This window comes from Notolabrus celidotus, chromosome 9 (genome assembly GCF_009762535.1).
Source record: "Notolabrus celidotus isolate fNotCel1 chromosome 9, fNotCel1.pri, whole genome shotgun sequence".
NCBI lineage: Eukaryota > Metazoa > Chordata > Actinopteri > Labriformes > Labridae > Notolabrus > Notolabrus celidotus.
Genome location: NC_048280.1, coordinates 35,710,926 through 35,855,104, shown reverse-complemented (window position 1 = coordinate 35,855,104; position 144,179 = coordinate 35,710,926). Strand labels below are relative to the sequence as shown.

The 144,179-nt window shown below is 42.5% G+C and overlaps 4 protein-coding genes across 4 annotated transcripts in view; 1 reads left to right on the top strand and 3 right to left on the bottom strand.

Annotated features, from left to right (window-relative positions):
- The window catches only part of LOC117818789 (ubiquitin-conjugating enzyme E2 L3), a 12,666-nt gene extending 3,114 nt beyond the window's left edge, over positions 1 to 9,552 (bottom strand). Inside the window, exons 1-3 of the mRNA XM_034691858.1 lie at positions 9,428 to 9,552; positions 2,610 to 2,705; positions 2,287 to 2,473 (exon numbers count right to left, since the gene is read on the bottom strand). Of these exons, the coding sequence (XP_034547749.1) occupies positions 2,287 to 2,473; positions 2,610 to 2,705; positions 9,428 to 9,454 (310 nt within the window). The 5' untranslated portion in view covers positions 9,455 to 9,552. The remainder of the gene's footprint in view (positions 1 to 2,286; positions 2,474 to 2,609; positions 2,706 to 9,427) is intronic.
- Positions 9,553 to 22,790: 13,238 nt separating this feature from the next.
- Positions 22,791 to 39,766, top strand: pias2 (protein inhibitor of activated STAT, 2). Its single transcript, XM_034691833.1, is given in 15 exon segments — positions 22,791 to 22,846; positions 26,437 to 26,454; positions 26,456 to 26,619; positions 26,718 to 26,805; positions 26,959 to 27,009; positions 31,620 to 31,710; positions 31,783 to 31,917; positions 31,996 to 32,101; positions 33,754 to 33,827; positions 34,053 to 34,213; positions 34,370 to 34,503; positions 34,697 to 34,883; positions 34,997 to 35,133; positions 35,216 to 35,253; positions 36,773 to 39,766. Coding segments are annotated over 15 exon segments (1,641 nt in total). The 5' UTR covers positions 22,791 to 22,805; the 3' UTR covers positions 36,989 to 39,766.
- Positions 39,767 to 73,758: 33,992 nt separating this feature from the next.
- On the bottom strand, positions 73,759 to 132,505 carry arid3c (AT rich interactive domain 3C (BRIGHT-like)). Its single transcript, XM_034692579.1, has 9 exons — positions 132,467 to 132,505; positions 132,078 to 132,142; positions 131,480 to 132,005; positions 102,677 to 102,749; positions 88,537 to 88,720; positions 85,671 to 85,915; positions 81,350 to 81,616; positions 77,327 to 77,416; positions 73,759 to 73,992 (listed from the first exon to the last, which is right to left on the bottom strand). The coding sequence occupies exons 1-9, from the start codon at positions 132,503 to 132,505 to the stop codon at positions 73,829 to 73,831; spliced, it is 1,653 nt and encodes a 550-aa protein (XP_034548470.1). The 3' UTR covers positions 73,759 to 73,828.
- Positions 132,506 to 137,493: 4,988 nt separating this feature from the next.
- The window catches only part of unc5db (unc-5 netrin receptor Db), a 49,057-nt gene continuing 42,371 nt past the window's right edge, over positions 137,494 to 144,179 (bottom strand). Inside the window, exon 16 of the mRNA XM_034691591.1 lies at positions 137,494 to 138,784. Within this exon, the coding sequence (XP_034547482.1) occupies positions 138,556 to 138,784 (229 nt within the window). The 3' untranslated portion in view covers positions 137,494 to 138,555. The remainder of the gene's footprint in view (positions 138,785 to 144,179) is intronic.

Genomic DNA, 144,179 nt, shown 5'->3' with positions numbered 1-144,179 from the left:
TGTTAACATACAAACAGGAGACAGTGCTCAAAGCTCCTCCTGTGCTCCACACAGCCCCACCCTCACTCAGATGTGACAGACTGTGTGGAGCCGTGAGAGAGTCTGACACTGATCATGGCTGGCTGGGGAGTGGTGTGTTTGAACAGCATGTTCCTGAAAGTATCAGGTGCTAAATTGATGCAGGAAACTTCAGGAGCTGGTGTTGGACTGTTGACCACACTCCTACGCCAGTCCTCCATGCTGTTCATCCTCTAAAGCCCCGTTTCCACCAAGCAGTTCAGTTCGGACAGGTCCCCAAATTACCGAGCCGTACCGTCCCACTTTTTGGTACCCTTCTGTAGGGGTGCCAGACATACCGATCAGACCCCAGAAGGTGGAGCTAGAAACACTGCAGTCTGCTGATTGGTCAAAAGAAACGTCACTTCCCGTGCGACAGCAGGAGTAACGAACAACACATTACACGGTAAAATGCATCATTATTAAATGATTATTCACTTTCAGAGAGAATAAAAATCTCTTTTCAAACCCAGTGCTCATTACTGATCAGCCTCATGTGAGATACGTAAGTTACACAGTAATCCAAATGAAGACTCTGTGGAGGTCCGACCCCACAAGGACTGAAGGAAATGCACAGTCATGGTTCAGAACTGAGGAGATAAGGCATGCAGAGTCAGTGACATCTTCTGAACCTCTTCTTAAAACCCATTTTTACAGACTTGCTTTTATGTGACTTCATCCTTCTAACTGTTTTCACTTCTATTTTATTATTATTTTTAGTTTTTATTCAACTAATTAATTGTTTTAAATTGTATTTGATTATTTTATTTGATTATTTATTGTTTTATTTAATTAATTATTTTTTTCATTTATTATTTTAAAGTTCCTAATTTATCCTTTTCACTTTTTCTAATTTTCCCGATGGGATGTGGTCCTCATTTTGAAAACCTCGTTTTAATGCTTTTATTTACTTATCCATTTGTATTTATTTATTTATATTCATTTATTCATCTTTGAAAAACATTTTATTTGCTTATCCATTTTTATTTATTTATTAATTTATATTCATTTATTTTATTTGTTTATTTTTGATTTATTTACTTATCCATTTTTATTTATTTATATTTATTAATTTTATTTATTTATCTTTGAAAAACATATTTACTTATCCATTTTTATTTATGTATCCATTTTTATTTATTTATTTATATTCATTTATTTTATTTTTTTATTTTTGAAAAACCTTGTATTTACTTATCCATTTTTTATTTACTTATCCATTTTTATTTATTTATCCATTTTTATTTATTTATCCATTTTTATTTATTTATTTATATTCATTCATTTTACTATTTATCTTTGAAAAACTTTACTTATCCATTTTTATTTATTTATCCATTTTATTTATTTATTTATATTCATTCATATTCTCTTGTTTTCTCTTAATGCTTTTATTAACTGATCTATTTTATTTTATTTATTTTTATGTATTTATTTTATTTATTTATCTTTGAAAAACCTTTTATTTACTTATCCATTTTTATTTATTTATCCATTTTTATTCATTTATTTTAATGCATTTATTTTATTTATTTATCTTTGAAAAAATCTATTTTATTGTTTGTTTAATTCTTTCATTTACTTATCCATTTTGTAAATTTATTTTATGTATTTATCTTTGAAAACCCTCTTTTATTGTACTTTGAACACTTTTATTTACTTATCCATTTTTATTTTATTTATTTTTATTTATCTTTGAAAAACCTCTTTAATTGTCCTTTGAGGCTCTAATTTACTCATCCATTTTTATTTATTTATCTTTGAAAAACCTCTTAAACAATGATGTATTGGTCTACTGTCTCACCAATTCATTCTGTTTAATGTACTTGTATTCTTTTTAACCTCACATTGTATTCTGCTTTGCATTGTTAAAATTCCTCCTCCCTGCCCGTCAAAAGATTTACTTTGTTACTCGGACCATGCTTTGTTATATAAATCAAGTTATTATTACTTTTATCTGTGCTGCACAGCTGAGAGATAACTGGAACTCTCATGCCCAGAGATCCAGAGATCCAGAGATCCAGTATTAATGTAAAAGACCTTTAGTGCAAATATTGGGTATCAATTCAGCGTCATGTCCAACTGGGGCTCTACTGGGAAACAAGATAGATGGAGTGACCTCCGGAGAGTTTCCAACACTGGACTGGGTTAGCTTTTCTACGACAGCATGAGTGTGTGTTCAGATTATCTTCAGTGTATATGATTAAATGTCATGTAACACACACACACCTTGGTCAGTTTTGGTGGCAGGCTTCCAGTTCTCTGCGCTGATCACAGGCAGGCACACCTGGCCCTTCTCGTCGATGTTGGGGTGATAGATCTTTGTCTTGAATGTGATCTTGGGAGGCTTGAAGGGGTACTCAGTGGGGAAAATGATTTCGATCCTGAACGCACCTTTGTCATAGGGAGGGTTGTCCTGAAGGCGAAGACAGATGAGTGTTTAGTGTTCAGTGAAGGAGGCAGGGGGACGATAGACACCACACACACACACACACACACACACACACACACACACACACACACACACACACACACACACAGGGTATACTCACAGGAACAATGAGTCCTTGCCATGACAATAGGTTTGATTCCTCGACTTGAATGTTTCTGAAGTTTTTCATTCCAGACCTGCGAATCTCGTCAAGTTCCTGAGAAAGCAGAAGACAGAGGGTGTTAGAGGAAGAGGGACAGACACACACATCCAATCATCAGGAAGGAGCTATAGTCACTCCTCGACTAAGACACGACACACACTCTTCAATCAATGTTCAGAGTAAAGAACAACATGAACCGGTGTGTGTTACTACAGTTTCATCCTCCGTGTCTGCCTATCATGTGGTATCAGGTGACCGGTAGTACCCTGATCCAACACTTGTACAGCAGATGCACAGCAGAAGTCGTCTCTGTGCTCTTCCTTTACCCACATCCTGAAAGTAGATTTAATGAAGTGTATGAAGTGTATGAAGTATGACTCTAGTTAACACAGAGTCGACTCAGTGTCAGACTAACCACTCTGCTTTGAGCTGCTAGGTTTTCAGTTTTCTTCAGTGGCTGTCGCTTGTCTCAGCTGTGTTTACATTCAGCTCCTAACGTCTTTAAGCCCCGCCTACCTCTCACCCTGCAACATGATTGGCTGTTTAATGCTGTCTTCTTCTTCTGTCTAATGTTGGGTGGCAACTAGCGTTTAAGGCTCATTAGCGCCCCTCTTTCCAGTGGTGGGTTGGGAGGTGTAATTACAGGTTTAAATATACCACATTTTTAATCTGACATTTGTGATATTTATATTGAGAAAAATGATATCATGATAATTATAGTTATTGAACTATCTCCCAGCCCTATGTGTAGCATCAGTCAGAGCAGACACATTCAAATTGTTTGTCTTACTACAATACTACACATATTGTTTTAACAGCATCCTCTCTTATGTTTGTATCAACAAAAACCACAACAACAGAGAAGAGCTGGTGTCTTCATTAATACTGGATTAGATATCAAAGAGTGCATTCTTTTTATAAATGTACTTTTACAATTGATCAGTTTATCCCACATCCTGTATAAATAATGGACATAGTCTTCGTGATGTCACCCATCTGTTTCTGAAGCGTTGTTTTGAAGCCAATCGTTGGCGGCAGCCATATTGGAAATGCTGAACTCAACCTAACTTCTGTGGATCTAGTGTGAGGTAAAGAGGCGGGCTTTTAGTATCCTCGATGGGCAATGATTTTTGAAAATTCGAAGATTCGTTCACTTTGTGAAAATCAAAGAGTTACTCTGAATATTTTCTCATTTTAAAAGTAAAATTTTTCATCGTTTTTACCGGTGCCTTGTTGTAATACAGTGTTCCCGCCAGACGGTGGCTACAGAGCGTCTTAAAGCTGTTTGCTAACAACACTAAAGCTGCTGTTGGTAGGAATGGTGTAAAAAACGTTCATTTTTTCCTGCTGGGAAACGGTCATAATACCCATCGGTACTCATCGGTGAGTGAAGTAATTTGAGACTATTGCGAAATCTCTGCGTTTTCCAAGGCGGTGTTTCCCCTACCATTATACTGGCGGGGCGCCCCCCCAACAGCGGCACCCGCCCACCTTGGAAGTTCAGTACATTTTATTTTCTATAGAGCGCCAGATCACAGCAGAAGTAATTCAGGGTTACCTCTCTTATAGATCAGGTCTTAAACTTGTTCTTTTATTAAACAGACTAAATATTCTTATGTTATTATCTTATTTACATGACAGGATGTCATTATGCTCATCTGCTTTCTGTATCGCATGGCAGAGTTTCGCCCCGATGCACTCACAGAAACACAAACACGTGCGCTCACATACACACATCACAGCACAATGATACGATAAATGATCATCAACAACTCGGTTTTTCAAGACAAAACGAGACTATGACGAGCTGAAGTGCATCACTGATAATACAAACTCAGATGAAAACTTAAGAAGGACCGTCAGACATTAACAACTCATATCTTCCCCCGCAGTGCGTCTAATCTTTAAAGATGGCGTGATGACTTCCTGTGACAGGCTGAGTTATTATCTGAGGGGCTCAGTGTTAGCTTGGTCTCTACCTGCAGCAGGTGTGCTGTGTGAACCAGTCTCCTCTTCATTGAGGATTTTTACCCCCCGGTGGTCGTTGACAAAAACACAACCGAGGACGTTTGTTTAATATTTGCCGTTTGCTGTTTTAGTCGCTGTTACTGCGAAAAGCTCTGCGTCTAGAGCTTGATTTAATCCAGTTTGGTGAAACATCAGACACATTTAGTAAGTTTTGATCAACTCCTTTGCATTTCAGAGTGCCGTGAGCTGACTGTCAGAGCGCCTGTCACTGCAGGTGCATTCAGGGACTGTCGTAAAAGTGCAATGCAGACCTGTATTTTACGTTCATGGCATTTTTATTTGAATCAAGAGAATCAGATATAGTGGTCACATGAAGAATGCTTTCTTTTGACTTTTTTGCAGGCTAGATTATATAACTTAAGATATAACTAAAGCAAAAGTGTTGAAAGAGTGAAATGTTGACAATTTTAATACTTGGTAAAAACCCTGTTACCTATATCTGATCGACTATATGAATTATTTAAAGATAGACAGATAGACAGACAGACAGACAGACAGACAGATAGATAGATAGATAGATAGATAGATAGATAGATAGATAGATAGATAGATAGATAGATAGATAGATAGATAGATAGATAGATAGATAGATAGATAGATAGATAGATAGATAGATAGATAGATAGATAGATAGATGTTTGAACCAGGCTGTTAACATGTTTATTTCTGCTGTAAAGATCGTCTCTTTGATGGGGTGTGTATGTGGTTTCCAGCCTCTAGTGGACAGTGGTTCAGTCCGTAGAGACTCTGGTTCTGCGTGCTCAGGTCCACTCGGTCTGTGGCTCACTTCCTGGTTCTGTCTGCTTGCTCCTCACCCTACTGTATGTCTCATCAGGTCAGACCAGCTGCAGAGCAAAGTCTGGTTAACGCTGTCATCACAACAGCCATGTATAAAACTTTACAGGGCTCACCTGTGCTTCTTCGTCCTGTGATGTCACATGCTGATATGAAACCAGGAAGTCACTTTGTCTCAACAGAATAAAGCAGTAAACTATGAGCTGAATCAATGATCAGACGGTTAATCAATAACTAATATTGCCCTTTTAGTGGCTAACAGCAGGGATACCGCTCATGATTATTACTTTCACATTTCCTCCTCTGTGAAGGACAGGAGCTCCAAACATCCAACTAAAGGCCCAGACCTCTACAGAGACATGTTGCACAGTGTGTGTCTGCTCTGCCCTCTCACACCTGCAGCTCTCATACAGTGACGACAGTGCTTACATGTATCTTTAATTATCCACACCTCTAAGCCCTAACACATAGGGTGGATTCAGAGACCTGAAACAGGACTATGAGTGACGACTGAGGGAGAATAGGGCAGAAACCTCCAGTCTTAAAATATGGAGCCTATGTGAAAGTGTTAAAAACTGCAGTTCCTTTAGCGTCCACTAGAGGCTGTCTGCAGAAACACCAGAAACCACGTACACACCCATTCAAAGAAGACTATCTTTACAGCAGAAATAAACATGTTTACAGCCTGGTCCAAAAAATGGTTTAGGTCTGAAGAGCTCATTTCTCTATCAGCACACACTGTACGGGAGTGAATATTTTATAACTCGTTATTTTGAAGATATTAAACTTATAAATAAGGGCGTGGCTGACTTGATTGACAGGCCGGAACAATATAGCTGTTAGCGAGGAGGCTAAAGGCCTGCCTCTTTACCTCACACTAGATCCACAGAAGTTAGGTTGAGTTCAGCATTTCCAATATGGCACCCGCCGACGATCGGCTTCAAAACAGGGCTTTGGGAACAGATGGCTGACGTCACGGAGACTACCTTCCTGATCATTCCAGAGCTCGTTAACATCGCCGGCACACAAATACATCTTTTCGACCAACGTGAACCGGGTTGTATTTCCGGGCTGGTGCTCGCGCTGGTTTGAACTCTTGAACCAACACGACACCGTTTGTTTTTCCGCCCACTCGAGCTCGTGGAAGAGGCACGTCATGACGTAAGATTTATGTGACCGTTTTTTCCAGCAGAGCTAATGCGAACTTTCCGTCACAACAACAATGATGGCGGACAACGGCAGCTTGTCTCCTCGGCCAACCACTGCTCTGCCTTGGAATCCATTAGTCTTTTTTATTTGTTCGCTGCAAGATATGGTGGAAACACTTTTGGTTTGTGTTTTTGATCATGGCAACCCCGCCCCTGACGTAAGCGGTTTGTGGTTCTAGACCAGCAAAGAGTTGGAGCCGCTCTGGAACTGTTTTTTTTTTTTTACAGACTGGGAACCGGTTCATTCACGGTCGAACCACAAAAAAACGGTTTTCAATTGAGCGCCGGCTCCGAACCGGCCCTGAAACTGCCTCGTCGAAAAGGGGTAAGAGTGTTTACTGTAAGAGTTCACACCTTTACTTTGTAGTTTTGTGACTCTCAGAGGGGGATGGTGTGGCTTGGTGACGCAGATTAAACATAACTTTAAACATCAATGGAAGATATTGATGACGAGCAGCTACGACCTTTATCTGTAAGGTTAATTAAGTAACGTGTGGCTCCACCTGTACTCTCTACACCTCTCCACACAGGTGTCAGAGCTGCTGACTTGGACACAGTGTGGTATAAGTAGGAGGCAGAAAATAGACTCAAAGATGCAAATAATACTAAATATAATTGTGTTAGTGAAACACACTGCATTGGTTCTTATTATTATACATGTTTGGGGATAAGTTGCCCATCATAAATATTAATACTGGCATCATTTAAGTACCATAGTGTTGCTAATTACACTACTTTTGACAGCAAATAAGATGCATATGTGACCTGCACGAGTCAGGGACCTTGTACGACCACCCCAGTCCCAAAGCCGAGTCCCTGCTCTGTCTGTGCTGCACAACAGACACCACTCACAGAGATTATGATCTGCTCTTTAGCCATTTAAGGTTCATTAGTTCAGTTAAGTGATCAGGTGTAGCAGCAGCTCCTCTGTCTGACACCTGTATAACCCGTAACTAGTTAACTGTGGTGACTAATTAACCCTGTGGTGACTGGTTAGGATGGGTAAACAGGTGTATAAGCAGCTCCTCTGTCTGACACCTGTATAACCCATAACTAGTTAACTGTGACTAATTAACCCTGTGGTGACTGGTTAGGATGGGTGAACAGGTGTATCAGCAGCTCCTCTGTATACCCCATCACTAGTTACCTGTGCTGACTAATTAACCCTGTGGTGACTGGTTAGGATGGGTAAACAGGTGTATCAGCAGCTCCTCTGTCTGACACCTGTATAACCCATAACTAGTTAACTGTGGTGACGAATTAACCTTGTGGTGACTGGTTAGGATGGGTGAACAGGTGTATCAGCAGCTCCTCTGTATAACCCATAACTAGTTAACTGTGGTGACGAATTAACCCTGTGGTGACTGGTTAGGATGGGTAAACAGGTGTATCAGCAGCTCTTCTGTATAACCCATCACTAGTTAACTGTGGTGACTAAATAACCCTGTGGTGACTGGTTAGGATGGGTGAACAGGTGTATCAGCAGCTCCTCTGTATAACCCATAACTAGTTACCTGTGGTGACTAATTAACCCTGTGGTGACTGGTTAGGATGGGTGAACAGGTGTATCAGCAGCTCCTCTGTCTGACACCTGTATAACCCATAACTAGTTACCTGTGGTGACTAATTAACCCTGTGGTGACTGGTTAGGATGGGTGAACAGGTGTATCAGCAGCTCCTCTGTCTGACACCTGTATAACCCATAACTAGTTACCTGTGGTGACTAATTAACCCTGTGGTGACTGGTTAGGATGGGTGAACAGGTGTATCAGCAGCTCCTCTGTCTGACACCTGTATAACCCATAACTAGTTACCTGTGGTGACTAATTAACCCTGTGGTGACTGGTTAGGATGGGTGAACAGGTGTATCAGCAGCTCCTCTGTCTGACACCTGTATAACCCATAACTAGTTACCTGTGGTGACTAATTAACCCTGTGGTGACTGGTTAGGATGGGTGAACAGGTGTAACAGCAGCTCCTCAGTCTGACACCTGCTCTCAGCCTCTGTTTAACCCCTCACTAACACACTGGTTCCTGGTCACTGGTTAGAATGGGTGAACAGGGAGAGGCACAACCAAAGTTTTATCACATGCTAACTGATAACACGGCGCATGCGTATTGTGTCATCACCTCTTTACTAAGCGTCACTTAGCTGCTCACTAACTGTAAGTGTTGGACAGGTAGACAGGTCAAGTCTGGTGCTTTAAGTAGTGATAAATCATAAATACGCATTAATAAAACCCTCTTTTAAATTAAACATGTGAGCTCAGCTCACGCTCACAGCAGGTTAGCTGTTAGCATTAGCTCCAACGCAGCTAACGTCTGAGGCTAGCAGGTTAGCTGATGAGCTAACGCTGTTTAAAATGTGTAACACTCTGATGTAGTTCGGATATAAACTCCCTCTCTTATTAATACAGCACATTATATGATTACATTCAGAGTGAGAAACAAGGCAGATAGTGGCTCTGTGCCGTGTTCTGGAGGCTGAACCGGGTTGTCCGGCCTGTGGAGCCGGTGCTCTCCGGTTAACGGGAACACTCGGTGGGCTAACGGTAGGTGGACACGGCTGACCTCTCCTTTTTATTCACTTCACAGTTAAAAACAAGAATTAAATCACTCTATTCTCAACAACAGCAACTCATAAGAGCTAAGACTAAGGTCTGACAGCGTCCATCGGTCGCTAATGCTCCGTGCGGGCTCCACATAGAGCAGATAATAAGAAAATAACGGGATCGGGAGATTTACCTTGGCCAGCCTCCTGCTCGCCGCCATCTTGAAACTACTGTGTGTCCCAGCATGCACCGCGCTGCGAATATGGGTCTGCTGCTGCTGAGGATTAGCCTCCTGCTCCGTCACCACAACAGATAAATCAAATTACGTTCATCCTGTGTTTATGTACAGCACGGAGACAGAGGAACACTGTGAAAACACACATGAATACAGGGGAGAGTCCTCTGATAAAGGACAACATGGAGCTCAAACTCTGCTCCAGACTTTGTGCAAAATATATTTAAAACAGGAACAAAGAAGAGGAGAGAGGGAGGCAGCTGGTACACATTATTGTTGATATTGATTGTCCTTTGTTATGGATACTGAGTGGATACTTGTGTTGTAGTTATTGAGAAGTCCAGAAGGAGAAGGATAAAAGTACAAATGTGTTACTCTTCTCTTAAAAATTCTATCTGGCAAATTATCAAATTATGATGACCTCAGAGAAAGATTGTTTCAAGAAATTGCCTGCAAAAAACCTGAAATATTAGGGTGGACTGATGTACAAAAATGACATTGGTTGTTTAATTTTGACATGTTTAAATTAGCTAATTTTGTAACAAACGCCTGGACAAGAAGACAAGATAGTCTTTTTAAGGAGTGTGCTTTTTTATTTGTATTTTTTTGTTTTTTTTTCTGTTGTAATTTTCTCCCTCAGTTTCCTTACAAGGAATGATTGTGCTGTGCCCTCTGACCCTGGACTGCACTAATTTATGGTGTCTTGGAAGCCCATGTGGGCTGGGCATTGTATGCATGACACAATAATAAAATAAAAACTTCAATCACTTTTTTGATCATGCTGTATACACAACTGATATACATGCAATCATGCACAAATATGTTATGGACATGCACTTAAGAGTCGGGTTGCCAACTTTCTCACTACTAAATAAGGGACAGGTGCACGGTGCCATGGTGGTGTGAGCATGATGTGTGAATTCAGCGTATATTCTGATTCTGATTCAGCTGGAAATCCAGAAAGTGTGTGTATTCCCTTTAATCCTTACTGTATCATTATGTAACCTCATATAATAATAATAATAATAATAATAATAATAATAATAATAATAATAATAGTAATGCATTTTATTCATAGGCGCCTTTCTTGTCACTCAAGGTCACCTTACAACACTAAAACAAACAGAGTTTCAATAACAAACAGTAAATAAAACACAATTTAAAAAGTTTGAAGTGAATGGACAGAGGAGTTGCGGTCAGATGCAGTAAACCAGTCTAAACAGATCAGTTTTGAGTTTGGATTTAAAATGTGGGAGTGAGTCAGTGTTGTGGAGGTCAGGTGTTCCAGAGCTGGGGAGCAGAGCGGCTGAAGGCTCTGCTCCCCATGGTAACAAGGCGAGCAGGGGGGGACAGTGAGGTGGATGTTAGGAGGAGGATCTGAGGGTGCGGACGGGTGTGGCAGTATGGAGGAGGTCAGAGAGATATGGAGGGGCGAGGTTGTGTATGGATTTAAAGGTGAGGAGAAGTATTTTGTAGTTGATCCGGTCTGTGATGGGGAGCCAGTGGAGCTGTTGCAGGATGGGTGTGATGTGGTGGATGGAGGCGGTGCGTGTGATGATGCGGGTGCCTGAGTTTTGAACCAGTTCTAGTTTATGGAGGGTTTTGTGTGGGAGGCCAAACAGAAGGGAGTTGCAATAGTCCAAACGGGAGGTGACGAGGCTGTGAACAAGAATGGCAGTGGAGTGGAGAGTGAGTGAAGGACGGAGACGGTTGATATCGTGTAGGTGGATGTAGGTGGACCAAGTGACGTGGTTGATATGGGAGGTGAAGGAGAGGATGCTGTCGAGTACGAAACCCAGACTCTTAACCTGAGGGGAGGGGAAGAGGGGCGAGTTGTCGATGGGAGTATAGAAGTTATGTAGTTTGTTTAATGTAGATTTTGTGCCAATTAGAAGAAGTTCAGTTTTATTACTGTTTAATTTGAGGAAGTTTGAGGTGAACCAAGATTTTATTTCAAAGATGCAATTGGTTAGGGAAGAAGGTGGAAGTGAGGAGTCAGGTTTAGTGGAGAGGTAGAGCTGGGTGTCATCCGCGTAGCAGTGGAAGTGAATATGATGTTTATAGAAGATGTGACCAAGGGGGAGGAGGTAGATGATGAACAGCAGGGGCCCCAGGACAGAGCCCTGGGGCACACCTGTGGTGACGGGGACTGGATGGGAGGTGAATGATTTAAGTTGAATGAACTGAGTACGGCCTGAAAGGCATGAATGAAACCAGTTGAGGGGTGTATTAGTTATGCCTATGGAGGAGAGTCGGTTCAGCAGAATGGTGTGTGAAATAGTGTCAAAGACCGCACTCAGATCAAGCAGGAGGAGAATGGATAGTGAACCGGAGTCAGCAGCAAGGAGGAGGTCATTGGTGATTTTGATAAGTGCTGTTTCAGTGCTATGGAGGGGACGGGAACCAGACTGGAATTGTTCATGTAAATTATTGCAGAGTAGATGGGTATGGAGTTGAGTGGCAACTATTTTTTCAAGAATTTTGGAGATGAATGGAAGATTTGAAATGAGAAGGAAATATGAATAAACCTCAAAGAAAACACAGTTTGGCTCTTTACATAAAAAAACAGGCAAAAGATAATTAAATGCAAAAGTATGACTCACCAAATGTACTTTTCCCATGGATACTTTTTGCTGCTCTTGACTGACTCAAGCAGTCTTTTGTCCTTTTGCACAGCCAGAATATTTGCAGGACTGTATTCAACTGATGCGCGTGAGGGGGCCTGTGATTGGATGACAGGCGATGTGATTGGCATATGATCTGCCACTGCCGTATTATCTGATCTAGGATCTGTAGAGTGCAGTCTGCTGTATTTACAAGAGCTAATAGTAGATATACGGTACAATTGAGGTCCTGTGTGAAACAAACCAATTTATCCCAATATACGGGATGTCCCGGCTAATACCGGACCGTTGGCAACCCTACACATCATACATCTGATCATGTGCTGTTGGGGAAAAGTAGGGTTCCTTTGTCGGCCATATTTAGAGGAGCCTTTGAAATATGACAGCCGACACGCTACGGTGACGCAGTACACCCATGAAGGATACAGCCCATGAACTGAGCCACAGGATTTTTTAGAGTGACACCTGGGGTGGCCAATCAGATTCCAAGGTGGGCCTGTGCCCCCCAACCCTCCCTTAGGATAGGCCTGAGAGAGAGAGGACCTTAACGTGTACCTGTTTGATACCAGCACTGACCTTAGACCAGCTCTCAGGTTGCTTTGGTTTAGGTGTTTCATGACAGTTATTTTGACAATTTTATGTTAAACAGATTAGACCTGGAAAGCTAGACCTGCCTCAATCTGTGGTGCTAACCTTTCTAAATATACACAGTTTTTGCCAAAGAGATGATCAAGCAGCCCACCAAGACATAGATAATTGAATAAATTACAGTAATTATTACAATGATTTTTCATTTTCTAAATTCAGTATGTTGAGATATTTTACTTTGATACAGCAATAAAATGTGTTTAACCCTAGTTTTGCACGCTGTGGTGGAAAATTATTGAATAAACTGTTGTGCTTTGTGTTTCTCTGTGCTTCTGTAAGACTGATAGGAACTGTTTTCAAGGATTCAAGGTTTTTTATTGTCATACCAATACAAGCTGTCGCATGATATGAAACGAAATTTCGTTTCTCAGGTCCTGTATAAAGCCAAAAAAAGAACATACAATTAAGGGAAGACATTAGTAATACATTTACAAATATAAATATAAATATTGTGCATAGTGCAATTGAATGTGCAAATGTACAGTGTGCAAGTTTTGAGGTCGTCCGTTTTATTGTACTGTTCATGTCAGAGTCTGTATGGCTGGAAGCGGCTGAGGCTACAGAACACCACCAGAGTTCAGCAGTCTTACAGCCTCAGGAAAGAAGCTGTTCATCATTCTGGTGGTTCCGCTCTTGATGCTCCGCAGCCTCCTGCCTGAGGGGAGAGGAGCAAACAGTGTGTGTGCAGGGTGGAAGGTGTCCTTCATGATGCCAGAGGCCCTTTTTCTGCATCTGTTGGTGTAAATGTCAGTGGTTGGTGGTAAGCTGTTACCTACAATCCTCTGTGCGGCCTTCACCACCCTCTGCAGAGTCTTCTTCTCTGCAGCAGAGCAGCTGCCATGTCACACAGTGATGCAGGAGCACAGGATGCTCTCCACCACACATCTATAGAAGGAGTTTAGAGCTGAGCTCCCAAGTCCTGCGCGCCTCAGCTTCCTAAGAAAGTAGAGGTGCTGGTGGGCCTTCTTTACCAGACAGGAAGTGTTCATTCTCCAGGTGAGGTCCTCAGAAAGATGTATTCCCAGGTACCTGAAGCTGGGACCACACCTCCGATGTGCAGGGGAGGGGAGTTGGTGTCTGCCCTTCCTGAAGTCCACGATCATCTCCTTTGTCTTTTTGGAGTTGATGCAGAGGTTGTTCTCCCTGCACCAACCCTCCAGATGTTCCACCTCCTGTCTGTACTGGGACTCATCGTTGTTGGTGATGCGTCCCATCACAGCTGTGTCGTCCACAAACTTAACAATATGACAGCTCGGGTGTTTTGCTGAGCAGTCATATGTCAGTAGGGTGAACAGGAGGGGGCTCAGCATGCAGCCCTGGGGGGAGCCAGTGTTGAGGGGGACAGAGGACGAGGAGATGTAGTGGATTTTAACAGCCTGCTTCCTGTTCAAGAGAAAGTCCAGGACCCAGTTTCCAATGTGGGGGCTCAGTCCGAGAGTTGAGAGTTTTTGTACCAGAGTCTGTGGTATTATTGTGTTGAAGGCGGATGAGAAGTCCAGGAAAAGAAGTCGATCATAGGAGTCTTTGCTCTCCAGGTGGTTGAGGGCTGTGTGCACCACAGACGAGATGGCATCATCAGTGGAGCGATTTTTCCTGTATGCATACTGATGCGGGTCCACAGTGATGTTGCAGGTGCAGTTCTCCAAGGTCGTACACAGAAGGCTTTTGTTTGATAAGAAGTAAGGTTTCCTGTATTCCCATAACTCCTTCTTTTACAGATCATGTATTCTACCCATCAATGATCTTTGTTGGACCACAGGATATTACCTTTTTTGGAAGAAGCTTCCTGTCAATGGACCACACCTGTTTTCATTCTCTGATATACACTGTTTGAACTCACATTTCTGGGGGCAGAAGACATCTGACTTCCACTGAGAGATGACTTGTTTTCTCCTTCTTTGCAAAGAGTGCTGATAATAAAACTTGACAAAAGACAATCATTTGTCTCTCCATGAGTTTATTTCATCTATCACGCTGACATCATAGCCTGAACAAGAACTTGCCATTACAACGCCCCGGGTAAAATGAGCGGGAAAGATCAAAGTACGCACCAGGACAGTATGCTGTACGGTTTGGAGCTTTGTTACCACAGCTGACCGAGCTTCTCTTCTGCGCAGACTGTGGCAGCAAATTTCAAGATGGCGGAGGTTCAAATTGGGGGTATTATATCATCAAATTGGTACAATTTGTGTCCATTCTATATACAGTCTATGGTCAAGACGGGACCACAGAAGATAAGAACTACCACAGAGGAAGAACTGGGCGGGATGAAGAAGTCTCTTAATTTCATGTCAGAGGAGATTTCCAACACATCTAAACAGCAGAAGCTCATTATGAACCTCATGGATGAAATAAAGGAACTGAAAAAACAAAATGCTGAAATGGACAAAAAAAATCAATCAATCAATCTTTATTTATTCAGACCCCATATCCCATCAAATGTTCTCCTCAGACTCTTTCCAAACAGAGCAGGTCTCCACCACACATCTATAGAAGGAGTTTAGAGCTGAGCTCCCAAGTCCTGCGCGCCTCAGCTTCCTAAGAAAGTAGAGGTGCTGGTGGGCCTTCTTTACCAGACAGGAAGTGTTCATTCTCCAGGTGAGGTCCTCAGAAAGATGTATTCCCAGGTACCTGAAGCTGGGACCACACCTCCGATGTGCAGGGGAGGGGAGTTGGTGTCTGCCCTTCCTGAAGTCCACGATCATCTCCTTTGTCTTTTTGGAGTTGATGCAGAGGTTGTTCTCCCTGCACCAACCCTCCAGATGTTCCACCTCCTGTCTGTACTGGGACTCATCGTTGTTGGTGATGCGTCCCATCACAGCTGTGTCGTCCACAAACTTAACAATATGACAGCTCGGGTGTTTTGCTGAGCAGTCATATGTCAGTAGGGTGAACAGGAGGGGGCTCAGCATGCAGCCCTGGGGGGAGCCAGTGTTGAGGGGGACAGAGGACGAGGAGATGTAGTGGATTTTAACAGCCTGCTTCCTGTTCAAGAGAAAGTCCAGGACCCAGTTTCCAATGTGGGGGCTCAGTCCGAGAGTTGAGAGTTTTTGTACCAGAGTCTGTGGTATTATTGTGTTGAAGGCGGATGAGAAGTCCAGGAAAAGAAGTCGATCATAGGAGTCTTTGCTCTCCAGGTGGTTGAGGGCTGTGTGCACCACAGACGAGATGGCATCATCAGTGGAGCGATTTTTCCTGTATGCATACTGATGCGGGTCCACAGTGATGTTGCAGGTGCAGTTCTCCAAGGTCGTACACAGAAGGCTTTTGTTTGATAAGAAGTAAGGTTTCCTGTATTCCCATAACTCCTTCTTTTACAGATCATGTATTCTACCCATCAATGATCTTTGTTGGACCACAGGATATTACCTTTTTTGGAAGAAGCTTCCTGTCAATGGACCACACCTGTTTTCATTCTCTGATATACACTGTTTGAACTCACATTTCTGGGGGCAGAAGACATCTGACTTCCACTGAGAGATGACTTGTTTTCTCCTTCTTTGCAAAGAGTGCTGATAATAAAACTTGACAAAAGACAATCATTTGTCTCTCCATGAGTTTATTTCATCTATCACGCTGACATCATAGCCTGAACAAGAACTTGCCATTACAACGCCCCGGGTAAAATGAGCGGGAAAGATCAAAGTACGCACCAGGACAGTATGCTGTACGGTTTGGAGCTTTGTTACCACAGCTGACCGAGCTTCTCTTCTGCGCAGACTGTGGCAGCAAATTTCAAGATGGCGGAGGTTCAAATTGGGGGTATTATATCATCAAATTGGTACAATTTGTGTCCATTCTATATACAGTCTATGGTCAAGACGGGACCACAGAAGATAAGAACTACCACAGAGGAAGAACTGGGCGGGATGAAGAAGTCTCTTAATTTCATGTCAGAGGAGATTTCCAACACATCTAAACAGCAGAAGCTCATTATGAACCTCATGGATGAAATAAAGGAACTGAAAAAACAAAATGCTGAAATGGACAAAAAAAATCAATCAATCAATCTTTATTTATTCAGACCCCATATCCCATCAAATGTTCTCCTCAGACTCTTTCCAAACAGAGCAGGTCTAGACCGTACTCTATGTTCTATTATTAACAAAAACCCAACATCAAGACAGGATCAGATCCAGTCCCATTTTACAGACAGGACTCAGTCTGATCTCATCTTAATCCACCATGAGCAGAGCACTTTGCAGCATTTAGCAAGTTACAGTGGCAAGGACAAACTTCCTTTAACAGGCAGAAACCTCCAGCAGGACCAGACTCATGTTAGACACACATCTGCTGAGACCGTGTTGGAGAGAGGGATAGAGGGAGATGAAGAGAGAGAGAGATGATAGTGGTGAGACGGATAGTAGTAGTTGTAGCAGCTGGAGTCTGGCACGTTCACAGCAGCAGAGATCCAGAGGAAACTACTGTACAAGACAAGGGAGCTCAGGGACTCCAGAAAGGTCTATGGTTAGTAACTTTAATGGGACAGGAGGAGTTAAAGTAAGTGATAGAGGAGAGAGAGGGAAAGACAGGATCCCAGTGTGCCAGTCTAAGCCTATAGCAGCATAACAAAGAGCTGGTCCAAGCCTGATCCAGCTCTAACTATAAGCTTTATCAAAAAGGAAAGTTTAAAGCCTACTCTTAAAAGTAGAGAGGGTGTCTGCCTCCCGGACCCTGACAGTAGATGTAGGTTAGATGACTCTGAAATGGAGTTAAAAAACTAGAGAAAGTAGCAGTTAGTAAAGTTGTATCTAATACTTGAGCTGGATGAACTTTACAGGTCACGGTGCCAGAAGGAAGCAAAAAACATCCTCAGGGACCAAACACACCCAGGACATCTCCTGTTTGAACTGCTGCCCTCAAGCATAAGAGACAAGACAATGAAAACAAGGACAAACAGGCTAAAAAACAGCTTTTATCCAAAAGCAATAAGTGCACTAAATGTTAAATAATGCAATATAAAATAGGACTGTGCAATTTTTCTGATCACTTGAATGTCTGACCGTTGAGTACTGTGTGGCACCTTGTTTTTATTTATTATTATTTATGTTTGTCTGCTGTATTTTAGGATTTTTTATTTTTATTTTGTATTTTACTATTGTTCTTTTAATGCATCTTTTTGCACTGAAATGGGCTGCTCTTCAATTTTGTTGTACAATGTACAATGAAAATAAAGATACATTCTATTCTACTCTGATCAAAGTGCTGTACAGTCAGAGCAGGTTTCTCTTTGAACAGATGATGGTTTATGGGAGCATGCAGGGAAAACTCTTATGTTAGTTTCTTATAAAGAACAGTCAAATAAATGTGTATGACAAAATGTGTTTGATTTTGATTTCAACATTATCCTCCTTTAATGCTCAACTTATGTTAAGACAGAGAGAACAAGACCATGTGCAGTGTAGACCAGTGGTGGACAGTAACCGAGTAAATTTACTTGAGTACTGTACTTAAGTACATTTTGAGAGTATCTGTACTTTATTTGAGTATTATTTTTTGGGGATCTTATTACTTTTACTCCACTACATTTCCATCAGTGCTCTAGTTACTCTCTACTTTATCTTTGAAGTCAGCTCATGAGTTTCCTTCTCTTTTCTGAAATCTGATCCTGAGACAGTAAACTGTGTTTGTGTAGTTCTGTTTGTCTCAGTGGTTTAGTCGTACCTGTTTATCGTGCGTCTCCATGGTTGAACATGGATCAAACACAGAGCATCACTCAGATCAGACAGTTCATGTAGAGGTGGTAATGATGGCTATAATTCTCCACCTGATCACCCATGGTCATATCTTCAGCCCGTGTTAGAGGTTTTTGAAATGAAGAATGATACGTATGGTTTGAAATGTTCTCCCTGTTTCCCACTCTGCACAAACATACAAACATTCACTGTCCAACCTGAGAGAGCGTGTTGAGCTACGTAACGTTTGTTTAACTCCAGATGAACATTTCAAACTAAGCTGTCTGTGCTTGGAGTAACTTAGTGTCTGTTTTTATTCCATGGTAGAGTTTTTAGAGACTTCAAGTAATGGTTTCTAAATAAACATGATGTAACAGAATGTACTCTTGACTGCACTCATGCTTTGTGAAAATACAACATTTTGAGTTTTTTTTAAATAAAGTACTTTGAATACTTCAGTATTTTTAAAAGTAAGTATTTCAGTACTTAAACTCAAGTAAAAATTTAACAGAGCAACTTTCACTTGTATTGGAGTAATATTTGACCAGGAGGATCTATACTTTGACTTCAGTTATGAAGCTGTGTACTCTGTCCACCACTGGTGTAGACACAACCACAGAAGGTTAACACCTTATAACAACAGGCCTACAGGTGCAAACACAAACAGGTGAATGGATCCAAACCATAGACTGTATAAATAATGGACGTAGTATCCGTGACATCACCAATCTGTTCCTGAGAGCTGTTTTGAAGCCAATCGACGGCGGCAGCCATATTGGAAATGCTGAACCCAACCAGGCATAGTGTGACGTAACGAGGCGGGCTTTGAGCCTCCTCGCCAACAGCTGTTTTCCTGTGTGTCAAGTCAAGTCAGTCATGTCCTTATTTGGGCAAAAACTCATAATCTTAATATCTTAAAAATTGCAGAGTTAGAAAAAAAATTCACCCCCCGGAAGAGTGTGTGCAGATCGAGAAATGAGCTACCCAGACTACACTTGTCTTTTGAACCAGACTGTAAACATGTTTATTTCTGCTGTAAAGATCGGCTTTTTTGAATTGGTATGTATGTGGTTTCCGGTACTTCCGGAGCCAGCCTCAAGTGGATCTTCGATGAACTGCAGTTTTTGGCACTTCCACATTGGACTCATATTTTTAGTCTGGAGGTTGCCGCTTGGTTGGGATCCCCTGGGGGGTCGCGAGACACAAATGGAGGGGTTATGAGATGTCTTCCAGATTTTTATTTTTTTTTAATTAGCGAAAATTATTATATTTAACTATTATAGTAAATAGTAACGACAAAAATAGTAGCTAAACTTAAAATAAAACCTTGAAAATAGAAAATGTAATGAGTTTTATGCCTTTCTTTTTGCCAGGTGACTCCTAAGTTTAAAGTTAGTGAACAGTTAATTATCAACAGCATCAGTAGCAGTAGGTTAATTAATAGAAACACAGCCGCATGCTCATATAGGTAGGCTAATTTTCTGCAGACCAGCTAAATGAAAACACATTAAATCACTTTGAGCAACAGTGGGGGTCGCAAGTCTTTGGCACCTATATTTTGGGGGTTGCGGGCTGAAAAGTTTGGGAACCCCTGATATAAAGAACAGTAAAATAAATGTGTGTGGAACAAAATGTGTTTGATTTTGATTCAGCATTATCCTCCTTTAATGCTCAACTTATGTTCAGACAGAGAGAGTGAGACCATGTGCAGTGTACAGTCATGGCCAAAAGTTTTGAGAATGACACAACTATCAATTTTCACAAAGTCTGCTGCTTCAGTTTTTATAATGGCAATTTGCATATACTCCAGAATGTTATGAGGAGTGATCAGCTCAACTGCAATTAATGCAAAGTCCCTCTTTGCCTTGAAAATGAACTTTATCACCAAAAACACATTTCCACTGCATTTCAGCCCTGCCACAAAAGGACCAGCTAACATCATTTCAATGACACACAGGAGTCACACACATTAACACAGGTGTGGGTGTTGATGAGGACAAGGCTGGCCATCAATCTGTCATGATTGAGTGACTGGACACTTTAAAAGGAAGATGGTGCATGACACCATTGTTCCTCATCTGTTAGCCATGGTTACCTGCAAGGAAACACGTGCAGCCATCATTGCATTGCACAAAAAGGGCCTAACAGGGAAGTTTATAGCAGCGAGTAAGATTGCACCTCAGTCAACCGTCTATCCAATTATCAAGAACTTCAAGGAGAGAGGTTCAATTGTTGCCAAACAGGCTCCAGGGCGCCCAAGAAAGTCCAGCAAGCGCCAGGACCGTCTCCTGAAGGTGTTTCAGCTGCAGGATCGGGCCACCACCAGTGCAGAGCATGCTCAGGAATGGCAGCAGGCAGGTGTGAGTGCATCTGCACGCACAGTGAGGCGAAGACTTTTGGAGGAAGGCCTGGTGTCAAGGAGGGCAGCAAAGAAGCCACTTCTCTCCAGTAAAAACATCAGGGACAGACTGATATTCTGCAGAAGGTACAGGGACTGGACTGCTGAGGACTGGGGTAAAGTCATTTTCTCTGATGAATCCCCTTTCCCATTGTTTGGGGCATCTGGAGGAAGGCTTGTTCGGAGAAGACGAGGTGAGCGCTACCATCAGTCCTGTCTCTTGTCAACAGTGAAGCATCCTGAGACCATTCATGTGTGGGGTTGTTTTTCGGTCAAGGGAGTGGACTCTCACAATCTTGCCTAAAAACACAGCCATGAATAAAGAATGGTACCAGAACGTCCTCCCAGAGCAACTTCTCCCAACCATCCAAGGGCAGTTTGGTGATGAAGAATGCCTTTTCCAGCATGATGGAGCACCTTGCCATAAAGCAAAAGTCATAACAAAATGGCTCGGGGAACAAAGCATTAAGATTTTGGGCCCTTGGCCAGGAAACTCCCCAGATCTTAATCCCATTGAGAACTTGTGGTCAATCCTCAAGAGGCGGGTGGACAATCAAAAACCCACAAATTCTGACAAACTCCAAGCATTGATTATGCAAGAATGAACTGCCATCAGTCAGGATTTGGTCCAGAAGTTGATTGACAGCATGCCAGGGAGAATTGCAGAGGTCTTGAAAAAGAATGGTCAACACTGCAAATATTGAATTATTGCATGAATTCTGTGTAATTCTTAATAAAAGCTTTTGATACTTATGAAATGCTTCTAATTGTATTTCATTATACCATAGAAACATCTGACAAAAACACCTAAAAACCCTGAAGCAGCAGACTTTGTGGAAATGTAATATTTGTGTCATTCTCAAAACTTTTGGCCATGACTGTAGACACAATCACAGAAGGTTAACACCTTTTAACTACAGGCCTACAGGCGCAAACACAAACAGGTGAATGGGTCCAAACAGCATCAGGACATTTCAGTAGTGCCATGATTAAGAATAAAGAGGATGCTTAAAAAACATGTAAGTAATATATAAACTATGCTATTGATTCATTTAGGCAAGGCAAGGCAGCTTTATTTCTCTAGTGCATTTCATACATGAGGGCAACTCAATGTGCTCTACATTAAAACATTAAAAGCATGGGAGACATTCAGACAGGCATAAAAGAACATAATTAAAATGATAAATATAATAATACATAGAAAATAAAAGGAAAATCAGAATATATTAAAAATAAAAATAGCATTTAAAGTGAGTTAAAATAAGCTAAGATAGGAAGGCAGTGGGAATAAAAAGGTCTTAGTCTTTGATTTAAAAGAGGTGAGAGTTGGAGCAGACCTGCAGCTTTCAGGGAGTGTGTTCCAGATATGTGGTGCATAATGACTAAACGCTGCTTCACCATGTTTCCTTCTGACTCTAGGGACTGAAAGCAGACCAGTACCTGATGACCTCAGAGGTCCAGATGGTTCATACAGTAGCAGCAGATCAGCAATGTATTTTGGGCCTAAACCTTTCAGTGCTTTATAAACCATCAGCAGGATTTTAAAGTCTATTCTCTGACAGACAGGAAGCCAGTGTAGAGATCTAAGAACTGGAGTGATGTGGTCTACTTTGTTGGTCCTTGTTAGGACTCGACCAGCAGCATTCTGTATGAGCTGTAGCCGTCTGATGGACTCTTTAGGGAGTCCTGTAAAGACCCCGTTACAGTAGTCTAGTCTGCTAAAGATAAATGCATGAACCAGTTTTTCTGCATCCTGCTGAGACATGAGTCCTTTAATCCTTGATATATTCTTAAGGTGATTGCAGGCTGACTTTTTACATACTACCAGAGGTTTTATAGATGTAACAGCCACTTATATTAAGCGGCATTCACCCTCCAGGTAAACACCTGCACGTCCTGCTTCCTGCTCCTGGAGGCATGGCTGTCCCTCTGTGGCTGGGTCACGTGACCTGTGGCGGCGGAGTGACCCGGATGTAGTGTTTCTGGGCGGGATGACCGGAATAACAAGATGGCGGAGAAAGAGGAGTTTCAGGTAGGCGAAAAGAAAAACACGGAATTTGACTGACTTTTATCATCATGTTCGCACCACAAATACACGTTCTGATTAATATACCGTGTAATATATGCACGTTGCTAACGAAAGAGCGTTATAGGACATTTTTATGTTTGCTGGTTAGTGTTTTAGAGCGCTAGTTAGCTTTAGTGCTAACAGTGTATCCTCAGCTAACCGTTTACCAACAGGTCTGTGTTTACTGTCACTAACAAAAACCCAGACTAAACTCATTACCTGCTGTTACGTGTTATCTGTTAGTCACATAGAATCGATGGCAGGCAGCTAACTTTAACAGAAGTTACCGCTCAAATAACACTGAAATATCATCAGTATCTTAAAGGCTCTCAGGCCAGTCTAAAGATGTCCTAACAAAGCTGAGAGGGTGATCGATCAGACTGTTGATCAACGTTATCTATTATCGATCTGCAGCTGAAGGCTGTTCTCATAACCAGAGTGCTGTGTGTGGCAAGGCAACGGGCAGGTCTATTTGTACATGATGTGTGAACATCAGGGGTGAGACCAAGCCACAGTAAAGCAACACATCGATGTGTTATTACACGTTATATGATTATTATATGATGGATTTCTGCACCATATGTGAGAAAAGTTACAAACTGTGAGGAGTTATTACCAGATGAGACAACAGGCTGCTCAAAAAACTCACGAGATTTGTCCTGAATTACGTGCGTTTCGACCGGTGGACCCAGGGTCTAAATTTAGTGATTTACTACATTGACCAAAAAGCCCCTGCTAGGGGGGTAGTACTTTTCAAAGGTCCCGGGACTTTCGGGGGCAGGGCCTGCATTGCTGAATGTGTCTGATCGGTAGATTAACCTCAGTGTTTTTATTCCGCCCGCCATCCACAATAACATCACACACATCTGTGATTCACTTGATTTCTCTTTCTTTCATTAGTTTTTATTTGTTCTATCTTTTTTGTATGTGTGTGTACTTTTCAAAAGAAGAAGCTGTGATTCTCTTGATTTAGCAGCTTGTAACAGTAGTCTTCTCTCAGCCCACCGTGAATGCGTCTCTCCCATAGACTGTAAATAAAAATGGACAGCGTTGCTCCGCCTCTTCCCGTTGTACAGTTCTGAAGCCAAAAAATCCCTCTCCTGGGCACAGCCATTGTGCAGCCAGAGCCTGTGAAGCCTTTGTAATAAGCTCCCCCCTACAGCGTAACGTCACAAGACGCTGTGTGCCCTTTGAAGTTTCGTTCTACGGCGGCTGTGAATCAAAGGAAAGAGGAAGTAAAACCCCGTTTTTAAACTCTAATAACGAAAAATAAACTTTTCAGAAAAAAGAGGCCTTGGACACAAAACAGTCAAATACTAACTACATATCACCACAGCATACGGATGTGAGAAACATTCGTACGACGTGTATTTGTTTTTAAAAGTTTGGCGAATTTTTTGACCTATACTGCAGCCAGCCACCAGGGGGCAGTCACACTGCTGAAAGCCTCACCACCAGGGCCGTATCCGGCACGCTTGGTCTCTCCCAGTGTCCCAGCTGTTGAAACACAGAGGGAGTTCCTGGGAATGCAAACTAGTTTAGTTTTTATAAAGATTTCAAAATATCCTCATCAGATATTTAATGATGGTCTAAAGACGTTTATGAGGGATGCATCCGGCTGAAAGTCTCCAGTTAACAGGGTCGCTGTTTAAACCAAAACACCGGTCGATCTCTGCCACGGCTTTTTGAGTTCAAAAGGATTTTAAAGGCGTGTTGAAACGTCTTTGCTACTCGCGCTTATCTCCTCTCACGTGTTGATCCAGTGAATCCATCTGTGATGAAATATAGCACCATCTAAAACAGACCAGCTGAGTCTCTTCATGCTAACAGGCTAACTGTTGTGTTGCTCATAATGATACCTGCCTGTCCATCTGCTTCTATGGTGTCATCTGTGATGAATGGCATTCCTCTTTGTTTTACTGCCCTCTACTGGTCTGGTGGTGTAGTGCATTTACTTTTTTTTCCTCCATACGTCACTGGCCTGATTTGCACAATCTACCCGGGACTTCAGCCCTCGGTCGAAACTCAGACAACAATGGGGCACAGGAACCTTTTAGTTCTGGGGAAAGTAGTTCTTGGAGCTAAAAGACCCCGGAACTCTTGGTGCAAATGCACATTAAGTTTACAAATAGAAAACCAAACTTGTTGGATGGCAACAGTAAAGGAGGCTTCCACGATGCTGGGTATTTCAGTTGTGGATCACGTAAAGCCACCATAAAGCCATCAGAGGGACGATATAAAGCCTAAAACCCAAGTGAGATACCCCTCTGTAAGTTCAGCCACCATTTCATTTTTTTACCCACTGATCCAACCCTCAATACTTGATTCTGATTTGATTGTTTTTGGCTGTTATATTGAACAGGAGCCCTCAGCACATTAAAAATGTTCCCTCAGAATTTGAAGTGAATGCTTCGCTCCCTGCTGAATGTCTTTGCTCACGTGTTGCACGTTACTGTGTTGTTACCAGACTTTAGATTGCTGATGTGGTCTTCCAGGATCCTCCTGAGGCGGCCTTGGAGGAGGTCTGGAGGTTGTAAGAGGGCGAGGCGGCTGAAGGTTTTGTAGGTGATGAGCAGGATCTTGAAGTGAATGACATGTTGGGCTGGGAGTCAGTGAAGGTGAGGAGGGATGGGTGTGATGTGTTCTCTGAGTTCTGAACATGTTGTAGAGGAGGATAGGCTGCAGAGAGTAATCCAGAGTGTAGGTAATGAAGGTGTGGATGAGTGTTTGAACAGCAGTGGAGGAGGAGGAGGAGGTCACTGAGGCTCAATCCTGACAGATTTATGTTGCTGTTAATGGTGTGTACTCGCCAATTTTTTTATACCCCGGCATACACTGGCTAAATCGTCATGGTGTGACAGGGCCATATATAACTTTTTTGTGGTACCCTAAACTAAGTATGCTGTAGTCTGTGCACAGATTCCCCTTCCTGATGCTTCAGGAGCATTGAAAAGTCTTCAGTCAAACAGGTATCCTGACGCATGAAGATATGATCAAGTCGCTGTCATGTCTCAGGTATCTGATTGTGATTTCCACTGAAGAGTATGTTTGTGAAGTCACTGTTTTATCATCTCACTGTTTGAGGCAGCATCCTGCTACAAATCTGTCACCTGTACTGTTTATCTCATCATATCAGCAAGTGTATCAGTTTTCTTTCTACCATTTGAAAATGATCTGAAAGCATTGCGAGCAAAGTCTGAGCACATTCAGTACAAGGTGTTTTTCACCTTCTCTCATGGAGCTCCCAGACTTCTGAAGGACTCAGGTGCTACATACATCACTCTTTGCTTTATTGTGTTGTTGATCTCCTGGATGTTAGCTCTCGTTGTTCCTGTCAGCTGCCACTCCGTGTCTTTGAACATGTTCCTTCTGTTGTTTCATGGTACCAGTTGTGAGATGGTCTGAGCTTCAGGAGCCTCTGTGGAGTACATTTCAGCTTCTGCTGGATGCTGTGCATGTGCTGATGTGACCAGAGACCCCAGCCAGCACACACACTGTCACCCTCTGTTTAAAGAGCTCTCTCTGACCTCTGACCTCTGTCTCTCTCCATACAGGAGTCAGTCCTGTAACACTCTGCGGCCTGTCGACCGATGAAACAACCTCCTGGCACGACACCAAACCCAGCATGAATCTCCAGCAGCCCGCCCCCCTCGTCCCCCCTGTCCACCCTGACGTGGAGATGAAGCCCCTCCCCTTTTATGACGTGCTGGATGTCCTCATCAAGCCTTCAAGTCTGGGTTTGTGATGATCTGTTTCCTCCTTTATTTGACAGAAATAATGTACCCAGATATTTATTACTAAATGCTCTAAATAAACGTCAATGTTTTTTTTTCAGGAGCGAATACTCCACAGAGATATCACCAAGAGAAATATTTCATCTTCGCCTTGACGCCACAGCAAGTTCGAGAAGTCTGCATATCCAGGTGAGACTGATGAGGCTCAATTAATCCTCAGGTGGATGATCTTTGTCTGCAGTGATCAGAAACAATAACAGGTGTGTGTGTGTGTCTGTGTGTCTGTGTGTCTGTGTGTCTGTCTGTCTGTCTGTCTGTCTGTCTCTCTGTCTGTGTTCACAGAGACTTTCTACCAGGAGGCAGGAGGGACTACATGGTTCAGATTCAGCTGAGGTGAGTTTTCTGACCTGTTGATACACCAAAACGCAGAATCAAATTAAACGATTAAATCATTAAAGGGATATTTCAGTGTTTTTGAAGTGGGGTTGTTTGATTTTTATGTCACTAGCAATTGTACTAGCCATCAGGGATGCCAGTCAGCTCTGCCCCTTCAATGAGAAACTGCATGCATGTAACTAAGCTCATTTTGAAAGACTCTGACCCGAGCTCTCATCTCGGTTTAAGTGTGCGCTCTACGTTTGATTTTTCCAGCATTTCACTTTGCCACCAGCAAGCCTGTTTGTTTGTGCATTATTTGCGTACCTATAACAGACGTGCTCCTCCGCCTGCAGCTCACGTTTGATAGGTCTAAACCAGGGGTGCCCACACCTTTTGGGCTTGAGAGCTACTTTTAAAATGACCCAGTCAAAATGATCTACCGTATATAGATAATATATCACAAACAAAGTCTATGTTGGCATACCTTGCATAACTGCATGGACCCTTATTGCACAATCTAACTTTATACATTGATTATCACTACCTTTCTCTGATGACTTGCAGTGAATGGAGTCGGCCAGGGTAGCTGCTGGTAGTCAGTCTCAAGCAGACTTCCAAATGATCATCAGTCATGGTGGAGCGATGTTTAGAGTCAGTAGTCTTCATGTGGGAAAAGGCTGACTCACATAAATAAGTAGATCCGAATAATGCAGTCAAGGAGGTCGTACATTTCCTCATGTACTTTTCCTCTGTCATTAAGTCCCAAAACTGTCCATGAGCCCTTGACTTCAGCTGAATGTCGGCCTCAGAGTTTACGCTACGCTTTTTTTTACGTCAGCCAGTTGGCCGGTGATATTCCAGAATTCCGGCCATAAAGAACAACTGTCGGACATCTGCTCTGAAAGTCCCAATCTGCTTAATAACTTACATTTACCAGAAATACAACACTGAAAAAAATGACGCGGTAACCCAGTAATCAATTGATAAATAATATTATCAAGCACTGGGGGACAGAGCGTCGATGCCAACCTACTGCATGGATAAAGAGGGGGAGGGAGAGAGACTGTATCGTAGCGCATCGGACCAGCACGCCTGGACTTTTCTTTAAGCAGTTTGCATTGTCCTGTTCACATTCACATTATATAGCTCTTCATGATCTAATAAGCACTAGGGTTTATGTCATACAAGAAAGACGATTAGAACAAACACCGGTCAATAATCATTTTGACCTTTAAAGGTGACATATCATGCAAAATGGACTTTTTAATGGTTCTCTACCTGAAATATGTTTCCCTGGCATGTCTACAAACCCCCCGAGAATGAAAAAAATCCATTCTGCCCCTGTTCTGATTTCTCCACCTTTCTGTAAATGTGTGTGAAACGAGCCGTTTCAGACTTCCGTGTTTTTGTTACGTCACAACAATATCCGGTCTGTCACGGAGTCAGAGCTCAGAGCTTGTTCAGCCCATAGACTGTATAAAATAATACTGAATCCCTCCTCTGTTTTTCATTACCTGCACAAATGTGTGCTAACAAGGAGCTTAGGAGGGAGGCATGCTAGTTGTAGGCTGTCTTAATAAACACAAAGGTCGGTTTTACTCCCCACGTCTGCAGATTTGAAGATCTAGTGGATGATTTTTATTTAGCATGGATAAGTGCTAGCGCTAGTTAGCATAGCCACATAGCTACATGTTCGTAGCTGTGTACCAAGACACACGTCGACATACTGACAAATAAAACAACAAGAAACACAGAATCTGTGACCAATCCTTCAGAAAGGTCCTGCTGCAGGCGCCTCTCCGTCAGGATCAGATTCTGGATCAGATTCAGAGGGTTGAAGTAACGTGATCTGTGATCAGCCGTGTATATTCAGCCAACATGTAAACATTAGATCAACGTGCTGGACAGCCGACGCACATCCACTTCCTGAGGGGGCGTGGTCAGAGAGAAAACACAGTGTTCTGAGGAGGACTGAAGAAGAGGACTTTTCAGGCAGACCAAAATCTGATTTCAAAGTGTTTTTTGAGCATAAACTTTAAAGACATGTTTTGGGGACCTCTTAGACCAATATATATTGATGAAAAAAGCGTGATATGTCACCTTTAAGCTGGTTTGATTGATCCATGATGTGAAATCATGCACTGAGTAATAAAATAACGCTCCACCTTTAAATGTCCAGCTGTCAAAGAGGCCCGTATGACAGCAGCATGTTGGATTTATTAATTTAGGCTAACTTGTGAAGTAAAGATGAAGGCAGCAGAGCATCCTCTGGTCCATCATCCTGTGAGTCCACACTTTACTCTAACCTGAGCCTCCTCTGGTCCGTCATCCTGTGAGTCCACACTTTACTCTAACCTGAGCCTCCTCTGGACCATCATCCTGTGAGACCCGCACTTTTACTCTAACCTGAGCCTCCTCTGGTCCATCATCCTGTGAGTCCACACTTTACTCTAACCTGAGCCTCCTCTGGTCCGTCATCCTGTGAGTCCACACTTTACTCTAACCTGAGCCTCCTCTGGACCATCATCCTGTGAGACCCGCACTTTTACTCTAACCTGAGCCTCCTCTGGTCCATCATCCTGTGAGTCCACACTTTACTCTAACCTCAGCCTCCTCTGGTCCATCATCCTGTGAGTCCACACTTTACTCTAACCTCAGCCTCCTCTGGACCATCATCCTGTGAGACCCGCACTTTTACTCTAACCTGAGCCTCCTCTGGTCCATCATCCTGTGAGCCCCACACTTTTACTCTAACCTGGGCCTCCTCTGGTCAGTCATCCTGTGAGCCCCACACTTTTACTCTAACCTGAGCCTCCTCTGGTCAGTCATCCTGTGAGCCCCACACTTTTACTCTAACCTGAGCCTCCTCTGGTCCATCATCCTGTGAGCCCTGCACTTTTACTCTAACCTGAGCCTCCTCTGGTCAGTCATCCTGTGAGCCCTGCACTTTTACTCTAACCTGAGCCTCCTCTGGTCCATCATCCTGTGAGCCCTGCACTTTTACTCTAACCTGAGCCTCCTCTGGTCCATCATCCTGTGAGTCCACACTTTACTCTAACCTGAGCCTCCTCTGGTCCGTCATCCTGTGAGTCCACACTTTACTCTAACCTCAGCCTCCTCTGGTCCATCATCCTGTGAGTCCACACTTTACTCTAACCTCAGCCTCCTCTGGACCATCATCCTGTGAGACCCGCACTTTTACTCTAACCTGAGCCTCCTCTGGTCCATCATCCTGTGAGCCCCACACTTTTACTCTAACCTGGGCCTCCTCTGGTCAGTCATCCTGTGAGCCCCACACTTTTACTCTAACCTGAGCCTCCTCTGGTCCATCATCCTGTGAGCCCCACACTTTTACTCTAACCTGAGCCTCCTCTGGTCCATCATCCTGTGAGTCCACACTTTACTCTAACCTCAGCCTCCTCTGGACCATCATCCTGTGAGACCCGCACTTTTACTCTAACCTGAGCCTCCTCTGGTCCATCATCCTGTGAGCCCCACACTTTTACTCTAACCTGGGCCTCCTCTGGTCAGTCATCCTGTGAGCCCCACACTTTTACTCTAACCTGAGCCTCCTCTGGTCAGTCATCCTGTGAGCCCCACACTTTTACTCTAACCTGAGCCTCCTCTGGTCCATCATCCTGTGAGCCCTGCACTTTTACTCTAACCTGAGCCTCCTCTGGTCAGTCATCCTGTGAGCCCTGCACTTTTACTCTAACCTGAGCCTCCTCTGGTCCATCATCCTGTGAGCCCTGCACTTTTACTCTAACCTGAGCCTCCTCTGGTCCATCATCCTGTGAGTCCACACTTTACTCTAACCTGAGCCTCCTCTGGTCCGTCATCCTGTGAGTCCACACTTTACTCTAACCTGAGCCTCCTCTGGTCCATCATCCTGTGAGCCCCACACATTTACTCTAACCTGAGCCTCCTCTGGTCAGTCATCCTGTGAGCCCTGCACTTTTACTCTAACCTGAGCCTCCTCTGGTCCATCATCCTGTGAGCCCTGCACTTTTACTCTAACCTGAGCCTCCTCTGGTCCATCATCCTGTGAGCCCTGCACTTTTACTCTAACCTGAGCCTCCTCTGGTCCATCATCCTGTGAGCCCTGCACTTTTACTCTAACCTGAGCCTCCTCTGGTCAGTCATCCTGTGAGACTCGCACTTTTACTCTAACCTGAGCCTCGTCTGGACCATCATCCTGTGAGTCCATACTTTACTCTAACCTGAGCCTCCTCTGGTCCGTCATCCTGTGAGTCCACACTTTACTCTAACCTGAGCCTCCTCTGGTCCATCATCCTGTGAGTCCACACTTTACTCTAACCTGAGTGTAGACCCGTGTGTTAAACTTGAAGAGACTGGCTGCCTGGTGCGTCAATCAAGTGGCAAATGCCAGGTGATCAGCTGGCAATCTACCCACACTTCCTTTGCGGCCGATCGCGATTGATGTATTGGGCACCCCTGGTCTAAACCGTTTGAGGTTCACTGAAAACCAACACATGAGAACTGGGCCTTAGAGTATCCACTGTGACGGTCTTCCTGATCATCACACAGTCACTCGTGTTCTTAAAATGCTGGAGTCTGATTTTGTTTTGATGCATTCATGTTCAGTCTGTTTCTTTGTCATCCAGGTTTTGTTTGTCAGAAACCAGCTGCCCTCAGGAGGATAACTACCCCAACAGTCTCTGCATAAAGGTCAATGGAAAGCTGTTTCCTTTACCGGTAAGTTCTTCAAGCCTAAAATTAAAGACTGTATGTCACTGCACAGACTGATGGAGCCTGTCTCTCCTGCAGGGTTACGCACCTCCACCTAAAAACGGCGTGGAGCAGAAGAGACCGGGTCGGCCTCTGAACATCACTTCGCTGGTCAGACTCTCTTCCGCCGTACCGAACCAGATCTCCGTCACGTGGGCTCCAGAGGTCGGAAAAGTAAGGACGGACAGTTCATAGAAATCACCCTCAGTGTTTAGACAGAAACGTGACCGGTTTGATCCCGCTCTCTTTCAGACCTACTCCATGTCCGTGTACCTGGTGAGGCAGCTGACGTCTCCTCTGCTCCTACAGAGGCTGAGGATGAAGGGCATCAGGAACCCTGACCACTCCAGAGCTCTCAGTAAATACACACCACTGTGAACACACACTGTGACTACACACTAACACAGAGGTTCCTGTCATTAGTCACTGTGTTTCAGACTGCTTTTTAAAGAGTCTTTTATTTATATTAACATCTGAGGGTTTTATTCTTCTACTGCTTCAACTCAACATGAGGCAGAACTTTTCATCTGCTCTATGCTTTAGTGCATAGGTCACTAACTGGCCGGCCACTGTCCGGGTGCGGACCGAGAAGCCATCCCATACGGACCGACAGCCAAAACAGAGGGTTCTGATATAAAATCTGATGGGCGCTTCTATTTTAACCGGCACAGCTTTTGTAGCCTTTACAGAAGTGGTTAAGCAGATGAGGAAACGTACGGACCAATTGCATGCGAGATAAGCCATCCCACGTGATACTACTCGACCAATCAAGTCTGAGCATTCCATGCAGTAAACATTGCGACTATACAGAACAGACAGATGAGAGAGTTAGAGGCGAGTTACACGTGAAAAGACGGGAGAAAGAAAAAGAAAGATAGAGATAAAGTTAGAGAAAAAAGGGAGATAAACAGAGGAGTGAGACGGAGAAATGGAGCGATACAGACGACTGAGCTGGAGAAAGTTTAGATAATAAGGAACTAATGTCCCTCTCTATACAAGAAAAGTGCACAGCTCAAATAGAGCATTTAATTCAGAATGGACAGACTCATTTCTGTTCATACTTCCCACTGGGAGAGCTAAACCAGTAAATCATGTGTTCACTTATTAAAAGAGTCAACGTGAAACATCATTATGAGACAAAACATGAAGGTTTTTAACAAACAGACACACTCAGACCTGAAGTGAGTCCTGAATGATTGGGACCCCTGACTGCCACCGGTTTGGGAGTGAAGTTTAACACCTCAGAGAGCGTTTATTGATTTAAGTGTGTCATCAATTATTATATTTATTATTGTTATTATTATTTTAACCTCTGATTTAAATTGAACTCCTTAGTTTTAAAGAGGCATCATGAAAAATAAAAGATCAAATTGTAGTGGAATGTAAACTTCTTTCAGGGATTTCAATTAATATTTTGTTATTTATGTATCAATCATTTTATGTTTTCCTTTTCATAATTAAATTTCCAGCACAAATGGTCACATGAATATTCACCAGGATGCAGGAATTAAGTGTTCGATCCTCAAAATGTCCTGGGGGAGGACCCCTAGACCCCCCTCTGCCTCAATATGTTTAACAAAACCGAAATTTTGGGCATCAGGTCTGAAAGGGAGTGCAGTTCTACTTTCCTTGCCCCTGTACCTCGAAGCAGCCCGAGTACACCACTGATCATTCTTCTGTTCAATCCTGTGTGATCATTAAGTGCTCGTAATTAAAGGTGTGATAAAGTCCAAGTCATAAAAATCTCTCTCCTGTCAAACACTCAAAGTTGGAAACCCTGGTTTAAATATTTTTTTTCAAAAGTTTTTGAATTGTACTGAATTCATCTAAGTTAGACATTATGAAGTTTCAGACCTTTGCTTCAAGACATTTTCCCTAACTGGACCTCTTGCAATTTTAGTTGAATACCCCTGTCTCAGTATCTTAGAGACTCAACAGACTTCTACAGATGAGACTGTCCTTGTGTGATAGTGGTCTCTGATATTTCCCCTGCTCTCTGTGTGTTTACAGTCAAAGAGAAGCTCACAGCAGATCCAGACAGCGAGATCGCCACAACCAGCCTGAGAGTCTCCCTCATGTGCCCGGTAAGGGAACAGCTGTTTCAGATATCGACTGTATTGTGGAGGGAAAGGGGTTCGTGTATCAGCATTCATGACTTTGTGCCGCTGTATTAAATAGAATGACCACTGGGGGGAACCAAAACCTAATCATCACCAAGAGTCCTAAATCATCAGACCTTCCAGCACAGCTCTCTCTCTCCATCAGTTGTGTGTGTTTTCTGACCTGTGTGTGTGTGTTGTGTCCCGCAGCTTGGGAAGATGAGGCTGACGGTGCCGTGCCGGGCAGTCACCTGCTCTCACCTGCAGTGTTTCGACGCGGCGCTCTACCTGCAGATGAACGAGAAGAAACCCACCTGGATCTGTCCTGTGTGTGACAAGAAGGCGGCGTACGAGAGCCTCATCATTGACGGGTCAGTTTCTCTCCTTCAAACACAGAAGTGTCACAGTCTGTAATGGTGGGAGTCAGGAGAACCTGTGTGTGTACCAGTAGCAGAGAATATCCACAGAGTCTGTCTGTGTCGGGTTAGAGAGTGAGAGTTGATAAGAAGTGGTTTCTTTTATTTCAGTTTGTTCCTGGAGATCCTGAACGACTGCTCAGACGTAGATGAAATAAAGTTCCAGGAGGACGGGACTTGGTGTCCGATGAGACCAAAGAAAGAGACCGTGAAGGTGTCCTCTCAGTCCATCGCGAAAATAGACAGTGAGTACATCATTTCATATATCGTGATGTCATTATTCATGAAAGTGTTCAAAGGCAGTCTTAGCAGGAAGTGGTTTTTGTAACTCCCTGCTTACACTGCGGTTACTGAAAGTAGGTATCCCTTCCCAGAAGCAGACTTTACCTCTTGACTTCAGAACCACAGCAGCTCAGTGTTTTATCTGTCCCCTCTCAGCGTCTCCTCCTGTGCGTCAGTCCTCCGTCGCTCCTCCCTCTGCCGAGCCCAGCTCCACCAAGAAGGCCGACGTGATTGACCTCACCCTGGAGAGCTCCTCCTCCTCTGACGATGAAGAGGATGCTGACCCCCCGCTGAAGAAACGCTGCGTTTACATCACCAAGAGCGAGGAGATGCCCACCAAGGGGTGAGTGATCCACAGACACTATACTTTTAATCATCCACAGACCTCTCTGTGGTTTTCACACCCACTTAGAGACCCATGTAAGGACAGTCTGTCCCCCTTCTGTGTCCTTTCAGAGTGCTGACCTTTCAGCCCACCGTGCGTGTCCCAAACGTCCAGGCTCTGGACCCGTCCTTCCTGACATCAACGCTTGCTGACTACGCAGTTCCCTTCCACCCGTCTACGCTGGCCTCCATCCCCACAGACATGCAGAGTGAGTATACAGCAATGACTGTCAATCTGTCCTTACCATTGTGTGGGGCTGTGGTAACTTGTCTCTTCTGTCTGCCCTGCAGGTCTGGATTTGTTTTCTTTAATTCAAGCGGATCCTCAGGTATGACTGTTACACCTTAAGCGTCATTTAAATGTCAGTCTTCTCAGTCTAAAGCAGGAGTGACTGACACTACACAGAACAGCTGTTTGTGTTTGATATGATTCGATACATATAATTCGATACACATGATTTGATATGATTCAATACATATGATTTGATATGATTCAATACAAATGATTTGATACATATGATTCGATACATATGATTTGATACGATTCAATACACATGATTTGATATGATTTAATACAAATGATTTGATACATATGATTTGATACATATGATTCGATATGATTCGATACATATGATTTGATATGATTCGATACAAATGATTTGATACGATTCGATACATATGATTTGATATGATTCGATACATATGATTTGATATGATTCGATACATATGATTTGATATTATTCAATACATATGATTTGATACGATTCAATACATATGATTTGATACATATGATTCAATACATATGATTTGATATGATTCAATACATATGATTTGATATGATTCAATACATATGATTTGATATGATTCAATACATATGATTTGATATGATTCAATACATATGATTTGATACATATGATTCAATACAAATGATTTGATATGATTCAATACATATGATTTGATATGATTCAATACATATGATTTGATACGATTCAATACAAATGATTTGATACATATGATTCAATACAAATGATTTGATACATATGATTCAATACATATGATTTGATATGATTCGATACATTTGATTTGATATGATTCAATACATATGATTTGATACATATGATTCAATACGTATGATTTGATACATATGATTCAATACATATGATTTGATACATATGATTCAATACAAATGATTTGATACATATGATTCAATACATATGATTTGATACATATGATTCAATACATATGATTTGATACGATTCAGTACTCATGATTTGATACGATTCAATACATATGATTTGATACATATGATTCAATACATATGATTTGATACGATTCAATACATATGCTCCATACGTTTCATCACATGATTCATTCAATACATACACCTCAGTGACATGGGCAAAAGCCAGAGAAAGGATCAAAGACGTCAACGGATCTAAATAATCCCTCAAAATATTGGAAAGCTATCAGACTTTTACAGCTTCCTTGGTGCATCACGCCTCGGGTTTTTATTAGTTTAACTCATCACAGTCCCTCAGTGGTCAGATATTACACTTAGTGTTACACAGAGACACCAGGCTAGAGATGCTTTGCTTGATTAAGTAATGATTCATGTTGGTTTGGACAGACTGTTGCAGTTCCAGTCCTGCATTTCACTGTGTTATAGACCCTGTATCATGTTTGTATGTACAGCTGCTCTCCGTGAGTAATGTTGTAAACTGAGCAGTGGGTTCCTCCTGGTTCACAACGGTTATATACATGTTATATAACTTCATAGAGGAGGCAGTCACACAGACTCTAGAGTGTTAGAGCGGTCTGGTTCTGATCCTGGTCTTATCCTCTCCTCAGCATTACCGACCCCAGATGTTCCTGGACAACCTGACAAGCAGCATGCAGAGTGCCGCCAGCACCAGCTCCGCCCTCGTCTCCTCCTCCAGTGGACACTACGAGTCCAGCTCCCACACTGCCCCCTCGTTGCACGAGACCCGGGTCATCACCGGGGGAGGCGGGTCTGCTGGGGGAGGGACCGACAGCAGCATTTCAGACATCATTTCATTAGACTGAACCAAGCTCAACGGACTTCTTCCAGACAGACTCCTGTGGACTCTATAGTCCAGACTAAATCTGCAGTAGGTGAGGAGGGTCTCAGACCGGATAACACGAGCACCGCGATGAATGAAGTCCTCTTTCTGTCCTCTCTACTGTGCAGTGACGCATGGTCTGATAGGTCAAAGCTGGATGAACTCACGTCAGAATCCTCTGCAGGTTCCTCTGGGTCTCTGCTGACCTGAGCTCTGACCCACGCAGAGAGCTCACAGACCTGAGCTCGCACCCACTCAGAGAGCTCACAGACCTGAGCTCTGACCCATGCAGAGAGCTCACAGACCTGAGTTCTGACCCGCTCACAGGCCTGAGCTCTGAACCGCTCACAGGCCTGAGCTCTGACCCGCTCACAGACCTGAGCTCTGACCCGCTCACAGGCCTGAGCTCTGACCCGCTCACAGGCCTGAGCTCTGACCCGCTCAAAGAACCTGAGCTCTGACCCATGCAGAGAGCTCACAGACCTGAGTTCTGACCCACTCACAGACCTGAGCTCTGACCCGCTCACAGACATGAGCTCTGACCCGCTCACAGACCTGAGCTCTGACACGCTCACAGACCTGAGCTCTGACCCATGCAGAGAGCTCACAGACCTGAGCTCTGACCCACTCACAGACCTGAGCTCTGACACGCTCACAGACCTGAGTTCTGACCCATGCAGAGAGCTCACAGACCTGAGTTCTGACCCGCTCACAGACCTGAGCTCTGACCCGCTCACAGACTTGAGTTCTGACCCATGCAGAGAGCTCACAGACCCCTCTGTCTTCTTTGTACTTAACACACAGCAGCCAACTTCAATGAGGACTTACAGAATCATTATGACCCGTTCGGGGATACTGTCTGTATCCTGTTGCAGGTCTCTTTAGGATACGGTTTTCAGGAGGAGAGACCCCCTGCCCCTCAGCTCTGCAGAGGTTCTCTGTCAGGGAGATGAACTTGTCTTTTCTCACCTGTGATTGAACATTGAAATCTTGGAACTCTGTTTTATATGAGTCTGTGTGCTCAGTCCTGCAGGCCCGAGCAGACCGAGCCCGGCCTCACTGCCCTCAGCAGGACCGAGTCTCACTCAGCCGGATGGTTTCTCTTAGACTGGCATCACATTGACTGTGGAGGACTCGGACCTCCTCCCACACTGCAGCTGCTCTCTGTCTGTCCTCCCTCTGTGCCCACGCTGTGAAAACTGAAGACACACAGACGGCAGGTCAGCTGGTCATTCACGGCCTCTGATTGGCTCTGTCAGTCCTCACTGTTACCGGGCAGATTTCATTTCACGCCGACCTCTCGTGCTCCTTCGTAATGTAGTCAGCAATAACGTTTCAGCGAGTGTCGTTTCACACCGAGTCATAGATGTAGTTCAGACGCTGAGTCATGATCCCAGAATCCTCCCCTGTGATTGGTCGATTCATCAGGCGAAGAACAGAGACGTCTCTTCTATCAGAGATGTCAGGCTTGTTTTTATGCAAACTGCTGTCAGGGTCTTAGCTTAGCTTAGCTTAGCTCAGCATAAAGACATAGGCAGGAGAATGGGGAGCCTAGTTAGCAGTCTCGCCCTGACCGGTCTTTCTAAGAGGAGCTCTAGAAGCCCAGTTTGTATGGGTCTGCTTTTTATGCTAAGCTAGGCTAGCTGCTCATGTCACTCTCTGAAAGATGAGAACTGTTCCTTTAAATGTGCTCACTGATGTCCACCAGCAGGGGGGGCGCTTCTTTGGATCCTCACATCATGTGACCAGTTCACTTTAAACTCCTTCATGCTGCCAAACGCCTGACCTTCATCTTACCTGTCTCTGACCTCTGACCTCTGCTGCTCCGGGCCCTGAGGAAGAGGAGGAGGATGATGATGATGAAGATGGTCACACTTGCTGTCACTCACAGTAATAGGAAACAAACAGGGCAGCTATCTTCACCTTACCTTCACACCTGTCATCAGTTCACTGTGTGTGTGTGTCCATCAGAGCTCCATCTCAGGGACACACTCTACTGAGCCTGGTGGACACACACACTCACACACACACACACACACACACACACACACACGCTCACACACTCACAGAGGTAAGGTGTGTGTCACGTTGAGACCAGATGATTTCGTGTTGATGTGATCAGGCTTCAGATTTCAGTCCCTGGATTAATTTTATAACCCGGATTATTCTCAGACTAAAGAGGGTTTATTTCCTTGCTGGTTATTTTCTGGATTCATGGATTCAGATTGAACCAGTCTTTACTCCTGGTATAATTTAGCAGCTAAAACCTCCCCTCTCATCTTCGCATGCTAGCTTGGCATCTCAGCAGAGGTGCTAAGAGCTCTAATGTGTAATCTGAGTGACGCTGAGCCTCGTGTGGGACCTACATCATACGACTGAAATCTGAAACCTGATCGGTGAAACCAGAGCCAGCTGACCAAGACCTGGACAGGTGCAGCTCAGAACAACAAACTAATGTGTTTTTTTTTCCACTCTCAGCTGAGTGAAAGCATGAAACACACACTCTCCTCCCTGGACACGACACTGGGAGTGTGTGTGTTGGTGTGAGTGTGTGTTTAGTGGCTCTGTGAACACCCGTCTTCTTTTTTTATATGTATTTTGTATTGATCACTGATTGGTTCCTCACAGGTGTCTGTGACTCAGAGAAGCAGACTCTGATCACTCCGTGTTTATCTGTCTCTGTAAACCTTCAGCGTCTCAGTCCTGGATCCATGTGTGTCTGTTTTTTATCATTAAAATGTTCCTTTTTTATTCTGTTTAATCAGTCTCTGTCTCAAATGCTTCTTTATATACAGTCATGGCCAAAAGTTTTGAGAATGACACAACTATTAATTTTCACAAAGCCTGCTGTTTCAGTTTTTATAATGGCAATTTGCATATACTCCAGAATGTTATGAGGAGTGATCAGCTCAACTGCAATTAATTGCAAAGTCCCTCTTTGCCTTGAAAATGAACTTTATCACCAAAAACACATTTCCACTGCATTTCAGCCCTGCCACAAAAGGACCAGCTAACATCATTTCAATGACACACAGGTGTCACACACATTAACACAGGTGTGGGTGTTGATGAGGACAAGGCTGGCGATCAATCTGTCATGATTGAGTGACTGGACACTTTAAAAGGAAGATGGTGCATGACACCATTGTTCCTCATCTGTTAGCCATGGTTACCTGCAAGGAAACACGTGCAGCCATCATTGCTTTGCACAAAAAGGGCCTAACAGGGAAGTTTATAGCAGCGAGTAAGATTGCACCTCAGTCAACCGTCTATCGAATTATCAAGAACTTCAAGGAGAGAGGTTCAATTGTTGCCAAACAGGCTCCAGGGCGCCCAAGAAAGTCCAGCAAGCGCCAGGACCGTCTCCTGAAGGTGTTACAGCTGCGGGATCAGGCCACCACCAGTGCAGAGCTTGCTCAGGAATGGCAGCGGGCAGGTGTGAGTGCATCTGCACGCACAGTGAGGGGAAGACTTTTGGAGGAAGGCCTGGTGTCAAGGAGGGCAGCAAAGAAGCCACTTCTCTCCAGTAAAAACATCAGGGACAGACTGATATTCTGCAGAAGGTACAGGGACTGGACTGCTGAGGACTGGGGTAAAGTCATTTTCTCTGATGAATCCCCTTTCCGATTGTTTGGGGCATCTGGAGGAAGGCTTGTTCAGAGAAGACGAGGTGAGCGCTACCATCAGTCCTGTCTCTTGCCAACAGTGAAGCATCCTGAGACCATTCATGTGTGGGGTTGCTTTTCGGTCAAGGGAGTGGGCTCTCTCACAATCTTGCCTAAAAACACAGCCATGAATAAAGAATGGTACCAGAACGTCCTCCCAGAGCAACTTCTCCCAACCATCCAAGGGCAGTTTGGTGATGAAGAATGCCTTTTCCAGCATGATGGAGCACCTTGCCATAAAGCAAAAGTCATAACAAAATGGCTCGGGGAACAAAACATTAAGATTTTGGGCCCTTGGCCAGGAAACTCCCCAGATCTTAATCCCATTGAGGACTTGTGGTCAATCCTCAAGAGGCGGGTGGACAATCAAAAACCCACAAATTCTGACAAACTCCAAGCATTGATTATGCAAGAATGGACTGCCATCAGTCAGGATTTGGTCCAGAAGTTGATTGACAGCATGCCAGGGAGAATTGCAGAGGTCTTGAAAAAGAAGGGTCAACACTGCAAATATTGACTTATTGCATGAATTCTGTGTAATTCTCAAAAAAAGCTTTTGATACTTATGAAATGCTTCTAATTGTATTTCATTATACCATAGAAACATCTGACAAAAACACCTAAAAACCCTGAAGCAGCAGACTTTGTGAAAATGTAATATTTGTGTCATTCTCAAAACTTTTGGCCATGACTGTATACAGGGGATATCCAAAGTCTCTACCCCCCTTGTTAAAATGTCTGGTTATGTGATGTAATAAAATGAGACCAAGATAAATCATGTTAGAGCTTTTTCCACCTTTAATGTGAACTATACCATGAACAATTCAACTGAAAAAAATATGATCTTTTAGGGGGAAGAATACAAAATAAAATAAAAAACAATGTGATTGCATAAGTGTACACGCCCTTTAACTAATAACTGTTTGAAGCACCTTTTGATTTTATTACAGCACTGTGTTTTAGGTAGGAGTCTATCAGCATGGCACATTTTGACGTGGTGATATTTTCCCATTCTTCTTTACAAAAAAGCTCCAAATCCATCAGATAGTGAGGGCATCTCCTGTGCACAGTCCTCTGCAGACCACCACACAGATATTCAACTGGATTCAGGTCTGGACTCTGGCTGGGCCATTCCAAAACTTTAACCTTCTTCTGGTGAAGCCATGCTTTTGTTGATTTGGATGTATGCTTTGGTTTGTTGTCGTGTTGAAAGGTGAAATTCCTCTTCATCTTCATCTTTCTAACGGAGGTCTGGAGGTTTTGTGTTAAACTGACTGGTGTTTGTAACTGTTCATACTTCCCTCCACCTTGACTAAGGCCCTGGTTCCTGCTGAAGAAAAACAGGCCCAAAGCATGATGCTGCCCCCACCATGCTTCTCTGTGGGTCTGGTGTTCTTTATGTGATGTGCAGTTTTGTTTTTATGACAAACATACCTTTTGGCATTATGGCCAAAAAGTTCAACCTTGGTTTGATCAGACCATAAAACATTTGATGCTTTTGGGAGACTTCATGTGTGTTTTTGAAACATGTTGCCGGGCTTGGATGTTTGTCTTCACAAGAAAAGTCTTCCGTCTTGCCACCCTACCCATAGCAGAAACATATGAAGAATAGGAGAGATGTTGTCACATGTAGAACACAGCCAGTACTAGTCAGAAATCCCTGCAGCTCCTTTAATGTTGCTGTAGGCCTCTTGGAAGCCTCCCTGACCAGTTTCCTTCTGGTCTTTTCATCAGTTTTGGAGGGATGTCCAGTTCTTGGTGATGTCACTGACGTTCCATATTTTCTCCACTTGATGATGACGGTCTTCACTGTGGTCCATGGTATATCTAATGCCTTGGAACATGTTTGTACCCTTCTCCTGACTGATACCTTTCAACAATGAGATCTCTCTGCTGCTTTGGAAGCTCTCTGTGGACCATGGCTTTTGCTGTAAGATGAACTGAGGACATGTGATGAAAATCCTTCTAGAACAGCTGATCTTTATTGGGATTAATCAAAGTCACTTTAAATTATGACAGGTGGGTACTGACCACTATTTGTCATGAGTTTGAATGTGATTGGTTAATTCTGAACACAGCCACATCCCCAGTTATAAGAGGGTGTGTTCACTTATTCAACCACATTATTTTAGGTTTTTATTTTTATTCTTCCCCCTAAAAGAATGTTTAAAAAAGTTCAGTTGTTCATGTTATAGGTCACATTAAAGGTGGAAAAAGTTCTGACATGAATTATCTTGGTCTCATTTTGTTATATCACAAAACCTGGCATTATAACAGGGGTCTGTAGACTTTTGATATCCACTGTATCGCGCTAAATCACAGTAAATGCTATCCCCAGACTCTTTCCAAACAGAGCAGGTCTAGACCGTACTCTATGTTCTATTATTAACAAAGACCCAACATCAAGACAGGATCAGATCCAGTCCCATCTTACAGACAGGACTCAGTCTGACCTCATCTTAATCCACCATGAGCAGAGCACTTTGCAGCATTTAGCAAGTTACAGTGGCAAGGACAAACTTCCTTTAACAGGCAGAAACCTCCAGCAGGACCAGACTCATGTTAGACACACATCTGCTGAGACCTACTGTGTTGGAGAGAGGGATAGAGGGAGATGAAGAGAGAGAGAGAGATGATAGTGGTGAGATGGATAGTAGTAGTTGTAGCAGCTGGAGTCTGGCACGTCCACAGCAGCAGAGATCCAGAGGAACCTACGAGACAAGGGAGCTCAGGGAGTCCAGAAAGGTCTATGGTTAGTAACTTTAATGGGACAGGAAGAGTTAAAGTGAGAGACAGGCAGAGGGAGGAGAGAGAGGGAAAGACAGGATCCCAGTGTGTCAGTCTAAGCCTATAGCAGCTTAACTTAGAGCTGGTCCAAGCCTGATCCAGCTCTAACTATAAGCTTTATCATAAAGGAAAGTTTTAAGCCTACTCTTAAAAGTAGAGAGGGTGTCTGCCTCCCGAACCCTGACTGGTAGATGATTCCAAAGGAGAGGGGCAAAATGATTAATTTTGGGCCTTTTTGCTTTTATTTTGAAAGGACAGAGACAGGAAATAAGGGGAGACTTGGAATCAGCCCCACAATCCACAGAGACCCAAAGGCTGCTGGATGAGAACTTGAGGTCAGAGGATGTTCTCCGAGTAACAAAGTAGACACACAGCTACCTTCCCTCACACACCTGATCCTGATGCTTCAGTTTCATTAAGCTGCTCTGCTCCTCCACCAGGGGGCAGTACAACCTCAGGCAGAGCCTAACACTACGCCTGACCAACACCTGAAACCTCAAATATCAACATGAGGAGGTCCAGGTGGTGTTTCCTGCAACTTTGATTAAACAATCCAGACAAAGATCACTAATAAAAGAGTTCATCTCTTCATTCTTTTTCTCTTTGAATAAAGGTTTCAAGCTTTAAGGTCAAACTCATCTTTAGGCCGGAGCTGACGGTGTCCCCTCCTCACGCTGTTCACAGTAAACAAACTCACAGCTTTATACTCTCCTCTCTGTGACCCCCGACGTGACGTTCAGCCTCACACTCTATCCCACGATGACGGACCGTCAGCCATTTCTAATGACCAGCAGGCCAAATTCATCATCGTCCAGTCGACCTGTCCGCTCAGGTGACAGCAGGGGGGAAATACAGGACGGAAGCCGGGTGGAGGTGGACCTGGGAAATCAGACGGAGTGAAGGTTGAGGTGAGGTTAACGTCGCCCTCAGGTGTTTTCTGTCAAACAGGAACAAAAAAAACAAAACCCAATCTGACTTCAGCTCAGTGTTTACTCTGAAGTTGATCCTCTCCTTTCTTTAACTCACCTATAAACCATCATTCCTCTGAGGGAGGAGTACATTTCTCCTGATTCTCACCTCCAGCGTGTTCGTGTAGCTCTCATGAGTTTGTGCTGTCACCTGTCATCAGGTGAAAAGGATACCTGAGAGACAGACACAGATCAGAGTCATAAAGAACAGATCAAGGGTTTCTCATTTGTTTATATCCGATGGAGCGTCCTCGGTAGTGACGACAGGACGCTTTAGTTTTTAATTCCTGTATCTGAACCTGACTCAGACCTGAACGCTGCTGCAGCATCAGGAGCAGATCCAACATCCTGGACTCTAACAGAGCCTCTGACAGAGATCATCACAGCTGATGACTCTTTAGGTACATTTGGACCAAGAGTTCTGGGGTCTTTTAGCCCCCAGAACTACTTTCCCCTGAACTAAAAGGTTCCTGTGCCCCCATTGTTGTCTGCGTTCCGACCGTGGGCTGAAGTCCCGGGTAGATTGTGCGAATCAGGCCAGTGACGTATGGAGGAAAAAAAGTAAATGCACTACACCACCAGACCAGTAGAGGGCAGTAAAACAAAGATGAATGCCATTCATCACAGATGACACCATAGAAGCAGACGGACAGGCAGGTATCATTATGAGCAACACAACAGTTAGCCTGTTAGCATGAAGAGACTCAGCTGGTCTGTTTTAGATGGTGCTATATTTCATCACAGATGGATTCACTGAATCAACACGTGAGAGGAGATAAGCGCGAGTAGCAAAGACGTTTCAACACGGCTTTAAAATCCTTTTGAACTCAAAAAGCCGTGGCAGAGATCGGCTGGTGTTTTGGTTTAAACAGCGACCCTGTTAACTGGAGACTTTCAGCCGGATGCATCCCTCATAAACGTCTTTAGACGATCATTAAATATCTGATGAGGATATTTAGAAATCTTAATAAAAACTAAACTAGTTTGCATTCCCAGGAACTCCCTCTGTGATTCAACAGCTGTGTAAACTCCACAAACACTGACACGTTCAGCTGAAGGTCTCCAGTTTACAGGGTCAATTTTAAAACCGTAACACCGGGAGAGACTCATTCACGGTGGGCTGAGAGAAGACTACTGTTACAAGCTGCTAAATCAAGAGAATCACAGCTTCTTCTTTTGAAAAGTACACACACATACAAAAAAGATAGAACAAATCAAAACTAATGAAAGAAAGAGAAATCAAGTGAATCACAGATGTGTGATGTTATTGTGGACGGAGGGAGGAATAAAAACACTGAGGTTAATCTACCAATCAGACACGTTCAGCATTGCAGGCCCTGCCATTAACGTCAGAGCCAGAGTTTCAGAGTCTCCTGAACGTGTCACCTCTTAAAGTGAGACCTCACAGGCCAGAGCAGTGAATCTAATGTCCTCTCTGTCTGCAGCTACCCTCCACACTCTGCTTCTCTACGTCCACACCATCTGGAGCTCAAAGTCTGAGTTATGGAGAGGCAGAAAGCATGTAGGAAACTCTATCAGGGGGTCAATGATTAAGCTGTGAGGGGAGGAGGGAGACACTCCACAGAATGTGTTAATGAAAGTTGTTCACTGTGCTCTCACAAACACTTCTAACCTCATCAAAACCAGTACGACCTCAGGCCGACAGTCTCCATCAGGAAGATCTGGATTCATAAAATCAACGGTTGGATTATATTTGTTCTGTCAGAGTTAATGTGATGATCTTAATTCCTTTTAACGGCCTGAGATGTGACCCTCGGTCCGCTGCCTCAGTCCAGTGAACTCCCGGTCTGAGTCCAAGAAAGAAAGATTCCTGTTTGCTTAAACCCGTCCCAGATTGAGCTGACGGGTGGAAACATTAAAAAACACATTAACAGGGTCCGGTCTCTGCTTCACTGTCACATGTGGAAGCAGAGACACGGTGTCACGTGAGTGTGACCTGAGGGGTATACTACGAAGCTGGATTTGTGGTTATGGAGGTAACTTCAGGGTTAACTCTGGATTTTCAGTACTACGAAGGTGGTTCACTCCTTACCAGGGTAGATCACCATGGTTACTCATGCTGAACTCCTTTTTTTATATATATATATAATTTTATTTTATTGAGTGAGCAGGTCCAAATACATCAGTACATCCTGTGATTCAAATAATAAATCATCTTGATTCCAAAGAATAAAAAATAAAATTAAAATAAAACCACAACAAACAAGCAAAGGACAAAAACAAAACAAAGAAAAACAAAGAAATCAAATTTCATTTCATAGATCCTGTGTTGTTCATTCACATTACAGTTCTGTTCATTTGATCTCACAGGTAGTGTGTATCCCTTACACCCACTCTGACATGTTTACACTTGTCCACCATACACCTTCACTGACATATAGACTCACACCAACACCAATACCAATACCCCCCCCCCCCCCCCCCCCCCCCCCCCCCCCACACACACACACACACACACACACACACACACACACACACACACACACACACACACACACACACACAAACCTGCGATAATACAACAAGTCTGAGGGGGGTTCCTTAGAGTGTATGGTACTCAGGTGATTTTGTGGCTTCTCTCGTCTACAGAGCTTCATAAATCTTGCTCCATATACTGTCAAATAGTTTTTCTTTACTGCTGTCCTCTGATATTGTCCTTTCAATACTCAGATAATATTTCATCAGTGTTTTCCACATTTGAAGCGTAGGTGCTTCCTTATTTTTCCAATTTTTCAAAATAAGTTTCTTAAAAACTGATGATGGAAACAGAATGTGACATCCAGACGGGTGTCTCATTTTGCCACAGTTTTGGAAAAGACAAATCACGGGTGAGAACTCAACTTTGTAATCACATTTTTAAGACATCCATGTTTCAATATCATTCCAAGTTTTCCTAATTTTGGCACAACACCAAAAGGCATGTATGAGGGAGTTACATTTTAAACATCTATCTGAGCAGCTGGGGTGAAATTTATGAATTTTATCTCTACTATAATACATTCTTGTCATGAGCTTATACTGGATTAGGTGCAGATTTTCATTAGTGCTTATGTGATATGTTAGTTTTAAACAATCCTTCCATGTTGTTTTTGCATCTACAGTATTGAGATCCTCATTCCATTTATCATATAACTTTTGAAACAGTTCTTTGTTGCTTTCAGCCCTGATAAGAATATTATACACAGCACCTACTAGTCTTTTCTGTTTCTTTTTTTTAATTTAGAATTTTCCTCTAATTCTGTTGGTATTCCATTTTCGAGGTTGAGGTTTCCTGTTATCCAGTTTTTCAATTGTAAATACTTAAAAAAATTGAGTGTCTATTAGTTGATATTTAGACTTCAGTTCTTGAAAGGAAAGGACAAAATTTTGGTTTATAATGTTTGATAAATTCTGAATTCCACAGTTAATCCACGTCTCCCAATGGAGCTGGGAGTTTTGAATAGTTATGGATGGGTTATCCCAAAGTTTAATGTGTTTGGGGATTCCTATTTCTTACCCTATTATTTTTATTTTTTTCAAAGCATTTATAGTACTGTTAATTACAAAATTTACTGTTTTCATTTTGTGATTGGAAAAAAGAGCTACAAGTAAGTTGTTGATTTTCTATATCTATCCAAGGCTCCTTGTTTGTGTGGTTTATCACCTGATCAATATAAAACATCTGAGCTGCACTATGATACAGTTCTAAGTCTTCTTTTGGGTAGTGCAATATTTTTCTCTTCAGTCTGCAAGCTTTCTTAGCCCAAATAAAGGATGACAGGAGAGAGTTCACTTCTTTGAAAAAATATTTTGGAGGAGTAATAGGTATTTTCTGAAATAGGAACAGAAATTTTGCTAACCACATCATCTTAAAGAGATATATTCTACCTGTTAAATTTATCTTCAAATCAAACCACCTGTCCAAGTCTTTTTTCAGGTCTTTAACTAATGGGAGGTAATTGTCCTTGTATAGCTGGAGCTTGTCTGCACTAATATAACAACCAAGATATTTAATATTCCTTGTTTGTACTTTAAATTGCTTTAGCTTTCCCAAATCTTTTGTGTTGTGATCTAGTACCATAACTTCTGTTTTCCCTACATGCATTTTATATCCTGATATCTTCAAGAAGTCCTTCATGATTTCAATAACATACTTCACTGTCACATGTGGAATCAGAGACACGGTGTCACGTGAGTGTGACCTGAGGGGTATACTACTGGATTTGTGGTTATGGAGGTAACTTCAGGGTTAACTCTGGATTTTCAGTACTACAAAGGTGGTTCACTCCTTACCAGGGTAGATCACCATGGTTACTCATGCTGAACTCCTAACCTGTTATGCTCAGGATCAGAGATCAGTTTGGAGAAAAAACTCCATCCACTGACCAATCAGCTCGCTCCATCACGGAGCTCTGTGATCTGATCGCGAGGGGAGAAGAGACGGGCGGGACACTTTGTCTACCTGTATGATTTTATATACAAAATACTGATGACAGTTATTGATTATCTTTCCTGACATCAAACTTAAACAGAGTCTGAAGTCAGATTATTCAGATGAAATCATTTTACTGCATTAATTATAAAACTGCTGGTTATCACTTTGAATCATGTTCTCATTTTTATTTCTCCACAGCGCTGGAGCTGAAATATTACATTTAAAACTGTCACACACGATGCAAGATGAAATCAGAGAGAGAGGTCACTGTCAGAGAATAAACAGAGTTATTATAGTCAGATATATCTAATGATGAATAAACAGAGTTATTATAGTCAGATATATCTAATGATGAATAAACAGAGTTATTATAGTCAGATATATCTAATGATGAATAAACAGAGTTATTATAGTCAGATATATCTAATGATGAATAAACAGAGTTATTATAGTCAGATATATCTAATGATTAATAAACAGAGTTATTATAGTCAGATATATCTAATGATGAATAAACAGAGTTATTATAGTCAGAGATATCTAATGATGAATAAACAGAGTTATTATAGTCAGATATATCTAATGATCAATAAACAGAGTTATTATAGTCAGATATATCTAATGATTAATAAACAGTTATTATAGTCAGATATATCTAATGATGAATAAACAGAGTTATTATAGTCAGATATATCTAATGATTAATAAACAGAGTTATTTTAGTCAGATATATCTAATGATCAATAAACAGAGTTATTATAGTCAGATATATCTAATGATGAATAAACAGAGTTATTATAGTCAGATATATCTAATGATTAATAAACAGAGTTATTACAGTCAGATATATCTGCACTAAATGATGAGAAATAAGACGTATTTTGTGCGTTCAAACACTTCTTGTCTGATCCCTCAGTTCTTCCTTCATGTTTCCAACTCATCTGTGTTGAAGTTAATCTGGATTATGTGTTTAACCTTCTTTATATTTTTCTTATATCAGTGCAATGTGATGACACAAAAGCTATAACAACAACCACAACAACAAAAATGACAACAAATGAACGCAACAAAGGCAACAACAATGAAAACTAAAATAACCTCAACAACAACAACAACAGCAAGAACCATTACGATAACAATGACAACAGTATTGATGATGATAACGACCTCAACAACCATGAGAAAAAGAACAACAATGACAATGACAACTACAAAAACAGTTATGACATCAACCACAACAATGACAATAACTATAACAAAAAACAGTGACACACCTAGCTGTGATAGGGCTTCAAAAAGACAGCAGAACCAGTGCGCACACACACACACACACACACACACACACACACACACACACACACACACACACACACACACACACACACACACATCATTGTGAAAGTTGGAGGAAAAAGATCCCAATTACTGTTGGATGAAGTAGCAGAGGATGTTGTTGTTGATGTTACTGTGAGACTTGTTAGATGCCTGTGTGTGTGTGTGTGTGTGTGTGTGTGTGTGTGTGTCTGTGTGTGTGTGTGTGTGTGTGTTACCCATCAGCCTAAATGTAGTGTCTGCTGAATGAACAGTGATGATCAGTCGTCGCTCCGTTCAGTTCTGTGGACTTTAGATGTGACGTGGTCTCAGGTCGCTGCTGACAGGCGTTCTGGACGATGCTGTAATTGAACCACTGCCTCAGCCTGTGAGCTGCTTTCTATTACAGGACTCAGTCCAGGCTGTGATTGGACCATGAGAGTCCAGCAGAGGAGATGCTGTGGAGTAAACAGCAGACAAACATCCAGGGAGGACTTTAATAATGACTGAACTCTGTAAGGGTCTGAGTCCTTAAAGACTTCCTCCAGCTCTACCTCTAATTTGTTTTTCTACAGCTTAAAAACATCCAAAGAGGAGGGCCTCCACTCCTCCAGCAGCCCTCTGGTCCCTGGAAAAGAAGGTACACGACACTGGCTCTGGGACTGGGGCGGTCCCATCCCAGGGTCTGAGGCATCCTCACCTACAAGATCCAACAAGAAAGACCTGTGAAGAAGAAGAAGATGGAGATGACTGGAGGAAGGAAGGGAGGCTCAGGGGGCTGAGTACAAGAGGTGGGGCATGGCCAATCATCTTCTCTGGATGGAGCTTTGGGAGAAGATCATGAAACCCAGAAAGCATTGAGGCTGAATGTGGGGGGATCCAGCACCTAGTCCATGAAAACACTACCTGGATCGGGTCCCAGAGGACGCTCTCAGCACTGAAGTGAACCCTGTGGAGCGAGGCGTCTGGGGGGAAGTTGGTTTCAGGATCCTGGGGAGGAGGCTGCTGCTTTTTGGTTCTTTGGACATCCGGGCTAGAGTCCTCCAGAAGAGTCCCATACGGGGTACTGCAGGGTTAAGGGGCTCTGAGCTGCTGCTGTGAGTCAGCAACTACCTGACCAAAGCACAAGCTGTGTCCTGGGCCCAAAGTCTTACATGTCCTCAGAGGGTCCTGGCCTCCACCGGGTCTGTCCTCTGTCCTCTGCCTGGGATTATCATGGACAGGTTCTCCAGGAGCAGCCTGAGGGAGGAAGGTGAGCGGTTGTGGGAAATCAGAATAGTCCTGCTTTTTTGCAGATGATGTGATTCAATCAATCAATCTTTATTTGCATAGCGCATAATCACAACAAACGTTATCTCAAGATGCTTGTCAAGATTGTTTGGACTTCCTCAGACTTAGACCTCCATCAGGCAGGCCAGGTGGGGAGTGAGTCTCTGCCCCAGGTTAAAGAGCTGAAGTACCTCAGGGTCCAGTTCACAGTGAGGATAAAAAGAGTCATGCCATGTCGTTCAAGCAATGATTGTAGAAGATGATACTTCTGTTAGCTCAGAGATGGCTAAGAGCCCTGGTAGCAGTTTTGCACCACATCCTTGTGAACATAACGTTAGCTAGGAACGAAATCCATCAGTGTGCTCACCAGATGATGTAATGTCATGGTTTTGAAACCCCCCCAAAATAAGCTAACGACTGAACCAATGAGATATGAAACTAAACCTTTATTGACACGACTTTGAATACAGTTGTAGCTTTTAGACCAGCATGTGAGGGGGCCACCCTCTGTGAATATAACGTGGGTCTCGGGATCTGTTGATGGGGATCATTAAAACCTGTTCACATCATCACCCTCTCTACTTTTAAGAGTAGGCTTCAAACTTTCCTTTTTGATAAAGCTTATAGTTAGAGCTGGATCAGGCTTGGACCAGCTCTAAGTTATGCTGCTATAGGCTTAGGCTGACACTCTGGGATCCTGTCTCACCCCCTTCCCCCCCAACCCCCTCATCACTCACTTTAACTCTGCCTGTCCCATTAAAGTTACTAACCATAAACCTTTCTGGAGTCCCTGAGCTCCATTGTCTCGTAGGTTCCTCTGAGCTGCCGTAGACGTCCTCCTGCTGTGGACGTTCCAGACTCCAGCTGATACGGACGTGCTGGACTCCAGCGGCAACAGCTTCTACGACACGTCTCATCACTATCACCGCTCCCTCTCTCTCTTATTCTCCTCTATCCCTCTTTCCAGACCCAACTCGGTCGAGGCAGATGTCTGTCTAACATGAGTCTGGTTCTGCTCAAGGTTTCTGCCTGTTAAAGGAAGTTTGTCCTCTCCGCTGTAACTAGATAAATACTGTGAGGTGCAATGCTCATGGTGGATTAAGGTGGGGTCAGACTGAGTCTTATCCTGTCTTGGTGTTGGGTCTCTGTTCATAATTTGACATAGAGTGGTCTAGACCTGCTCTGTTTGTAAAAGTGTCTTGAGATAACGTTTGTTGTGATTTGGCGCTATACAAATGAAGATTGATTGATTGATTGATTGATTGATTGGTTGATTGATTGATTGATTGATTGATTGATTGATTGATTGATTGGTTGATTGATTGATTGATTGATTGATTGATTGATTGATTGATTGATTGATTGATACCGTCTGTAGGGCATCAGGCTGTTTTATTGTTGAACCAGGTGATGTTGAGTGATAGAGCCACCAGTCTGATCTGTCTCCTTCCTTCAGGTACGAGCTGCTCTCTAAAGCCCTCCTCAGTGAACCACAGAGGGGGTGGCGTTCCCTCAGATAAAACAGGTTCAAAGTGAATGTTTCTTCATCAAACTGTCCAGGGTGGTGTATTTATGACTGTGATATCAAAGTGTCACTTCAAAGTGCTGAAATCAAACTTCAGTGCACACAGAGAGGGAGAAAAGGACTGTGTCTCATGGTGTGTCTGCAGCATGACGGCTCAGTCTTCATGGATTTGAGAGTCAAAGCAGACTCAGCTGTTAGTGAGTGCCAGCAGACACTCTCTGTAGGACCACATCTCTCTCTCTCTCTCTCTCTCTCTCTCTCTCTCTCTCTCTCTCTCCCTCTTTATATTTCCATGTTAAATGCTGCGTATCCGTCAGGTGCTCACTCTTCATTCAGTCGTTCAATCATCATCCGTCGGGGCTGCAGAGAGCTCGTCTGAGGATTTGAAATGCAAAGCAGGACATAAGAATGTTAAATACTGACGCAGCTGAAAATACCTCCAGACACACCTTTATAAAATCTGATGGTTCCCTGTGTGTGTGTGTGTGTGTGTGTGTGTGTGTGTGTGTGTGTAAGATGTTTGACGACACAGAGAAGTTTAACTCTGATCACAGTCAGTATTTGTGATTGCCTCTTCGGCACAGGGGAGCAGCGGAGGGTCCTCAAACAAAGGTTCAATCTCCCTGTGAGTCATTTGAACTGTCCAACATCTCTGTGTCCTCCCTGACATAGAGTTTCATTTGTCCTGAAGTTTGATACTTTGATCACTTTCCCTCAGTCCTACATTTACCAGAGGGATGTTTTTCTGGAGCTACTAGAGGTGTGGTGCCTTGCTCGCTGACACCTCTCCAGCTGCCAGTCCAACCTCCATACTTTAGTCCATACTGGGACTTGAACAAGTGATCCTCATCCCTACTGAGTCCCCAAACATCCGATGAAGATCTTCGTCTGTGTTCACACGGATCCAGAGAAACTATGGAGAGAATATTGTGTCTTTAATATGCAATCAAAAATAATGGATTTGAGAACAAAAAACAATTTTGCAAACAAAATTATGATTTGAAAAATATGAAATAATGCTATGAATAAAGGAAATATGTTTGTGATTAAAAATGTATCTTTATAAATCCACTCTTTTTTTGTTACAAACAAAATTATTATTCTCACGAACCACAGATTCGTTTGCGTTTCCAGTTTTTGCATTTGCATTTCTACATAACTGTCATGGGCGGGACCTCCCCTGAGAGATGCAAGAAGCCTCCTGATTGGTCAGTCTCACTCAGAGAGACGGTGTGACAACCTCCGCCCCAACAAGTTGTTGCCGCGAAGGGAGACATATCAACATGGAGAAACAGGTACGTTTTGCGTAACATACCTGTCTATTTTCTGTCTTATTGGTGCTATTAAGGTTACACTTGTCGTTCGTTCTTCCAGTGTTTTTTTCCCTTAACCGTTTTAGACGGCGGTATCAGACATTAACATTAACTGTTTCCATGAGTGAAAACAGTCACAATAACAGTTACCTCAGTAAACTGCTTCCTGATGCTGCTTTCTGGTACCAGCGACAGTGATAAATAAAACATGATCAAACCCTAAGGGTTGAAGATCAGTGAAAATATGGCCCCTTTTATGCTTTTAGTTTCTTTTTACTTAACTTAAAGGAGGAATGACCCCTCAACAATCCACACACACGCCTCCTGATTTGTTCTGATAGTATATCTAATGAAAAAGTTTGTTTATTTATTTATAAACAGGCCGATAACTATGAAATTAGGATAACTGTCACTAAAGCCGGGTGGTAATAAAGTCAGTCACTTATGACGAGCACACAGCGTGTTAGGTGTTAATGTCTGATACCGCCGTCTAAAACGGTTAGGGGAAAAAAACAGTGGAAGAACGAACGACAAGTGTAACCTTAATAGCACCAATAAGACAGAAAATAGACAGGTATGTTACGCAAAACGTACCTGTTTCTCCATGTTGATATGTCTCCCTTCGCGGCAACAACTTGTTGGGGCGGAAGTTGTCACACCGTCTCTCTGAGTGAGACTGACCAATCAGGAGGCTTCTTGCATCTCTCAGGGGAGGTCCCGCCCATGACAGTTATGTAGAAACGCAAATGCAAAAACTGGAAACACAAACGCAAAAACTGGAAATGCAAACGCAAAAACTGGAAACGCAAAAATTGGAAACGCAAAAACTGGAAACGCAAAAACTGGAAACGCAAAAACTGGAAACGCAAAAACTGGAAACGCAAAAAACTGGAAATGCAAACGCAAAAACTGGAAACGCAAACGCAAAAACTGGAAACGCAAAAACTGGAAACGCAAAAACTGGAAACGCAAAAACTGGAAACGAAAAAACTGGAAACGCAAAAAACTGGAAATGCAAACGCAAAAACTGGAAACGCAAACGCAAAAACTGGAAACGCAAAAACTGGAAACGCAAAAACTGGAAATGCAAACGCAAAAACTGGAAACGCAAAAACTGCAAACGCAAAAACTGCAAACGCAAAAACTGCAAACGCAAAAACTGGAAACGCAAAAACTGGAAACGCAAAAACTGGAAACGAAAAAACTGGAAACGCAAAAAACTGGAAATGCAAACGCAAAAACTGGAAACGCAAAAAACTGGAAATGCAAACGCAAAAACTGGAAACGCAAACGCAAAAACTGGAAACGCAAAAACTGGAAACGCAAAAACTGCAAACGCAAAAACTGCAAACGCAAAAACTGGAAACGCAAAAACTGGAAACGCAAAAACTGGAAACACAAAAACTGGAAACACAAAAACTGGAAACGAAAAAACTGGAAACGCTAAAAACTGGAAACACAAAAACTGGAAACGAAAAAACTGGAAACGCTAAAAACTGGAAATGCAAACGCAAAAACTGGAAACGCAAAAACTGGAAACACAAAAACTGGAAACGAAAAAACTGGAAACGCAAAAAACTGGAAATGCAAACGCAAAAACTGGAAACGCAAAAACTGGAAACGCAAAAACTGGAAACGCAAAAACTGGAAACACAAAAACTGGAAACGAAAAAACTGGAAACGCAAAAAACTGGAAATGCAAACGCAAAAACTGGAAACGCAAAAACTGGAAACGCAAAAACTGGAAACGCAAAAACTGGAAACACAAAAACTGGAAACGCAAAAACTGGAAACACAAACGAATCTGTGGTTCGTGAGAATAATAATTTTGTTTGTAACAAAAAAAGAGTGGATTTATAAAGATACATTTTTAATCACAAATATATTTCCTTTATTCATAGCATTATTTCATATTTTTCAAATCATAATTTTGTTTGCAAAATTGTTTTTTGTTCTCAAATCCATTATTTTTGATTGCATATTAAAGACACAATATTCTCTCCATAAGAAACGTCAGAGCTTGGAGGAGCAGCAGGTGTTGAGGTTGGAGGTGAGATTAGTCCAAACAGAGTATACATGATCTCAGTTTACAATTCTGTCCTCCTCTAGGGATGATCCTACAGGACCATGTGACAACGTGTCGTATCTTGACCGCCCGTGATGTGTAGATGCAGAAGGAATCTTCATGACGCTGGCTTGCTTGCATAGTAATACGTTTATTACAAGAAAACGATATCAGTATCGAACAAGCACCCGGAATGCTTGGGAGAACAGCTCTGCAAATCTGCTGACTCCCAGAATGCTGTTGACCAGCACCTTTTATAGGTCTGAGAACCAATGACATAGCCTACTACAAAGCCCAAACTTATCTTAACATCCAGTTATCTATTTTACCCTCCTGGGCTCTGCTAGCCTAAGGGTTACAAAACTTGTCCATGCATGTCTCTAAATTGGAAAGGGGTCTCAACCAAATTCCCTTGAAAGTCTGGGGCAGCATAGGTTTCTCTTTGACTTGTTTTACGTCAGTTACTTATTTCCTATCAGATACTTCAAACGCTCCTCTCTTACCCCTTTCGACTGAGGCAGTTTCAGGGCCGGTTCAGAGCCGGCCCTCAATTGAGAACCGTTTTTTCCGATGAGCTGGAGCACCTGATCTCTCACGCTCAGGTCTCATTTTACTGTCCACCAAGCCGCAACCTCCAGTCTTAAAATATGGAGCCCATGTGCAAGTGTTAAAAACTGCAGTTCCTGGAGCGTCCACCAGAGGCTGGCTGCTGAAACACCAGAAACCACATACACACCCATTCAAAGAGACAATCTTTACAGAAGAAATAAACATGTTTACAGCCTGGTTCAGAAAACAGTTTAGGTCTGAATAGATCGTTTCTCTATCAGCACACACTGTACGGGGTACATTCATCTATAACTTGTTATTTTTGAAGATATTAAACTTATGAGTTTTGCCCAAATAAGGACATGGCTGACTTGACTGACAGGCGGGAACACTGTAGCTGTTAGTGAGCAGGCTAAAGGCCCGCCTCTTTACCTCACACTAGCTTGACAGAAGTTAGGTTGAGTTCAGCATTTCCATTATGGCACCCGCCGCCGATCAGCTTCAAAACTTCAGGAACAGATGGGTGAAGTCATGGATGCAACGTCCATCTATTATACAGTTTATGGTATCCACACAGATAAATCACCTGCTTTCATCAGTCACTGTTTGACTTTACAGAATCATTACAAGACACAAATATTCACTGTTTACTGGCGTTTTTATTCCATTCATTCTAAACAGAACATCCCCAAACCTACCTTTGTGCATATACCTGCATTCATTGCAGTTATAAAGTACAACACTTTACTAACTCTTCTTCAGGGACTTCTGACTGCACTCAGAGCTGCTTTCAGTCCAGAACAATGCTCTCTGTTTGGTTCTCTGAGAAGAACAGGAGAACACAGGTATGTTACTATGTGCACACACACACAGGTATGTTCAGGTGTATAGAGGCTATTTGTGACGGCCTTCACACTCTGCTGCATGGACATCTCTCCCCACCTTTCATCCTCTTAATAAGACGTCCACACACACACACACACACACACACACACACACACACACACACACACACACACACACACACACACACACACATTTTTCCATTAGAATCACACTCTTTATCCAGGAGGTGTTTTCTCCACAGTATACCCATAAATCCTTGAACTGATCAGAGAAAAGAAAACCTGAACAAGCATCCCTGTCCTCCAAGCCCCCGCTCTCTGATCCATCCTGTTTATGGATTTTATGTGGACTTAAATAAACAGTGTGCCCTACAGCTATAACTGCTACCTTTACATCAGCAAATACTGAAACATGTGGTGGTCAGCTACACTGAATATGTGACCACCTGAGCTCAGACCTGCATGGGATAGTGATACCTGTGATTCATAAATTATTGTACTTATATTTATTTTCATGTCAGGACTACCACACCAGCTACATGACGACCACATCAGCAGCCAGCCACAGGAATACCACACCAGCTACATGACGACCACATCAGCAATCAACCACGGGACTACCACATCAGCAGCCAGCCACAGGACTACCACACCAGCTACATGACGACCACATCAGCAATCAACCACGGGACTACCACATCAGCAGCCAGCCACAGGACTACCACACCAGCTACATGACGACCACATCAGCAGCCAGCCACAGGATTACCACATCAGCTACATGACTACCACATCAGCAGCCAACCACAGGATTACCACACCAGCTACATGACTACCACATCAGCAGCCAGCCACAGGACTACCAGACCAGCTACATGACTACCACATCAGCAGCCAACCACAGGACTACCACATCAGCAGCCAGCCTCAAGACTACCACATCAGCAGCCAGCCACAGGACTACCACATCAAAGCCAGCCACAAGACTACCGCATTAGCCACAGGACTACCACACCAGCCACAGGACTACCACAACAGCCACAGGCCTGCCATATCAGCAGTTAGCTGCAGGGCTAATCCATTGGCAGCCAGCCACAGGACTACCACATCATCAGCCTGCCTCAAGACTACCACATCAAATGCCAGCCACAAGACTACCACATCAAATGCCAGCCACAAGACTACCACATCAGCCACAGGACTGCCCACCGCAGCACTTAACATCAGCAGCCAGCAACAGGACAACCACATCAGCAGCCAGCCACAGGACTACCATACCAGTCACACATCTACCACACCAGCCACAGGACTACCATATCAGCAGTTAGCTGCAGGGCTAATCCATTGGCAACCAGCCACAGGAATACCACATCAGCAGCCAGCCACAGGACTACCACACCAGTCACATGTCTACCACACCAGCCACAGGACTACAACATCAGCAGCCAGCCACAGGACTACCGTATCAGCAGCCAGCCAGAGGACTACAACATCAGCAGCCAGCCACAGGACAACCACATCAGCAGCCAGCCACATGACTACATTATCAGCAGCCAGCCAGAGGACTACCACATCAGCAGCCAGCCACAGGACAACCACATCAGCAGCCAGCCACAGGACAACCACATCAGCAGCCAGCCACATGACTACCATATCAGCAGCCAGCCAGAGGACTACCACATCAGCAGCCAGCCACAGGACAACCACGTCAGCAGCCAGCCACAGGACTACCATATCAGCAGCCAGCCACAGGACTACCACATCAGCAGCCAGCCACAGGGCTATCATTTCAGCAGCCAGCCACATGACTACCATATCAGCAGCCAGCCAGAGGACTACCACATCAGCAGCCAGCCACAGGACAACCACGTCAGCAGCCAGCCACAGGACTACCATATCAGCAGCCAGCCACAGGACTACCACATCAGAAGCCAGCCACAGGACTGCCACATCAGCCGCAAGCGAAGCACTACAACATCAGCAGCAAGCAACAGGACTACCACATCAGCAGCCAGCGAAGCACTACCACATCAGTAGCCAGCCACAGGGATACAGAAGGACCTTCTTGCTTGATGTCGGCCATGTTGGCTGCTTCACTTTCATGTATGTGGCTCTAGGTTCTCCCTGACGTTAACAGACATCATATTCACTCGCTGCCTCTTCTCTTAGCTCTCTACTAGTTTCCCTCTCTGTCTGGTTGTCTTCACAAGCCTTCAGCTTACGTCTGTCCTGTGTCACATGACCTGATGGACACACCATGGAATCTTTTTTTACAGGTTATTTTTAAACCTTTTGGCTGGAATCATTCTTTCTGTGGAAAGGCGGCCTAGTAATGCAAACTGAGGCAATGATTAACCTCAGATGTGTTAAAGCTGGAGCCCGCTCAGTACATGTGAGGGGCAGACAGTCCAGACATTCATGTTCTAATGTAGGAGTGAAAGTAAAGTACTGAGGTTTCGTTCCTCCCCTCCTCTGGCTGAAGTCAGATATCTAGAATATATTTTCAGTGCTGTAGCTAACAGATAGCCCGTGCTAAGCTAACCTGAGTTGTCTGTCAGCAGCTCTGAGTGTGCAGGTGTGTGCTGTAGTTGCTAATTGGTATTGATGGGCGGCGGTCAGTCATTCAGATCAGCAGTGCAGATCCCCCCCTGACAGATGAGGTGATTTTATTCCAGTGCTGGGGTCAAAGGTCACCATTAGGATCAATGAGCACAGAGAGAGGCTGCAGCTCTGTATGATACCGATGAGTCTAGCACAGGGAGAGAGCTGATCTGCCTGATGCAATAAACTAAAGACAGATCCAAAATAATAATAGATCCATGAAGCCAGCTGATTCATGGAGGATATATTACAGCAGACCTCTATGTTCCCAAAGAGCACTCGCTCCTGCAGGTCTTTCCAGTAAAGACTGTAGGTCATGATGGACATACAGTACATGTCTTCATTATTCCTTATGACACTGGTTGGTACTTGTCTTGCAAGAAACTGTAGCTAAACTTTACAAAATTGCAGATTACAGATTACAGCCTGCAGATTACACAGAGGTTTGGTTTCATGTAAAAAACTGATTTGGTCTTTGTGAAATTCTACAAGCACGCTGTTGTCACAAATACAAATATATGTATATAAACAAATCTGATGTATAGATTATAATCTGGCTTTGTATAAATCTAACTGACATACATATTATAACCTGGTTAGATATAAATCTGACTGATGTATAGGTTATAATCTGGTTATATATAAGTCTGGTAAATAGATCCTTAATTCACTAATGTATAAATCTGATTAATGCATTAATTACAATCTGGTTATATTAATCTTATACAATACATGCATAGATAATAATCTGGTTTCATAGAAATCTGATTGATGTAAAGTTTATTATCTGGTTAAATATAAATCTGTTGTATGTACATATATATAAATCTGACAGATGTATGGATATAATCTAGTTTTAAATAATACTGCTAAATGTATAGATTCTTATCTGGTTATGTTCTAATCTGATTGATGTATAGATTATAATCTGCCCCGTTATAAATCTGTCTGATGTTTGGATTTAAATCTAGCTCTATATAAATCTGATGTGTAGATTAAAATCTGGCTTCAACGTAATTCTGGCTATATAATTTTGACTAATGTATGTAATATAATCCGGCTCTGTATAAACCTGATTGATGTAAAGATTATAATTTTGCTCTATATAAATCTGGTTGATCTATAGATTATAATCAGATTTAATATAAATCTGACTGATGAATAGATTATAATCTGGCTCTGTATAAATTTGTCTGATGAATGGTTTATAATCTTGTTTCATTTAAACCTGACCAATGTATAGATTATATTCTTGTTTTCTATAAATCTGATTGATGTATAGATTATAATCTTGTATTATATAAATCTGATTGATGTATGGATTATAATCTTGTTTTATATAAGAATATAATCTGATGTATAGAGGTTATGTGGGAGTGTATAAGTGTAACTGGTCATGCAGTGTACTGACTGATGGGCAGTATTACTGCTCTGTGATTGGATAGAAACAGTCTGTGCAGAGTTTCAGTGTTTTTTTCTGCGTCTGCTCTCAGCTCCATCACCCGGGTCCTGCAGATTGATGTCTCACCTTATTTTATTGTAGTGTTATTGATCAGCAGGGTGCTTGTCAGTGGTGCATAAAATTAACACAGTGTTATAGGGCCATGGATTTCTGTCAGCGCCTGACAAGATAAGCCATTATTGGACGCCTGCTGCTAATTTGTTTGTGTTTATTCAGAAGTATAAAGTAACGTTCAGCCATAAGAAGTCTATTAGCTGCAGATCCTGCACACACTAATCTCTGCTGCTGCTAATTACATCAGCTTTTCAGCCTTAATTAACCAATCTTTAGCCCATTTTACTGCTTAATGCTGCTCACACACACAAACACACACACACACACACACACACACACACACACACACACACACACACACACACACACACACACACACTCTGCATCCACCTCAATCTGCTGAAGTTTCCTCTGCTACACTTTTAAACAGTGATTTCTGAAAAATGTCTCTCTGTTAGTTTCATAAACTGTTTGTGGTTTATGGTCTCTGACTTCGTTTATGAATGTTTGTAGTTTCCAGCCTGCAGACACAGCTCAGCTCATTTATCATCATGTTGTAAAATCAAATCTGCATGTCTCATCCTCTCTGATACTCACATGTTGAGCTGCCTCTCTATCAGCAGGAGATATTCTAAATATCATCAGTAATAATGAGACGCATCATCTGACCTCTAAAGCTCTTAATGATCAGACACCTTCATATCTCAAAGAGCTCATAGTGCCCTATTACCCCTCTAGAACACTACGCTCCCAACATGCAGGCCTGCTGGTCCTACCTAAAGTCTCTAAACGTAGTATGGGAGGTAGAACCTTCAGTTACCAGGCCCCTCTCCTTTGGAATCATCTACCAGTCAGGGTCCAGAGGCAGACACCCTCTCTACTTTTAAGAGTAGGCTTAAAACGTTCCTTTTTGATAAAGCTTATAGTTAGAGCTGGATCAGGCTTGGGCCAGCTCTTAGTTATGCTGCTATAGGCTTAAGGCTGATTTATACTTCTGCGTCTCCCCTACACAGCAGGGGCTGATGTGGACATGACCACCACATAGTTGTGCGTCGTTCTGTCCGTGACACGCAGCAATTCTCCGCTGAAACGACTGAGGGCAGTGTGATCTCTCTGATAGCCGGTCGCCTGCTTCCGGCCCCGCTACGATCTCTGTTTACTTTTCCACTGAGTTTCAGAGCGTGTTCTGTTAATCTACAGCTGATACATGTTGCTGTTTATCATACAGACATGATTACATGAAGAATAGAGAGGAGGAGAGGAAATACACGGATGATGAGCGGCCGATATCTGGGAAAAATGATTTAAATATACACAACACGTATTAAAGACCCGGCTCAGGGTTTGTGTCATAGTGACCTGGTTTAATGATAGAAAGTACCTGAAGCGTCTGCACACCAACAGTCTGCTGATAAAATATTCATCATACAGATCAGAACCTTTGTTTCAGACGAGCCTCGGTGCTGTGATGTAGCAGACAGAACAGTATGGGTTTGAAAAGGTCAGTGTCCTGGGCCTGGGTGTGCTCAGGACCACCCAGACTGACCCAATCAGAGACATGACAATCATATCAATTTAACGTTTGATATAGATATGCCTGTTGAGACTTTTTTTTTTTGGACAGTTGGATATCAGGAACATGAAGAGAAACATGCAGATATACAGTGAGTGAGAGGGAGAGAGAGAGGGGGGGAGGAGGGATTATACACAGAAATTGTCACATCTCTGATTTCAGACCTGTTCATTGATGAAGTCCCTCTGTCTGTAGAGGGTGACGTGTCTCAACTGGCTTGAGGCTCTGTGTACCTTAAAGCCTCTGTCTCTTTGCACAGAGCTGCTGGTGACAATGTTTGACTAATGTATGGTTGTGATTGGATTTCCACCTTGAATCCAGTGTGTTTACTATCATTCTGAATCCTTCGCTGTCAACCACAATAAATGTCCATAGGTCCTTGATTACATATTCAGAGAAGCTGTAAAAGTTTCCCTTACTGTCTTTTGGGCTGGCTAGATGTACCTTTAAATACTACCCACTGTACCTTTAAAAACTACACTGTGTACCTTTAAATACTACACACTGTACCTTTAAAAACTACACTCTCTACCTTTAAATACTACACACTGTACCTTTAAATACTACCCACTGTACCTTTAAAAACTACACTCTGTACCTTTAAATACTACACACTGTACCTTTAAATACTACACACTGTACCTTTAAAAACTACACACTGTACCTTTAAATACTACACACTGTACCCTTAAATACTACACACTGTACCTTTAAATACTACACACTGTACCCTTTAATACTATACTCTGTACCTTTAAATACTACACACTGTACCCTTAAATACTACACACTGTACCTTTACATACTACACACTGACCCTTTAATACTATACTCTGTACCTTTAAATACTACACACTGTACCTTTAAATACTACACACTGTACCTTAAAATACTGCACACTATACCTTTAAATACTACACACTGTACCTTTAAATACTACATACTGTACTTTTAAATACTACACACTGCACCTTTAAATACTACATACTGTACCTTTAAATACTAAAAACTGAACCTTTAAATACTACATACTATACCTTTAAATACTACAAACTGTACCTTTAAATACAACACACTGTACCTTTAAATACAACACACTATATTGAAATATTACACACTGCACCTTTAAATTCTACACACTGCACCTTTAAATACTACATACTGCACCTTTAAATTCTACACACTGCACCTTTAAATACTACATACTGCACCTTTAAATACTGCACACTTCACGTTTAAATACTACACACTGCACCTTTAAATGCTGCACACTTCACGTTTAAATAGTACATACTGCACCTTTAAATACTACACACTGTACCTTTAAATACAACACACTATATTGAAATATTACACACTGCACCTTTAAATTCTACATACTGCACCTTTAAATACTGCACACTTCACGTTTAAACACTACACACTGTACCTTTAAATACGGCCCAGGTGCCCAAACGAATCCCTTTAAGGTACAATGCTGCATTGACGGGGAGAGGAACGACACAGAGGGCATCTCACTGATGTTAAAGCATGGTTTTATTTTAACACATTACAAGTCAAATGGCAAAACAGGAAATTCACCTTTTTAAACATTTGATCCCCTGAGCACCAAAATCCAGCCCTCCTATTATGCGCTGGATTCATCCAAGATGGCCGAAAGAGAAACACAGGAACAGAAAGATTGATACACGTCTAATAAAGCGTTTAGAGTCTAAAGTCTACAAAGCTCAAACACAGAGTTCACAACATGATACCAGAGGGTACACCTTCCTGTCTGCATGCAGAGCCTCACTGCTCTGAGCTGCACCACACCACAGGGTCCAGGATCCTGAACCAGCACAGGAGGGGACTGGGCTGCTGCTACGTCTGCACAGAAGGGATCAAATACTGTCCCATCAAGACCAGGACCTACAGGAGCTTCCAATCTATTATCGTCACGACCCTGCAGGAGCAATGGACCCAGGATCATCATGGTCCTGCAGGAGCCATGGATACAGGATCAACAAAGTTCTGCAGGACCCACTTGTACAGGATCAACAAGGTACTGCAGGAGCCATGGACCAAGGATCATCCCAGCCCTGCAAAAGCAATGGATCCAGGATCATCATTGCCCTGCAGGAGCCATGGATCAACGATAATCACAGCCCTGCAGGAGCCAAGGATCCTGGATCATCACGGCCATGCAGGAGCCATGGATACAGGATCAACAAAGTTCTGCAGGACCCACTTGTACAGGATCAACAAGGTACTGCAGGAGCCATGGACCAAGGATCTTCCCAGCCCTGCAAAAGCAATGGATCCAGGATCATCATTGCCCTGCAGGAGCCATGGATCAACAATAATCACAGCCCTGCAGGAGCCAAGGATCCTGGATCATCACGGCCATGCAGGAGCCATGGATACAGGATCAACAAAGTTCTGCAGGACCCACTTGTACAGGATCAACAAGGTACTGCAGGAGCCATGGACCAAGGATCATCCCAGCCCTGCAAAAGCAATGGATCCAGGATCATCATTGCCCTGCAGGAGCCATGGATCAACAATAATCACAGCCCTGCAGGAGCCAAGGATCCTGGATCATCACGGCCATGCAGGAGCCATGGATCCTGGATCATCACGGTCCTCAGACCCTCAGAAACTTGGCTGTAAAGTTTGGTACAGGTCTCATCTGATGGTTTGTAAGGATGTAAAGGAACGCGTCCTGCTCTCCTACAGAAAGATCTTTAAAGACGTCTCTCACACCACGGTTTCATTTCCATCTGAAGAGTCTATACGTAGACCTAGACCACTTGATGAGTTTGTATTTTAAACTTTCAGATCCTCTGAAAGCCACAGAAACATCCCAGGTCTGATCCACTGTTGACTTGTCTGAGGTTTGTCTCTAACAGAATTCATCAGATGGGAGGTGTTAGCTGGACTGACAGGTGGTCCTGCAGAATCTGGACCTCAGTCAGGAGACGCTTCATATGAAATAATCTGCAGAGTCATAAAGAGGGAGGAGCTTAACAAAGATTTGTGTCTCTTATTAAACAGGATTTAGCTCAGGGATGTAGACCAGAGAGAAGAAAGGGGAGTTAGAGGAGCTGCTTCACCATGTTCCCTCTGGTCCTTTATGTCTACCTGAACAATGGATCCATACCTTCTATTGTAGCCTCTGTTAGTGAGGGAGATTCAGTCTCCATCTACTGTGAACTACCAGTCCTGTGTCGGCTGTGCATTTAATATGAGAGTGAGTCTGTGCAGAAGACGATCAGGGCTGTCCTGATTTGGAATCGTGAATATTAAACATATTTAATATTTACAGTCAGATATCCTGTAGAGTGGGAGGAACCCTGAGGAGTCTACACACTCTGTGGATTGTCACGTGGAAAAAAACAAAACCAGAGCCCACACAGCCGTGGCAAACAGGCATCCTCCTTGCAAAGTGCAAAGATGGACGTCAGAAATGGTCATCAAATCAGAGCAGCTCTGATCCTCTTTGACTGGATCAGGGGAAGTAAAATCAATCTGAACATAACAAACACGGAGTAATCTGACCTGACGATCTCTAGAACCATCAGATTACCTGCTGCTGCTGGTCGTGTTTAATGTGCTTCTGTCCTCTTAAATGTTCTGTGATCTTGTTTAACTTGCTCTGATCTAGATTAATACGCTTTGATATATTGCATTGTGCTCTGATCTGGTTTAAATTGCTTTGATCTTGTTTAATATTCTTTGATATATTGTATTGTGCTCTGATCTGGTTTAATTTGCTTTGATCTTGTTTAATCTTCTTTGATATATTGCATTGTGCTCTGATCTGGTTTAAATTGCTTTGATCTTGTTTAATATTCTTTGATATATTGTATTGTGCTCTGATCTGGTTTAATTTGCTTTGATCTTGTTTAATATTCTTTGATATATTGCATTGTGCTCTGATCTGGTTTAACTTGCTTTGATCTAGATTAATACGCTTTGATATATTGTATTGTGCTCAGATCTGGTTTATTTTGCTTTGATCTTGTTTAATGTGTTTCTATCCTGTTTAGTGTGCTTTGATCTTGTTAAATGTGCCTTTATCTTATTCAATATGCTTTGATCGATCCTTTTCAATGTGCTTTAATCGTGTTTAATGTGCTTGGATGTGGTTATATGAGATCTGATCTTGTTTAATATGCTTTGATCTACTTTGATATGCTTTGATCTTGTTTAACATGATCAAAGCTTGATCTACTATGATATGCTTTGATCTTGTTTAATGTGCTTTGATCAAGTGTATTGTGCTCTGATCTGATTTAATGTGCTCTGATCTTCTTTAATGTGCCTATATCTTATTTAATATGTTTTGATCCTTTTCAATGTGCTTTAATCTTGTTTACTGGGCTTTGATGTTTAATGGGCTTTTATCTTGTTTAATGTGCTTTGATCTTGTTTAATGTGCTTTGATCTTGTTTAATGTGCCTTGATCTTGTTTAATGGGCTTTTATCTTGCTTAATGTGCTTTAATCTTGTTTAGTGTGCTTTGATGTTTAATGGGCTTTTATCTTGTTTAATGGGCTTTTATCTTGTTTAATGTGCTTTGATCTTGTTTAATGTGCTTTGATCTTGTTTAATGTGCCTTGATCTTGTTTAATGTGCCTTGATCTTGCTTAATGTGCTTTAATCTTGTTTAGTGTGCTATGATGTTTAATGGGCTTTTATCTTGTTTAATGGGCTTTTATCTTGTTTAATGGGCTTTTATCTTGTTTAATGTGCTTTGATCTTGTTTAATGTGCCTTGATCTTGTTTAATGTGCCTTGATCTTGCTTAATGTGCTTTAATCTTGTTTAGTGTGCTTTGATGTTTAATGGGCTTTTATCTTGTTTAATGGGCTTTTATCTTGTTTAATGTGCCTTGATCTTGTTAAATGTGCCTTGATCTTGCTTAATGTGCCTTGATCTTGCTTAATGTGCTTTGATCTTGTTTACTGTGCTTTGATGTTTAATGGGCTTTTATCTTGTTAAATGTGCCTTGATCTTGTTTAATGTGCTTTAATCTTGTTTAATGTGCCTTGATCTTGTTTAATGTGCCTTGATCTTGTTTAATGTGCCTTGATCTTGTTTAGTGTGCTTTGATCTACTTTAATATGCCTTGATCTTTTCTAATAATGTATTTTAGGTGGTGTGACTTGATGATATGTGGGCCTGTTAACCTGTTGGATGCGTTTCATAGGTATCCTGTTATTCTGTGTTAAGGACTAAAGCTGTGATTAGTTTCAGATTGTGAATTTTTTCACTGTATTGTATGGTGTGTATTGTAAGTGTGTATAAGTGTGTATACACTGTTAGTTATCTAAGGCGCAGAAATTAGATTTTTTTTTCTTCTTTTTCAGTCATCAGCCTTAACATAAGTTTATGGTTCTAGCCAGTGATTGGATTATTCTATTTGAAATGCATCATGGGAGCTCTAGTTTAAATCTGACTCTTTATTTTCATGTCCTCTGTTTTAAGTTCTTTAATTTTTCTAAGAAGCTACTGTATATTTTCTGCTACAATTATTTATTTCACACAGATCCAGCCCCTGAAAGTCAGAGTCTGAGTCTCTGAACCCCCCTATAGAGATGGATCAGACTGTGTCAGAGATAACGTCTCCCTCTTCAGAGCTCCGTCAGTGTCTGAGCGTGTCTCTGAGACAGGTTTTAATAAAGCTATCTTCCGTCTGAGGTGAAGTTATAAACACAGATTTCTCAGATCAGGAGCTCTGTTCAGTCCAGCTGCCGGTCATTATCGATCAGATGTTATTGATTTTCTTCCTGCAGACTGTCTGATCACTAAAAACACATTTCAAGTAAACACAGAATCATAAAACACAAACCACCTTCAACAGCTCGTCTGATTGGCCGAGGATTGTCCTGTACAAGTGTAACAACACCATCTATACACACAGTCACACTATATATCATGATCATTATCATCACATGACCTGGAGAGTGACACTGTCTGAATGAACCATCAGCTGGGATCAACCTGTAAAAACACCTGAACAGAGATAGCAGCTCAGAAACAGACTCACCAAGGAGGTTTGAATCTTTGTCCTGAAGGGGGCGCTGCTCTCAGAGTGGTTTATCCTCTGAGGACCACGCATGTGCTCTGTATTATTCCTACATATGGATATGTTTGGCAGAAGTGAAGCCTGGTGCTGCTTCTTGAGTGGAGGTCAGGGATTTAGCGACACCTTCAGGTTCATCCTCAGGGGACCGTAAACTCTGCAGTTTGATGCTTATGTCACAGGTAGTTGTGTGTTTGAGCTGCAGGTAGAGTTCTGTGCACATGTGAGACGCGGCCTCTCACATCTGCATGAGTTTGAATTTGCAGAAACAAGTTACGCAGGACTTCCACCAGTCCGGACCGTCTCCGATCAGCTGCAGTCTGGATCTGTGCTCTCTCTTCCGTCAACACCCACCGGTTGTGTTTTCAGAATGCAGCACAGAGCAGGACCTCCGGAGAGCTGGAGTCATGTGACCGAGGTTTTCCCTCGGTAATCACTGAATCAAGGATTCTCCTCCTCCTCCTCTCCTCATCCATGTTGTCTTTCTGGTCCTCTGAAAACCTCTGACCTGTTGACTCCAGGCCTGGCTCCGCTCATCATGACTTTGGTTTGTTGTTGTAGTTAAGTGAAATACGATCTGGTGATAACACAGAGTGTTTTATTCTGAAAATTAACAGGATGTTTTCATTTTGTTTTGGTGAAACCTGACTTCCTGTCCCGCTCCATCTGCTCTGTTGAGATTGATGCGTCGTGCTCCGACATCTGCCATAAATAGAAGTCTTGTGTATCTGATCTGGGGGACTCTGACCTGAACGCAACGGAGCGGATCCAGTGGAAGTTAACACATTGACTAGAAGACTTGAATAGAAACCTATCAGAACAGGTGAAGTGACAGATTGGAGACGGACCAGACACGGATCTGGTGGAAATGGCCGTTAGCTTCCTTCAATCCTTCAGACACGTGGTCCCCTGACAGCGCCCCCTTCAGGCCAGATTGACCGGTCCCATATAAAACCTGTGACTGGTTCCCTGAGCTGCAGTCTCCTCCAGGTGTTTCCTCCCCTGTCCTCTCTCTGACGACTGCTCTGTTGTGCCGGCACAACACCAAACATGAAGACTACAGTGCTCTCTGATTTAAAGCATTCAGGCTCGACACACACACCAGGAGTAATCTGGCTCTAAGGTGGAGGACATGCTTGTTGGCACAGTCTGTAACAAATGAGGTAGATGTGTCAATCAAATATTCTCCTCTTTGGTAGAATCATACAAAACATGAAAAAGAAAAACATCCAGTGATCTGTGGGAGGAGGAAACACGGACTCTCACATGACTGTACAGTAAAAGACATGAGTTTAGAATGAGGTATATTTAGTATTCATACTTCACTGTGACTATATACAGGTGGACTGCTGAGGTATCTGCTCTCTGCAAACACAGGGTGGAGCTCAGTGTCTGCAGGATCATGTTTAAAACATCATAAATTAAATCTGACATAAAGAGACAAAATAAGAGCCCGACATCGTCATGCTGTTTCCCTTCAAAATAAAAGACAGCATTTATGAAAACAGAGAAATAAAAGAGTCAAACTGGGATTTTGGACACAGGTGCATCAATAAAGATGAGTGTGATTTCCTGACATGATGATTCTCTGTGCTCATTTCTAACAGACGTCTGTGAGATTTCTGTAACGATGAACGTGACCTGCTGCAGCCTCAGCCACAGTGTGTAAATGTTTCAGACCACATCAACCTGTGGAGCAACTCTGTTGATTTCATTATTCACCCCGATGGGTGAAGAAAGCACGGGACCACAGTGCCACCATCACCACACCACTTTAACCCTTTAGTGTGCCTGACAGGCACAGAGGACCGAGGACAGCATGTGTCTGTCACAGAGTTGTCTTCACTAAAGGCGTTTTTCTTTTTTTTTAAAGTTATATTTTTGGCCTTTTTGCCTTTATTATATAGTACAGCTGAAGAGTGACAGGAAATGTGGGGAGTAGAGAGTGGGCGAAGACATGCAGGAAATGGTCGACCGGCCGGGAATCGAACCGGCGACCCCTGCGACGAGGACTGTAGCCTCTGTATGTGGGGCGCTTAGACCGCTAGGCCACCAGCGCCCCCTAAAGGCGTTTTTCAACCGGAGGAACTTTACCCCTGAACTACGTGCATTTCGACCGGTGGACCCAGGGTCTAAATTTAGTTCAGGGGTAGTTAATCTCCCCCCTGAAAAGCCCCTGCTAGGGGGGTAGTACTTTTCAAAGGTCCTGGGACTTTCAGGGGGCAGGGCCTGCAATGCTGAACGTGTCTGATTGGTAGATTAACCGCAGTGTTTTTATTCCTCCCTCCGTCCACAATAACATCACACACATCTGTGATTCTCTTGATTTCTCTTTCTTTCATTAGTTTTGATTTGTTCTATCTTTTTTGTATGTGTGTGTACTTTTCAAAAGAAGAAGCTGTGATTCTCTTGATTTAGCAGCTTGTAACAGTAGTCTTCTCTCAGCCCACCGTGAATGCGTTTCTCCCGGTGTTATAGTTTTAAAAGTGACCCTGTAAACTGGAGACCTTCAGCTGAACGTGTCAGTGTTTGTGGAGTTTACACAGCTGTTGAAACACAGAGGGAGTTCCTGGGAATGCAAACTAGTTTAGTTTTTATTAAGATTTCAAAATATCCTCATCAGATATTTAATGATCGTCTAAAGACGTTTATGAGGGATGCATCCGGCTGAGAGTCTCCAGTTAACAGGGTCGCTGTTTAAGCCAAAACACCGGCCGATCTCTGCCCCGGCTTTTTGAGTTCAAAAGGATTTCAAAGCCGTTTTGAAACGTCTTTGCTACTCCTTTCAGCCTGTCATCAAATCACAGTAACATCTGTTTGTTTTGGCTTCACGGTGCTGAAGGAGGCAGCAGGAAAGTTCATCAAGTGTTTGATTTAATAGGCTGTAGAGGGCGTGTTTAAGTACCAGCAATAAAACATGGTTGGATCTTAATGTGAGTATCTCTCTGTCTGGACTAAGAGGCTCCTGTTTCCAGACAAGCTAAAGCAGTGTTTGACTTGAGTGTACAGTGTGGCTTTGTCCCTGGTGGACAGAGCTCTGAGGAGCTTACTGAGTTTCAGTGAAGGGAAACAGAGACGGATCATGTCTGTTGTGCGTTAAATGTAAAGACATGATGGACCAAAGGAAAGTCTGATGGAGGTGAGAGAAAAAGTCTGAGGTGACACCATACGCTCCTCACAGCGTCATACAGATGAGTCTTCTGGATGTGCTTTGTCCCAGTGTCACTTTGTCTCCTTGTCTCTTTGCCTCCTTGTTGCTTCGTCTCCTTGTCTCCTTATCAATCTGTCTCAGTGTCTCTTTGAGTCTCTGTATTGTGACTCTCTCTTTGTCTCATTGTCTCTTGGTGTCTATTTGTGTCTCTTTGGTTACATGTATCTTCCTGTCCCCTTGTCCCCTAATTTCTATGTCTCCTTGTCTTTCTGTGTCCTTGTCTCCTCGTCTCTTTGTGTCCTTGTGACCTGGTCTCTTATTGTCTATTTATGTCTTTGCCCCCTTGTCTACTTGTAATTTGTATCTTTGTCTTCTTGTCTCTTTGTGTTTCTTGGTCTCCTTTTGTCTCTTTGTCTACTTTTCTATTTGGCTACTTGTATCTTCCGGTCCCCATGTCCCCTAATGTCTTTGTCTTCTTGTCTATTTGTATCCTTGTCATTTGTCTCTTTTTGTCTCTTTGTCTCTTTGTCTCTTTGTATCATCGTCTCCTTGTCTCTTTGTTATTTGTCTCTTCTTGTCTCCTGATCTCTACGTCTCCTTGTCACTCTTTCCTTTGGTGTTCATGTCTCCTTGTCACTTTGTATTTTGGTCTTTATGTGTCCTTGGCCTCCTTGTCTCTTTGTGTCTCTTGGTCTCCTTGTCTCTTTGTCAATTGTCTCTTCTTGTCTCATAGTCTCTGTGTCTCCTTGTCTCTTTGAATCATTGTCACTTTGTCTCTCTTGGTCTCCTTGTCTTTTTGTATTCTTGTCATTTGTCTTTTTGTGTCTCTTAGTTTCTTTGTCTCCTAGTCTCTTTGTGTCTCTGTATTCTGGCTCTGATTTGGCGGTCTGGTGCTGAAGCTTGGTTCTTCTTCTTTGGCGTGAGCTGTTTGAGTCTGAGGTCTGTCTCTGAGCCTGCTGGAGAATCAGACTTGTCTTTGGATCAAACACAGGGAGAGTGTTCAAGTGAACAGACGTGTTTGAGGACTGAAACACAACATGGACACACAAACGTCCTCAAACACACAGCAGGGTTTGGTTTACAGCTACAGGGACATGAATGGATGGAGAGGAGACCAGCTGCAGTCCTCCTCCCTGCTGGACGGGTGAGGGGGTGACGTGAAGAGGGGGGAGGGGGGAGGAAGCTTAGGGGGAGGAGTTTCTGTGGAGTGAAGAGGAGGAGGATGAAGAGGAGGAGGAGGAGGGCTGGAACTGAGAAGGACAGCTCTTTTCCTGAGTGTGACAGCTGCCGTGTCTCCCGCGGTGTCCCGTCATCGCCGCCACCGCCGCCTGACCCGAGAACAGCACACCTGAGGAGGTCAGAGGTCAGAGGTCAGAGGTCAGAGTGTGCTAGGATCTCACATGGAGCAGCAGAGAGATATGTTGGTCTATAAGGATACATGCTGACGCAGAGGCGGAGTCATATCTGAGTCTGTACTGATTTTAAAGGCAGTCTAGATAACGTGTTCTTTGGAAGCAGCTCCATCAGGGTAACATGAAGACAGGACACAGAGGACCAACATGTCCTCTTAGAACACTGCAGCTCTACCCTGCAGGAGACGACTCTGTGGGATCCTCTACAGCCATGATCATGGTTCTGTTGCTCTGATGTTCTGTTAGTGTCAGCTGATGGAGGATGAAGAGAGAGAGGCACGATGACAGTGCTGATAAATCTAAGCAGGACCTCGTATTGCTTCCTGTCCTACGAAACAGGTGTCAGAAGTCTTTCTTTGTCACAGCCCGAATGGTTGATGTAACATGAGTACTGCCTCTGACAAGGCAAATAGCCAATCACAGTGGCCCATGTTAACCAGATGACTGCTGCATCTGGTTAACAAAGGGCCACTTTTCTCTCTGACGCTCCGGTTACCTTCGTAGGTCATAAAGACGTGTCAGTTTTAATCTGAGTCTCGTCATTTCCAGCTAAACATTCCTGAAAAAACGTCTGTATGGAGAGCAAAAGCAGGAGAAACGCAATTCAGGGAAATGACATCCTGGCTCCCATGGTGGTTAATCTGAGGAGGATTTCTTACTCTCTATCAGTGGTGGACAGTAACAGAGTACATTTACTTGAGTACTGTACTTAAGTACATGTTTTGAGTATCTGTACTTTACTTGAGTATTATTTTTTGGGGCACTTATTACTTTGACTCCACTACATTCAGAAGACAATTATTGTACTTTTGACTCCACTACATTTCCATCAGTGCTCTAGTTACTCTCTACTTTATCTTTGAAGTCAGCTCATGAATGTCCTTCTCTTTTCTGAAATCTGATCCTAAGACAGTAAACTGTGTTTGTGTAGTTCTGTTTGTCTCAGTGGTTTAGTCGTACCTGTATATCAAACACAGAGCATCACTCAGATCAGGCAGTTCATGTAGAGGTGGTAATGATGGCTATAATTCTCCACCTGATCACTCATGGTCATATCTTCAGCCCGTGTTAGAGGTTTTTAAAATGAAGAATGATACGTATGGTTCTAAATGTTCTCCCTGTTTCCCACTCTGCCCAAACAAACAAACATTCACTGTCCAACCTGAGAGAGCGTGTTGAGCTACATAATGTTTGTTTAACTCCAGATGAACATTTCAAACTAAGGTGTCTGTGCTTGGAGTAACTTAGTGTCTGTTTTTATTCCATGGTATAGTTTTTAGAGATTTCAAGTAATGGTTTCTAAATAAACATGATGTAACAGAATGTACTCCTATGTATATTTGACTTGACTTGAGATTTTTTACAAAGTACTTTGAATACTTCAGTATTTTTTCAAAGTAAGTACTTCTGTACTTAAACTCAAGTAATAATCTGACAGAGCAACTTTCACTTGTATTGGAGTAATATTTGACCAGGAGGATCTATACTTTGACTTAAGTAATGAAGCTGTGTACTTTGTCCACCACTGCTCTCTATAAAGAGATATTTGCATGAAGATCAGCTAATAATCTTTTCTTAACCTAACATTTACAAAAAAAACGTCCTGGTGATCAGCTTTGACTGAGAGAGGAACCCACAGAATCACGATGTGTTCAACATCATGTGTCTGCAGAGCCAGAGGCTGCAGTTTCAGGACAGCGTATCTGAGACCCTTGTGTGACACAGAAACTCGGACCTTGGCGATACAATGGAGGCTGGTTCTTCAAGTGTGGTCCTGAGTGTGCAGCCTCTGGGTCTGCAGACACGTGCTACTCACTGTGTTTGGTGAGTTTGGAGTGAAAAGGTGAAAATATTCTGCAGTTATTGAGTTTGAGAAAAACAGTTTCATCAACATTTCGTTAGCCTCATAACATAATTGCCTGAGTCATACTTTGGCCAAATTGTGAAATCTACCTGACTCTACTCTCCTAATGCTGCTGATTCACTGTGCCTTAGTGGCTATATCCTCAGCCAATCAGAGTGCATGTTACACTCATTATGATTACTCTCTGCCTAAGTCATCTATTTGACTTTTTTGGCATCAAATACAAGACGGCAGAATCATAAATACTTTATTTATCCGGAGGAGAAAATTCAGTAAAGTACCAATGACTATGTGCGGGGAATGAAGCCAGTACTACCACGGGAGGCCCACCAGTACAACGTCCCTCATTAATAGACATTGTGAAAATGCACACAGATCCTCAGGTGGAAATGTAAGGGAAAGTGTAAATAAATGTAATGATGTACTGTATGTAAGGGTAAAAATGCCTGAGTCATGGCATATTTTCTGCAGGATTTGCCAATGTCTCTTTTATTTGTTATGTAGCTCTTGTTGTGTCATTTCTGTTTTAAGAAACTTGGTCATAAATCTGGTCAGTTCTTTATACGGTTACAGTATGAAGAAAATTTGGATTTTGAAAAATTCTTCTTTTCTTTTTTTCTAAAAAACTTATAAAATATTCCTTAGGCAATTGTGCTATGAGGCTAGAGATTTATGAAAAAAAATGTTTCCATTCTCACAAAATACGTCCAGTAAAATGTTGATTAATCATTTACAGGTTTATAAAATATCACGTCTTGCACTTTATTTTCTGACACTATCATCTGTCTATTTAAACGCACACTGTTGTCTGCTCTGTGATGAACCATGTTATTGTGTCTCTGTCAGTATGCTGACGTGCACTTTGTAAAGCCTCTAAGATAAACTAGGATTACAGTGCCGTGACTTCGACTGAACCCGCCTGAGCTAAAACTCAGAACAAAAACCATCCTGACATTAAGACAAACACACATTTGAATAAAGTATGATACATAAAGATAATAAGCTGTCCTCCTCGGCAGAATTCTGTGTGTGTGTGTGTTAAAATGAGTGCGTATCAGGATGAACTGGATCAACTCGCTCAGACAGACTCTGATATGAAGTGATGGTCAGCAGGCTTACACCCCGACTCAAAGGTCTGTGTTAAAGCAGAGGCAGTAATTACCTCCACACACACACACACGCTCTCTCACACACACACATATAAGACAATAAGCCTCATCGACCTGGGCTCCACAGGCCCAATTTTGAGATATTTAACTTTTTTAACTCTATTGGACTGCCACTTCATTACGATGGATTTTATAGCAAAGACATCAAATTGCGAGGAGGACTAAGCACCGGGGTGCTGCTATAACTTATTGAATTTCCTGCCTGCAATTACATCAGCAAACGGCCCCTCTATTTACCTGTGTAGACAACTCCATTTATTTCTATTGACATGTTGATGCTGCTAATGCCGCTGGTAGACAGGTTCAATGCGGCCTCTTGTCTATCATCTGTCAGGAGAGGAGCAGAGAGGAAAACTCGATATGAGCATTTAGAGCGGGAACACAAGGACCAGGATCGGTGAGAGTCTGCAGAGTGACAGGACGAGGAGAAAGAGCTGTCAGACACACACACACACACACACACACACACACACACACACACACACACACACACACACTCACAGTGACAGGATGAGGAGAAAGAGCTGTCAGAGACGTTACACACAGACAGGTCACTTATAGAAGAATACTGCACAGCTGGAGAAGTACAGAGAATAAAAGTGGTGGTTAAGACACACACACACACACACACACACACACACACATGCTCACACAGAAATATCACACAGCCGGACACACAGTTATCGTCTCAGAGACAGTAACACTTCTGTGTGATCTTTCCATGTTTACATGAATCAGAGCATCATCAGGATAACAGTGACACGGTACATCATAGTCCCTTTTACACACACACACACCCACACCCACACCCACACACACACACACACACACACACACACACACACACACACACACAAACGCACAAACACTGCGCCACCCTTAAAAAAGAACAACCTTCAGTAATTCAACAGCTGGTAACAGAACAGAGCTGAGTAGCCACGTAGAGTCATGTGTAAAGACCAGGATGTGTTCCCAGTCAGTCCTGTCTGCAGGTAAAACAGCCTGTATGGAGGGCAAAAGCAGGAGCAACACAATCCAATGTAATGACATCCTGGTTCAAACACTTGGTGATTAGCTTACACTGATGGTCCCAGGGTGAAGCAGGCTCTACCGTCAGTGTGTGAATGTGGTGTGTAGTGTATTATAGCTTTGAGCAGTCAGAGGACAAGAGACAGAGCTTTATAAACACAGTCTGTTACTGTTTAGCTGAAGACATAGCCTGACTACCTTACTGACTGCATGAAAAGAAGCTAACTGATTTGATCTTTTCCATTCCATTCTATCCTGCTTCATCTGTTCCATTCTGTTCTATTCTGTTTGCTCTGTTCCATTCCATTCTATTCTGCTTTGATCCATTTCATTGAACTCTATTCTGCTTTGATCCATTTCATTGAACTCTATCCTGCCTTGATCTGTTCCATTCCATTCTATTCTGCTTTGCTCTGTTCCATTCCATTCTATTCTGCTTGTATCCGTTTCATTCAACTCTATTCTGCTTTAAACTGTTCTGTTCTATTCTGCTTTGATCTGTTCCATTCCATTCTATCCTCCTTTGATCTGTTCCATTCCATTCCATTCTATTCTGCTTTGATCTGTTCCATTCCATTCTATTCTGCTTTGATCTGTTCCGTTCTGTTCTATTCTACTTTGATCTGTTCCATTCCATTCCATTCTGCTTTGATCCATTTCATTCAACTCTACTCTGCTTTAAACTGTTTCATTCAACTCTATCCTGCCTTGATCTGTTCCATTCCATTCTATCCTGCCTTGATCTGTTTCATTCCATTCTATTCTGCTTGTATCCGTTTCATTCAACTCTATTCTGCTTTAAACTGTTCTTTTCTGTTCTATTCCGCTTTGATCTGTTCCATTCCATTCTATCCTCCTTTGATCTGTTCCATTCCACTCCATTCTATTCTGCATTTATCCGTTTCATTTAACTCTATTCTGCTTTGATCTGTTCCATTCTATCCTCCTTTGATCTGTTCCATTCTGTTCTCCTCTCTGCAGATTGATTTGATATGACGTGTGTGATCAGGTTCTCCCTGGTGTTTGTTTCTATTGTTATGGGGTTTCAGCCAATCAGAATCAAGTATTGAACGCAGCTGGGTAATAACCTGCTGTAATCAGGTGAGTTGTTTATAAATTCAGCCGTACAGTTGTCATGCAGAGAGAAATGAGCTATAGAGACCCAAACTGTTTCTGTACCAGGCTGTAAACAAGTTTATTTCTGCTGTAACATTTTAACATGGGGCTCTATGGGGACTGACTCACTGCAGGAGACACACTCTAGTGGACACTGGAGGAACTGCAGGTTTTTGTAAATTGGCTTCATTTTTGGACCCTGGAGGGTGCTGCTCTGTTTTGATATTGTGTCTGAACTCAGCTCTTTGAGGCCACACAGAGGAGAGACAGTGATTCCTTAACCACCACTCTCTGTATGCTGTGATTCAAATATGAGACCATGATTACAGGTGATCACACAGGTGTGGAAAACAGTCATCTTATGTGTGTGTGTGTGTGTGTGTGTGTGTGTGTGTGTGTGTGTGTGTGTGTGTGTGTGTGTGTGTGTGTGTGTGTGTGTGTGCGTGTGTGCGTGTGCGTGTGTTTCCATCAGGTGACAGAGCTGTTATTAGGACTAATCTGAGCATGCGGTGATGCAGACAGAGTGATATCAGACTCCGCTCACAGCGCTCTCACTCTTCTTTAGCCGCCATCATTAAGAGTCATGTGACTGATGGCGTGTCATCGCCACGCCGCCTGCACACGCACACACATTTTTACTCATGACGAGCTGCAGCCTGCTTTATAACATCTGTGAGCTTTAAATGACACCAGAGATATGATGAACTATGTGACTATTAGTGGCTGAGACACAAACACACACACAAACACACACACACACACACACACACACACACACACACACACACACACACACACACACACACACACTGTGATCACAGTCTGATAGCAGACACATTATTACACTCAGACATGAGTAATAATAACAGATTCTATCAGATCCGTCTGACTGTTCGAGGACGCTCAGAGAGTTTAAACAGGAAGTTCATTTGTTTCCATCTACATTTAAGCATTCATCATCAAAAAGTCTAAAACCAACAGTGTTAGGTTTAGAGATATTTATGCTTTGGACTCAAACAGTACTAGGGTTGCAAAATTCCTGGAATTTTCAAAGTTGGAAACTTTCCATGGGAATTAACAGGAATAAGGTTGGCTCTTAATAGTGAACTTAAATATAGTTGGGGGAAAATATATTTTAGCATAATCCTGACTAAAACAACCAGATTTCAAGTACAGTTGAATATCTATGCTATTCCTCAATCACATGCACTTAGCACACTGCTTACTGCAGGGCTACTGAGACCACGCCCCCTACATGCACTGTGCATTCCTCCATCACATGAAGCACACATGATTTCTAGAATCCTGGACCACACCTTTGAGCCCAGAGCACAGGACTATTGAAGCCACACATTTGAGTCTGTGGACTACACAAAGTGAAGAAGTTTGGATGATATTATGTGGTAATATATTTAACAAATTTGATGTATGGTACTAATGTTTACAAATATCACGTATAAATGTATTCATACAAATGAATTTCCATTAAATTACCCTCAATTCCTACTTAATTCGCATAAATTCCCATACATTTCCAGTTAATTCCCATTAATTCCCATACATTTCCAATAAAATTCCAGTTAATTCCCATACACTTCCAGTTAATTCTCACAAATTCTCATACATTTTCAGTTAATTCCCATTAATTACCATAAATTCCAATAAAATTCCAGTTAATTCCCATACACTTCCAGTAAATTCCCACAAATGCCCATACATGTCCAGTGAATTCCCATTGAAAGTTTCCAATTTGGAATATTTCAAAAATTCCCCAGCTTAACTTCCCATGGAAATTTACCGGAAACTTTCCAGAAATTTACCGTGATTTTTCCACCCCTCTGCAACCCTAAACAATACACCAGTTTGATCTCTGACACCTGACCATGCTCCACCAGGTCTTTCCATGTGAAATAACCTGCATTCAAAGATTCCTGTTAGCTCATACAGACGCATCACACAAACATCTGTGAGCTCAGAAATCAGTGAGTGGAACCGTAGTGTCAGGTCTGTTGATGAGATCTGTTGACAGAATTAAAGACACTGATAATCAGGGACAGGGCACAAAGATCATTTAGAGTGTGTGAGGTTAACCCCCCCCCATGTGTGACATCTGACCTCTGTTGTGTAGTTTGATGTTCAGAGGCAGGGTGGAGGCCATGGCCAGCAGGTTCTGCTGCAGAGCATGCTGCATCATCCTCTGCTGCTCCTCCATCATCATCATCTTCTTCTGTGGTGGCTCTCCACCCTCAAGCTTCTCCCTCAGCTGCTCTAGAGCCGCCGCCTGCACTGCCGCCGCTTGAGCTGCCGCCGCTGCTCGGTGACCATTGGGCGACATGGGGAGGGCGATGCGTCCGGGCAGACAGCTGGAGATCATGGGCTCCTCTGGGGGAGGGGGGAGATATCAGTCACTGAATCAGGCTGACTGTCTTTAAGAACTTCATCAGGAGACACATGCTGCTCATCCAGATCCATCACCTGGCTTTAGTTAGCTACAACTTCCAGTTAACCACAGAGCTAGCCGTACTGTTAGCAGACTGTGCTAGCCGTCAGGCTCTCAACACAGAGTGTGTGTTTAGGTGCATTTGGACCAAGAGTTCTGGGGTCTTAGTCTTTTAGCCCCCAGAACTACTTTACCCTAAACTAAAAGGTTCCTGTTCCCCCATTGTTGTATGCATTTCGACCGTGGGCTGAAGTCCCGGGTAGATTGTGCAAATCAGGCCAGTGACGTATGGAGGAAATAAAAGTAAATGCACTACACCACCAGACCAGTAGAGGGCAGTAAAACAAAGAGGAATGACATTCATCACAGATGACACCATAGAAGCAGACAGACAGACAGACAGGTATCATTATGAGCAACACAACAGTTAGCCTGTTAGCATGAAGAGACTCAGCTGGCTCTGTTTTAGATGGTGCTATATTTCATCACAGATGGATTCACTGAATCAACACGTGAGAGGAGATAAGCGCGAGTAGCAAAGACGTTTCAACACGCCTTTAAAATCCTTTTGAACTCAAAAAGCCGTGGCAGAGATCGACCGGTGTTTTGGTTTAAACAGCGACCCTGTTAACTGGAGACTTTCAGCCGGATGCATCCCTCATAAACGTCTTTAGACCATTATTAAATATCTGATGAGGATATTTTGAAATCTTAATAAAAACTAAACTAGTTTGCATTCCCAGGAACTCCCTCTGTGTTTCAACAGCTGTGTAAACTCCACAAACACTGACACGTTCAGCTGAAGGTTTCCAGTTTACAGGGTTACTTTTAAAACCATAACACCGGGAGAGACTCATTCACGGTGGGCTGAGAGAAGACAACTGTTACAAGCTGCTAAATCAAGAGAATCACAGCTTCTTCTTTTGAAAAGTACACACACATACAAAAAAGATAGAACAAATCAAAACTAATGAAAGAAAGAGAAATCAAGTGAATCACAGATGTGTGTGATGTTATTGTGGACGGAGGGCGGAATAAAAACACTGAGGTTAATCTACCAATCAGACACTTTCAGCTTTGCAGGCCCTGCCCCCTGAATGTCCCGGGACCTATGAAAAGTACTACCCCCCTAGTAGGGGCTTTTCAGTGGGGAGATTATCTACCCCTGAACTAAATTTAGACCCTGAGTCCACCGGTCAAAACGCACGTAGTTCAGGGGTAAAGTTCCTCTGGTCGAAAAACGCCTTTAGCTGCAGAACTAAATTAGCCCTGCAGTAACTGTAACATCAGCGTTACTCCCTGAAGTCAAACCATGACACTTTCTATTCAAACGTAGTTTCTCATCAGTAAAGTCATATCAAGTCATGTAACTGATAAACTGCCCCCTCCGTCTGCTGCAGTGTTAATCTCTTGCATGTGTTTGTTTGTTTCTGGATTTACATTGTTGATGTAATTGCAGTGCATTGCTGTTTCTGCAGAACACTTCATTTGCAGCTTGTTTCCATTGTTTCCTGTGTTTCTGAATGAGCAGCACGTGTCTCCTGGTGAAGTCTGTTTGAGCAGATCGGTTAGCCTCACTCTCCACCGTAGTATGAACTGTATGAACAGGTCAGACTGAATCTAAAAACTGATTCAGTATCCAATGATCAGGAGAGCTTAGTAAATCACCATCAAACAAAGATATATGTTCTTTATGATCACAGAGTGTCATGTGTTAGTACAGATTTACAGAGATAAACAACAAACAGGCAGTCAAATGAAAATGTAAATCCCATATTCCAGCAGTCAGAGTTTATTTTGTCTTTGGATTATCTCTATCTTGTCCTCACAGACCTGAATGTCTCTGAATGTTTGACTAACAGCTTCCACATTGTATGTTGGATATTGTTTTTTGATGGTAAATAACCCTGACACCACATGGCCTGTCAGCCAGTCAGAGAGCATGGATGATAACCATGGTACAAACATACTGAATGTTTACTTTGAATGTGTAATCTCAGGCTGGTGGTGTTGGTGCAGAAAAGAGGAAGTGAGCATGGTTCCTCTTTGCGGTGTGGACTTTGACAGAAATGTGGTTCTTATTGTGAAACATGTTTCCGACATGCTAACACGCTAACTTCCTCCTAGGTGGTGGAGTGATGATGAAACATCACGTGAAATGTTTCCTCCATGAGTCAGATTTATTTAGAGTCTGTTCATCTGATCTCAGTTATTATTATTAACTCCTCAGCAGACTGAGTTTCATCATCATAATTACTACTACTACAACAACTACAACTACTAAAACTAGCAAAAATAAACATAGTAAAAATTTAAAAATAATAATGATAATGATAATAATTACTGTAATAGTGATAATAATAATAACTGCAATAATAATAATAAAAATAATAATAGAAGTAATAATAGTAATTACAAAAATATAATGATAATACTAATGATGACTGCAATAATAATAATAATAATAATAATAATAATAATAATAATAATGATAATAAGTAATTATAATTATAAAATAATAATAATAATAACAGAAGTAATAATAATAATACAAAATAATAATGATAATACTAATGATGACTACAAAAATAATAATAATAATATTAATAATAATAATAATAATAGTAATACAATAATAATGATAATAATAACACTAGAAGTAATAATAGTAAAACAAATTATAATTATAGTAACTTTAATAATATTATTAATAATAATGATAACAATAATAATAATAATAATAATAATAATAACTATAAAAGGAAAAGTCAAAATATTAAAAACAAAAATAATGATAATAATAATAAAAATAATAATAGCTTTAGTAATAACAATAATGATAACCGTAACAATAATGATAATTATAGTAATAATATGAATAATAATTATGTTAAAAATAATACTAACAAACTGTGATGATAATATTATTATTATTATTATTATTATTATTATTATTATTATTATTATTATTATCATTATTATTATTATTATTATTATTACTTTTATTATTACTATTATAATAATGATTTTAATTTTTAGTATCATTAATATTATTATAATACATTTTAGTAGTAGTGGTATAATCATAATGGTAAATATTTATTAATGTTATCATTATTACAGTTATTATTAACATTATTATTATCACAGTTGTTATTATTATTAACATTTTTTTATTATTATTTATCCATTTATTTATCCATTTATTTATCCATTTATTTATTTTTCGTTGTTATTATTTTTTCTGCGATTCTTCTTCTTCTTCTTCTTCTTCTTCTTCTTCTTCTTATTATTATTATTAATAATAATTTTATTATTATATATTATATTATTATTATCATTATTATTATTATTATTATTAGTAGTAGTAGTAGTAGTAGTAGTAGTATTAGTATTAGTATTATTATTATAGATTCTGTTAAAGGGTCAGTCCGCTGAAATCAGCCCCTCTGTCCTAAAATACACACTGATCAGTCATATTCTCCGTGATCAGCTCACACTGACTGTGAGGTGATGACATGTTCTGTTTAGTTCATGTGGTTATATTTTACCAGCTGTGTAACAGTCACAGTCATATCTGTGCTGTGAAGTTATTTTTGGGGCATTTTCATCCTTACTGGTTGACAGCTGCAGAGGGACGGGACATGTGGGGAGTAGAGAGGGGGTGCTGGGACTCAAACCAGGCTCAATCATTAAAATAAACCAGCACCATAAAATAAGAGACTTATTGTTTGTATTAACTAAATGTTTGAATGTTTCTAATGGCAGACTTTGGTATTACACCATAAGCAACCTCTTCCTGCAGGCCATAGACTATTTACACTAAGCTCCTTTTTTAAAATCCATGCTGTTTTGTCCCTTTTGGCACACCGTAGTTAAGCCGTCACAGCGTCTTCCTGCTTCCTGCTTCCTGCTGCAGATGTGAGGTGAAATAATGACACCACTACTCTTTGGAAATATATGAACTGAACAGTTGTGTTCGACACCCTGTCTTACCTTTCTTGATGACAGGCACCTGGGCCATGTGGCTGCTGTTGTGTGGGGGCATGGACAGGTGGGACAGGTGTATCTTTTGAGGGGACAGCAGGGTGGGAGTGCCCACAGGAGAGTAATTAAAGATGGCGGACCCGTAGCTCTGACGACGGCCCTCACGCCGGTTACTGTCGATAGCTGCCTGAAGCTCACCTGGAGAGGACAACCCCTGCTTCTCACATTCATAGGGGTACAGGTACTTCATATACCTGTGGAGAGAGTACCTCATTAATACAGGTAAAGGTACTTCATATACCTGTAGAGAGAGAATCTCATTAATACAGGTACAGGTACTTCATATACCTGTAGAGAGAGTACCTCATTAATACAGGTACAGGTACTTCATATACTTGTAGAGAGAGTACCTCATTAATACAGGTACAGGTACTTCATATACCTGTAGAGAGAGTACCTCATTAATACAGGTACAGGTACTTCATATATCTGTAGAGAGAGTACCTCATTAATACAGGTACAGGTACTTCATATACCTGTAGAGAGAGAACCTCATTAATACAGGTACAGGTACTTCATATATCTGTAGAGAGAGTACCTCATTAATACAGGTACAGGTACTTCATATATCTGTAGAGAGAGTACCTCATTAATACAGGTACAGGTACTTCATATACCTGTAGAGAGAGAACCTCATTAATACAGGTACAGGTACTTCATATATCTGTAGAGAGAGTACCTCATTAATACAGGTACAGGTACTTCATATATCTGTAGAGAGAGTACCTCATTAATACAGGTACAGGTACTTCATATATCTGTAGAGAGAGTACCTCATTAATACAGGTACAGGTACTTCATATACCTGTGGAGAGAGTACCTCATTAATACAGGTACAGGTACTTCATATACCTGTGGAGAGAGTACCTCATTAATACAGGTACAGGTACTTCATATATCTGTAGAGAGAGTACCTCATTAATACAGGTACAGGTACTTCATATACCTGTGGAGAGAGTACCTCATTAATACAGGTACAGGTACTTCATAAACCTGTGGAGAGAGTACCTCATTAATACAGGTACAGGTACTTCATATACCTGTGGAGAGAGTACCTCATTAATACAGGTACAGGTACTTCATATACCTGTGGAGAGAGTACCTCATTAATACAGGAACTTCATAAACCTGTGGAGAGAGTACCTCATTAATACAGGTACAGGTACTTCATATATCTGTAGAGAGAGTACCTCATTAATACAGGTACAGGTACTTCATATACCTGTGGAGAGAGTACCTCATTAATACAGGTACAGGTACTTCATAAACCTGTGGAGAGAGTACCTCATTAATACAGGTACAGGTACTTCATATATCTGTAGAGAGAGTACCTCATTAATAAAGGTACAGGTACTTCATATATCTGTGGAGAGAGTACCTCATTAATACAGGTACAGGTATTTCATATACCTGTAGAGAGAGTACCTTATTAATACAGGTACTTCATATACCTGAGGAGAGAGTACTTCATTGATACAGGTACAGTTACTTCATATACCTGTAGAGAGAGAACCTCATTAATACAGGTACATGTACTTCATATATCTGTAGAGAGAGTACCTCATTAATACAGGTACAGGTACTTCATATACCTGTAGAAATAGTAATTCATGAATACAGGTACGTCCTTCATATACCTGTATTGTCAATATAAATATAATCAATAAAAATTAGATATAAATAAACCAGTAGTTAAACCCCCCAAACCACTGGAAAGGGGGGGCGCTAATGAGACTGCATTGAACAGCCAATCACTCTGCCCGTAACCCTTTGTAATCTTAAAGGAGAGAGCACAACTCAAAACATCACTCTTTAAACTGATACACAGAATACAGTAAGACATATAGTAGTTGTACATTTAAATTAAATTATGCAAATGATCTCAACCTGAGAAAAATAAGAATCTACAAACTAAAACTTCACAACAAACTCATCTTACATTAAAGTCCTACTTCCTGTTAGCACCGTCAGAAATGATGGATTCAAGAAGCTTATTCAGAAAACGAAATCCAGATACAAACTAACAAACAAATGAAATCATGATTTGATGTGTATCGTGATAATTATCAATACCGACTGATATGAAATAATGTATCGTGATAAAATCATTTTCAATGTTGTTCATTAAAGCTAGGGTTAGTATTCATGGATAACTAGCATGAATTTGAATGTAGCATTTCCTCAGGACTCCATCTAACCCCTCCCCTCCTCCCCTCCGAGCTCCTCCAAATCGACGCCCCTGCTCACATGCATGAGCGCCGCTGATTCACCACCATATGATTGTGACTGATTCCAAACCGGTCCTCAGCACATGGTTTGTGTTTTGCACTACGTCAACTCATGTCTCACTCAGCGGTAAGACAACACCAAAACATTCTCATAGTGAAAGTGAAAAACAAAAACAAACATGAAATGTACGCTCTGCAGGAGGCGGGCAGAACGGCAGGACAGGATTTGATTGGTTTCATCATTTGGCTCCTGATGGCAGGGATTGGTTGGTGTTTTCCCAGGTTTACTCCGGCTGTAGATAGCAGCTTTTTTTCACTCTTTTTTAAGAACACATTATGTATTGATTACCATCAGGACATAAAGATCATTTTAACCAGTATAACAAAAAGTGGATCTAAATCTGACTACCAACCCCAGCTTTAATACAGGTGTTTCATATACCTGTAGAGAGAGAGTTCTTCACACAGAGCACAGATATTGTTATCAGATTAATCACTGTGAGGACTCACTGCTCTCTGCACCTGTAATCAGCCTCTGATATAGAAACATCACATTGTAACCACAGCTGAAGTGTCTGAGGTCTCACTGTGTTCTGAGGGTGAAGGCGGCGCTGGTGATGGAGGTGGGCAGGTGGAGGCCTTTGGTGATCTCTCTCCATATTTTCTTATTGATGACTTCAACTAAGCCTCCTTTTTCAGTCACCAGCTTGTAGAGCGTGTACAGATCCAGCACCTGCTTGGCCATGATAGGAATCCGATTCACCGGAGTCCCTGCAGAAAGCAAACACAATATCCACAATCAATCCCATTAACTGTGTTCCTCCATCAATACACCTCCGCTACACACACACACACACACACACACACACACACACACACACACACACACACACACACACACACACACACACACACACGCACACGCACACACACACACAATTTATCTGCAGGACGCAGACGTCTGACAGTTCTGACAGCTCTGACACAGGATCAGAGTTTAACATGAAAATACTGAGAGAGTGTGAGGGGACAAACTTTAGAGCTGCTCCTCACACACACACACACACACACACACACACACACACACACACACTGAAATAAAAGAGTGATACTGAAAGTTTAGGATCAGACAGTCAGGGTGTTTGAAGTGTCCTGAGTGATGGCCAGCCTCCCTCTGATTAGCAGAATAACACCTCTCTGATTCCTCCTCCTCCTCCTCCTCCTCCTCCTCCTTTCTGTTTAAAGCGGCTCTTTGTGAACACGTCTTTGACCCTGAGATAATTAACCTGCATTTTGCTGATAGAGTTCCATTGTGCCCATTGGATTTACCATAATAGAGATCAATAAGTGCAGAAATATAGTGCAAACAGCAGCAGAGGGCCCATACAGTGAGGGGGGGTGAGGTACGGTCTGAGGAGGTAAAAAGTCATCAATTAAAGGCAGTAATTACGGCTTCATTCTGCTGCACTGGCACCTGAACAGATGAGACACTATTAAAACTAAAGATTGATCCTCACGTCTACGAGAGACTGAGAGAAAACTGCTGCTGAGGAGAAACAATGAAGACAGGAGGAGGAGGGGGAGGGGAAGGAGAGGAGAGGAGAGGTAGACGAAGAGCAAAGGCCCATCCTCACACGTACAAGAGTCTGAGAGAAAACTACTACTGGATGAAGATAAGGAGGAGAGGAAGAGAGGTGAAGAGGAGAGGGAGAGGAGAGAAGGAGAGGAGGAGGAGATGTGAAAAGATGAAGAGGGGAAGGAGAGGAGCTGAGGAGGAGAGGTGGATGAGAAGGGAAGGAGAGAAGGTAAGGAGGAGACGTGGAGGAGAGGAGGAAGGGAAGAGGAGAGAAGGAGAGGAGTAGGAGAGAAGGAGTGGATGATGGGGACAGGAGAGGAGGAAGAAAGGAGGGGAGAAAGAGTCGCAATTAAGTTGCACTTTAAAGTGACCTCAGACTGGACTGGGACTTGACCCTAAAAGACTTGAGACTGATCTGGGACTCGCCCATCAAAGACTTGAAACTCTACAGGGACGGAAACATTTAAAACATTTGAAACTAGGACTCGCCCCTGAAAGACTAGACAGCTACAACACTTGGATCAAACCTGCTGCAGCGTATGGACCAAACCTGCTGCAGCGTGTAGACCAAACCTGCTGCAGCGTGTAGACCAAACCTGCTGCAGCATGTAGACCAAACCTGCTGCAGCGTGTAGACCAAACCTGCTGCAGTGTGTACACCAAACCTGCTGCAGTGTGTAGACCAAACCTGCTGCAGTGTGTACACCAAACCTGCTGCAGTGTGTACACCAAACCTGCTGCAGTGTGTACACCAAACCTGCTGCAGCGTGTAGACCAAACCTGCTGCAGTGTGTAGAGCAAACCTGCTGCAACGTGTACCCAAACCTGCTGCAGCATGTAGACCAAACCTGCTGCACTGTGTAGACCAAACCTGCTGCACTGTGTAGACTAAACCTGCTGCACTGTGTAGACCAAACCTGCTGCACTGTGTAGACCAAACCTGCTGCAGCGTGTAGACCAAACCTGCTGCAGCATATAGACCAAACCTGCTGCAGCATGTAGAGCAAACCTGCTGCACTGTGTAGACCAAACCTGCTGCACTGTGTAGACTAAACCTGCTGCACTGTGTAGACCAAACCTGCTGCACTGTGTAGACCAAACCTGCTGCAGCGTGTAGACCAAACCTGCTGCACCGCGTAGACCAAACCTCCTGCGGCATGTAGACCAAACCTGCTGCACTGTGTAGACCAAACCTGCTGCACTGTGTAGACCAAACCTGCCGCACTGTGTAGACCAAACCTGCTGCAGCATGTAGACCAAACCTGCTGCAGTATATAGACCAAACCTGCTGCAGCGTGTACACCAAACCTGCTGCAGCGTGTACACCAAACCTGTTGCAGCATGTACACCAAACCTGCTGCACTGTGTAGACCAAACCTGCTCCAGCATGTAGACCAAACCTGCTGCAGCGTGCAGACCAAACCTGCTGCAGCGTGGAGACCAAACCTGCTGCAGCGTGTAGACCAAACCTGCTGCAGCGTATACACCAAACCTGCTGCAGCATGAAGACCAAACCTGCTGCAGCGTGTAAACCAAACCTGCTGCAACATGTAGACCAAACCTGATGCAGCATGTAGACCAATCGTGCTGCAGCTTTTAGACCAAACCTGCTGCACTGTGTAGACCAAACCTGCTACAGCGTGTAGACCAAACCTGCTGCAGTGCCTACACCAAACCTGCTGCAGCGTGTACACCAAACCTGCTGCAGCGTGTACACCAAACCTGCTGCAGCATGAAGACCAAACCTGCTGCAGCGTGTAAACCAAACCTGCTGCAACATGTAGACCACACCTGCTGCAGCATGTAGACCAATCGTGCTGCAGCGTGTAGACCAAACCTGCTGCACTGTGTAGACCAAACCTGCTACAGCGTGTAGACCAAACCTGCTGCAGTGTGTACACCAAACCTGCTGCAGCATGTAGACCAAACCTGCTGCAGCATGTAGAGCAAACCTGCTGCAGCGTGTAGACCAAACCTGCTTCAACCTGTAGACCAAACCTGCTGCAGCGTGTAGACCAAACCTGCTGCACCGCGTAGACCAAACCTCCTGCGGCATGTAGACCAAACCTGCTGTACCGTGTAGACCAAACCTTCTGCACCGCGTAGACCAAACCTGCTGCAGAATGTAGACCAAACCTGCTGCAGCATGTAGACCAAACCTGCTGTACCGTGTAGACCAAACCTGCTGCACCGGGTAGACCAAACCTGCTGCGGCGTGTAGACCAAACCTGCTGCAGCATGTAGACCAAACCTGCTGCAGTGTGTAGACCAAACCTGCTGCACCGTGTAGACCAAACCTGCTGCAACGTGTAGACCAAACCTGCTGCGGAATGTAGACCAAACCTGCTGCAGCATGTAGACCAAACCTGCTGCAGCGTGTAGACCAAACCTGCTGCAGCGTGTAGACCAAACCTGCTGCAGCGTGTAGACCAAACCTGCTGCACAGTTAGACCAAACCTGCTGCTGCGTGTAGACCAAACCTGCTGCAGTGTGTAGACCAAACCTGCTGCAACGTGTAGACCAAACCTGCTGCAGTGTGTAGACTAAACCTGCTGCAGCGTGTAGACCAAACCTGCTGCAGCGTGTAGACCAAACCTGCTGCAGCATGTACACCAAACCTGCTGCAGCGTGTAGACCAAACCTGCTGCAGTGTGTAGACCAAACCTGCTGCAGCGTGTAGACCAAACCTGCTGCAGCATGTAGACCAAACCTGCTGCAACGTGTAGACCAAACCTGCTGCACAGTTAGACCAAACCTGCTGCTGCGTGTAGACCAAACCTGCTGCAGTGTGTAGACCAAACCTGCTGCAACGTGTAGACCAAACCTGCTGCAGTGTGTAGACTAAACCTGCTGCAGCGTGTAGACCAAACCTGCTGCAGCATGTACCCAAAACCAGAAAACTTCACACATTCTGACCCTCTTATTTAAACTAATACACTGACTTTCCATTGACCAAAGTCCTACAGCAGACACATAATCTGTGCTCCTCCTCCCCCTCCTCCTCCTCCTCCTCCTCCTCCTCCTCCTCCTCCTCCTCCTCCTCCTCCTCCTTCATCATTATCTCTATGATAAACAGACCACTGCTGATCTATAAAACTATTATTTCAGTTTGGGCACCCTCACAGCTGAGACTGATACAGTCTGCAGCCTTTGTGTTGCACAGACATCCTCTAAAAACAAGACATATGTGCTTTCAATACTGTGTGTGTGTGTGTGTGTGTGTGTGTGTTTGTGTGTGCGCGTGCGTGTGCGTGCGTGCGTGCATGCGTGCGTATGTGTGATTCTGTAAAAGAGAAGAGGAATAAAGAAATAGGTGCAGCCTTTTGTCAGCACTAACTGTCTCATCAGTTCATGGATCATAACGACGAGAAGGAGGAGGAAGAGGAGGAGGATGATGTTAAAGAGGAGATGGAGGAGGAGAGGGAGGAGGATTTTAATGATCTCCTCGCTTGGTTTCATCCTGATGTGTTCACTTTGCACCTCTGAGCTGATAACAGGATGAAGATTACTTCTCCTCATTGACCCTTTAACTCAAGATATCAACGATCAGCTACAAACAGATAAAAAGGATCTCCTGAAACGAGCCAGCCTGAAATCTGATGAAAAAACAGCTTAACACACATTTCCTAAAAACAGTGTTCATCTGAGGGTTTGATGTGAGCTGGCTGTGAAATGACTGAGGCATGTTTCTGAACATGTCCTCGTCTTTAACAACATGACAGCCTTTAACCACCGCGCCGTCAGTTTGACACGCAGGGCTCCACCGGGAAGTCACTTTGCTGACAGCACGACACATCCGAAGAGTTTGACATTGATCATTATCAGGTGGTTAAAGCTGGGAACAGTCACAGCTTGATTCAGATGATGGTTCAGGTCACACTCTGATAACAGACTGAAGTTAAAGCCACAGTGAGGAGTTTTTATCTGGTTATGAAACAGACTGAAATGTATCCTGATGACTGACAAAAGCCAACCAGAGCAACAGTGACTGATGTGGCTGTCTTTATACGCTTATTGATCAGATGTGGATCTGCTGCCATGGAGTGGGTCGGTGTTATTTATACCAGCAGACTGACAGTGAGAGTTACGTCTGACTGTTAGAGACAACAGAAGGAGAGTTTTGCTCAGAAAACAAGATCAGCAAAGAGAGGAGAGCTTTGTCCACAGGGGGCACCATCATCAACACAAACTGATCGTTCCCACGTAGTCTCCGTGTTGTCACCCATCTGTTTCTGAAGCGCTGTTTTGAAGCTGATCATCGGCGGGTGCCATATTGGAAATGTTGAACTCAACCAAACTTCTGACGAGCTAGTCTTGTGGCGATGGAAATTTGTTTTTGGCTTTTAAGTTGTCATTTTTGGCAAGTTTGTATCATGTGTGGAGTCTCTCTCTGTCTTCCTCACAGAGATTGGGTGGCTCTACCTTGCATCTTCACACCTGCACCAGATTACTGCAATCACCACCTGCAATTAAGCCCTGCTGCAGGCCTCTCCAGTGCCAGATTATTCCTGCATCTGATGTGGCATTTCAGCCTGTTCTCTAGAGTTCTCTCGTGAATTTTCAATTGTTCAAGTTTTCCAGCTTTGTGTGTTTTTACCAGTGACTAACTCTGCTGTCCTCCATTCTTCCAGTGCCTCCAAGAGCCCCCCAGTGCTACCGCCCAATCTCTGCCACGCTGCCACACTCTCTCCCTGGATTCACTCACCAGCCTCCTCCTTCCCAAGCCCTCATGTCTTCAGCCTTTACCTCTCCTCGGATAGGCTTGCAAAATTCCCGGGAATTTTCAAAGTTAGAAACTTTCCATGGGAATTAACGAGAATGTATTGATAAAGTTCTACTTACAAATAAATCTGCTTTAATTGTGTTAATTTGGATGGATGTCTGCTTATAACAAAACAAATATCTATGCTTGGATATGATACCTTTCCATTAGATTACCATCAATTACCATGGAAAGTTTCCAATTTGGAATATTTTCAAAATTCCCCAGCTTAAAGCTAGGGTTGGTAGTCTCGGTAAACCAGCATGAATTTGAATGTAGCTTTTCCTCATGACTCCGTCTAACCCCTCCCCTCCTCCCTCAGAGCTCCTCCAAAACGACGCCCCCCCGCTCACATGCACGAGCGCTGCTGATTCTCGACCATATGATGGTGACTGATTCAAAACCGGTCCTCACCAAAACATTCTCATAGTTAAAGTTAAAAACACAAACAAACATGGCTGCTGTTAGTACTCACAACTATCATGCTAGCATTATCCAGTTGTACCGGTGACACGATATCAGGAGAAAAGTTATAACACATATATAATACTGTAACAGATCTACTGTTTGTTAAACCTGTTCAGTGTAGATGTTCTTAATTCCTACAGTGTTCCAGTCAGTGAAGGCATCAGGAGAGGTGTAGAGTGTGTGAGCTGGAGAGAGGAGAGACAAGAGGAGAAGTTCTTCATTCATTCAAACATTGATTGTTGTTTTGTTGGTTGTCGTGATCACAGCCGACAGTGACCGGTTATTAAAACTCGACGTGTTCACGAATCGGCTCGTCATCACTACAGCGTCCGGACGGACGCTACAATAAATATATATTTTCTGTAGGACTTACTGAACGTCATTAATTATTCTGCTTGTTGGTGAGAGCTTTTTAGACTCTGATCCGGACTACAGTCCTGAGCAAAGCACCTCATCAGGTCAGAAGGGACAGGCCCGAGGACGAGCGAGAGGGGCAGTAAATAGAGTCAGGGGAAGTAGAGGCAGGAGACGGGGACTCGGAGGAGTGCACGCCGGGGAAATGTACGCGCAGGAGGAGGGCAGAACGACAGGACGAGATTTGATTGGTTTAAAATTTGGGGAGCCAAAAAACGGTGATTGGTTGGTGTTTTCCCAGGTTTACTCCGGCTGTAGATAGCAGGTTTTTTTCACTCTTTTTTAAGAACACATCATGTAATGATTGCCATCAGGACATAAAGATCATTTTAACCAGTATGACAAAAAGTGGATCTAAATCTGATTACCAACCCCAGCTTAACTTCCCATGGAAATCTACCAGAAGCTTTCTAGAAATTTACCGGAAATTTCACACCCATTTGTAACCCTCCTCACACCTTGAACCCATGATCCCATCCCTCCACCCTTTTTTCCTTTCAATACATTTACTCAACTGCTTCATCTGCCTCTAGTTGTGCTTATGGGTCCACACTTAAACACCTGGTTTTCCAACCGCCACAAGTCTGAGGTAAAGAGGCGGGCCTTTAGCCTCCTCGCTAACAGCTACAGTGTTCCCGCCTGTCAATCAAGTCAGCCACGCCCTTATTTGGGCAAAATTTGTAAGTTTAACATCTTCAAAAATAAACAGTTATATAAAAAAGTCCAGCCCCGTACAGTGTGTGCTGATAGAGGAATGATCTATTAAGACCTAAATCTTTTTCTGAACCTTACTTTGAATGGGTGTGTATGTGGTTTCTGCAGCCAGCCTCTAGTGGACGCTCTGTGAACTGCAGTTTAGAACACTTCCGCATGGGCTTCATAAGACCGGAGGTTGCCGCTTGATTGTTCCTCACAGGAGCTTTAAGTTTACCAACATTCATAGATTTAACTGCTCTGCACTCCAACATGACCCGTGCTTTAAAGCTGGGGTTGGTAATCAGATTTAGATCCACTTTTTGTCATACTGGTTAAAATGATCTTTATGTCCTGATGGTAATCATTACATGATGTGTTCCTAAAAAAGAGTGAAAAAAAGCTGCTATCTACAGCCAGAGTAAACCTGGGAAAACACCAACCAATCACCGTTTTTTGGCTCCCCAAAATTTAAACCAATCAAATCCCGTCCAGCCGTTCTGCCCTCCTCCTGCGTGTACATTTCCCCGGCGTGCACTCCTCCGAGTCCCCGTCTCCTGCCTCTACTTCCCCTGACTCTATTTACTGCCCCTCTCACTCGACCTCGGGCCTGTCCCCTCTGACCTGATGAGGTGCTTTGCTCAGGACTGTAGTCCAGATCAGAGTCTAAAAAGCTCTCACCAACAAGCAGAATAATTAATGACGTTCAGTAAGTCCTACAGAAAATGTAGATGTACTGTAGCGTCCGTCCGGACGCTGTAGGGATGACGAGCCGATTCGTGAACACGTTGAGCTTTATTAACCGGTCACTGTCGGCCGTGATCACGCCAACCAACAAAACAACAATCAATGTTTGAATGAATGAAGAACTTCTCCTCTTGTCTCTCCTCTCTCCCACTCTACACCTCTCCTGATGCCTTCACTGACCGTCAACACTGTAGGAATTAAGAACATCTACACTGAACATGTTTAACAAACAGTAGAGCTGTTACAGTATTATATATGTGTTATAACTTTTCTCCTGATATCGTGTCACCAGTACAACTGGATAATGCTAGCATGACAGTTGTGAGTGCTAACAGCAGCCATGTTTGTTTGTGTTTTTAACTTTCACTATGAGAATGTTTTGGTGAGGACCGGTTTTGAATCAGTCACAATCATATGTGCGAGAATCAGCGGCGCTCGTGCATGTGAGCGGGGGGGCGTCGTTTTGGAGGAGCTCCGAGGGAGGAGGGGAGGGGTTAGACGGAGTCATGAGGAAAAGCTACATTCAAATTCATGCTGGTTTTCCGAGATTACCAACCCTAGCTTTAAGTGGGCTGGAGCGTTCCGGTGTGAAGTACGGGATTCTTACCCTCTCCTGTCCTCTTCATGGTACAGTTTCTCTAGGTGATTCTGAATACCTCTTATAATACATTTCCCATGATGCACTATGTGGCGCTCGAGGAACTCTCCTCAGGTGTCATGCTTACTTGTGTGTTTACGTCGGAGACTATCGCCACATTAACATGAGCCTGCCGTCTGTACGGTGCTGGATGCAGAGAATCCTTGTCTATCAATACACGTCTTTCTTTATCAATTGTAGAAATGTAGAGTATCATCTTAAGGTGAGTACTGGCACATACTGTTGACCACTTAAAGCTCTGAACTATGATTGTGAACAGCTTCCTGCAGCAGCTCTGTTTCCTTCTTTAAAGAGGAATAAAGGACGGGGACATAAAGAGGAATATTTATGGTCACAGGGATCGATCTCTCCAACATTTTTTAGGCTCACTATGCAGCCGTCCTTTCTACGTCAAGAGTGTGAAATAATGAGGAGAGGACAAAAAGTGAGAGTGTGTGTGCGTGTGTGTGTGTGTGTGTGTGTGTGTGTGTGTGTGAGAGAGAGAGGAGAAGAGCTGACAGAGCTCTGAGAGATAATCATCATTTAATAAAGAGAGTCTGTAAATCACACAGAGCATTCATCAGAGCACAAAGGAACCATCACGGCATTGTCTGATGACTGCATCACACACACAGACACACACACAGACACACACACACACACACACACACACACACACACACACACACACACACACACACACACAGCTGTTAGGGTTGGTATTATAGAGGAAACATGAAGATTTAGAGACGACTGATGGGTGTACACACGTCAGTCAAACACACTTCCTGTCATAGAGTAAGATTATATTAATATCAATAATACTCCCTCACACCTGAGGACATCTGTCAGGTGTCAGCTCCACCACGTCATTCAGATCATGTTAACAAACCCTATTCTTAGTGTGATTGTGCCCTCTGTTTAGAAATCCCTCAGATCTTCACATTGCCATCAGAAAACACGTTTGTCTCACACTATTCTGACGGCCAAATTCCAGCAGATCGGTCACAGCACCTGATCTGATAGGTTTCTATTCTAGTCAATGTGTTAACTTCCACTGGATCTGCTCTGTTGCGTTCCGGCTGCGTCTCTGATCCGGCAGGTCGGAGCCCTTCGGATCAGATACACAAGACTTCTATTTTTGCAACAGAGCAGATGGAGCGGGACAGGAAGTCAGGTTTCACCAAAACAAAATGAAAACATCCGGTTAATTTTCAGAATAAAACACTCTGTGTTATCACCAGATCGTATTTCACTTAACTACAACAACAAACTGTCATGATGAGCGGAGCCAGGCCTGGAGTCAACAGGTCAGAGGTTTTCAGAGGACCAGAAAGACAACATGGATGAGGAGAGGAGGAGGAGAATCCTTGATTCAGTGATTACTGTGTGAAAACCTTGGTCACATGACTCCAGCTGTCCGGAGGTCCTGCTCCGTGCTGCGCTCTGAAAACACAACCGGTGGGTGTTGGAGGATGAGAGAGCACAGAGCCGGACCACAGATCAGAGACTGACAGGACACGGATCTGGTGAAAGTCCCGTGTAAGACGAAGCACAAACCTATCCCTCTGTCTGCATCGCACAATCAGCTGTTCAGGTCTGCAGCTTCAAAGAGACAGAAATACAATCTAGAGTTCATGAGGACAGACTTGGATATGTTTCTAAGAGAGTTAGGGGACAAATTGCAAGTGAGACACTGAGGAATCTGAAGAGTAACCTCTTATTACTTCAGATAGTGAGCTTATGAGTCCACATGCACTGTGACGATTACTTCACCAAACTGAGTCCCCATCACACAGAGACAGGACCCTGTCAGGACACATCATCCCACTGCTCGCCCAGCTACTAACCAAATACACAAACAGGTCCAATGTGGTCTTTTATCTTGAACATATTCAACAGCATCAGTGTGTCTTTGTGGAAAGCTGGAGGTCAGATCTGGATCATGTTGAACGTGTCTGTACTAAAGCTCTGTATTTCCTCTGATGTCATAACACTGGAGTCACTCTCGGTCTGTGGCGCTGTTAGCGAAGGCCGTGCAGGTGAGCACACAAACCCGTTTTATCTGCAGAGGTTTTAAACTCTGAGCAGGACAAAGAACTCAGACAAACACTCGGGCTGGCCTTGTCTCCAGAAATAACCTCATTGTGAGAGTCAGAGTTTTTATTCTGTGCTGGGGGGTTCACTTCCTCTCATTATGAACCTCAAACACTGACCTGTTTCCAAACCTGCAGCTGCTGCACAACGGGCACTCTGGGAAATACACCACTCCTCAGACAGAAGCTCATGCAGAAATATGAAAAGAAACCGAATCCATTGAGGGAGGGCGGCTCCTCAGTATACGCCGAGTATACGCCGTATATGACTCGAATTCATGCAGCTCACACACATCCAAACTGTTCCCTCTTCTGCTTTTAAAACATGACGAAGCATTTAAGGTCTCCATGCTGTAAGAGAAAATAATGTTTCTCCTCCTGCAGGTCAAAACATTTCTCTCACTCAAAGGATCTTCAACTTTCAGCAAACATGGCCTCTGTACTTTCCCAGGTCCTCCAGAATCATCTATGATAACCTGTCATTATTGTTTCTCACTGTCTGAACTCACTCTGCTTTCTAAATATATCTGAAAAAAGTGGGGCCATCTTAACTTTGAAATTATAATTAGATTAAATTACATTAAATGTCAACCCCAGCAGCAAGGGGATGAAAGATGGAGAGACACAGTGATAGTCCAGAACAAAGAGACTCTAAAGGGGGTGGACACCTCACACAGCTGTCAGGGATCTGTCCACAACAAGGCCTCCTGTCATCTGTTAAACACAACACCTGGACATGTTACTAATCTGACTGAGTGTGTCTGACAAAACAACACACAGAAGACTCTCCACACTGGAATTACTCAGGTCCACACAGTACTTCTACAATCCAGCTTCATGACCAGATGAATAATCCAGTTTAAAACCAGATCAATAATCCCTTTTATGATTAGATTATCGTGATCCCGAACGGGATAAGCGGTCAAGATAATGCATGGATGGATAGATGGATGATCAGATTAATAATCCAGTTTAAAACCAGATAAACAATCCTGATTGAAAGCAGATTGATAATCCAGTTTAGAACCAAATCAATATCTTTTATGAAAAGATAAATAGTTCTGTTCATAACCAGATTTATTATCCAGATTTAAAGCCTAATCAATAATCCAGTACATAATAATAATAATAATAATAATAATAATAATCACTTGTGTAACCAGATTAATAACCCAGGTTATAACCTGTTAATGACCAGATTAATATTCCCCTTTATAACAAGATTAAGAATTCAGATGTATATCCACATCAATAATCCAGTTTATAACCAGATTTCTTATGTGGTTTATAACCAGATGACTAGATTAATAATCCAGATAAAACACAGATTAATAATTCAGTTTATAACCAGATGCCCAGATTATTAATCCAGATAAAAAACAGATTAACAATTCAGTTTATAACCAGATGACCAGATAATAATCCTGTTAATGGCCAGATTAATAATTCAGTTTATAACCATATGACCAGATTAATAATCCTGTTTATGGCCAGATTAATAATCCAGATTAATAACCACATCAATAATCCAGATTAATAACCACATCAATAATCATGTTTATTACCGGATCAATAATCCAGATTTTAACCAGATTAATAATCATTTTTATGACCAGATTAATAATCCATTTTATAACCAGATTATTAATCCTGGTGATAACCCAGTTAACAATCCAGATTTATAACAAGATTCATAATCCATTAATAATCCTGTTTGTGGCAAAATAAATATTCCAGATATTCATAACAACATCAATAATCCTGTCCATAACCATATCAATAATGATTTGAGAACCAGATTAACAAACCAGGTTATGAACAAATGACTAGATTAATAATCCTGTTAATGGCCAGATAAATTATACAGATTCATAACCACATCAATAATCCTGTTTATTATCAGATTATAATGCAGTTTATAAGCAGATGACTAGATTAATAATCATGTTAATGACCAAAGTAATGATCCCTTTTATAACCAGATTAATAATCCATATTTTCAACCAGATTCAGTATCCATATTTTTAACCAGATAAATAATCCTGTTTATGACCACATTAATAGTCCCTTTTATAACCAGATTAATAATCCATATTTTTAATCAGAATAATAATCCTCTTAATGACCAGATTTTTAATCAATATTTATAGCCAGATCAATAATCCTGTTCATGACCAGATTATAAATCCATATTTATAACCAGAGTAATAATCCTGTTAATGAGCAGATTAATTATCCTTTTTCTAACCAGATTAATATTCTGTTAATGACCAGAATAATAATCCATATTTATAACCAGAGTAATAATCCTGTTAATGACCAGATTAATAATCATGTTAATGACCAGATTAATAATCCCTTTTAGAGTAATAATCCTGTTAATGAGCAGATTAATAATCCATTTTTATGACCAGATTAAGAATCCCATAAATGTCCAGATTAATAATCCATATTCATAACCAGATTAATAATCCTTTTAATGACCAGATTAATAATCCATATTTATAACCGGATAAATAATCCTGTTCATGACCAGATATCGAATCCATATATTTATAACCAGAGTAATAATCCTGTTAATGACCAGATTACTAATCCATATTTATAACTACAGTAATAAACCTGGTAATGACCAGATTAATAATCCTTTTTATAACCAGATTAATAATCCTGTTAATGACCAGATTAATAATCCATATTTATAACCAGAGTAATAATCCTGTTAATGACCAGATTAATAATCCCTTTTATAACCAGAGTAATAATCCTGTTAACGACCAGATTAATAATCCATATTTATAACCAGAGTAATAATCCTGTTAATGACCAGATTAATAATCCCTTTTATAACCATAGTAATAATCTTGTTAATCACCAGATTAAAAATCCATATTTATAACCAGAGTTAGCCTTTATAGCCTCTCTCTGAAACAGTCCTCAGTGTTAAACAGCAGATTGAAGGTGAGGAGGAGGAGGTGAAGAAGCTTTGAGAAACCTCTGTGTGTGTCACTGAATGTGTGTAATCTGTTTTTATGAACCCTTCCTGTTGTTAAGTTTTCAGAGTACCCCCTGCAGCCTTGGTCCATGAACAGAATCTATAAATAAAGAGCCTGCTCTTTTTTTGGAGGGGGACTCTTCCCACCACACAGGCCTCTGTGTTTCTCAGCGTTCAGGAGCTCCGCTTTCTTTTCAGCACGGTAGGGTTGAACATGGAATCTATGCTTTTAACTGAGCGTCAGTGAAATGTTGTACACACTGATGTGTGTGTGTGAGTGTGTGTTTGAACAGAGTGTGTGGAGGTCTCTCAGATCCGAGGCAGGGTGTGATAACTCACCTCGTTTCTGCATGAAGCTGAAGAGATCGTCCAGAAACTCTTTACGCTTCTCATCTTCATCCAACTCGTACAGCTGAAACACACATAACACGCCCGTTAAACTTGTGTGTGTGTGTGTGTGTGTGTGTGTGTGTGTGTGTGTGTGTGTGTGTGTGTGTGTGTGTGTGTGTGTGTGTGTGTGTGTGTGTGTTTCATTGTGTCACACTCAGACGGGGAACAAGAATTCCTCAAAGACAATCTGTGAGTAACCTTGAGCTCACTGTTACACACCTCACACATACAGAGTAACATACACACACACAAACACACACACAAACACACACACACACACACACACACACACACACACACACACACACACACACACACACACACAGAGAGAGAGACACAGAGTAACACACACCTTGCTACAGGAACAATATTAGGAAAATGTGGTGAGGAATAGTTTATTCTCTGGCTTGCGTATGTGCGTGTGTTCGTGTGTGTTGTTCAGAGCTGCAGTTGGCCCTGTGAGGATGATGCTCTCTGTGCATAACGAGCTTGGATACTGGAGGTGACATTTGTCAGTAGGACGGGTAATCTATCTTTAATTAGTGATTAATAATCAAATCAATAAACAACCTAAACTTGTGTCTTTTTTCAACAGAGAGCACTGAGGACAACTGATTGATTGATTAATGTTTTCTGTAATTTATAATGTAAGGGCTGATCTGATGACATAACCTAGCCACCTGTCTAACAGCTACAACACACCCACCTGTCAGTTAAAGAGGTCACGCCCCTGATCCAACTTCCCTTTAATCCTTAATCTGCTGTAATCAGGTGAGTTGTTTATAAATTCAGCTGTACTGTTGTCATGATGAAGAGAGAAATGACCTATAGAGACCCAAACTGTTTTAGTACCAGGCTGTAAACATGTTTATTTCTGCTGTAACATTTTAACATGGGGCTCTATGGGGACTGACTCACTGCAGGAGACACACTCTAGTGGACACTGGAGGAATTGCAGAAGACACACTCCAGTGGACACTGGAGGAACTGCAGGAGACATACTCCAGTGGACACTGGAGGAATTGCAGAAGACACACTCCAAAGGACACTGGAGGAACTGCAGGAGACACACTCCAATGGACACTGGAGGAACTGCAGGAGACACACTCTAGTGGACACTGGAGGAACTGCAGGAGACACACTCCAATGGACACTGGAGGAACTGCAGGAGACACACTCCAATGGACACTGGAGGAACTGCAGGAGACACACTCTAGTGGACACTGGAGGAACTGCAGGAGACACACTCCAATGGACACTGGAGGAACTGCAGGAGACACACTCCAATGGACACTGGAGGAACTGCAGGAGACACACTCTAGTGGACACTGGAGGAACTGCAGGAGACACACTCTAGTGGACACTGGAGGAACTGCAGAAGACACACTCCAGTGGACACTGGAGGAATTGCAGAAGACACACTCCAGTGGACACTGGAGGAACTGCAGGAGACACACTCCAATGGACACTGGAGGAACTGCAGGAGACACACTCCAATGGACACTGGAGGAACTGCAGGAGACACACTCCAATGGACACTGGAGTAACTGCAGGAGACACTCTAGTGGACACTGGAGGAACTGCAGGAGACACACTCCAGTGGACACTGGAGGAATTGCAGGAGACACACTCTAGTGGACACTGGAGGAACTGCAGAAGACACACTCCAGTGGACACTGGAGGAACTGCAGGAGACACACTCCAATGGACACTGGAGGAACTGCAGGAGACACACTCCAATGGACACTGGAGGAACTGCAGGAGACACACTCCAGTGGACACTGGAGGAATTGCAGAAGACACGCTCTAGTGATCCCTGGAGGAATTGCAGAAGACACACTCCAGTGGACACTGGAGGAACTGCAGGAGACACACTCCAGTGGACACTGGAGGAATTGCAGAAGACACACTCCAATGGACACTGGAGGAACTGCAGGAGACACACTCCAATGGACACTGGAGGAACTGCAGGAGACACACTCTAGTGGACACTGGAGGAACTGCAGGAGACACACTCCAATGGACACTGGAGGAACTGCAGGAGACACACTCCAATGGACACTGGAGGAACTGCAGGAGACACACTCCAATGGACACTGGAGGAACTGCAGGAGACACACTCTAGTGGACACTTGAGGAACTGCAGGAGACACACTCCAATGGACACTGGAGGAACTGCAGGAGACACACTCTAGTGGACACTGGAGGAACTGCAGGAGACACACTCCAGTGGACATTGGAGGAATTGCAGAAGACACGCTATAGTGGACACTGGAGGAATTGCAGGAGACACACTCCAGTGGACACTGGAGGAATTGCAGAAGACACACTCCAGTGGACACTGGAGGAACTGCAGGAGACACACTCTAGTGGACACTGGAGGAACTGCAGGAGACACACTCCAATGGACACTGGAGGAACTGCAGGAGACACACTCCAATGGACACTGGAGGAACTGCAGGAGACACACTTTAGTGGACACTGGAGGAACTGCAGGAGACACACTCCAGTGGACACTGGAGGAATTGCAGAAGACACGCTCTAGTGGACACTGGAGGAACTGCAGGAGACACACTCTAGTGGACACTGGAGGAACTGCAGGAGACACACTCTAGTGGACACTGAAGAACTGCAGGAGACACACTCTAGTGGACACTGGAGGAACTGCAGGAGACACACTCCAATGGACACTGGAGGAACTGCAGGAGACACACTCTAGTGGACACTGAAGAACTGCAGGAGACACACTCTAGTGGACACTGGAGGAATTGCAGGAGACACACTCCAATGGACACTGGAGGAACTGCAGGAGACACACTCCAATGGACACTGGAGGAACTGCAGGAGACACACTCTAGTGGAGTTTTTGTGCAGGTTTTGAGACTCCAGCATTGGCTTCACCTTGTAAACAGCAGGTTTACAAGCAGGTGTGTCACTGTGACGTACAGACGTTAACTCTCCTCTCAGCTGGTTTGATGAGCTCAGTCTGAAGGTGTTCATCCTGAGGTACAGTCAAATCCTGAGAATCTAAAGCTGAACAATCACAGCAGGGTTTCTGTGTGTGTGTTTGTGTGTACTTTATTGGCAGGTCCATTATGCAGTGTGTGTCCTGTATTGGTCGTGCAGAGACGGTCACAGAGGCTTTTAGAAACGTGTTAGTGTGTGTAGAGAGATCGGGCCCTGGGCTAACAGACCCCCTTAATCAATAGAAGACAGAAAGATGACCTTTGGACGCAGCGGGGCCCCGTGGACGAGGCCTCTGAGATAATAACAGATCATTTAGAAGTGTATTAGCTGTCACCAATATTACAGGAGCAGAGCAGGTCAGCACTCAGGAGGAACCAGAGGGAGGGGAGTCATTAGGAAGAAGCGTGTGTGTGTGTGTGTGTGTGTGTGTGTGTGTGTGTGTGTGTGTGTGTGTGTGTGTGTGTGAGAGAGAGGGGGCACAGCAGGAGGTCCACACAGAGCAGAGTATTGAAAGGTAAAGAACAGCAAGACACGACAAAAATGTTAAGTGTACGAACGCACAAATAACAATGCGGCACTCACACACTCACACACACACACACACACACACACACACACACACACACACACACACACACACACACACACACACACACACACACACACACACACACACAGCAGCCAGCACAGAGAAGGACACACAGTTTAAGGCATGTCAAATATATATTTTTATGAAATATAAGTTTATATGATGAAGACTTTCTTCTAGGGGTGTAACGATTCCTCTACTACATCGATGTATCGATTTATATTCCTATGATCTGACTACATCGATCTGTGATCGGCTAGTCTGCCTTCCAGACGACATATATGGATCTAACATCGTTTTAAAAGGTAATAAATTGATTGTATCCATACTAGGAAATAACACATTGGATTTAGGCACGGCAGACTTTATATGGATGTTTGTTTTAAAGACATTAAACGTTATTAAATTCAGGCTGCCTGTCTGTGACGTCATCGCCACGCGCCAGCAGACATCAAAACATAGCATGGCGGATGGCGGAGGAGAAGCTGGTGAGCAAGAAATGATCAAGCCACCATTGTGGTCCAGTGTGTGGAAACACTTTGGCTTTTGCAAAGACGGAGATGTTCTAAATAAGTCGCTCGCTGTTTGTAGGATATATAAAGGTCAAGTAAAGTTACCACGGCAACACCACAAATCTATCCAACCACCTACTAAGGCGCCATGGGATTTCACACAATGCCGACCGTCCAGGCACCTCTTTCAGCGTTCATCAAGGTAACATCAGCTCTGCAGAAGCCTCAGGCCTCTCCAGCATGTTTAGTCAGAGACTAGGACAAAACTCGGCTCGGGTGAAAAACATCACAACAACAAGAATCCAGGACTGTCCAGTATCAGGGTGTTTATCTCACAGTCACACTGGATGAATTTTTTGGTTAAATAGTTACTGAATGGATTTCAAGTCACTGAATCGTTTCAGATCGGATCGTTCTAAATGAACCAATATCGTCCTTTAATCGTATCGCCAACCATGAATCATGATACGAATCAAATCCTTGTTAAAAGAATCGTAACACCAATACTCTCTCCAGTTAGCTATGATTTAAAACAAACAACATCATCTGAGATACTAACAACAGACCAGAGACCAGAGACCAGAGACCAGAGACCAGAGACCAGAGACAGGGGCGTTAGATTATTATCAGGGATGGAATGATAGAAGTCCTGATAATGATATGGATACCTGATAACCAGGTGGGTTCACATGACCATGTTTTCTGTTCTGAGTTCACTATTTCCTGTGTCTTAGCTGACGTGAGGAGTGATCTATTCAGGTCTGATGTTGACATGCTCGAGGCACCGATCACAGCCTTAGTGGGACACCGTTGCAGTTGCAAAACAATACAGTAGACGGAGCTCGAGCGTCTGTTGTATAGAGGTGACCATTCTGACGGACAGATCATCGTTCGTTTTAAAGCTGCGTGTTGATTGGACGAGTTCACAAGAATCCGTGAATGCTGGGAGCAAGTAAGAAGATTACACCGGTCACATGATGTAAACGTCTTGACCCCGCCTACTAGGGATGGGTACCGAATTCGGTACTTTTATAGGTACCGACCGAATTCCGTCGGTACTACTGAGTACCGACTCACATAAAATCAAACGGTACCATGTTTCGGTACCTGAACGCATCCCTGTGACTGTGAGGGAGTGGAAGAGGAGGTGATTTTCCATACTTTCACCCTGTAATAAAGTCAGACTGACCGGGTGGACGTCTCTGCTCTCTGCTCTCTGCATCTGCGCGGGAGCGCGCCAAACGGAGCCTGCAGCTGACGGGCGCGCGCACTCACCGTGAGGCAGAACTCCATGAGGATTAAGTTTATTTCATACAGTCTATGGTTGAGACTGACCCTCTCGCTCTGACTACCTAACCCTGTTTATAACCGTTCCTGTGTGCGTGAATGCCCAACAAGTAAGTTGTGTGTCCTGTTATTATAAAGAGACAGAGAACTGACTTCTTCCCGTCCGCAGACATTCATATGTGTTCATTGATAAACTCCAGAAAGAGCAATTAGACGCCACGAGCACGTGTCAGCTAATATATCTAATCACCTATATAATCCTGTTTCTGTTCATTTCATGTTAAATGAAATAAATATGTTAAATTAAACAAATTTGAGACTTTTTTTTTTTATTTAATATTTATTACTACATAAACACACAAAAGTACCGAAAATTGGTACCGTTGAGTACCGGTACCGATTCCCAGGTACCGGGTATCGGTACCGTATCGGTTCAAATGTGAAAGGTACCCATCCCTACCGCCTACTCACGCTCTGTGAAGTCAATTGACTTTTGCCTGCTGAGGTCACACATCAGCTCAGCCTGGAGGTTTCAGGAGTTCAGAGCCTAACAGCATGTGAGCGTCAGATATCACATGGACGGACGCTTGCTGTCCACACCACATCTGACCAACGTGTACACTCCTGTTCCATCATGAAGACAAACCACACTGCTGTCAGCTGTGAGTGGGACAGCAGCCTTCTGTGTTTCCACCTTAAAAACAGAAGACCAGAACTGCTTCGGTACTAATGGCCGTCACTCCTTGATAGCCAGCCTATGCCGGGGTCTTAAAAAAATTGGTGGCGTACGTCGCATGAGTTCTAGGTAAGTTTTGTATAAGTTAAGAACACGCTGAAGCACACTGGTATACGTAGTGGTACGGTGAGTAAGTATGCAGCATATGGATCATACGTCCGGCATACGCCTGCCATAAGTTGTAGGTGCATTCTGCGATGGTTGACACACGTTCACACACATACAGCTGTGTGTCTGTGTGTGTGTGTGAGTGAGTGTGAGAAGCCTTGGAGCCCTCACTCAGTGTCAAACAGCAGAGCCTCTGAAACAGAAGCTGAAGCCAGCATGTCGGAGTCTGCTGGTGTTCCAACGATAAAGCTGCTGTTGTTGAATTCAATGAAGTTCAAAATGTGACGTTTTAGAAAGCACTGCACTCAATAAGTGTAACTTGTTGTAAAGAGCAGAGGCTGTGTTCCTGCTGGTTTTACTCCTCTGACACTCTCCACGGCTCATCATGTTCTTACAAAGAGAGACTGCAGAGTTTTTAATAACACACACCTTTTTGAATCACCAATGAAGAGCCTCTCATTTCAACACGTATACATTGTAATTAACAAGCAGCAGCCTTTCTATACACTTCGTCTGTGTTATTACACTGCCACACGCTTTAAACAAGTGCACTATAGTTGGACAGAAGTTATGAATATGATATGTATACGCCCAAAACTGGAAAAAAAATGTCAGTGTTTCAGAGGCATTTTGATACGTCGGGAAAAATTTTGGCTAAATCTTCACGCACACACACACACACACACACACACACACACACACACACACACACACACACACACACACACACACACACACACACACACAGTTTAGACCACAACACTTCATTATGGATATAATGAATGCACCTCCATTTCCGCTGTGGCAAACAATCTAACAAGCTCTAAATTCAGCACTTCCTTTAGGACGCTCTCGGCGCCTCTGTACTCTTTCTTAACCCTGGCACAGTTGGAAGAGGTGAACTTTGGCACTGTTGTTCATGCACGAGTGCGCCAAGACAACTAATGATGCAACGTTCCGGTCACAGCCTTGAATAATTAAAAATGAATAAAAAAGAAAAACCCTGATGGTCTGAATACAACTCAGGTTCTTTTCCCTTGAATACATTGAGCATCTGCTTTTTGTACTTTCACCTAACGCCAGACGTCACATCAAAGTCAAGTTAGCTCAACAAAAGCAGAAGAGAGGAAACATTGCCAACTTAACTTCTGCCAGAGAAAGAAAGAATGATGGTAAACCAGAGACTTCATCAACAACAAGCTGATCAGGATGAAGTCAGTTCACCAAACACACACACACACACACTCACAGATTATTCATCTTAATGACAAACAGGCTCAGGTGAACATCATGTCACCCTGCCCTCTCACACAGGTGTACTGCAGGTGATGAGATTAAAATGTTCTCTCTGATGAATCATTGACTCTTTAATGTTCAGAATGTCTGAGAGCGCCTGCTGACTCTGATCAGACACACACTCCTCTGAGCTCTGACACACTCCTGCAGGACAGACAGGTGTCCCTGAACCATCAGGTGTGAACCAGTGAGCTCTGATATCAAATGTGATTCAGGTAAGTCAGAGGACGCTTCATGCAGTCTGTTCAGACCAAGCGGCAACCTCAGGCCGCAAGAACTGAAGCCAATGTGGAAGTGTTCAAAACTGCAGTTCATTGAAGATCCGCTTGAGGCTGGCTCCAGAAGTACAGGAAACCACATACACACCAATTCAAAGAGCTGCTCTTTACAGCAGATATAAACATATTTACAGCCTGGTTCAAAAAACAAGTGTAGTCTGGATAGCTCATTTCTCGATCGGCACACACTGTATGGGGGTGAATTTTATCTAATGAGGCAATTTTGAAGATATTGAGATTACAAGTTTTCCATTAGGAGGCACAGCTGACTTGATTGACAGGAGGGAACACTGTAGCAGTGGCGGCTGGCCAATAGGGGCGCTAGGGCGCCGCCCCACCACCCACCACAAGACATTAAAAAAATAAAAATAAAAAATAAATAAAATAATAAAATAATATTCTGAGCTGTATGTATATATATTTTAAAATGAGCAAGATTAATATTGTATAGTTAAATAATTATTAGCAAAGCTGTTTCGTTCATCTGTGTTGTCTGATTGGTGACGTATGTTCCCCATGGGGTTTTCCCCATAGACTGGTTTTCTCCGGTTTTCCCCCGGGGCGCAGAAATCTTTGGCCATAGACTCTCGTTAAAAGTTGTACATGCGCAGTAGCTCCTCTTCAATACAAGAGATAGGGCCGTGTCGGGGCGCACCTTCCCTGCGCCCAGAGCTGAATGCAGCTTGATTTACAAACCACCACCCTCCTGTCATGGGGCTGACGTCACAGCCGTCTGTCATCAAGCGCGGCTGATTGACAGCTCGAGCCGTGGGAGTAGGAGACGATCGGACAGAGACGCAAAATGAAGGGAGAGAAAGTAAATAACTCAGTGAAGTCACTCAAAACATCACCTTTAGAGAGGAGAACGTACCAGGAGAAGCTCCACGTGAAAGAGCGTGGACCTGATCAGCCCAACATCAACATTAATCATCAGTCCAAAGACAGAGGGAGACAACACACCCGGTCTGTTTCCAAGACCTGGTTTAGCAACAAGGCTAACTACATGCAGTGATGCTAATGCGTTAGTCCCTGCCTCCTTTTCCAAACATCAGGATCTGACCCAGCATGGATAAAGACAGGTATTACTGATTTAAAGCACTTTTCAGAAAAGTTAAACTGGCAGGAATAGTAATGCTATTATTTGACAGATTATTTGTTAACAAGCATTATACACAGTGTAACAGTGCCCTCTGCTGGCGAGCATGTAATATCATTACTACACACACATTAATTGGTGATGCATGAATAATATCTACACCTCTTTAAATAAGTACTGAGACAATGATTAGCTTACACAGCTTATACACATGGTAAACAGAAATCTTATTAATCAATGATCTAATGTAGCTATTTAGCCTACTGCACCAGTGGCAGCATGAATACTACAGTCACGAGACACCATCACCATGGTCACTTATCTATTACAGGTGATGCAGCAAGACGGTCGAATGAATCTCACTGAATCTGCGAGGTGCTTCTCAACACTGAAGAGAATCAAGACCTTCCTCAGGAACACAATGTCACAGGATCGTCTCAATGCATTGGCCGTACTCTCTATGGAGAAGAAACTTGTCAAAAGCATCCTTGACTTTAACCATAGAGTCATTGAGAAATTTGTTTCTCTCAAGGAAAGAAGAGCAAAATTTATGTACAAAAGTTAGAACAGTACATGACATTACAATGTTGCTTTTGCTGTTTTCGTGTATGTAAATACACTGGTGTGATACCCCAGACATTTACCAAAAAGCAAGCAAACGTGTACTATTTTGGAGTTATAGCCCCCCCTGGACAAAACTCCACCAGCCGCCACTGCACTGTAGCTGTTGGATAGGAGGCTCAAAGCCCGCCTCTTTATGTCAGACTCGCTCGACAGCAGTTATGTTGAGTTCAACATAACGAAGAGTTAACATGGGGTAAAAACACTCTTTGAAATCACCTTTTATGGAAATGCTGCAATTTATCACAATTTTTGACTGCCCTTAGAGTTATTTGTTTGTTTGTTTGTTTGTTTGTTTATTTGTTTGTTTGATACTCCTTCAGCTGATTTACAGTCGTCCTGGTTGGAGAGTCCAGCATCACTGTTTTCGTGGACGCTGAATGAAGTGATGAAGTAGTGTGTGTGTGTCTCCTCCTCCTCTCTGGAGTCTGTGGCGTTAGATGTCTGATTGTTTTAACACACATCTAACCCTGACCCCGAGGAGACATCCATCCATCCATCCATCCTGAGCTCTTTAATGTCTCCACAGGCCGGGTTCACCAGCCGCCACGTTTACCTGATAACACCTGTTCAAGTGACGAGAGACTGACATGCTCAGTGAGAGTAGTCTGAATCCAACCAGGGAGAGATCAGATCAGCTGTTAGCAGACACACACACACGCACACGCACACACACACACACACACGCACGCACGCACGCACGCACACACACACACACACACACACACACACAGACTCAGAGAGGAGTGTTGGAGCTGCAGAGATAGATATCCTCAGACCGGCTGCATTAACCCAGTCACATGTTTAATAAGTGATCCTGCTGGTAATTCATTATAAGTCTGAGTGAGTGTGTGTGTGTTTGTGTGTGTGTGTTTGGATTTGTGTGTGTGTGTGTGTGTGTGTGTGTGTGTTTGGGTTTGTGTGTGTCTGTGTGTTTGTGTGTGTCTGTGTGAGGTCAAAGTGTCCTTAGCATTTCATATAGGCTAATATTTTATCCAACATCGCACTTACACACACACTTACACACACACTTACACACACACACACACACACACACACACACACACACACACACACACACACACACACACACAGTGCAGACCAAACACCCCTCCTTCAACTGCAGCGTGTGGTCTGCAGTGGGTAACACGTGGAGGTGTGATGGTGAAGTAAGAGGTAGAAACAGAGGGTCAGTCAGCTGGTGGCTGTGTGTGTTCGTGTGTGTGTGTGTGTGTGTGTGTGTGTGTGTGTGTGTGTGTGTGTGTGTGTGTGTGTGTGTGTGTGTAAGTGACAGAAAGAGAGAGACAGTGAGATCCCTATGTTCCCACATTTGTAGGACATTTTCAAAATTAGGTCTAGAGTTCCTACATTTGCCTTCAATTAAAGCCCTATCCTCCCACAAGATGTTTTTGGAGGCACTTTATAGTAAATGAATGAATGAGTAATTTTATTTATTTTGATCAGCAGAAGCAGAGGAGTTTTCAAATAGGCATCCTCCTTCCTTAACGTTTCCTCCATTAGCCTATGACACCTCAAGAGGGCTGGAAAGTGACTCCAAGTATCCCAGCAGCACCCCCCTTCTATGCCAACCCTGCTTTCCAGAGGTGTTGATGCACTGCAAACTACGGTTTGCGTCCAGTTGCTGCGCTTCACTCAACTGATCTGACTGGAAGCTAGTCGATGCAAGGCCTGAACAGACTCTGGTTCGATAAACCTTAACCTCATCTCACATCATCTGATACAGAAAATACCAGAGTGTTAGCAGGGTTAGCGGCTAGCAGCATGTCTGAGGTTATCAGCGCATTATTTTGGAGGTGCTGCAGACTCAGCGTGACAGCAGGAGGTGTCAAACAGTCAACACCACTAACTGTGAGGAAAGATGTGTCTCTCTCTCTCTCTCTCTCTCTCTCTCTCTCTCTCTCTCTCTCTCTCTCTCTGTCCGTGTGTGTGTGGTCTTTTTAAGTCTCTCTATGAACACATGAGTCAGTCTGTATTCTGTATATCCTGACACCAGTGTTGGTGGTTTCTCTTCAGAAACCCCCAGCTGTTTTGATCTCCCTGTGCATTTTATTTTTCACTTTTTTAAATAAAGAACTAAAAACTGTATGTAGGTCAAACTTTTCATCTATCACTCTAACAAATTGCTGTAAATTTACAAGGAAATTTCAACAATAAGATCCTGTTATGTTTAAATACAGGACAAGCCTGTATAATTACGGTTTATAACATTATTTTACTGTATTATTGCTTCAAGGAAAGAAAACAGCAATTTCTTGTAATTTTTGCATTGCATTTTGGGAAAAAGAATGTGAGACCACATGCTTGGAAGGAGAGCGGAGTAAGAAGACAAATTTCCACCCAACTCCATCCTAACATCAAACAGGTGAGTGCCTTACTGCTTTGCTTGTTAGAATTGGCAAAAACCATCACTTACTAAGTTTGAAGTCATTTGTAAGATTAGCATTAGCTAGAGTTTGACTTGACACAAAAACAGCAGTCACACAGAGTGAGTAAATTTTGCCAGCTAACATTAGCTTGATCTTAACAGTTGCTGAATGGGAAATCTCCACAAAGCATTTTCTTGTAATTTAAATGTTGGTAGGGGTTGTTATATGGGTCTGCAATGCATTGAAACATATAAATTAAAAGTGGCAACCTCCAAAAAGGCAGTTTTTACAGTATATATTGTGCGTGTTGTTCACAGCCTCATAAATAAAACCGAATTGGTCAGAGATTGGTCTGACAAGCAGAACAGGCCTCCTCTTTCTTTATTCAAAAAGGGAGACACTGATAATAGTATCAATAATACAATAAAGAGAATTATTTTTGCTTTTTTGCTACTTTTATTTTGTCCTTGTCATACTTTTTAACTTCTTTTCAAACTACCAATCATAAAATTATTTACAATTTGAACTGTCCTAGGAATCCGTCACAGCAGCTGATATGGAGAGAACCCTCCCACTTCCCACAACTCCTCGGCTGATACTCCATGGTACGTATGACATTTTCTTATTCTTTTTATGTTCAGGCGGGACATAGGGATCAACCCTGAGCGGGGCACAAAGGCTGTACGGGGCAAAGGGAAGGTCAAAAAGAGCTCTGGCAGACCTCTGGTCTCAAGTCTCCTAAAAAGACTAATGGACTTCGAGTGGGACTTCATGTAGTCAGTGATACACACACGCAGACACAGACATACACACACATACACACACACGCAGACGCAGACATACACACACATACACACACACGCAGACACACACACATGCAGACACACACAGCGATACCTAATACAGTGCATAGCTGTATGTATGTTCAATTTCAATAAAGACAGATATTGTTTGAAAAGACACTTTGAAGTTTGATTATTTGTCTTGACATTTTAAGTTGCAGTTTCAAAGGCTGTTTATTTATCACATTAAACATGTTGTTTATAACATGGCATGCAAGGGGTGATTTATCAAATCAATAGGTTTAGAAAAATAAATATATTGTCAATTTTGTTAGAAGGAAATTGATTAACAGCAAAGTGTAGTATTTTGCTACAATTAACATTAACAATCTGCAAATATACCTATAATATTAAAAGTGTAAATATACGTTAAGAAGCTGCTAAACTTTTCAACAGTATTTTCCTGTTAAGGTTTAAAATAACAGCTGTTTGCAGTATTTATAAAAACATTAGCAAACTGTAAATTTCAGCAACAGCAATATACCGTGAATTTTACAGTAACTTCCTGGCAACCCTACTGCCAGTTGTTTACCGTTTTTTAACAAGGGGAATTTGCCGTGTGTATCAGGCTCTGAGATAGTCTTGATTTAGCTCTCCTGATGAAGACAGACTTCAGTAGTTTCAGTGTTTCAGCGTGCCCAGTCTGTGTTGTATGCCAGTGCAGGAGGACACATCTACAGTATGTAGCTACATAGAACAACAAAAACCTGGTCTACAGTCTGACGTCAGTGCAGTGGCGGTTCTGGGGAGGGGCCGACAGGGGCCAGTGCCCCTGTAAAACTGAACCTGGACCCCCCTGTGGCCCCCCCTCCACACCAAACAAATATTAAACAATAAAAAAAGCTTCAGTATCGCGCAGATGTTACAGGCGGAACACATGCGTGTGGCACTTGGTTCCAGTCCCTTAGAGCACTAAGGGACTCATGTTGAGTGTAAACAGCCAAACAGCTGCTGTCAGTCTGCATGTTGATCTAGTACACAGTAGTATATATGTTTAGTATATAGGAATGCACTGATGTTTTGCCAGTGTGTTCTCAGCCGGTCCTCGCCCTTCTCAGTCTCTTTTGTCAGGGTTGAATGTGTCCCTCTGACAACACCCTTGGCCCCAGCCTGGCCCCCCCAGTAAAATTGGTCTAGAACTGCCACTGCGTCAGTGAGATCACAATGTCACAACATTCATACCTTTGCTTTTCACACGGTCACAGATGCACAGCAGCGCTCCTGCTCAATGAAATAACAGGCTCTCAGGGTCTGATTCACTAAAGGATTAATCTGCATTACCAGCAAATGAGCCAAAAATCACATCGTCTATTCACAAAGCGTGCTCAGATAGTTCACTGTTGGATCTCAGCAGATGTGGTTTTTTCCAACATGAGTCTGGTCCTGGTCATAGTGAAAGTTAAAAACACAAACAAACATGAAATGTACGTGCAGGAGGCGGGCAGAACGGCAGGACAGGATTTGATTGGTTTCATCATTTGGCTCCTGATGGCAGGGATTGGTTGGTGTTTTCCCAGGTTTACTCCGGCTGCAGATAGCAGCTTTTTTTTACCTCTTTTTTAAGAACACATTATGTATTGATTACCATCAGGACATAAAGATCATTTTAACCAGTGTAACAAAAAGTGGATCTAAATCTGACTACCAACCCCAGCTTTAAAGGTGACATATCACGCTTTTTTCATCAATATATATTGGTCTAAGAGGTCCCCAAAACATTTCTTTAAAGTTTATGCTCAAAAAAACACTTTGAAATCAGATTTTGGTCTGCCTGAAAAACCCTCTTCTTCAGTCCTCCTCAGAACAGAATTGATTTTAAAGTCCTTTTACTTGTTTTTAAAGCTCTTAACAGCCTTGCTCCTCCATACATCACTGATCTCCTGTCATTTTATGTTCCAGCCCGATCACTGAGGTCCTCGAATGCTTCCCTTTTAAATGTTCCTCGTGTGTCTCACACAGGTACCTGCCAGAGGGCTTTCTGTTTTTATGCCCCTAGGCTGTGGAACTCTTTGCCTCTGGACATGAGAACAGCGAGCTCTCTGGGTGTTTTTAAAAGTAAACTTAAGACTTACCTTTTTAATCTAGCTTTTAATGTGGAGTAATTTATTTTAGCCCTGGACTGCATTATCAGTATCATTATTATTATTTTTTTTATTATTATTTTATTATTTTATTATCATTTTTATTATTTTTATCATTATTATCTAAACCATTATTTTAACATGTATTTATTTATCTTATTTATTTATTGTGTTCACCTGATCTCGTTAACTCTACCATATTTTTAACTTTTATTTCCACTCTTACTTATTTTATTAATTTTACTGTGTTGATTTTCTTTTCTTTTTTAAGTATTTCTTCTTTTTTCATGCCTTCTATAATTCTACCATTGCTGTTGTTTTCTTACTGTCTGTTACTCTGTGAAGCACTTTGGGCTACATGTTTCTATGTATGAAAGGTGCTATATAAATAAAGTTGAGTTGAGTTGAGTTGAACAGTCTGTTTTCTCTCTGACCACGCCCCCTCAGGAAGTGGATGTGCCCTCAGCTCTCCAGCACGTTGATCTAATGTTTACATGTTGGCTGAATATACACGGCTGCTCAGAGATCACGTTACTTCAACCCTCTGAATCTGATCCAGAATCTGATCCTGACGGAGAGGCGCCTGCAGCAGGACCTTTCTGAACCATTGGTCACAGATTTAGTGTTTCTTGTTGTTTTATTTATCAGTATGTTGACGTGTGTCTTGGTACACAGCTAAGACATGTAGCTATGTGGCTATGCTAACTAGCGCTAGCACTTATCCATGATAAATAAAAATCATCCACTAGATCTTCAAATCTGCAGACGTGGGGAGTAAAACCGACCTCTGCCAGAAAGGCAGCAGGACCTTTCTGAAGGATTGGTCACAGATTTAGTGTTACTTGTTGTTTTATTTGTCAGTATGTCGACGTGTGTCTTGGTACACAGCTACAGCTACAGCTATGAACATGTAGCTATGTGGCTATGCTAACTAGCGCTAGCACTTATCCATGATAAATAAAAATCATCCACTAGATCTTCAAATCTGCAGACGTGGGGAGTAAAACCGACCTTTGTGTTTATTAAGACAGCCTACAACTAGCATGCCTCCCTCCTAAGCTCCTTGTTAGCACACATTTGTGCAGGTAATGAAAAACGGAGGAGGGGTTGAGTTGTATTTTATACAGTCTATGGGCTGAACAAGCTCCGAGCTCTGACTCCGTTACAGACCGGATATTGTTGTTACGTAACAAAAACACTGAAGTCTGAAACGGCTGGTTTCACACACATTTACAGAAAGGTGGAGAAATCAGAACAGGGGCAGAATGGATTTTTTTCATTCTCGGGGGGTTTGTAGACATGCCAGGGACACATATTTCAGGTAGAGAACCATTAAAAAGTCCATTTTGCATGATATGTCACATTTAATAATAGAACATAGAGTACGGCCTTGACCTGCTCTGTTTGGAAAGAGTCTGAGGAGAACATTTGTTGGGATTTGGCGCTTCATAAATAAAGATTGATTGATAGATAAGTTAGTCAGTTAGTTGTGAGACAGTGTAGTAAGTAGGTCAATCAATCAGTTATTTAGTTAGTTAATAAGTATGTTGGTTAATCAGTTGTTAGACAGTGTTAGTTGTGGTTAGTTTTCCAAACCTCTAATTAAAATAGCAGTACGTACTAGGGATGACCACAATTAATCGATTATCGATTAATTGATTGTTAAGAAATTACTCGAAACACACATTTTTGTTATCAATTTTCCGTCACGTGGAACAAACATCATGTGGTCTCATATTACACTCATCTATCAGGGAGGTGTTTTAAGTTTAAAGCATGTTTGGATGTGAATCAGCTGTTAAAGGTGTTGCGCACAGCGGAGACGCTCAGCTGGCGGCTGCGGCTGTGCGTCAGGTCTCCATGTGCGCTTTTTTAAAGAGGATCAATACAAAACTGCTGCCAACAACAACACGGACATAAAGGTTGACAGCTTTAAACAGGATATTTCCTTTGGATACAAAGGCAACAGACAGGTGGGAAATTCAGGTACGCTACGTTTACAGATCAGCAACATCAGAGCCGTCTGAGCTTTTCTCCAGCGGGACTGATTATGACCCGGTTAAGCTCCCGGCTGACACCTGACCGAATACACATGTTTATTTTTCTCAATAAGAATGAGTAGACCAGGGGTGTCCAAACTTTTTTCAAAGAGGGCCATATTTGATGTTGTCAGAATACTTCAGGGCCAGTGGCTTAGGTGACTTAGGAATCATAACAGTTATATATGAAATCTCTATTTAATAACAATTATTTTCAATAATTTCTCAATAAATCAGTAACTAGGAAGTCCCCAGTTCTCCACAAGCCACATAAACATGAGCAAACTTTATCTTCTTCTGTAGAATGTTTTTCATTCGGGTCTGGCAATGTGGGAAAAAATATTGTCTTGTTATTTTTCTATGGCAGGATCACAATCTGGATTTCATCACACTTCTATTTCATGTTGTTTTTAAGACTTTTCAGACCAGCAGACAACATTTTAAGAACTAAATAATTCTTGTTCTACATTCTGAACTATTTTTTCTGCACCAAATTTAGCCTTTTCTGCACAATTTCCTAATTTTGATCTTGTCTTGTGTCTTCTGAACTTTTAGTGTTCATCAAGAACATTTTCACATCATGATAAAAACATGAATTTGAAAAAAACTGTCAATATCTTGTCTTTCCTCCTAATTATATTCCTGCAGAATATCCAGAGCTTTGCATTTATAAAAGTAGTCCATATGAAGCTTTTTGAGACGTTTCTGGATTGACTTTAGTTTTGTTTGTGCGCTTGAAAGAAACTGCAAATGTACAGGTGATTCAAAAGGTGATTAATTTCTTTGCTATAATAACACATTTTAAGATGGAAGCTTGGGGCCATAATTAAATGGACATTGGGCCGCAATTGGCCCCCGGGCCGTACTTTGGACACCCCTGGAGTAGACAGAAAACTGGACAGTAATTTTCTGTTAGTATTATGAGCCTTCACTTTATAAGACTATGTCCGCGGAGAATATTTTAATGAGCCTGATCGTTGATATTCTGTGTCAAACGTGTGCCCGTATTCAATCCCGTCAGTTACATGCATTTTGTTGCTGTAGAAAATATAATTTAGGGGGAAAACAATCTATTTGGCATTGTTTTTGACGTAAGAATAATAATGTTTTTTTAATCAATTAATTGATAATTGATCGTTAACATTTCCAAAAGTCGATCACGGAAAATACTTAAAGGTGACATATCACGCTTTTTTCATCAACATATATTGGTCTAAGAGGTCCCCAAAACATGTCTTTAAAGTTTATGCTCAAAAAAACACTTTGAAATCAGATTTTGGTCTGCCTGAAAAACCCTCTTCTTCAGTCCTCATCAGAACACTCTGTTTTCCCTCTGACCACGCCCCCTCCGGAAGTGGATGTGCCTCGGCTCTCCAGCACGTTGATCTAATGTTTACATGTTGGCTGAATATACACGGCTGCTCAGAGATCACGTTACTTCAACCTTCTGAATCTGATCCTGACGGAGAGGTGCCTGTAGCAGGACCTTTCTGAAGGATTGGTCACAGATTTAGTGTTTCTTGTTGTTTTATTTATCAGTATGTAGACGTGTGTCTTGGTACACAGCTACGAACATGTAGCTATGTGGCTATGCTAACTAGCGCTAGCACTTATCCATGATAAATAAAAATCATCCACTAGATCTTCAAACCTGCAGACGTGGGGAGTAAAACCGACCTCTGCCAGAAAGGCAGCGGGACCTTTCTGAAGGATTGGTCACAAATTCTGTGTTTCTTGTTGTTTTATTTGTCAGTATGTAGACGTGTGTCTTGGTACACAGCTACAGCTAGGACATGTAGCTACGTAGCTATGCTAACTAGCGCTAGCACTTATCCATGATAAATAAAAATCATCCACTAGATCTTCAAATCTGCAGACGTGGGGAGTAAAACCGACCTTTGTGTTTATTAAGACAGCTTAGGACTAGCATGCCTCCCTCCTAAGCTCCTTGTTAGCACACATTTGTGCAGGTAATGAAAAACGGAGGAGGGATTCAGTATTATTTTATACAGTCTATGGGCTGAACAAGCTCCGAGCTCTGACTCTGTGACAGACCGGATATTGTTGTTACGTAACAAAAACACTGAAGTCTGAAACGGCTCGTTTCACACACATTTACAGAAAGGTGGAGAAATCAGAACAGGGGCAGATTGGATTTTTTTCATTCTCGGGGGGTTTGTAGACATGCCAGGGAAACATATTTCAGGTAAAGAACCATTAAAAAGTCAATTTTGCATGATATGTCACCTTTAAAATCTACATCCCTAGTACGTACTGATTTGTCTAAATTCAGTATGTATGTGAACAAGAGCAAAATCTGCAGTATGCCAAAACTACTCGGGTGTCGTACTGATTCAGGAACATGTCTCAGTCTGCAGCGGACCTACAGGCAGTACTGCCTACTACATTCATAGGTAGTATGTAGCAGGTCATTTCGAAAACAGCCATTAACTCCGACAGTTGTAGACTGAAATTGTCTCCCGCACACCTTCACAATAAAAGCCTCTGCCTCATGTGCTCCATCACTAATCTGTTGTTTTAATCTGAAGGTGATCCTCAGTGACCAGATTACAGCTCTGACACCAGTTCACATGGAGCCACTCAAAGTAGGTCAGAGGTCAACAGAGACACACACACACACACACACACACACACACACACACACACACACACACACACACACACACACACACACACACACTCAGTTTCCTTGTGTTGAACTCGGACTAGAGAGCATCTTATTATGGGACCTCCTCCTCAGCCTCGCTGGGTGTCACTGACCTCTGAGTCTCACTCAGCGCTGTGGTAGAAATAAATCTGTTTCTATCTGAGAGACATCAGAGGATCAGTTTAAATAAGCTCCAGATTTAAACCAGATCATTCACAGAGTTTCCTGTCCGAGGGTAAACCAGCTCAGAGCTCAGGGTCAGACTCAGAGTTTGATGGATCACCTTTCTGAAACGGATCCCTGGACTCCTCTAGAGTCTATAGAGACTCTCTAAAGGTGTGCTGTGGTATCTGTGACGTTAGCAGCAGATCCTTTGAGTCCTGAAGTTGTGAGGTGGAGCCTCCATGGATCAGACTTGGTGGTCCAGCTCATCAGATGCTGGACTGGACTGAGATCTAGAGTAAACACCATGAACTGGTCGTGTTCCTCCTGACCTCCTTCTTCCATCGCTCTGTGGTCCAGGTCTCATGTGTTCATTGTAGGAGCTTTCAGGGGTCAGCATGGACACCCTGAACGGTCTGCAGCTCCACATACACAACAAACTGTGATCCCTGTGTGTTCTGACCATAGACTGTAAATAAAAATGGACAGCGTTGCTCTGCCTCTTCCCGTTGTACGGTTCTGAAGCCAAAAAATCCCTCTCCTGGGCGCCGCCATTGTGCAACAAGAGCCTGTGAAGCGAATGTAACAAGCTCCACCCTACGGCGTAGCGTCACAAGACGCTGTGTGTCCTTTGAAGTTTCCCTGTACGGCGGCTGTGAATCAAAGGAAACAGGAAGTAAAACCCCGTTTTTTAAACTCTAATAACTAACGAAGAAGAAACCTTTTCAGGAAAAAGAGGACTTGGACACAAAACAGACAAATACTAACTACATATCACCACAGCATACGGATGTGAGAAACATTCGTACCACGTGTATTTATTTTTTAAAGTTTGACTGCTCCCCCATTCATTTGAATGGGGGAGACAGAATTTTTGACCTATACTGCAGCCAGCCACCAGGGGGCAGACACACTGCTGAAAGCTTCACCACCAGGGGAACATCCGGTTCCCTTGGTTCTGACTCCTTTCTATCAGAACCAGCACTGTATAAATAATGGACGTAGTATACGTGACGTCACCCATCTGTTCCTAAAACGCTGTGTTGAAGCCAATCGTCGGCGGGAGCCATATTGGAAATGTGGAACTCAACCAAGTGGCAACCTCCGGTCTAAAAATATGAGTCAATGCAGAAGTGGTAAAAGCTGCAGTTCATGGAGGATCGGCTTGAGGCTGGCTCTGGAAGTACCAGAAGTCACATACACATGAATGGGGAAAAGCTGATCTTTACAGCAGAAATAAACATGTTTACAGTCTGGTACAAAAGATGAGTGTAGTCTGGATAGCTCATGTCTTGATGTCCTCTCACTGTGAGGGGGGTGAATTTTTTTCTAACGCGGCAATTTCGAAGATATTGAGATTACTAGTCTTCCAATGAGAGGCACAGCTGCCTGTGGGAACACTGCAGCTGTTGGCTAGGAGGCTCAAAGCCCGCCTCTTTACGTCACACTGGCTCAACAGAAGCAATATGGCTGCTGCTGCCGCCGATTGGCTTCAAAACAGCGTTCTGAAACAGATGGGTGACGTCACGGATACTACGTCCATATTTTTTACAGTCTATGAACTCAACCTAACTTCTGTCAAGCTAATTCGAGGTAAAGAGGCGGGGCTTCAGACTCCTCTCTAAAAGCTACAGTGTTCCCGCCTGTCAATCAAGTCAGGCATGCCCTTATTTGGGCAGAACTTGTAAGTTTAATATCTTCAAAAATACTGACTGTGTGCTGATAGAGAAATTAGCTATTTAGAATAGGGATGTAAACAATTAATTGAGTATGGATCGCTGCCAACAATGACACGGACACAAAGCTGATAACTTTAAACAGGACATTTCCCCCCCTTTAGATACAAAGCCAACAGACTGGTGGGAGTTCCTTGTACGCTACGCTTTCTGCAGCTGGACTGATTCTGACCCGGTTGCACTCCCAGCTGACACCTGACTGAATACACATGTTTATTTTCCTCAATAAGAACGAGTACACAGAAAACTGGACACTGTAAGTCTGAAGTATGTCTCTGTTAGTTTGGTGATGAAGAATGCCTTTTCCAGCATGATGGAGCACCTTGCCATAAAGCAAAAGTCATAACAAAATGGCTCGGGGAACAAAACATTAAGATTTTGGGCCCTTGGCCAGGAAACTCCCCAGATCTTAATCCCATTGAGAACTTGTGGTCAATCCTCAAGAGGCGGGTGGACAATCAAAAACCCACAAATTCTGACAAACTCCAAGCATTGATTATGCAAGAATGGACTGCCATCAGTCAGGATCTGGTCCAGAAGTTGATTGACAGCATGCCAGGGAGAATTGCAGAGGTCTTGAAAAAGAAGGGTCAACACTGCAAATATTGACTTATTGCATGAATTCTGTGTAATTCTCAATAAAAGCTTTTGATACTTATGAAATGCTTCTAATTGTATTTCAATATACCATAGAAACATCTGACAAAAACACCTAAAAACCCTGAAGCAGCAGACTTTGTGAAAATGTAATATTTGTGTCATTCTCAAAACTTTTGGCCATGACTGTAGACCAGGACCACCACACAGGAGCTGCAGAGACGCTCTGACTCAGTCGTTTAACCATCACAGTTTGGTTCTCGTCAAAGTCACTTTCATTCTCGTTCATTTTCTGCTTCAACACATCAACATGTTCACCTGCTGCCTGACTGATCCCTGAGCTACACTCAGAACAAGTTTGAACATAATGTATAATGTTTGATCATAAACCTGCTTCATCATAACAGAAACATTAGCATGTTTGGATATGCTTAAACTTGTTCACAGTAAACCAGCAGCTGATTGGATGACATCCTCTCTGATCAACCAGTCAGACACCAGGACGCTCTGAAACACACCTGTCAGTCAGACTCTGATGGTCTGTAGCCATACTTAACACTGAGCACACACACACACACACACACACACACACACACACACACACACACACACACACATACAGACTGCTCCTCTCCCTGGAGGAGTCTTCTGTCACGTGACCTCCTTCCTCACAGGGGTCTCTGCTGGCTTTCCTCAGTCCAGGTCAGAATTGATTTTTGTACCTGCGTGTGTGTACGTTTGTGTACGTGTGTGTGTGTGTGTGTGTGTGTGGTGTGTGTGTGTGTGTGTGTGTGTGTGTGTGTGTGTGTGTGTGTGTGTGTGTGTGTGTGTGTGTGTGTGTGTCAGCAGATAGATACAGTCCCATTAAGACCATAAACCAGGATTCATTTCAGACTTTTTTCACAAGGATCAGGTCGTACATCAGTGACCCCCTTATTTCCCCCTGGCCCCCCCACTCAGCTGCTCATAAATTAAACACACACACCCTCATACTCTCACACACGCACACGTGACACACACACACACACACACACACACACACACACACACACACACACACACACACACACACACACACACACACACACACACACACACACTCAGGTGTGTATTGATGTCTTAAGTCTGTCACACTCTGTCATATTGGAGACATGCTGTGATGGTGTGTATGTGAAGGAACCCTCAGGTATTTCCTCTGTTCCAGGTAGTCTAAAGACGTTTCTGAGGGATGCATCCGGCTGAAAGTCTCCAGATAACAGGGTCGCTGTTTAAACCAAAACACCGGCCGATCTCTGCCACGGCTTTTTGAGTTCAAAAGGATTTTAAAGCCGTGTTGAAACGTCTTTGCTACTCGCGCTTATCTCCTCTCACGTGTTGATTCAGTGAATCCATCTGTGATGAAATATAGCACCATCTAAAACAGACCAGCTGAGTCTCTTCATGCTAACAGGCTAACTGCTGTGTTGCTCATAATGATACCTGCCTGTCTGTCTGCTTTAGTTCCAGGGAAAGTAGTTCTGGGGGCTAAAAGACCCCGGAACTCTTGGTTGAATTGCACCTTAATAGGTGGTAGTGGTATCAGGTCTGAGTGTGGGAGAGATAATGCCATGTGATCTCAATTGGAACACATGAGTGTCCAGACACGTATTTAGACATGATAGTTTCTAAGATGATCACAGTTAGCCGTGATGAGTCTTCATATCAAGAAATAACAGGCCAACATGAACAACATGGAGCAATGTGAGGACCAAGCAGAACCAAGTACAGTGGGCCAAAAAAGTATTTAGTCAGCCACTGATTTTGCAAGTTCTCCCACTTAGAAAGATGAGAGAGGTCTGTAATTTTCATCAGAGGTACACTTCAACTATGAGAGACAAAATGAGAAAAGGATTTTTAAAGAATTTATTTGTAAATGATGGTGGAAAATAAGTATTTGGTCAACCACAAACAAGCAAGATTTCTGTCTCTCACAGACCTGTAACTTCTTCTTTAAGAAGCTCTTCTGTCCTCCACTCGTTACCTGTATTAATGGAACCTGTTTGAACTGGTTATCTGTATAAAAGACACCTGTCCACAGCCTCAAACACTCAGACTCCAAACTCAACCATGGCCAAGACCAAAGAGCTGTCCAAGGACACCAGGAAGAACATTGTGGACCTGCACCAGGCTGGGAAGAGTGAATCTACAATAGGCAAGCAGGTTGGTGTGAATAAATCAACTGTGGGAGCAATTGTAAGAAAATGGAAGACATACAAGACCATTGATAATCTCCCTCGATCTGGGGCCCCAGATCTCATCCTGTGGGGTCAAAATGATCATGAGAACGGTGAGCAAAAATCCCAGAACTACACGGAGGGACCTGATGAATGACCTGCAGAGAGCTGGGACCAAAGTAACAAAGGCTACCATCAGTAACACACTACGCCGAGAGGGACTCAAATCCTGCAGCGCCAGGCGTGTCCCCCTGCTTAAGCCAGTACATGTCCAGGCCCGTCTGAAGTTTACCAGAGAGCATATGGATGATCCAGAAGAGGATTGGGAGAATATCATGTGGTCAGATGAAACCAAAATAGAACTTTTTGGGTAAAAACTCAACTCGTCGTGTTTGGAGGAAGAAGAATGCTGAGTTGCATCCCGAGAACACCATACCTACTGTGAAGCATGGGGGTGGAAACCTCATGCTTTGGGGCTGTTTTTCTGCAAAGGGGACAGGACGACTGATCCGTGTTAAGGGAAGAATGAACGGGGCCATGTATCGTGAGATTTTAAGCCAAAACCTCCTTCCATCAGTGAGAGCATTGAAGATGGAACGTGGCTGGGTCTTCCAGCATGACAATGATCCCAAACACACCGCTCGGGCAACGAAGGAGTGGCTCCGTAAAAAGCATTTCAAGGTCCTGGAGTGGCCTAGCCAGTCTCCAGACCTCAACCCCATAGAAAATTTGTGGAGGGAGTTGAAAGTCTGTGTTGCCCAGCGACAGCCCCAAAACATCACTGCTCTAGAGGAGATCTGCATGGAGGAATGGGCCAAAATACCAGCTACAGTGTGTGCAAACCTGGTGAAGACTTACAGGAAACCTTTGACCTCTGTCATTGCCAACAAAGGTTATGTTACAAAGTATTGAGTTGAACTTTTGTTATTGACCAAATACTTATTTTCCACCATCATTTACAAATAAATTCTTTAAAAATCCTACAATGTGATTTCCTGGATTTTTTTTCTCATTTTGTCTCTCATAGTTGAAGTGTACCTCTGATGAAAATTACAGACCTCTCTCATCTTTCTAAGTGGGAGAACTTGCAAAATCAGTGGCTGACTAAATACTGTTTTGCCCCACTGTACCTGACACAGATGAGTGATAAATACGGTCTAACAAAGACTGACAGCTGTTACAAGCTCCGTCCCTCATTGGTCCAGCAGTTCCATGATGTCATATAACTCATTATGTGTGTTTGTGATGTCTCTGATCTTTGGTCAGCTGTTTTTCACACTGCCAACTTCTCCATCTTATTATTTACAGTCTATGTTCTCCACATGCTGCTGTTTTAGGCAGGAAAGGGGGTGGAGCTTCAGATACACACACAGGAGAAACACTCCGCCTGTGTGTGTGAGTGTGTGAAGGCCTGATCCGGGTATAGCGTCGGCTGTGCAGGGGGGTGTTATGAAAACAGAGCGAGCAGATTATCAGAAGGGTGTCACACCTGATCTGTCAGATCCAGATTACCCTTAATCCCAGACCAGCAGAGACCCAGAGGAGCTGAGCACACGGCTGCTCTTCTGCAACATCTGAGACAGTGTGAGACCCCCTTTCCCCGGACTGTGTGTGTGTGTGTGTGTGTGTTTGTGTGTGTGTGTGTGTGTGAGTAGATCTGGATCTGTTTTAGTCAGATTCAGTCTCCATTTTTTAAAAAACAATATAAAAGCCCAAATAATTATAAAATGACTCAACATAAAACAGATATGATTTAGAAGTAGAGACTAATGAAAACAAATTAAAATAAAATGTATATAAATAATCAACAAAGGGAATTAATATGGTATAAGTGAATAAAAGATAAAACATTAAAAGTTAAGAAAAATAAAAAGGTAAAGATAAAAGTCTAAGATAAATAAAAGCATTATAATAGCACTAAAAATAGCAGTTACATTATAATAAAAGAGGATTTAAAAATCAATAAATATTAGAATATTCAAATAAATATAATGTGACATTAAAATGATAAATTATATGAAATTATTTTTAAAAAACTATATAAAAGCCAGAAAAATAGGTGAAACTATTATTTACTTTTAAAGGTCTCAATGTTCCCGGCTCCTCTCAGATAACACAACCCCGAAGAACAAAGACAGAGTGACACTCTCAAACTCACAATGAAACCAAACAAACAAACAGACGGCAGCTTTCAGCAGGTACATGGAGCTCTGAAACCAGCCCGTGGTCATGAAGTCACTGACATGGAGAGAGTTTTCTCACTCTCACAGGACTGAACAGCACTGACGGCTCAGAGCTTACAGAGAACCTGAAAGGGATCCTACAGGGCGGGGACAGCGCCCTGCGTCTGCAGGACAATCTTCATCACGGTTTACTCTCTCCCATCCTAACACACGCTCACCAATCATCCTGTAAACAAGACACGACGGGTCTGACTTCACAGCTCACACCTGGACGTGAGGTTACAACCAGGCCAACACTCGGCTGGTGCACTCAGGCCCAGGACAAGGACCACCATATAGACCAGGACCACCATAAACACCAGGACCGCCATAAAGACCAGGACCAGAACTGGTTAATCCACACCAAAAAAACACAGCAAGAGACACACAGAGAAAGTCACTGTCTCACACTCTACAGCCTCTACTGACTCCATGACTCGGCCCCTTCACACTCACACACACACACACACGCACACGCACACACACACACACACACACACACACACACACACACAGAAAGAAGGAGATTCCTGTTTGTGGCAGAGAGCCAGGCTGGATAACCTCCAGCTCCCTGAAAACCTGGACAGCTGCCAAAATTATGCAATTGTGTGTGTGTGTGTGTGTGTGTGTGTGTGTGTGTGTGTGTGTGTTATTTGTTACACACTTACACTGTATGAAACATCTCAATCTTATTAAACATGATGTTTAGAGATAGAGCCCTTTTGGAGGCAGATCAACGTCTGATGGATCACACCTGACTTTGTTCTGGAGTTATTAATATATTTATTTTAACTCAAACATTCAGCTTGTTTTTCTTCTGTTTTAAGGTCCAGAAGTCCCTTGCGGTCATATTTCACTGACACAAATATTTTTCAGTCTACATTCCTTTTCATAAATGTTCATCCACTGATTCAGCAATCTGTTTCTGATTTTTCATCATTATTATTATTATTAGTATTATTATTATTATTATTATTATTTTGTATTTTATCTATGAAAAACATGATCATTGTATATTATTATTGTATATATGATATATTGTCTATCACGGGCTGACCTGCTCTTTAAACATCAATCTGTTAAACATTTGGACATCGTTCACGATCACGCTCACACACTGAGTCTCATGGAGCTCTCTCTGTTACATTTAATGTCATATTTCAATGTTTGATTTCATCACAGCCTGTTAAAGATTTATTAAGAGGTATTGTTAATAATTACCTTTCATAAAGAGTGAGTGTTTATTCAGACTGCTTCAGTCTTACACACACAAACACACTACACTGACTCTCTGACCCAGTATAATACCAATAATATTAATATTAATAATAATAATAATAATAATAATAATAATTATAATTTTTATTATTATTATAAAAATAATAATAATAACAATAATAATATTGATGAAAATAATCTTGAGCGATTATTTCAGAAATAGAGTGTTTATAATGGTGCAGAAATAACGTTTTACACACGCACACGCACACAAACACACACACACAAACACACACACACACACACACACACACACGCCTCCTCCTCTGTTAAGAATCATGAGACTCTGTGTCTTCAGTTCGTAAATGATCAGGCATTAATAAAGGATTTGATTTAATCTGAACTTTATTCTGATGCTGTCGTCCTAATTATTAATTTATAAATATATCAGTGTGATAATTATTGATTCATTAACAGGAAGCAGCGGCTCTGACTGGAAACATGAAGGTTTATATGAGGGATATGTTTTCAGACAGATAATGAAGATATGATCATGATAACCATAAATGAGCATAATTTAACGATTAGAGATTATTTACAACAGTGAAATAATCCAGATTAAGTTCTTATGTTGGTCATTAAAAATATCCTGATTTCACTGACTCTTTAACCCATCACCAGAGAGCTGCTTTATCAATGCTGTCATTTTAAATACCACCTCCAATTAAACTTTACTGTGAAACTAAACTTTATTCAGTTGAACTACAACTACAACTATAACTAAAACTAAAACTAAAACAGCCAAACCATAACTTAAACTATAACTATCATTTTAATTAAAACTAAAACTAAAACTATAAATATAAGAACCTTAACATGAACTGTAATTAAAGCTTTAAGTGACAGTAATAACATCTGTCCGTATCCCTCTGCCTGCACAGAGCTGCAGCTGTGGTCTGATATCAAACTGACTTAAATTGAGTAAAGACAGAAGCTGCAGAACTCACATGTTTCTGTTATTCTCAGATTTCCAGCAGACAGATATCTTGCAGGACTTTTGGGGGTCTGTAGGGGTCTGTGGGGGTGTCGGGTCCTACCTGTTTGAACTGCTCCTCGTAGGTCCACTCGTGTTGCTGGTTCTGGTTGTGGGGGTTCGGAGACTCCGCACGGCGGGTCTGGGAGAAAGCGGGTGGGACTCGGGTGAGGAGGTGCAGCGGGGTCCCTGTCAGAGAGGACTGTCGCGGCGTGAAGTGGTTCAGATCCACGTCCTCATCCTCCTCCTCATCCAGGATCTCCTGCTCGTCCGGCTCCTCTCCCTCATCCTCCTCTTCCCGGTCCGGTCTGGAGCCGCTCCGGTCCCCCACGGCTCTGCGGACCTCCATGAGAGGCAGTGACAGTCCAGGAGCCGAGGCGGACCCTCCCCCGGTCAGAGCGCCTCTCATGGCCGCCTGGTAGTGCCTAAAGGCGCGCGCCTGCTGCTGGATTTGAGACTCCACCATGGACCGGAGCTCCTTCTCCGCCTCCGCCTGCCGGAGCTTCTCCTCCAGGGCGAGCCGGGCCGCCTGCTGCCGCTGCAGGTTCTCCATCACCGCCTCCAGCTTCATGCCCCCGGCCGACTGCTGGCTCTGCAGGTTCTCCATCACCGCCTCCAGCTTCATGCCCCCGGCCGCCTGCTGGCTCTGAGAGCCGGGGAACGAGCCGTGAGAGACGGCGGGGGGAGCCGGGAGAGGGAGGCTGCTGGAGGAGGAGAAGGAGGCTGACTGTGGAGGAAGAGAAGGAGAAGTGATCATCACACAGACACACACCGTGACTCTAACACACACACAGAACTTATGATAAACCTGACATTAACACTCCTGACTTTAACTCACCTGACACTAACACACTTGACACTCACACACTCTCAGGCTGAAGTTAGAGTAAACTCTGACGGTTCATCTGAGCAAATCTAATCCAGAATAAATCGGATATAACTTTAATCCAGTAAATAAAGAAACAGTTAATCTGATCCAGTAAACAAAGTGAGTCCGAACTGTAATCCCGCAGACAGACCAGAGATAATCCCAATTCAAATAAAGTCTCACCAGCGCAGATTTCGCAGAGACGCTTGTGTGATCCACCATGCTGCTCTGAGTCTGACTGTTTCAAGCAGAACACACAGAGTCAGAGTCCTGCATCACACACACACACACACACACACACACACACACACACACACACACACACACACACACACACACACACACACACACACACACACACGCTGTCAGTGTGTGTGATACTGCAACAAGTGTTATAGGTAGAGAGAATGTGTATGTGAGTGTGTGTGTGTGAATGTGTGTGTGTGTGTGTGTGTGTGTGTGTGTGTGAATGTGTGTGTGTGTGTGTGTGTGTGTGTGTGTGTGTGTGTGTGTGTGGTTTTTCAGCCTGCTTCTTGTTTGTGATCATCACTTGTAGACACTTCCTGTTTATGATCATCACTTGTAGACACTTCCTGTTTATGATCATCAATTGTAGACACTTCCTGCTTATAATCATTACCTGTACACACTTCCTGTTTATGATCATCACTTGTAGACACTTCCTGTTTGTGATCATCAATTGTAGACACTTCCTGTTTATGATCATCAATTGTAGACACTTCCTGCTTATAATCATTACCTGTACACACTTCCTGTTTATGATCATCACTTGTAGACACTTCCTGTTTGTGATCATCACCTTTAGACACTTCCTGTTTTTCATCATTACCTGTAGACACTTCCTGTTTGTGATCATCACTTGTAGACACTTCCTGTTTTTCATCATTACCTGTAGACAATTCCTGTTTGTGATCATCACCTGTAGACACTTCCTGTTTGTGATCAACACCTGTAGACACTTCCTGTTTGTGATCATCACCTGTAGAAACTTCCTGTTTGTGATCATTACCTGTAGCTCTCTCCAGTCTGCAGTTTGAGCTCACAGTGAGTAAGAGGACAGCTCCACCTAGTGTTCTACAGGAGAACATCACTCTAGTTCATCTCTCTCTCTCTCTCTCTCTCTCTCTCTCTCTCTCTCTCTCTCTCTCTCTCTCTCTCTCTCTCTCTCTCTCTCTCTCTCTCTCTATTAATTCAATTCAAACAGCTTTATTGTCTTGGAAGTAAAAAAGGAAACCAATATTGCCAAAGCAAAATAACAATAATAATAATTAATTATTAATAATAATTAATAAAAGTAATAGTAAATCACATTAGACAATACATACGTATATATACAATACAATATATTCTCACATCACAATAAGATCAAAAAGTTTAAAACAATATATACAATATATATAAAAATGCTAAATAATTATAATAATTATTTGATTAAAAATAATAATAATAGGTTATGCTTAAAAACAGAATGGAGGCACTTAACTTTGCCAGAACTATATTATGAATTAACCTGTTACATTATACCATTGTAGTTCTATTTTGAATCCATTTATTTATTTATTTATTTATTAAGTTGCCTATATATTTTCCAGACTTACTGTAAATATCTGTCTTGCAGGTATATTTCAGATCCAAGATCGATGTAGGGGGAATTATAAAAACTGTTCATTTGTAGGCTTGTGTTGTCATTTTGTTCACTTGTGCATTGTCATCATTACAATGACATGGCTGAATGAATTGTACTGACAGAATATATTGGACTATTCACTCCTTCAAAATCAGTCAAAAATGAATAAAAAGTTATCAAAGAATTACATAAATAATAATAAAATAAATAAATACATAAATAATAATAATAATTTAAAATGTAAAAGCATCTGATCGACCATTGTGGGAGCGTTTGAAGCGGGCTGTAGTTTCAATGGTGGATGTCTGAACGAGTGAAACAGAATGAGAGGAAGGAGAGGAACCAACACATTTCCACCAAAACATGCTGGTAAGATTTGACAGAGAGGGAGGAGTAAAGAAAACAGATCCCTCAAAACTAACAAAGAGTATCAGGGCACCAGACGGAGAGGGGAGTCATGACAGGAATCTTGGAGATGGATAATGCACCGCCACATTTGTTATGGCATTGCAGTTGTGAGACGGGTTAATCCTCACCCTGAGCTCATCCTGGTTCTAATCTCTTCATAAAGTCTGGATCTCTGGGGATGACCTGGATGCTGGAGTGTTTCCTCTCGAGTCAAGTTCTCAGAGTTTCAGATGAGGTTGAATCGATCGAATCCTGGAGAGGCTGACCCCTCCATCCTGTCGATGATTAACCTCCGGGGATCGTCCACCAATCAATCGATGGCTGCACCGCTGTCGCACACTGACCACTTCCTCTAATGATGGCAGGATAATGAGTTTGTTTCTCACTGAAGGGCATCAACTCTTCAATAATTTATTTCACCTCTTTATTCCGACCAGGAGAGAGGCTTCATCCTGTGACTCGGGGATCCACTGCTCATGTCTGACTCTCACCTTCTGTCTGTCCGATGGCTCGACACACCTCAACTCATTTACAAAAAGTACTCTGAAGAGTCCTGGGAGTCGTGACGCGTGGATGATCCAGCTCTATCTTAGATGTTGGAGGGTTTCCATCAGATACATGGACTGCAAACTTAAAACCAGAGGCCACCTGTCCTGGGCCCACTGACAGCTGGGATAGGCTCCAGCCCCCTGCATCCCTAAACAGGATAAGTGATGAACGTTCTGCTTCTTCTTTGTTCCGTATATGACGGAAGCACTGTTTTTAGGGGCTGTGAAAATTATTAAATTCCATATAAACCACTTCTTAACTTTTTAAATCCCAAGTGATGCTAAATCAATCAATCAATCAATCTTTATTTGTATAGCGCCAAATCACAACAAACATTATCTCAAGACGCTTTTACAAACAGAGCAGGTCTAGACCACTCTATGTCAAATTATGAACAGAGACCCAACACCAAGACAAGATAAGACTCAGTCTGACCCCACCTTAATCCACCATGAGCATTGCACCTCACAGTATTTAGCTAGTTACAGTGGAGAGGACAAACTTCCTTTAACAGGCAGAAACCTCAGGCAGAATGAGACGAGTCGTAGAAGCTGTTGTCGCTGGAGTCCAGTATGTCCGTATCAGCTGGAGTCCAGATCGTCCGCAGCAGGAGGACGTCTACGGCAGCTCAGAGGAATCTACGAGACAATGGAGCTCAGGGACTCCAGAAAGGTCTATGGTTAGTAACTTTAATGGGACAGGAAGAGTTAAAGTAAGTGATGAAGGGGTTGGGGGGAAGGGGTGAGCTAGGATCCCAGTGTGTCAGTGCGCCAGCTCCCCCAACAGTCTAAGCCTATAGCAGCATGACAAAAGCTGGTCCAAGCCTGATCCAGCTCTAACTATAAGCTTTGTCAAAAAGGAAAGTTTTAAGCCTACTCTTCAAAGTAGAGAGGGTGTCTGCCTCCCGGACCCTGACTGGTAGATGATTCCAAAGGAGAGGGGCCTGATAACTGAAGGTTCTACCTCCCACACTACTTTTAGAGATTTTAGGTACAACTAGCAAGCCTGCATGTTGGGAGCGTAGAGTTCTAGAGGGGTAATAGGGCACTATGAGCTCTTTAAGATACGAGGGTGCCTGATTTTTAAGGGCTTTGTAGGTTAAAAGAAGGATTTTAAATTCTATTCTGCATTTTATTGGGAGTCAGTGTAGAGAAGCTAACACTGGAGAGATGTGCTCTCTCTTCCTAGTTTTAGTCAATACTCGAGCTGCAGCGTTTTGAACTAGCTGAAGAGTCTTTAGAGACTTATTGGGGCAGCCTGATAAGAGGGAGTTACAGTAATCTAACCTGGAGGTAACAAATGCATGGACTAGTTTTCCTGCGTCGCTCTGAGATAGGAAGTGTCTAATTTTAGAAATATTGCGCAAGTGAAAATAGGCTGACCTTGAGATTTGCTGAAGAAGCAGTTTATCTATCAGCTTGGCCGTTGTTCACTTTTGCTTTCCGAAACTGGAAATCCAGTGACGTCTGACCCAGCATCCTGCAGAACAGATCCAACAGAACAGACGTACTACATACTAAATTCAAACGTAGTATGTAGTATGCAGCACCTTGTGCCTACTACATTCGTAGGTAGTATGTTGCAAGCCGTTTCGATAACAGCCTCTGTGAGTTACCCTTTTACTTACCTGTTGCAAATGAACCTTATCAGTCCCTGAGTTGGGTGATGTTCCTCACAGTGTTTTTTAGCATTGCACATATTTTCTAGTGCAGGGGTGTCAAACTAATTTCAGTTCAGGGGCCACACACAGCCCAAGTTGATCTGAAGTGGGCCGGACCAGTAAAATCATAACATAATAACCTATAAATAACGACAACTTTACATTTTTCCCTTTGTTTTAGTGCAAAATAGTACAAGTATGTGCTGAAAATGTAATCAACTATCTTTCTACAAAAACAGTTCTCCATGATGAGTCTCATAGTGGGGCAGAACATTTTACTCTTTAAGCACTGAAACCTGCTGCAAACACACCAAACAAGTTATCAATGCACCTGACACAGAGTGTCATTTTTACTGCAAAAGAACAGAGAGATTATAATAATGAAGAAGGTAAAGTTGGCTATCCTGGACCCCTCAGCTCCGAAAGGAACTGTTTGCTTGCTGGACAGTGTTGTATGCAGGGGTGTTGTGCTAGTGTTAGTAGTTAGTGGATCATCTTATAGTGCTCTAAAAAGACTTAATAAGTCTCAACCGGATTATGCAAACAGCAAGTAATCTATTTTCTCACTTTGAGGAAAAAGTCCCGGGAAAAAGTGCTGTTCAGGTGCGCTCCATCAGCACTATGATTGTATGCGACCCTCAGAGGACAAATTTAAAATAGTAGTTACTTTTATTGAAAATTTGCAGTTAATGTCTAATCTGTAATTTTTTCACTTTGCAAAGTCGTTCCGTGGGCCGGATTGCAACCTCTGGCGGGCCGGTTTTGGCCCGCGGGCCGCATGTTTGACACCCCTGTTCTAGTGCTTTGGTGTCCCCTCCTTTTTGAAATGTTCATCAAATTCAAAATGAGCATATCATTTTTAAAAGCAATGAATTTGTCTACTTTCAACATTTGATATGTTGTCTTCACAACACTTTCAATCAATGACAGGGTTTACATGATTTTAAAAAAAAACTGTTTTATTGATATTTTACACAGTATCCCAAATTATTTGGAAATTGGGGTTGCACTTTTTCAACTAATAGCTTAAAATAAATAGGTATCATTTGCTGTCTTTTATTACCTATCCATACATTAGTTGAACAAGGCACAAGAATAGTGATCTGATGTCTGTGCGTGACACTGATCAACTCAGACGTCTGAAAATCAACAAATCTTTTTAAACATGGTGAGTTTTAAACAAAAGCATTACACTATTGAGATTATAAGGTTCGGGCACCGGTGGCCTAGCGGTCTAAGCGCCACATATACAGAGGCTACAATCCTCGTCGCAAGGGTCGCCGGTTCGATTCCCGTCCGCGACCATTTCCTGCATGTCCTCCTCCACTCTCTACTCCACATATTTCCTGTCTCTCTTCAGATGTCCTATCGAATAAAGGCAAAAAAAAGCCCCAAAATATAACTTTAAAAAAAAAAGAGATTATAAGGTTCAGTAGACATGGGAGGTTGCCACTTGGTCAAAAAGTAGCCTTTCAGTGCTTACTTATTTGTTGACAGTAATATTTGTGTGTGTGTGTGCGTGTGTGTGTGTGTGTGTGTGTGTGTGTGTGTGTGTGTGTGTGTGGAGAGAGGCTATTTCAGTTGTCTAAAAGATGACCCCACCTGTGCATTATCACCAACAAGAAAAGTAGGGAAGACATGAGGGAAAAATGTTCAACCTCTTCAACTCAAATTTAGCAAGACGTGTGATGATATCAGAGTTAACCCCTCTTACTTTTCTTTCTCTCTTCCTCCTCCTCTCTAATTTCCTATCTGTCCTAATAAGTGTTCATAGATGCATGTCTTATTCAAAACAAAGAGGGAATGAAGAATCAACTTAAAATAGGCTTTATGTCCACTTGTAGATTGACTCTGAAGGACTGGGGTAGATCCATACTGCCTCAGCTCAGCTGATTGGTACACATCACCTGCTCACCAGCCTACTGAAGCTCCAGGGTGGGCACCAGTGTTCCTCCATAACCTCCTGTGTGACCACACAGGTAGATGCCTTAGCATGTCAGTTTTCTCTTAGTCTGAGTGTTTGTGAACAGAGTCCTGTGTCTGATTCGTTTGTTTGTTGGTCCTCGGATTGAAGTCACACTCTGGCTCATTCTGGTCCTTGGTGGAGCATTTGGAGTGGATTTCTTCAAGGGCACTGGCTAGAGAGTCAAGGTCAGTGGTGTCCTGGTGGAGAACCTCCCATAGGCTTAATATGACTGCTGACGGGCTCTGCTGCTTTGCAAAATAACCCAGATTTCTGCAGAAGAGCAAATAAAGGTGGATTAATACGTGACACAGGAAGAGGATACCCTGGGAGATAAAAAGACTGGGACAACAGTACGTGATGTGTTCAAGACATGTGACAATCCACCATGGTTACATTTATGTTCACATTTTAAAAGGCATGAGTCAATTTGAATCTGTCAACAATTATAACTGTGTAAAAAAAATGAATTCACTACCAGTCAAAAGTTTGGAAACACCTTCTCATTCAAGGTTTGTATTTATTGTAATGATTGTAAACTCTGTAGATTAATACTGAAGACATCAAAACTATGAAAGAACATATATGGAATTATTGAATGAACCAAAAAGTGTTAAACAAAGCAGAATCTGTTTTATATTTTAGATTCTGTAAAGTAGCCCCCTTTTTCCTTCATGACAGCTTTGCACACTCTTGGTATTCTCTCAGTCTGCTTCATGAAGTGGTCTCCTGGAATGGTTTCTAATGAACATGAGCCTTGTCAGGAGTTCATGTGTAGAATGACTTGCCTTCTTAATGTGTTTGAGACCATCAGTTGTGTTGTTCAGAGGTAGGGTTAGTACACAATGGATAGTCCTATTTGTCTACTGTTATAATCCAGATTATGGTAAAACCAGATTATTTCATAGTTTTGATGTCTTCAGTATTAATCTACAATGTTGAAAATAATTTAAATAAATACAAACCATTGAATGAGAAGGTGTAAAAACTTTTGACTGGTATTGTACATAAACGTTTGCTAGTCCCACCAAGCTCTGCTCAAAGACAACCAACCTGGGGAGGAAAGCTTATCCAGTTAATTTGGAGTCTCAAAGGACTCCAGCAGATTCTGCACACATTGGGCCTCATTCAATAACATTGCGCACGAATAAGTGCTTAAACTGTGCGTACGCAAATTTAGAAATTCCTCAGACCATGCGTACGTACACACAAATGATGACAACCAACTTTCTCAGAAAATGTAAACACATACTCTTTGAACTAAATGCATGACCTATTTAAACTACTTTCAGTAAAAGAAAACAGCCAGGTAACTGTCATATAGCCATGTGGCAAAAAGGAAGGTCTTTTTCACTATTTTTTATTTATTATTATTATTATTATCATTATTATTATTATTACTATTATTATTATTGTTATTATTATTATTATTATTATTATTAGTATTATTATCATTATTATTATTATTATTATTACTATTATTATTATTATTATTATTATTATTATTTCTCATTAGAATTAGTTGTTGTACTGATACTGGTTGTGATGATAATTATTATTAATATTATTATTATTACTGTTATTATTACTATTTAAAATTTTTTTTAATTTGTTTATTTATTTATAACTGAATACACAGTAATGTTAGTTATCTAGCCTTCAATTTTCAATAGTTCAACCTAACATCTTTTACATTTTATTTTATTTATTTATTTTGTTGGTTTGATTGTATTTGTTTTGTGTTCCTTTACCTATTACTTAATCACTTACATTAGTGACTCTCCAATACTTCTCCCTTTTTTTTTCTCTCTCTATCTTTTTTACCAATAATACCTTTTTTTTTTTTTCTTGGTTTGTTTTGTTTATATTATTACCTCTCGGATTTCGTCTTTCATGCTCCTATCTAGTTTCCATCCCCTCTCTTCATCTTTAGGACATAACCGCACCCCATCACCTCCATCATTAAAACAGAAATACACAAATGCACAGACACACAAACACACAAGCACACATACATACACAAACATAAAAGGACTCGCTGATCACCGCATAAAACTGGGACCTCCTCTGCCACCCCTACCTGTCTTACATAACAGCTGTTTCATCATCAACAATCACTGTATCATCATTGCGTGCATCACATGAGGGGGGGCTTCCTACCTTGGGTCTGGTGGCCCCCCCAAAATGTATGCACCTGACTCTGGCCTGGCCTGGCTCTGCAATTCGCAAGTCCCCTCCCAAGGGTCTGGGGGCTGCCTTTGCAGAGCCGGGCCGGGCCAATACCAGTCTGCTGGTACCTACAGCTCCTCCCTCAACCATGCCCTCATCATCCGCAGTTGCACACTACAAGCTTTCTAGAGTCCACTTATAAATACCCTGTAATACCCATCAAACTACAACATGCACATAAACATCAACACTCATATAACTGCACACACACATTCATAATCCCCCCTCTAAAACCTCTCTTCTCCTTCTCAAAAGCAAGCATTTTTTCTCTTCTAGTCTTTATCTTCTCTTTCTATTGTTTTTCTCTTTTCTCTTTCTTGACACTCCCCACCATAACAGTCTATTCTCTTGTTTTGTTTGTTTTGTTCTGTGTTTTGTATTTTGTTTCTTTTTTATTTTCTTTATCTATTTATTTTTTGTTGTGTGTGTTTTGTTTGGGGATCGTCACTTATTTTGTCTTTGCACTGTTGCATATATAAAATTAAAAAAAAAAAAAAAAAAAAAAGGAAAGGCAGAAAACTCATCACATTTTCTATTTTCAAGGTTTTATTTCAAGGTTAGATACTATTTTTGTTGATATTTTTTTATCATAATGGGTAAAATGTTCTATTTTTGACAATTAAAAAAAAAATTCTGGAAGACATCTCACAACCCCCCATATGTGTCTCGCGACCCCCCAGGGGGTCCTGACTCCCACTTTGGGAACCCCTGCTCTAAGAAACTGATGGTTAATTGGTGAGCATATTTTTTTGTTTTATTTAGATTAAGTCTCTAGTCCACCCCAGGCTCGTTAGATGTGTTTGGACACAGCTGGTGGCGAGTTACTCTACGCCCCTGAGAAAGAGTGAAAGATCATTCTGGTGTGCTGTGTTCATTAGATTAAATAAATGACCATTAGGCGACAGTTGAATATCCTCTTTATCCCTCATTTGGGGAACATATTCCTGATATGGAGGTGTCTCCATTAATCGCAGCTGTTCTTTAATCCTGAGCTGTCAGATCAGATCAGGTGGTCCTTGTCCTCCTCCAGTTTCCTTCCTTCTTTTCTGTTCTGCTAGTCATTTTTTTTGCATCCACTTAAATATCAAACCTTTTTTTCTTAACCTGAGCCACGGTGTGAACCTCAGGAGACACAGCAGTAACAGCCTCAGTAAGAAACCCAGGCTTCATTTGTTTTTGTCATGGTGACTCCGAAACAATCACCTCAATTTCTGCTGAGGTGAAATTCAGCGTCTTGATGCAGCGAACAGATGTCCTTATATGGATGAATTGGGGCGTGGTAGTATGCTGATTGCAGGTTGCGGGCACGCGCATGTCAATTTTACATATTCTGATTCACTAATATACCCACAGTGGTGAGAACAAAATTGTCTGGTACACAGGTGTCATGAATCTGACAGTGATTTTGCGTGAGCACTTATTTTCTGTGCAGAGTAAGAACAATTCTACACATTTATTAGTGAATGAGGCCCATTGTGAGATGATAGCTACCAGAGCTTAGACCAAGCAGAGACACATCTAACTTAGGAAAATACAAGTGTAATAAAAAATGTATAGTATCTTAAAGGTACAGTGTGTAGAAATGGAATATTTAACGATCTTGCTCACCCCTCTTATCTTACAATGTTACAATGTTACAATGTCATTTAGCAGACGCTTTTATCCAAAGCGACGTACATATGAGAACAAGAACAACACAAGCAAAGATCTAGACAAGAGGAAACAAGATCAGGAAGAGTAACAAAGTGCTTCAAGTCAATTTGGGTGCAGGTACTGCCAAGCAGTGTAAAGGCAATGCACAAAAATAAGTAAGGAATTATTATTATTATTATTATTTTTTTTTTTCTACAATGAAGCAACCAACCAATTTAAGACCTTCCATTATCATCATCAACAATTAACATCACCACAATAATGACCAAAGTACCAAGTGCTGGGTCACTCAAGAGCTGAACACAGATTCCCAGAGTAGAGCAGGACAGTGTGAGTCAACTGTAGCTGGACGACATGATCTACCACTGGGGACAACAGTGGAGAACAGTCTAGCTAAGTGCATAGTGCTTCCTAAAGAGCTGGGTCTTTAGCTGTCTTTTGAAAGTAGAGAGGGACTCTGCAGATCGAATGGAGTTGGCCAATTCATTCCACCGTTTAGGGACAACAGATGAGAAGAGTCCAGCTAGTGATTTTGAGGCCTTGTGTGCTGGAAGCACTTTTCAGAGGCTGAGCGTAGCGGGCGAGAAGGGCAGTAGACCTGGATGAGGGGTTCCAGGTAAACTGGAGCAGTTTTGGTGACTGCTTTGTAAGTCATGATTAGAGTTTTGTATCTGATGCGAGCTGCAACTGGAAGCCAGTGTAGTGAGATGAGCAGGGGAGTGACATGAGCTGTCTTAGGCTGGTTGAAGACCAGACGTGCTGCTGTGTTCTGGATCATTTGCAGAGGTTTAACTGTGAATGCAGGGAGGCCTGCCAGTAGAGAGTTGCAGTAGTCAATGCGTGACATTACAAGAGCTTGAACCAGGAGCTGTGTTGCGTGTTCTGTCAGGTAGGGTCTAATCCTCTTGATGTTATAATAATTGGGGTGTATCAACACAAAGTTTTTTAGGGCACAATAACCACCCTCTTCTTCTACTTCTTCTTCTTCTTCTTCTACTTCTTCTACTTCTTCTTCTTACTCTTACAATCAGCTGAATAAAAAAATGTGCATGACGTATATCAATTCTGTGCTGCTGTAAAAACATGGCAGTGCAAGATGGCAGCCTTCGTGGAAGTGGACCCGCTCCTATGCAGATATAAAAAGCTCATTCTAAGTTTACAAAAACAACATGACTTTTAAATTCAGGTAATTATACACTAAATCAGGGATGTCAAACTCATTGCAGTTCAGGGGCCAAATTCAGTCCAATTTGATCTCAGGTGGGCCGGAACTGTAAAATCATAAGATAATAACCTATGAATAACAAAAACTCCAATTTTATTTAAACAGCTGTTGTATTTTTCTCCATGATGAGTCTCAAAGTGGGGCCGAATATGATATTCTATAAGCACTGAAATCTGCTGCAAAACACACCGAGCACACAGGGTTCTCCTTTCCCCACGTGTGGCACAGCAACTAGCAGCCCCTGCACTGTGCCTTTTCTCTAGTCAGATACAGTCCTGCCACCACGCAGCTCTCAGGTCTACACAGCAGTGGCTGAGGTGAGGATCTGCAGGGGGGTTTGAAGGTGGGTGGAGGAGTACTTCCTGGAGTGTCACCACTAACAGCAGAGCCAGGTTTTCCCATTCATCCCATTCCCAGCATGAACAGTTTGCTTGCTGGACAGTGTTGTATGCAGGGGTCCAAAAAGTCTGAATCTCCACTGGATTATGCAAACTGCAAATATTATTTTTCCTCACTTTGAGAAATAAAAAGTACCAGAGCGTTGTTCAGGTGCGCTCTGTC

Coding starts and splice junctions, on each gene's coding strand:
- arid3c (XM_034692579.1), bottom strand. CDS start 132,505: ATGGTGGATCACACAAGCGTCTCTGCGAAATCTGCGCTG. Junction 102,750..131,479: donor ACGAGGAGCAGTTCAAACAG/GTAGGACCCGAC, acceptor TGTGTGTTTCAG/CTGTACGAGTTGGATGAAGA. Junction 81,617..85,670: donor GGTGCCTGTCATCAAGAAAG/GTAAGACAGGGT, acceptor CCCCTCCCCCAG/AGGAGCCCATGATCTCCAGC.